Below are 121,896 nucleotides of genomic sequence, written 5' to 3'. Positions count from 1 at the left end.
CTTTTGGGGCATCTAGTAAGGTATTCTTAAATGATTCCCAATGATTATTCATGTTTTGGAGACAGCAAGAAAGAAAAATCCTCATGCTTCCACATAGCAATTTGCATGAGTGTAATAGTGTTCCTACCTGACACTAGAATGTAAGTGGCATCAATACCCAAAAGTAGCACTCCCCACTATGATCTACATTGCACCAATACCCATCACTAGCATTCAAGTGGATGTAAATTGCTCAGGACCCCAGATCCTGTGGCACATTTTGCATGAATGGGCAGGTCTGCAGGGGGAACTAAATTTGGAACACAGGTTCTCATCCTCAGCTTGGTCCTTCACTCCGCTAGTTGATGGCCACATGGAGACTGAGCACCTTGAAATGCTTAAAAAGGACCCGATCTGGCCAGTGCTTGGAACAGGGTTGTTGGGCTGTAACTCTCTTGGGCCAGAGTGAAAGGTTGGATTTTTTGAGGGCTAGGGGTATAACAAAGGGAGAATGGGAGAGCACCGAGCAAGGCCTCTTTTCCCCCAAAGTATAAATATCTCCCCTATTGGACAGCCAGCGGGAACCAAAATAAAGTAGGTAGCACTGGCTAATGTTCCCAGAGTCTTCATGCAGGACACCCTTAGGTTACAGCAGAGCTTGCAAACAGCTGCCAGGTGGCCTTAGAAAGTATAGTTACTGCACCACCGGAGGGCCAGCCTCATAGCCTCTGGAGCCCCCAATAACAATAGATTATAGCGCCTCTTAGGGGCTGTGGTCAACTTGCTCCTAAACCCCCTAAAGATTACTTCTCCAGCTGAGTCCTCCATTCCTCCTGAGAGCTATGGACCAGCCCTGAATGCAAGTGGCTATGTCCCGCCACTCCCCATGCCCACTTTCTCCTAGGCTGAAGCACAAGTGCCTGTGTTATTTGGATGTATTACTCTCCCCAGGGGAAGCAGCAGACAGTGAGGAGCAGGGTGTGGGTGACAGGGCAGCAGTTGCTGTGGGGGGTTGGCTGTATTTTTAACTCAGCCGCCTGTTTGGGGTTTCAATAGGGCCTTGTACTGAAACAGAACCCTGCACTGCTGCTGCTGCCAAACTGTGTTATTGTGCAGGACAGATGTTGTTAATGCAATCCCCTCCTTCTGCCCCCAGCGCTAACCGTCCTGGATGTGCCGGGAGCCAGCACGACCATCCCGACAGATGGGGTCATGGGGTCGACCACTATCACTTACACTGAGCATGTGCCGTCCCCCCCTCCCCACCCCGAAGCGAGAGTTTAAAGGGGCAGCTGGTGAGGAGGAGAATTTTTGTTGTTTCTCATTGCTGGGGACATTATTTCTGTTTGTGCTGGAGACAGGTCAGGTTGTCAGGGGGAGCTGGGGCAGTGAAGGCTCCTCTTTGGGGAAAGATCCAGGGACGTTCCCTGAGCAATCCCGGAGAAGGAAGAATCCCAACAACTGTAAGAGCCATTCGGGTTATATGGGTCCTCTCTTAGGGCTGATTTCCATTTGGAATCTCAGTGCTGGGGTGCATCCCAAGACAGGGTTGATCCACGGGGGCACCTTTCTCCCTCAGCAGCATTTGGCATGGGACACTCAGAAGCTGCGGGCTAGGGCTGCTTGTTTGGGGGGCAGGGTCACGTTTCTCTGCTATAATAACCTTGCCCTGATCTAAACATGAAGAGGTGCTGTTTGGAGCTGGGCATTTTCATTGCTCTGAGAAGTGGGATGCGTGCAAGCAGACAGTGCACGCCACAGCAGGGGAGGACAAAGATGGGGATAGGAGACAGCCAAGATCAAGACTGCTGGCAGTGAGCTATTAAAGAAGCCATTGCTCTGTATAAAATTCAGCCCTTGGACTGAATCCTTCCTTGGGTTACTCCACAGGCTGTGATAGGGCTACTCAAGATAGCAAAGTGTTTGCTGGAGCAGGCCCCAAATCTGCCCATGGGACACACACCATGCCTCCTTGTCTGCATAAAAGGGGGACTATTTTACCATGAGTATTTTTCTTGTCTTCCTAGATTTTTCCCAGGTACAGGCCACCTCGAGCGTGAAAGCTGCCCAAGGGGAAAACTGTTGCTGAGCTTGCGGTAAGAAGGCTGAGTGTAATATACACAGTCCAAGGCAGAGCTACTGTTAGCTGAGCTCCTCTTGGTAGTGGTGTAGGGTTGGATCCTTTGGCTTCTCTTGGGCAGGCACTACCATGTATCCCCATTCATAAATACAGAGGGTGCTTTACTAAGCTGGCATATTCCCTGCTATTCATAACGGATGGTAAGACTTGCCCTAGGCTGCGCACCTCCAATATGCAGCTTTCAGTCCCAGGTGACCACTTTTAAAGGCAGCCTCAGGAAGGATGGTCCAGGGGCTGGGATACTGGCCAAGGACTAAGGAGACATAAGTTCAGTTCCCACAGACTTCCTGTGTGTTCTTCAACCTTAGTCTCTCTGTCCCCCATTTATAATGTGGGGATGATAGCTCTGCCTCACAGGGTGTTGTGAGGATCAATACACTAAAGACTGTGAAGTGCTCAAATCCTATGGTGATGGAGGCCACAGAAATATATCAGATGGCTGGACAAAGATCCAGTCCTACTAGGTAGCTTTTCCTGATTTCCCTGTGCATTGTATTAGAAAATCTATTGTCACCTCTGCCACTATGCTGCATGCTGTGGCCATGGGGAATTTCACCTACTACTAGACCTAAAGATTTCCCATGAGCTGCTGGCAGTATGGGGCCTATGACTCACAGCAGAACAGTTCTGAGTCCACCCCCTAGATCTGGCTCACACTGGCACTCAGGAGTTTGCTACCCTATTATATAACACAGGCACCTGACCAGAGCATCCCCATGGATCCTTGCTGAGACCTCAGCCCCTGCAAAGGTGAGGCTGAGCCCCGCTAGGGTGCTGCTGCTGCGAGAGGGCAGCGGGCAGTTCCCGGGGGGCGCGGGGGGAAGGCGGCTGGCTGGGGCAAGGGGCCAGCAGAGGTGGTGGTCCTGGCCCTGCAGAGCGGAGGGGGGCCGGAGGGCTGGCCCAGCAGCGCCCCCCCCCCCCGTGTTCCCCGTTGCCATGGCGCCCGGAGAAGTTTCCTTGCCGAGGGCCGCTCCGCCGCCCATCCCGGTGGAATTCAATTGCATCATCGCCTCCGGCGCTCGGTTGCCTGGACAACGCCGGTCACATTCGGAGATGATGTTCCCTCCCCGGCCCCAGTCCGCGCGCTGCGCCAGGGGGCAGCAGAGAGCCGCGGGGCAGGGCGGCGCGCGGGCCGCAGCTGGGATCCCGGCCCCTGGCGCGCGGCAGTGCCGGGCAGCGCCCCGGGCCCCCGCTACAGCGCCGGGGAGCGGGGCTGGAAGTGAGCTCGGGAGCCGCATGACCTCATGCTCAGGAATTGCCTGCCGGACGGGCTGGGCCCGCGCGGGAGAGAGGGAGCCGGGCCGAGGGAGGGAGCCGGACGCCGCGGGCAGGGCTGGAGAGGCGTGAGCCCCGCGGGGCTGGATCCCCGCTGCGGGTGGGCAGGATGCACCGCCCGCCCGAGCTGCTGACCCCACTGTGCGTCTGCCCCGCAGAGCCCGGCCCGGCGCCCTGAGCGCAGTATGCCCGCCCCGCTGCTTCTGCTGCCGCTGCTGCGCACCCTCCTCGCCCGCCTGCTGCTCCTGGCTCGCAAGCGCCTCCTGCCGCTGCTCCGGCGCCTGGGGGCCCGCCTGGGCTCTCGGGAGTCCCGCGAGGCGGTGCTCACCTGCCTGCTCTGCATCCTCAACCTGCGCAAGAAGGCGGACGACTGAGACCTCGAGCCTCCCCTGGCGCTGCGGGGACAGCGCCGTGCACTTAGCCAGGGAGGGGGAGCGCAGCCTGCCAGCAGAGGAGAGCACCCTGCGCCTGCTCTGTCCAGCCCAGGGGAGGACAGGGAGCCCACCGAGGGGGGAGGAGAGACTGCAGCAGCCAGCCTGGGAGTGGGGGAAGGTCTCTTAACACCCCGCGGGAGACCGGCCTGCCCCCTGGGAGCAGACTCATCACTCCTCATCTCAGCTCTGCAGAGCTGCCCCGTTTCCAGCCTTTTCCTGGGAGGATCATTTTCATCATCTTGGTCTGAAGATGGGATCCATCCCCCCCCTCACCTCCCTTCTTCTCTCCCGCTCTTCAACTCCTGTTTTCTGACAGCCCCTCTGGAAGGGGATCCCTCCTCTTGGCCCCCCCCAGGGGCCTGGGATGGTTATTTTGTGACTTTCGCCCTTCAGAAGGGTTGGAAGCCCCACGGTTTGGGCCATTTCAAAGGAGGCTGGACAGAGGCCTGGGGAGTGATCTGGCCCTGGGCCCTGGGGGACGGACTAGACGGCACCAACTGGGGCTTCTCCATCTCTGTTTCTGGAGGCGGAGTTCAGCTGAAATCCTGTGTCGTTTCCTTGCCTCGAGGTTTGCAGGCTGCTGGCTGGATCCTTTTCTGCCTTGCCTCTCCTTTGGCAGCAGTGGGTGGGGAGTTTGGGGTTGTGATATCCCCCACAATCTCCTGGGGACTCCACAAGACCGATGTTTGGGGGAGGATGTCCGGCAGCACGGCGAGGAAAATCCAGCCCTTCACCATCAGCACCAAGCTCTCCCTGCCCAAGTGCACGGTGGACTTCCCTGGGGACTCCTGCCCTGATGACACCATGGCTGGTCTGGATAACCATACCCTGCGCCAGAACCTCAATGAGTGTGTCCCCCTGTACTTGGCTCAGGCCCAGTCCAGCCCTGTGCCCCCTGGAGGTGGGTTCCAGAGCACTAGCCCAACTGAGGAGGGCATCACCGATGAGGACCAGCTCAACCGCAACTCGCTAGCCCGTTCCATTAAGAAGATCACGCTGTCTAACTGGCATGGGGAGCCTGGCCCAGGCAAGGAAGGGGTGTCTAGGGGCCCAGTCCAGACCAGCTGTGAGAGGAATCACAACAACAACAACAGCAGCAGACCAGGGAAAGCTCAGTTCAAGGTAAGGACTCTTTGTACCCTGGCCCCCGGACCCTGCATAGGCACGGTCCTTTGCTGTGCTCTGTTGCTCTGCATTCTGCCTCTCTGTTACATGAGGGCTAGATCTGCCCTCACCCCCTCTCAATCCCCAGCTATGAGAGTCTGCATGTCTGCTGCTCTCTTTCCTTCCCAGTGAGAGGAGATAGCACAGGCAATGTGTGGAGGGAGACAAACATGGGTCTTTCTTGGGGAAGGATGTCCCTTCTTGTAAAGGGCCTCTGGGAGCTTGGCTGCTTCTCTGTTTGTCCTGTTATTGAAGACCAGTAGGACCTCCAACCACATGAGTCTGTAGAGGCAACATTACCCCCACCCCCAGGGGGAAGAAACCCGCAGTGAGGGGGAGTTTGGAGACAAGAAGATGAGCATGCCTTTGGGGATACATCTGAATTCAAGCACACAGGGCTCCTCTCTCTGAATCACCTTGGTAATCCCCACACCTCTCCCTAGGGGACCTCACAGCAATTTTTTTTGGGCGGGGGGGCAGTATCATTATCCTCCTTTTACAGATGGGGACGTTGAGGCTCAGAGGGGAAGGTCTCTTCCAGGGACCACACATTATGTCAGAGTCAGGAACAGAACCCAGGAGTCCTGACAGCCAGTCACCTGTGCTCTAACCACTCTAACACACTCTAATCGCTTGATGTTTGAGCTCAGAATACCCCCTTGGTGGCCTGAGGCTGGTGCTGGGAGAAAGCAGCTGAGATCTCAAGTAGAAACTCCCCATGATTTAACCCCAAAACAGCTGCTTTCATAGTGGGGCAAGACTGGGAAGAGAGCAGAGTACATGATCACCAAACCTCTGAGCTTCAGTGCCAGTAAAGGCCAGACAGCCTCACGCAAGCCTCTGGTGTGCTCAGCACACAGCCAGATCATTTTTTTTTCTTTTTTGCTAATGCCAAGCTTTTATTCAATGCCAGTTACAGACTTTGGAGGGGGCAGGTCACCCCGTGATCGGCAGGTGGGGGCGGGGACCTCCGGCCGGGCTCGGCAGCAGGATTTAAAGGGCCGGAGCTACGGGTAGCTCGGGGCTCAGCTGCTGTCGCCCAGGGTGAGCCACTCGAAAAGATACTCGCCCAGCCCTGCCTCTGGCGCCCCCACACGCCGCAGGTTGGTCATGTGGTTGCACAGCTTCTTGAGGAGCTTCACCTCCTCGTCCAGGTAGTGGGTCTCCAGGAAATCGCACGTGTGTGGGTCCGCGTGGCTCGTGGCCACCTTGTGCAGGTCCAGCAGTGCCTGGTTGATGGTTTTCTCCAGCTTCAGGGCGAAGTCCATGGTGGCCGCCCCGTTCCCCCACCCGTTTCTGGATGGCCTGCAGGGGGATTGCCCCCCCCCCCGGCGGTTCTGGAAACCCAGCAGCCGCTCAGCCTGTTCCCACTTCTCGCTAGGCAGCTTGACTGAGCAGTCCCCAGCTTGGGCAATGAAAGGGGGATTCTCATAGATCCTTTGCCTCCTCTTTTTTGGGTGGCGAGGGGAGGTGCAATAATTGCTTTTTTCCCCCTGTTATTTGGGACTCGGGAGATTGAGTGAGTGGGTCAGTCCCCACAGAAGGGGGCTGGAAGGGAGGGGCGGTCTGCGAAATAGGGCTTTGTAAGAGAGGGAAGGACAGAGGGCTGACAGGGAGTCAGGACATGTTAGGAGTACAGTGTGCTGGAGTGGAAGCTGTGTTAGAAGAGAAGGAACTGTAGTATCCAGACAGGGTGAGAGGGGGGCTGAAAAAGAGAGAGAATTACATGTTAGTACACACTCATTCTTGGCCTGCAGCCCCCACTGCTATCCCAGCCCTGGGCTCTGTCAGTGCCCCTTACTCCTCTCCCTGCTATTCCAGTCCTTGGCTCCCCACGCACAGCTCTGCTGATGCGCCTCACTCCTGGCCTGCAGCCCCGCTGTTATTTCCGTCCTGGACTTCCGACACACAGCTTTTCCAATGCCCTTGATCCTGAATTGTAGCCCCCTGGCCCCTCCCTTCCTCTCCCCACTGTTCCAGCCCTCGTGAGTGCAAACTGATGTGCCAAATTAACATCGAAGCAGAGAAGCATCTTCTTCAGTGGTGACCCACTAACACATTACCTCACTGCAGTATCTCATTAGACCCCAAGGAAGAGTCCTTTAAGATGACCCTGAATCCTCAGCCAAGAACATGTGTGCGCGTACACACGCATGTCTCCCTGGCATTGAGCCCTATAGGGTCTGTGCTGGTTCCTCCTCCAGGTGGCTCTGGTTTACATGGTGGTGGCTGGCAGTGAAAGTCCCAGCCAGTCAGGGGCACCCTCCTCTCATTTGCAGCCTCCAATCCCCAAAGCAAAGCGAGGCCTAACTTAGTTCTTCATTTCACGTGCACTCCAGAGCTGTCTGCTGGAGGGGCTGGGCGAGCGCGCAGCAGTTCGGCAGGAAGGATGAGGTCATCGCATGCTGACAGCCCTGTTTTCCTGAAGCTGGCGGATTGCGAGGCACAGTGTGTATAACGTGCCTGTGTCACCTGCAGGCTTATCTCCCATTGCTGAGCGCTGGGTGGGGAAGGGCCGAGCAGGCCACAATGGGCGTGGGGACAGGACTGCCCATGAGTGGTTCCCTGGATACTGTGCCTGGCACAGCAGCAGCCACTCAGTGTCTCTAACCACCTGCCGTTTCACAAACAGGATAGACGCTAATGTACATATGCATCCGTCACCTCTGTGGGGGGTCAGACCTGTGGGCACTGGCTGGGCAGGGAGGGCCCTGCTCCCTGTGAGATCTGCTCATCCCACAGTTGCCAGGATGGTTCTGTCTGGGCGTGTTCAGCTCAATTAGACTTTTCTGCTGTTTCTGATCATCCTTTGCCGCCTCATGTCCCCTTTCCTGCTAAAGGTGGGCTGCCTCCACCTGTGAAGATGAGGCAGATAGTGCTGTTGCAGGGCTGCTTGAGCCTGCCAGAGGCAGTACAGGGTGTGCGTGTAGCGTAGGTGCCAGGGAAATGGTAGCGAGAGGACTCCCAGGGTGTGTCAGCTACAGAGATTCCTGGGACGTTTGCTGCTGCCTGACATTTACAGCATATAGCTAGAGCCCTGCAAATCTGCGCATAGCTGCGTGATATCTGCAGATACCTGAATCTGCACACGCAGATTTCCGTGGACCATGTTTGCAGATCGGATGCAGATACAGATTCTGTATCTGCACAGGTCTCTATATATAGCCATCCCGACAGGGCCAAGCCAGCACGACTGCAGCACTGGCACTAAAGGCTGGGGAGGGGATGGGTTCAGAGCCTGAGCTCCAGCCTGAGTGGGAACGTCTACACAGCTGTTTTTAGCTCTGTGAGCCTGAGTGTCTAGACCTGGGCTCTGAGACTCGCTGCCATGGGGTTTGTTTTGAATCATAGACATACCCATGGGGTCCAGACCTGCAAGCCTCACTCCCATGAGGAGCCCCATTGACACCTATTCCTGTGAGGGAAGGTGGTGAGCAAGACTTGGCCTAGAATGGCTTTGTCTATTGGTTAGAGCAGGGTTGACCAGGAATCCTGGGTTCTGTTCCCAGCTCTGCCACAAATGTGTTGTGTACCCTTGGGCAAGTCTTTCCTCATCCCTGTTTATAAAATGGGGCTAACGGTATTGACCCACCTCCGAGGGGGCTGTGTGAGGCGGAGCTAATGTTTGCAGAGTGCTTTGAGCCCCTCGGATGGCAGGAGCTCAGGACGTGGGCAGTGTTATTCCCAAAGAGACGATATCAAAGATAGAGAGTGACTAGCACATACCCTAAGGACTCTCTCTGCACTGTAAGCGAGCCCCTGTTACTAGCTTCTCTTCCAGCTGTTGTCCCCTGTACTATAAGAGCAGAAGTGACTCCAGATGTTAAAGATAACCCACGTTTCTGCCAGCACAGACGGGAGAATTGCAAGCAGCCAGTATCCTAGAAGTCCTGGGTATAATTCCCAGCCTGCTCTGAAACACAGTCCACACACTGTGCAGAGTCCAACCAATCCCACACCCCTCTCTTTCTGGCTCTATTAACAGTAACAAGGTAACAACATACAGCTCAGATCAGACTGTCTCCCCAAGCCTGACTGCTCCTAGGGTTTCTTCTCTGGACCAGCTCAGCCCACACCCTAGATCTTCTCTTCCCAAACAGGTGGAGTGCTGAGCCACCTGCCTCAGAGAGGCAGCCAAACCCACTTAACCCTTTCCTAGCAGGATCAACAGCCACTAACAGGAGGGTGGTGGGGGTTCAGGCAAACACAGGTAGCATGTCACTATGACCTTCAGGGGGTCTCCACCTGAAAGCCCCTATCCAAGGAGCTCAGGCTTTGGCTGCTCGGCGAAGAGGTCTCCAGACCTCTCTTGGTGAGTGGGTGAGACTCAGCCCTTACAGACTGCTTCTTCTCCACCTCTAGGTCTTCCTCAGAAAGGAAGTGGATGTGGAGGAAGAAAAGCAGGAGGCCAGGAGCCCCCATGCTGGTGATTTGTGCTCTCCGCTGGACAAAGGCCCTCCCTTCCATATGGTACGTCCCTGGTTCTCTTGATTTATAAGAGCCTGTGTGGGTCTTGTACTGGGGTGGGATATTCTGGATTGGTTTGGTGCTGTGTGAATGTGGTCTGCAGGGGACGTTTCCTGAGCACAAGGGTAGCTGGGAAAAGTGAGATCCCTCCTCCCAGGCCTGCCATTGTGATGAAATGCCGGTGGAGCAGGGGCTAACGAAGACTCAATGGGGCAACATGCTTGCCAGCTCTGAGGTTTGAGGCTGAGTAATGTACATGGGCCAATCCCTATAAGTGAGCGAGCTTGTCATGTCTGTAAAGCAGGCCCAGCGGGCTCAGCTGTGAACTGCCTCCGTCCAGGGCAGGGCAGGGGGCGTTCATCAGATCCTGCTCTGAAAAGTGCATGACTGGTGCAGACACATCCTGGGCTTCCAGCCATTTGAATGGCCTAGTGTGCGGAGGGCTGCAGCAGCAAAGGGAATGGACTGAGCGTTTAAACAGGAAGGTGAAGGGGGCTGGAGAGTCCAGGGATGGATACCTGAAGGGAAGCAGCATCCCACCCCTCCCTCCTCAGGCTTCCATTCCTCATTGGCCTCCCTGTACCCTGCTGCTGGTCTCCTGGGGAAGCAGTAACAGTGTTAGAAGAGTCTATGCTGCCTGTAGCCCTGTTGCTGAGCGTCCCTGGCACAAGCGTTGCTGCTGCTTATTTAAGCAAGGCTGCACGAAGGTACCATGGGCAGGTCACATGACAGCATCAGACTCTCTCTTTCCAGGGTTTTTTTTAAACTATTTCTCTAGCCCTCGGGGTTGTGCAGAAAAGCTGGAAAAATGTGGTCCATGTGTAACAAGCGCAGTAAGATCTGCCAAGAGCCTGAAACGAGTGCTCTGGGGAGGGTGGGGTACACTGCCCCATCTGTGTCCGGTAACTCCGCTGCTCCAGGTCATCCCCACCGTCTGACACCATCCCAGCAGAGCACTCTGTGTGTTGGGGAGACCCTCATCGCTAGGGTGGTGTTGCAAATTCCCCCTCCCCCAAGTCCTCTGCTACAATGGCTGAGGGCAGAATCTTCCCTTTCCAGGGATGGATCCCAGCCCACCTGAAGACAGGGAGCAGTGATCCAGAGAGGGTGGGGCTTCCCACCAGCCCAGCCTAGGGCTCTGGTACAGGTGACCCAAGTGGGATTGGGGCCATGTGCAGAGCCATGCATGCCCATGGCATAGTGACCCCCATCGGGGGCGTGTCTAGGGCCCTGGATTGCCTTTGTCCAGCCCTGATGTAAGGGCAGGTTTGGTAAGAGGGCTAGGTGAGGGTCGCAGGTTTGTTGAAGGAGGCAGTGAGCAGAGTGCCTGCTGGCTTGGTTTGGGGTTGTATGGGGGAGGGGTTTGTCCACCCAGTTTGGATCAAGCCTCATTTTCCAGCTGTTTTATTCTGGGTCCTGTTGCTGGAGCTCTGAGCTTGAGTCTCCTGTGGACAGTGCAGCTGTCATACCACCCCTGCCTTCTCTCGCCAAAGCACTGGGGGGATGGCCAGGATGTCTGGTCCCCCATTCAAACAGAATTCGAGCCCCCAGAAGCTGTTGGAGGCTTCCCTAGAGCAGAATGGGGCACCCCACAATGAGGCACAGGGAGGGACAGGAGAGCCCCTTGGCACTGGCCATAGACCAATAAGGTCCTGGGCCCAAGGGACCCAGGACATGGAAGTCTGGCCAGAGTCCTTCAGCCAGTGTGTCCCCCAGGCTGCATGGCTGCTGCTGTTTTCTAGGGAGAGGCTGCTGCTGTAACCTGGCTGTGTCCTGGTTTGGCCTTGACCCCGTGGCAGGGGGTATATGTCCTTTACATGAACCAGTCTCCAGATTTTTCTTGCCTTCTGCAGCAGGGCTGCTCAGGAGGCCTGGCTCAGCAAGCAGTCCTGCTGGGGGGTGGGGTGAATCGTCCTGCAAGAATACAGCTCTATTGATAAGCTGCCCAACTCACCACCCACAGCGCGGCCTTTTTCCACCTCTCCCCACTCCGTGCCAAGTGCTGTGCCTTGATCTGCCCCTTCCCAACCTGATCCACCAGGGCCTACGTTCCCTCCTCAGGATGTGCACACAACCCTCACTATTAAAACTGTGGCACATCACACTCTACTGACCGGCCACTGCCTGATCCCTGTCCTTGTGCCTCTTGTGCCCGGACTGTAAGATCTGTGGGGCATGCCCGTAGCTGGTACAACACCAGGCTTCTCAGTCTGCTCCATCTCCCAAGAGGGGCTGGCACTGAGCTCCCTCCATGCAGCAGGACATGAAATCCTCACAACCCCGGCCCTCCGCAGGGGTTTGTGCAGCTGGACCTCGGGTTGAGCTTGGAGGAAGGCCAGTTCCGTCTCTGGCTGACCTTAGCCGTCGCCCCCATCGGAGCTGGATCCCGGACAGAACATTCCATCAGTGCAGACCACGAGAGCGAAACCCCAGAGGAAATGCAGCGCTTCCCCCCCTTGATGAGTTACTTCAAATAAGAGTCTCCAGATGCCCCTGGAGGAGCTGTGGGCTGAGCTCCTGGGGAACGAAGAAGTGCCATGTGGGGAGGGAGGTGGGAGAATCGCCCTTTTGTTTCAGTTGCTCTCTTGCTTTGGAGCTCTGCTCATCACTAAAGGGCATTGGATGTTCGGGTGAGGAAAACCCTGTCCCCAGGGCCCTCGGGGTCTGGTGGGGGCAGGCATGGGTGTGGGATCAGGGCACTGCAGCCCCTTCCCCAGGAGGACAGAGCTCCAGAATCATTTCTCTATTGGGTGAATTTTATTCCTTTTAGCAGGAGGCAGCTGAAAGTGAGAGAACCAAGCCATACTCAGAGAGATGGTACTAAGCAAACTTCCTCCTGATGCAGGTCTGCTAATGCCTTTCATTTCTGGTCCTCCTCTCCACCCCCGACTATTCCTGTCCTGGGCTTCCCTCACACAGCTCTGCCAACGTCCCTCAATCCTGACCTGCAGCTCCCCTGCTATTTCCACTCCTTGAGCAGAAAGCACAAAATCTGTCACATTGCAAAGTAGCTTAAATATGTGGAGAGAGAGCCTTTGAGGCAGGGGTGATCCCCATTCCTGCCATGCCCATTCCTACCATGCTAGAGGGCAGTGGGCTCCCAGGCTGCTCCACTCCATTTTCTGGCTGAGTGCAGTTGACACAATGCTGATTGCTCCCCGTGCTCGGTGGGAGGAGTAGAGGGAAACTTCCAAGATAACTCTGTGCTTTGATGTTGTGCTTGAGGGCTAGGGGTTGGGGCCAGGCTTGAGAAGGAGGAGGAGGCAGCTGGGTGGGGGGGGTGGGAATGGGGATGCAGAGAGAGTGCAACAAATGTCTGAGCTCCTCACAGAAATATTCAGTTTCACTAAAATCAGCTACTTACCAGAGGACTGAAGAGCAGCACATGTTGTCCCTGGCTCTAAAAAGGAAGAAGGGTGATGCTGGGAATTGCGGCCTGCCTTATTGACATCACATGTGATAAACTAATTGAAATGATGATTAAAAGTAGGAATTATAAACCACATATCTAATCATGGGGACTAACCAGCGTGGCTTCTGCTGGGGAGAATAGGATCTATCAGAACTCTTTGAACATGTCAATAAAACAGTGGATAAAGGCAAAGCGGTTGACATAAGTTATTTGCACTTCCAAAAAGCCTTTGATTAAGTCCTGCACAGGAGGCTATTAAGAAAACTATGTAGCCATGGGGCGAGAGGCAAAATGCCATCAGAGATCACAGACTGGCGGAGACAGAAAACAGAGAGTCAGAATAACTGGTTGATTTTCAACATGGCGAAGGTTAGCAGTGAGGTGAGCCAAGGCTCCAGACTGAGACCAGTGCTGTTTGACAGATGTGTTCATCTGGAAAAGGGAGTGAGTCGGGAAGTGGGAACATCTGCAGCTAGCACAAAATTATTTAAGTTAGTCAAGTCCAGAGAAGAGTGTGAGGAACTTCAGAGGGATCTAACCAAGCTAGGTAAATGGGCACCACGATGGTGGGTGAGAGTGAGTGGTGACAAATACAGAGTAATGCATGTTGGAGGGAATAGTTTGAACTACTCATACACCTTACAGGGCATAGATGCTGGAAGCAGGGGTGTGGGGGGTCCTGCCTTGAAACGATTTCCATCATATACAGGGTTTACAGTTTGGTTTGATGGCTGTCAGCACCCTCACTATACAAATTGGTCTAGAACCCCTGTTACAGAGTTCTAAATTAACTGTGTCAGCTCAGGAAAAAGACCTGAGCATCATTGAGGACAGCTCAATAAAGACCTCTGCTCAGTAGGGAGCTGCTATCCAAAAAGAGAACCAATGTTCAGATGCATGAGGAATGGGATGGAGGAATGTCATTGTACAAATCTGTATTATGCCTGTTCTGCTCATCCGTCTCACAAAGAAACTAGACGAAATAGAGATGGGCCATAAGATTGATTAGAGATCTGGAAACACTTCAGAGTGAAGAGAGATTGAAAAGATTGGCATTGTTTATTTTAGAGAGGAGAGAAATAAGATGGGACGTGATCAAAGGATACAAACTAATGAAGTGTAGAGAAAGTAGGCCATTCTGTTCATAACACTAGAATAGGGAGCATCCAGTGAATTTGAAAGGTGGTATGTTTGAAACGAACCAAAGTAAACCCCTCTTCATTTGGGCTGTGGAACCCATTGCCACTAGATACCATTGAAGTCCAAAGCCAAGAACTTAGCAGGATTCAGCAAAGATTGGAGCTTTATCTGGGGAATGAGAATGTCCAGAGATACAACAATAGGGATTTTTAAGAGAGAGAAAGTTTTGGAAGGGTTGTGAACTCTTCTGCTTCTAGACGTAAGCCAACCTCTAACTGATGGGTGTTGGGGGAAACTTTTCACAGGAGCAGGTTCTCTTACAACTCCCTACTGTAGGGTTTCTTTCACTTCCTCTGAAGCATGGGCTACTGGCAACTGTCAGAGACCCTATCTGGATGTAGCTTAGGGCTGATCCAGTAAAGCAATTCCTGTGTAACATAAGGGAGAGGAAATGTACTGAACTAAGAGGAAGCAAATGGAGATGGTTGCATTTTATATTGTCTGTCTATTTAGATTGCAAACTTTTTGCAGCATGGATTGTGCCTAGGACTAGCCGAGTGCGGAGACCCATGTGTGTTTGTGATGCCACGACAAATTCTGTGAACGACAAGTGACTTCCGTCTCAGAAAAACACAGGACTAGAAACTCAGCTGGTGTAAATCATTGAAGTCAGTGAGCCAGATCCTCAGCTGGAGTGTCTTGGCAAAGAGCTGTTGAAGCCAATGGATAGTATTTAATGTTTGTGGGAACAAACCAGGCTGCCATCCCCTTTCATGTGTGTGTTTGGGTTGGCTCAGGTTTCCACCCCCAGGTAAGTGCACTAAGTCTTTCCATTCTTTGACTCTCTTAGGTTTCAGGATGCCATGCACCAGCCCCCTGGAAGGAAAGTGTCAAGAACAAGGAGCCAAGTGGAGTGGCTGGGCTGAAAACTGGCATCCGAAGCAGTGCAGGGCAGGCAAACGTCCCTAACCAGAGCCTTCTCATAGTCCAGTTCAACCGAGAGATAATGCAGGTAGAGTCCGGGGATCCCTGGAGGAAGGTCTGGGAGCAGGGAGCTCAGTGAATGTCTGGTTAATGGAGCAGTTGCCCAGGATGCTGCCCCACCACGGCGTGCTTCTACTTTGGGGGGGGGGGGGTTTGGCCCCTGGGGGGAGCAGTGATGGTAGGAGAAAGCTCCTTCCTTCCAGCTCCAGTGGAGGAATGAAGTGGGGATGTGTCCATGGCCGGAAGCCTTTCATCTGAGCAGCAGGAGTGTGAGGGGGAGTGAACGCTCAGCCCAAGCGAAGCCATTGTTGTGGCATAACGTCATATTTGGCTGCCTTTCTCCAGGCCGTCTGCCCCAGGGAGCGTGGGTCAGCCCGCATAGGGGCCCAGTTCCCTTCCCCCACCCCCCAGCAGCAGAGGCAGCACAGGAAAAGGGGTCACAAAGAAGGGGTGTCTCTGTCTGCTCTGCAGGGGGATGGTGGGGCAGTGGGGGGAGAGAGAATGAAAGGAGAACAGACTCCTCACACGGCGGGTAGAGAGATTGCCTGTGAGGCCTGCCCGCCTGGCTATGTCCTCTCCACTCAGCCTGCAAAGGGCCTTGGCTGCCAGGCGAGGGGGATGCGGCCCAGCCAGACTGCAGGGCTCTCCAGAGGCAGCCAGAAATTCTGGGCTTTAGCATTTCAGTCTCCTTCTCCCAGGGGCTGTGCCCACAGCCCCATTCCAGGGGACCCACGAGTGCAGTTTAGACCAGCGGCTCTCAAACTTTTGTACTGGTGACCCCTTTCACACAGCAAGCCTCTGAGTGCGACCCCCCCTTAGAAATTAAAAACACTTTTTATATATTTAACACCATTATAAATGTTGGAGGCAAAGCAGAGTTTGGGGTGGAGGCTGACAGCTTGCGACCCCCCATGTAATAACCTCGCGAGCCCCTGAGGGGTCCCAACCCCCAGTTTGAGAACCCCTGAGTTGGACTGTTCTTGTTCTGACAAATCAGGAGCTCCTGCGCCAGGTCAGCCCAATGGACCCATCTCCCCTGTATCCCCACCTGCACCACCTGAGACCAACGGGACATCTAGCCCAGTATTCCCTGCTGCCTGCTACCCCAGCACAGACCAATGGGCCATCTCCCTGTCATGCCAGGTCATCAGACCAATGGCCCCATGTATCCCAGTCTGGGATGGGCCCATTTACCCAGCTGTCACGCCAGCTCCTGGAAGAAGTGGCTCAATGCCATCCCCAGGCCTGTTTCAGTGGCATTCCCAGATCAGCGCTCCTCCCTGTGTTCCAGGCCGAGAGCTGGGTGCGAGGGAAGCTGCGGGATCTGAAGGATGGCTGCAATATCCAGGACTGGGAACGGGTGGCACAGACCCTGCAAAGAGACATGAGGGATTTTGAGAACACACTGATCAAACTGAACCAGGTATGGTGGGGGCTCCAGGACAGACCCACTCCCATTCCAGCCTCCTCCGCAGCAACCCCCTGGTGTCCAGCCTGAATCCTGCTAGAACTGACCCGATTGGGTCCATGCTGTCCTCTCCTGCACCCAGGCAGTGCCTGGCTATCCCTGTGTCTTTGGGCTCCTCCATGCCCAGTCAGTACCCCAGCAGGCCAGTGGATTCAAGGCTTAGGTTCTCTGAGCTGCTTCCCTTCCCTTCCTCTCCCCAGATGGGTGAGCAGCTCATGGGCCGGCCCAGCCCCAGTGTGGAGATTGTCAGGAGGCAGCTGCTGGCCCTGACGGAGCAGTGGCAGCTGCTGAAGCAGACAGCCGGGAATCAAAGCAAAGCGCTGGGCGGGCTGCGGAACCTGCAGGAGTTCAACAGGAGAGCGGAACAGCTGGAGGCTTGGATCAGGCAGAAGGTATGGGGAGTGGGAGAGCAGGCTGAATGGGACCTCCTCAGCCGTCTCCCCACTGCCTGGTGATGCATTAGGAATGTGCCCCACCCCCTGCAATGTCCAGGGGGCCCTGCCCCTGCAGTGGGGTCTCTGAGCCTTGCCACTGACTCTGTCAAAGGTTTGGCCCTTGAGCAGAGACTTGCCACTTGGAAAGGGTAGGGCAGCAGCCCGGGGCCCAGGATGGGACTGTAGGGTGGGAGGAGGTGGGGCCAGGGCTCTAACAGGGAAAATGCCACTTGATTAAAAATGGTACCGTCATACTCTCAGCCTGTAGGCAAATTGCATTTGCCATGGCAACCAGAAGCTAGCTGCCTGTGTAACGTAGAGTATGGCTGAGATCACCCCTGGACAGGGTGGTGGTGCTCCAGGGCATTTATCCCTGTTACAGAAGGGGAAACTGAGGCCAGGAGGGGAAGGGACTTGCCCAAGTTCACACAGTGAGCTGGGAGTGGGACCCAGGAGTGCTGACTCCCAGTTGTCCTGTCCTCACCCTAGACCTCCTGCTTCAGGTTCAGTCTGGGGCCGTTTCTCTGTAGATCTCTTGGCTTCCTCTGCCCTCTCTATGTTCTAACCCCCATCTGTCCCAGGAAGAGAAGCCCGTGCTGACTGCCCTTCTGCAAGAGAGCATGGACAAGATCCAGCTCACCCGCCACATCCTTGACTTAAAACAGGTGAGAGTCCCTCCCCTTGCCTGGCTGGGGCTTGGTCCCTGTCACCCCACTCCCAGGGGATGTCAGCTGAAGACCTCAGACTTCCCAGCCAGCGCTCCATCTCAGCTCCTCACTGGCTTGATGTTCTAGCCAGAGCAATGACTGATTGACCCAGGGTGAGCCGGGAACATCTCGGTAACCCCCAGCTTTGGGGAGGCCTCTGCATGTTCACACTGTTGAGCGTAGCGCCCCCTGGTGCCACAAGCGTCAGAATGCTCTTTGAAGCCATGTCCATCAGCCACAGAGTCCACTGTCCTGGGGCACCCAGACTCAGCTGGGCAGTGGCTCCTGCCCAAGTCTTTCAGCAGCCAGTGCTGGAGCATCTGGAATGGAGCGCATAGACTTTAAGGCCTGAAGGGACCATCATTATCACCTATCCTGACCTCCTGCACCCTGCAGGCCACAGAACCTCTCCCACCCACTCCTATAACAGACTCATAAACTCTGGCTGAGTTACTGAAGCCCGCAAATCACGGTTTAAAGACTTCAAGTTACAGAGACCCCACCATTTACACTAGTTTAAACCTGCAAGTGACCCGTGCCCCATGCTGCAGAGGAAGGCAAAATAACCCCCAGGGTCTCTGTCAATCTGACCTGGAGGAAAATTCCTTCCCCACCCCCAAAATGGTGATCAGTTAGACCCTGAGCATGTGGGTAAGACCCCCAGCCAAACACCTGGGAAAGAATTCTCTGTAGTAACTCAGAACCCTCCCCAGCTAGTGTCCCATCACCAGCAATTGGAGATATTTGCTGCTAGCAGTCACAGATCAGCTAAATGCCATTTGTGACCCAGTAGGGAGCGGGGCGGATTGACCTGAGAATGTCGTCTAGTTTTACTGGGACTGTCTGTACTGGGGATGGGAGAGCAGGGGATGACTTTAATTGAGGGAGGATACCTGAGCTTGTAACCTGAGCCAGGAGGGGGGTGGGGCCAGGTGACACCTTTGCCGGGGAAACTGGACAATGGTGGTGGTGGGGGGTTCTTTCGGTTTTGGGCTGGCTGGGAAGACGCAGGGAACCCCAAGTCTGGGGTCTAAGCTCCTTGCCCCCCAGAGAGACCTGGCTGAGGGGTCCTGGTTATACCTACAAGCCCTGCTTGGGACTGTGTTCCTGTCATCTAATAAACCTTCTGTTTTACTGGCTGGCTGAGAGTCACGGTGAATCGCAGGAAGTGAGGATGCAGGGCCCTGACTCCCCCGCACTCCGTGACACCATTGTAGTCAGTCCCATCACACCATCCCCTCCATAAACTTATCAAGCTCAGCCTTGAAGCCAGTTAGTTTTTCCTGCCCCCACTGCTCCCCTCGGAAGGCAGTTCCAGAACTTCACCCCTGTGATGGGTAGAAACCTTTGCCTAATTTCAAACCTAAGTTTGTTGATGGCCAGTTTAAATCCATTTGTTCCTGTGTCCACATTGACGCTTAACTGGAGCTGGAGCCAGGAGCTGATCTCTCCCATGGGGACTGGCTGGTTGTGCTGGGCCAGGGGAGTTGGTGGGATTTCTCTCTTTCTCTGTCTGAGCCCAGGAGGAGCAGCAGTTCCAGGGCCTGCATGAGGAGATGAATAGCCTGGCCCAGAAGCTGGAGAAGCACGGCAAGAGTGAGAGCAGGAGCATCTCCGCCCGGCGCAAGCACCTCAATAAAATGTGAGTGGGGAGGAGTCACAGCTGCCTGGGGGCTGCAGGGCTGGGCACAGGGAGGTCTTGGCCTGTGAGTCACATGACTGTGGGAACGGCTGGGGAGGCCGGGGGAGGCTGCACCGGGCTGCACGATCTGCAATAGCCTCCTCCTGCTTTCTCCACCCAGGTGGCTGCGGCTCCAGGGGACCCTGAAGGAACATCATGAGACCCTGCAGCTGGCCCTGGAGGTAGCTGCCTTCCTCCAGCAAGCGGACACACTCCTCAGAGCCATCCACGCCAAGGTACCGCTGAGGGCTCAGAGCAGGATCAGCTCTGGCCCCATCAATGGTTTGAGGGGCCCCGGGTGCCAGGATGGGAAGTTCTCACGCTAGGCTATCGGGCAGTTTGAAGGAAAGCCCACTCCTCTCTCAGCCCCTGACACCTGGGCTAGCACAGGGCTGGGGAGGGTGTGGAAGGAGTATTCTCCCCACCAGGAGGCCGGGGAGAAAGCCCCTTGCTTTGCTCTGCAGCTGCCCTCAGCCAGCCCCTGAGCATCTTGATGAGTTGTTTCTGCTCCTTCATGGCCACCAGCTCTGCAGCTGCAGGCAGGATATCAAGGGAGTTAAGGAGGGAGAGGGGGACCCCCAACGCAGCATAGAGGAAAAGAGCTTGGCTCTCCTGGCCAGTCAGAATGTGAGCTGCCCCACTGCCTGTGCCCTATCCCTATCAGGCACTGGGAATTGAGCTGAAGTGAGGACTCTCCCCAACCCCAGGGTGTGAGCGGAGCCCAAAGCCAGAAGGAGGCCATGGGGGGCCTGATGAGGGAATATCACACTCGGCCTCTTCTTCCCTGGGGCCTGTCTGTACTCCCAGGAAATGATGGACATTCCCTAGCACCTCTGGGAAGGTGACATTCTGGGGACTCCCTGCTCTAGGGCTGAGTCACCAGCTCCCCTGCCTGCTATGGAGTGGCCTCTCCGCTCAGCCAGACCCCTGAGTTACATCATTGCTGGTGCTGCGAGGGGTGATGGCCCCTGTCATTGGGGAGCAGGATTGGAGGAGGGGACTCCTGTGTGACATGGGGTGGAGGCTAGGATCACTCAGAGGGATCCAAATGGCACAGAGACACTGCAGAGAGCAGGGCCCTGTCCCCACCTTCCCCTAAGGGGTACAATGGCTGCTGCTTCTTTTTGCAGTGGAGGAACCTCTGTGGCGTGGGGAAGCAGGGAAACCCCGAGTCCAGCCGGGACCGAGACGTCAGGGATATTGCCAGCCAGGTCATGGTAAGTGTTGGCATTGCGCTGTCCCATACTTGTGGGGTTACATTATTCCTTGGTGGAAAGTTACAGTTGCGTGGTTACGAGAACAGAGGGATGAGATAAAGTTGTTATGAGAAAGTAGGGAACTGCCAGAGCGAGGCAAATGCCAGGTGGCCTAATTGGGATCAGATAAGTTGCATGGGAAATGGGAAACCAGTAGGCAAAGGGCCATGCATGTGAAAAGTGTGTGTATCAGACAAAGAACCAATCAGCAGCAATGTAATGTTGGTGTGTCTGATGTTTGCTAATATGGAGAAGCCTATATAATATAATGCATTGTAAATAATAAATAATTCAGCTTGCAATTATATTGGTTGTTGTGCTTTATCCGGCCCGCATGCAACGCAACACATACTCACCTGAAATGTCTCACCTGAGAGGCAAGGCATCCTGTGCGTGCCCTGACGGGACGTCTCCCCCCACCACCCGGCTTGGACATGGGCGTTACAGCCCCTAGCAGGGTGTGGCATGGGCAGAATGGCCTGGAGTCAAACCCTCATCTGGCCGAACTGCCAGCATCAAGGGGTTTGGCGTATGTCATGCCCTGAATCCTCTGTAACGGGGATGGTTGCATCCAGGGCTGCCTTCAGCTGTCCAGACTGGCATCTCAGAGGGGCTGGATCTTGGGCAGGATTTGGGGTGTGGAGAGGAGGGATCAGTGGGCGGGCTTGTTAGAAGGGAGCTGGGGCCCTGTATGCTGCTGTTCACCTGCCCCTGAGGGCTAATGCAGCATTCCCGAGGTAGCCTCTGTGCTCAGCTTTGGTCTCTGGAGGGGCACCCTCAGCCAGCCCCATTAGCTCACTTCGTGCCCCCTCTCGCTCCTCCAGATGTTGGATGTGACCATGTCCCAGCTCATCAGCCTCCATCCCAGCCTGGCAGCACGAGTCCTGCACAAACACCGAGATGTCAAGGAGAGCTGGGCCCAGCTTCAGCAGGTGCTGAGGTACAGCAGAGCCTTGTAGCAACACACCCACCAGCATCCCCCCTAAACACAGAGCAAGCCCAGGGCTGAATTTAGCAATGCATGTGCATTCATAGGGATCACTTGTTGCCCACTCCTGCCTCAAGACCTGGTGAGCAGAAGGGTGTGTGACTTAAAGCATGAGGGAGCCAGGACTCCTGGGTTCTATTCCCAGCTCTGCACTGGACTCATTGTGTGGCCCTGGAGGGCAGGTCCACCCCCTGCTCTGTGCCTCAGTGTCCTCTTCTGTCCACTGGGGAGAATGCTCCAGACCCCTTTGTTACAGGAGTGCAGGCTGCATTGGTGGGAGGAGGCTCTGAGGGCAGATAGAGTGACCTGTGAGATGCACCAGAGTAACCTCTGCCTTTTGAGCTATTATTTGATTGGCTTAGAGAGCGGGCTGCTTGAGTGTCTCAGCCAATCACAGGAGAGCGTAGCCAGAAACAGGCAGGGTGGCTTTGAGTTTACACACGTTGGTTCCTGAGTGGCTGAGGTTGCTCTTCCCCGAGCTACAGAATCTGAATCCGTGGCCATGGCTGATCCCCACAAGCTTGGTGGTGTGGGAAAGGCGTTGGCTTGGCCCATTCTACGGATACGTTCAAATCTGAGCTGCCCGCCATTGGGCAGTAGGTCGCTGGAGCTGGGGTTTCAGCTGTGGGAAACAAGAGCTGGACTTTCCGAAGAGCTCAGCTCCCATTACACAGGTAGGGTCAGGCCGCTGGGAGCTGCTGGGTGTACAGTGCTTTTGAAAATCTGGCCCCACATCTCCATCATCTGCTGGATTCCCCGATATTGGGGGTCCCCACACCAGGCTGGAGTGAGGTCCTTGGGGCAGAACCCACATCAGCTATTGGCTGCATGAGCCAGACTCTACTCCTGAGTCAACCCCAGAGGACTCACGGGGCCAGGACAGCTTAGGGCTCTCTTCCCCATTCGCTCTCCTCTTGCCTCTCACTCCCCTCCCCTCCCATTGTCCCATGTGTGCTCGCCATCTCCCAGGAACGAGACGTCACCATTGCTGGCCCTGGTGAGCAGTTTGCCAATGGAAGAGACGGATGCCCTGAGCCCCGAGCAGACAGAAGCCGGCAGCGGGGGAGTTGCGGGAAGGGAAGCCGGAGACAAGCGGAGGAGGGTCCCATTAAGTGTGGTGAGTATGGTAGCTGGGGCCCCTCCCTCTTCCCAGCCCTCCCCTTCGCTGCAACAAGAGCAGCCAAACCAGAGCCACTTCCCTTAGACACCCAGCACATGGGAAAAGAGCTTGAGCCCGTGAACCCTAAGTGACAGCTGTGTGACCCCCTCAGTGACCCCCTCGCCAAACCTTGGGACCTCCTCTATGAACCCTGAGTGACAAGCACGTAAACCTGGAACCTGTGTGCAATGCCCCAGGTGACCTGCGTGTGGCTCTGAACACTGGCCTGTGGGATGGTCTGGGAGTGCTCTATGTGCTCCACCTCTGCACACATCTGCCCCTTCATGCACCCCCCACACTGGCTCAGATCCCCCCTCCCAATACACCTTTGCCCAGCCCAGCTTAGCACATGTTTCTGTGTGTCCCTCTGGGCTCTGACCTGTGCCAGTCTGTGATGTCGCCCTGGCACCTGGAATTCTAGAGAGGCGTCACAGCTGCACCCACCCCACTCACAGCCCCAGGGACCTGTCACCAGGCTTTGCTTGGGACCCTGTGCTGCTCCCAGGAGTGCCCTGTGTGTGGTGGCAGAGGAGTAGGTGATAGCCTGATGTGGGGGGAGGCTGAGCTGGCTCTGTTGGTCCCCATTCCTCTGCCTGGTATTAGTTGAGGGAGGAATCGGATCCTGGGAGGCTCCTGTTGTGTCCTAGGTGCAGAAGGACTTTGCAGGGAATGTGATGGAGCGTGTGAGAGGCGAGGAGGGAAGCCCCAGCTTGCCAGGAGAGCAGGCCACCCCTGGCTGCCACAGCAACAGTAAGAGGTACTGACTTGGCAGGCCGCTCCCAAGAATGGGGTCCAGGGGCGGGGTATAGGCCAGGTATTCCTTAGGAGGAGAGAGTGGGGAGGGGACCTAGAGCATTTGCTGGGCTAGGCCTGTTCCTTAGCTGTAAGAATCCATCCCCAGCTCCAGAACCTAGTCCCCAGAAGGGGCATAGCGGGCAGGGAAGGACATGGGCACCTGGGGTTTCCCTGGCACAGGCTGCTGCCCCCATGCTCTGAACCTGTGGGACCCCCCAAGGTGTGGATACCAACCCCTGCCCTGCAGCTGTAGCTCTGGGGCTCTGTGTGGTATGAGGCTGCCCTGGTCCTTTGGCAGAGCCTGCGGGGTTCCCTGTGGTAGGAGAGAAACTGTCCATGACTCTGCCTCTCTCCCGCAGGAGGAGGAAACCCCCAGGACAGTCAGACGCTGTGCGGGGCCCATCCCAGCAAGAGGCCCAGCTGCAGGACTTCTGTCAGGCTGCTAATGCGGTAACGTCTCCAATGAGCCAAGGCGCGTCCCAGCCCCTGTCCCCGGGTCCCAGCGCCGGGTGTTCCCCCGTGTGTCTCCCCCTCTGCTCGCAGCCCCCCCACCCCTCAGCTGGCAGTAATGCACTGTCTTTCCCCGTGGTGCGCGGCAGGCCGTGTCCCGGCTGAGGGAGAACGTGGGTCTCAGCATCCGGCTGAGCCAGATGGAGGCCGCAGAGAGCCTGGAGGCCGCACAGACCCAGCAGGCCGCACTGCAGCAGGAGATCCTGGGCAACAGCTCCAGCATCGAGGCCCTGCGCCTGGTGAGCACCAGCTGTGGGGCACGTGCTGTGTGGGACTGGGAGTCCCCCATACAACTCGCCGCTGGGGATGATGGCATCCCCAGCGACAGGTGTTTTGTGTGACTGGAGGATAACACTGGGTTCTCACGCCAGGCACCTGGGGCGCCAGGAGAAGTTTCCTCTCTGCTGCCTTCTGGGGAGGGATGGCAGTGGGCAGTGAGATCCATGCCCCCGTTGTGGCCAGGGTCAGGGGGGCGGGGAAGGGCAGATCCCCGTCCTTGGCATGTGCCTCATTCTCAGGCCCCTCTAAGGGATCGCGGAGCAGGACACCCAGATGGGCGTCACCTAACAGTGTGAGTCTGTGTCCCACAGGAAGGGCAGAAGCTGCTGTGTGGCAGCCATGGAGGGAGACCTCAGGTGGAAGGCGTCCTCCAGGAGCTGGAAGGTCTGTGGGCGGAGCTGCAGAGGATGCACCGGGAGAACGGTGCGGTGCTGAGGGAGATTGATAAGGTGCGTGGTACCATGTGTCTCTGCCAGGGACGAGCCTGTAGCAGACATTGAGGGGCGTGAGCAGGGCAGGAAGGGGGTGCACCCGGGACACAGGAACAGACCCAATGCAGTCACTGGTGGACAAGGCATCCCTACAAGGGTTGCTGTGGCCATTCTCTGGGCTGTGCTGGTGCAGGGGCCATCTCGAGCCTCGGCTGCAGCCCCCTGCAAGGGAGTCTCCCCGGGGAGTGTCAGCAGGGTTGGGGGTGATGGCCCTGGCCGGCCTCCCCCAGAGATCAGCCAGCCCAGTGCCATGCACACCAAGTAGGACAGGTGCCCTGTGGAGCCAGCTCAGGAAGTCTCTGCTCCTCCAGCTGGATCTGGCACCGCAGTGGCCTCAGTGCTGTCTGAGATGCCTGTAGGTGGGCAACCGGGTGCTGTTTGTGCTGCAGGATGGAGAGCCCTGCGATGCTCCATGGAAACGTGCTGCCCTGGATAGGATAGCACAGTGCTGGGTCGCACCAAGCTGGCCTTCCCTGCGACGTGATGCCACGGCACCCACAGGAGCTTTGGTTCCTGCCCACCCTGAGGCCGGGGCACAGGGGGATCTGGCCTGGGAGGTCCTGCCTGGCCCACTCTCCAATCTCTTCCTGCAGGTTCTGCGGTTGGTGGGAGAGCTGGATGGGGCTGAGCACTGGCTGCAGGGGGTGGCGGGCTCACTGTCGGAGCCAGCCACCATGAGGAGCCCAGAAGAGCTCCGCAGGGACCTCCAGGAGATCAGCTGCCTGGAGCACCAGGTCCTGTTGTGGGGCATCAATCTCCAAGCCCTGCGGGAGGAGATGGGGAGAGAGCCCTCTGCGGAGCATGTGGTGGCTGGGAAGATTCAAAGCAAGGTGGAGATGGTGGAGGAGAAGTGAGTCCTAGGGAAACAGACTGGGAACCGGACTAGGGGGAGCGTCAGGCTACAGGAGTGGGAGGCAGTGTCAGGGGATGTGAGGAAGAGATGGTGTTGGAGGGGTGTGAGGGGATTCTGGGGAGGATGTGGCATCAGAGAGGTGAGAGGGGATCCCCTGAGGGCAGCCTGGGGGAATGGGAGGGGACAGTGGTGTCAGAGAGGTGGGAGACCTCCAATGGGACAACTTTGGGGGATGGGAGGGGGTGGCTGTGTCAGAGGGGTGGGAGCCCCCTAGGGGGCAGCATTGGGGAATGGCAACACTGAAGGGTTGGGAGGGGATTTCAGTGGTTGGCATCAGGAGTAGGAGCCCCCTGTGGCGCTGCCTCTCCGTGTGCCCCTGTCCCACTGCTGCGTTTGCTGTGCCAGGCTGGGGTGTGTGCGAGCAGCCCTGCAGCGGCGGGCGGAGGACCTGCGCGATTCCCTGGTGCTGTCTGAGTTCCTGCAGAACGTGCAGCAGGAGGAGGTGCTGAGCCAGAGGAACAGCACGCAGGTGAGGAGTGAGTGGGGATGGGCCTGGACTCGGGCCCCCATTGGGAATCCCATCCCTGCTGGTCAGTTTGTGTGAGGGGGCCGTACTGCTGACTGAGTGAGGTCGGGGTGGGGGTGGGGATAGCTGGAACCCCTCGCTTTCCAGCATCACCCACAGCAGCTGCCAATGTCTGCTCTGAGGTGGGGGAGGCGCAGTGGCCACTGACCTCGATCCTGGCTGGGGAATGGCTGAGACCAGCAACCCTGAGCGCATGGTGAGGAGGCTCCACGGGACCCCTCGCAGGCTAGGTGGTGCCGGAGTCACCCCACATGTCCCGGTCTCTCTCTAAAGCCCCACTGTCCCTGTGTGTTTGCTTTAGCCAGGGACCAGCACGCTGGGCTCCCAGGAGCCTGTGCACCTCCCCTTGGCCCAGGCTGGGCAGCAGCTGAGCCGTGAGGACATGAGCAGCCCCCTGGGTGAGTTGCAGGAGGCTGTGGAGATGCTGAACGACGTGGTGAAGGAGCGGGAGCGAGTCATGGAGACTGAGAATCTGGAGCGCCTGGTAAGGGACCTGGCGTGGGGAGTCTTTGACAGAGGAGGAGGGGGTAACACCCCACTAGTGGCCATGCAGAGCATAGCTGGCTCAGTCAGGTGAGGGCAGGACAGTAGAGTCTGACTGACTGGGGGACTCCTTTGCATAGTGCCAGCCTGAGAGAGTAGGGTCTAGTGGTTAGAGCAGGGGGGCTGGGAGCCAGGACTCCTGGGTCCTATACCTGTCCTTAGGAGGGGAATATGTCCTAGTAGTTGGGAGCCAAGGCTGAGGCAGCTGATGCTGGTGCTGCACAGTTATCCCTATTCCTCCTTTGCGCCCCACAGCTAGCTAGCCCCATGAGAGGCCCAGGACCATCTCTGAAGGGAGCTCAGCTCACACTGAGGTTCACCTCGCTTTTCTCTCTCCCAGTTGGCCAGAGTCTCCCCACGCATGGAGGCCGTTCGATGCAGGGCGGAGGCTCTGGCCCGTGATGTTGCTCGGGTGGAGAGTGGCTTTGCCACAGTGAAGAGCGAGCTGGACCTGCAGGGGCTGCAGGGGCTGCTGAGCCAGCAGCAGGAGATGGAGGTGAGTCCCACAGACTGCGCCGCTCTGACTTGCCATGGTAAGTGGAGTCACTGGCAGCCTCTACTAGCTTCCTGGGAGCCTTGCAGTGCGCTGCCTTTGCCAGGCACATTGGAGCTAGGAGTTACCAAGGGTGTCAGGAGCAGAGACGAGGTCACCTCAGGGAGACTCTAGCCCTCAGGCCCAAGAGCCATAAGCCCTGGCCTTTTGCGGAGGGCTCGCTGGAATTTTCCAGCTGACTCTAGGCCTCTCCTGTCAACTCCCCCTGTGGCCAGGCAGCGAGAGGGGAAGGGATTGCGTCAGCCCCTGTGTGCCAAGGTCTGGCTGCCAACAACTCACACATCTTTCCACTCTGCATCACCATAGAGGGAACCAGCTCCATGCAGAGCAGGGCGGAACTGTCTGCTGGGAAACCAGGATCCCCCTTCACCCTGCTGCTCCCCCACCCCCTGCTCCCCACAGAGCAGAGCTCCCCTGTGCCCCCATCCCTGCTCCCTCACCCCCTACAGCCTCCTCCCCATCCCTTGCACCCCCATGCCCTGCACCCCTCAGAGCACAACTCCCCACAGAGCATATCCCCCCCTGCACTCCCATCCCCTGTCACACAGGAGAGATGATAAAGCAGAGATTGCTCCCATGGCCAGGGGCTCAGTGCTCTGAGCTGTATGTAGGAGGACCAGGTGTGGGTCTTAACTCTCTACAGTGCGATGCTGAAGGGATTCAGCCTGGTGGCCTAGTGGCTAATGCCCACCCCTGCCAGGCAGGGGGCCTGGGTTTGGGTCCCATCTCCAGGTGCCAGCGCCTGAGGGAGTCAGCCCAGTGCTTTGCCCTGCCATGTTGATCCCCAACCCTGATCTTTTTCCCCAAGTGGTAGGGGAAGGAAACACCTTGGCAAGCCAAGTAGGCAGGATTGCCTCGGTCCCCTCCTGTCTTCAGGCAGAGGGGCAGAAACACACTCCCCCATGGGGAAGGGAGCCATGAGCCCCCTGCTGAGAGGGTCTCTTTTAAGTGTTCAGAGTCCTTTTGTCTTGTGTCCCCTAGTTCAACATGTCCGAGGCGCTGGAGGGGGACGTGGAGTTGCTGGAGAAGGCAGTCATCCACCTGGAAAAGCTCTGCCCAGCTCGGATGCATGACATGGGCCCGGAGATCCAGGGGACGCTGCAGGCCTGGGAGGAGCTGCGGAAGCTGGTGCTGGAGAACAAGGGCCATGTGCAGCGGGCCAGTCGGTTGCAGCAGTTCTTTGGGGATTACTTAGCCATGATGTAAGTGGCTGCAGCCTGCAGGGCACCCTCCAACTGCCTTTGCGATCCAGCCAGCCCTGCCTGGAAAGCTGGGAGCCAGGGAGGACAGCCTGAGGGCTGGTGCTCAGCTTGGGGTTCACAAGTGTCCGGCCAGGCATTGCTCTGTGGGGAGCAGGCTGGGGAGGTGCAAGGGGAGCTGAAATAGCTCCCTGGAGAATGTCAGGTGTCCACAGAAACCCAGGATGTTTGCCACTCTCCTGTCGCTCCCCAGGCTTCCCCACCGTCTCCTGGCCCTTGCCTTCCCCTTCCTCCCATATTTTCTCTCAGCCTCCAGCCCTCAGATTCTCCCTCTCTCTGCCCCCTCATGCCTCCCTGGGTTCACCACAGAGCCTAACGGTGCCCATCGTCCCCGAAGGCAGCCTGGCTGTAGTCCTGGTGAGAACTGTGGTTGACCGTCTGTACTTTGGGAAGCCGGAGCGCCGCTAGCTACAGCTGTAGGGAAATGGCAGTGGGCAGCCTGTGGTTTCAGTCGCACTGAGAGCAATGGGAGGCGGTGGCAGAAATTCACAGGAAAGCTGCAGGAGTCCATGAGAAGCTTTAACAACACACCAAAGTGCCACAACAGTCACAGTAGCATCCTGCCAGGTGGCAGCTCTGTTCATCCCTCAGCCCGGGGGCAGTAGCGTAGCTAGCGGGGTTCAGAGGAAGCAGCTGCTTCCCCTCAGGGCGGCAGGTGCGGAAGTGGCGCCTGCCGGACCGGTGCTGCCAGCAGCACAGCCAGAGGAGCTGTGGGGTGGCAGCGGCAGGCCGGCGTGGAAGCGGCGCCTGCCGGCTGGCGCTAACAGCAACACAGCCAGAGGAGCCATGCGGGGGCGGCAGACGCGGCCGGAGGAGCAAGGGGGCTGGTTCCTCGGCTCAGGGCTCGGCGGCCAAGCGCTCCCCGCCCCCCCCCCCCCCGCCCCTTGCTAATGCGGCGGGCGGGGGGAGGCGAAAGGGCCCCTGTGCCTTTAAGGCCGCCTGGCTGGCGAGCCCAGCGTGGAGCGCGCCGGGAGCAGGCCGGGGACAGGCAGCGGCACAGGGTGGAAGGGGAGCAGGGGGGTCCGGTTGGGGGGCGTGGCCAGAGGAGGAGCCAAGGGAGGGCGCCTTTTTTATGTTTGCTCCCCCTACACTGAAAACCTGGCTACGCCACTGCCTGGGGGGCAACTCCCTGTGGAAACTGAGTTACAGCACGGCTGTTTCCTCTGCCTTCCGTGCTTGCCAAATCCAGGGAGCAGGGGGCCGTTCACTGAAGGGATGTTCTCTGGATAGTTGGATCTAGTGGAGAATCAAACCCTGGCGTGGAAGATCCGGCTCAGCCTCTGGCCTGGAGGGAGTTCCTCACCTGTGCCCTCCTAGGAAGGGGTGGAGAGAGGGGAGGAGAGCGGTCGGCAGCTGTATTCCCTCCAGTCGTCCCAGTGGCTCCATATGGCCCTGCCCCCTTGTTTCCGCAGCTCCTGGACAGAGGACACAAGGGCTCAGATCTTTTCGGAGAGCGTGAGTGCTCATGGGCTCCCGGAAACTCAGTGGGAAGAGCTGGAGAGGAAAATTGAGGCCAAGTTCAAGGAGTTTGAGGAGCTGGCAGCCGCAGGGCAGACGCTGGTGTCCGAGGAGCACTACCTGAGTGAGACGGTAAGCAGGAGGTGGACTGGGGGATGCTTCATGAGCTCCCCATTGAAAACCCTTGGGGCTCAGCCTCTGGCTTGGTACAGGGCAGATGCGACCTGCTGGGTCATCAGAGAGGTGAGTCGTGGGCACAGTGCCCAGCCAAACCATTAGCTTATGGGAGCCCAGTGAGACACTTACCAACAAGCCATTCAGTGCTCAGGAGCAGCCAGCCTCAACCCCCCGCCCCGCAGGGGGCAATCAGACCATCCCGCTGGCTGCGGTAGTTACCCACGTGATGGATACTGAGCACAGACCTGCTGGGGCTCAGCTTTCTTCCCAGACCTGGCCCCAAAGGGCCCATGATGAAGTTGCTCCTGAAGAAAGCACCAGTCCCTGACAAAGGGTTCTCAGCATCGCACGCTCCCCATTGGCTTCTCTGTCCCCAATCCCTGGCTGAAGTTGTGTTTGGGGAGCAGAGGAGGGGAGCTTACGTTCTGACGGGAGCCTTTGGCATCTTTGTTCTCCCCTTAGATAAAGGAACGCCTGGAGGAGCTGCAGAGCATGCTGGGGTGGGTGCTGGTGCGCTGGCGAGCACAGAAACACCACTGGGATGCTGGGAACAAGAGTGATGGCAAAAAGGGCCAAGATGATACCCTGGACTGTGTGCTGAGTGTGTCCCCCAGCTGCCAAGTGAGTCTGTAGCTGCTGTGGGACAGTCTGTGAGCAGGGATGGGTCAGGCCACTGTTTGCTCAGCCCAGTTGAGGGGTCTCTCTCGGCACAATGAAAGGCGCCTGCACAAGGCCAGCATGGGGCAGGAGCAGATACACAGGCATTGTGTCCACCAGGGCAAAGATCAGGGAGACTCACAGAAACCATGGCGGCTGTTTCCGCCTGGAGAATCTCAGGGAAGCCGTACACCACAGGCCTGATAGAGGAAGGATGGGCTAGTGGTTAAAGCAGAGGCGCAGCAGTCACGGCTCTTAGGTTCTAGCCCTGGCACTGCTACTCACTCTGCAGGCTTGAGTGACTCCCTGCTCTGCTCTGTGCCTCAGTTACCCCACCTGCAATGCAGGGATAATGCTCCTGATCCACCTCCCTAAGTGATCGGGAGGGGCTGTGAAGCTGAATTAAAGCACTTGGAGATCCGTGCATCCAGACTGCCTTTGGCATCCAGTGCTGTCATGTAAGAGCGTGAGAGTCCCAGGGCTTCTGCATGGGGAGGCCACCAAATCCCACTGCACACCCATAGTGCAGAGAGGTGCAGGAGGGGGCACAGCAGAGTGGGCATGGGGGGAGGAGGAACCAGGTGTAGGGCAGGGGGGTATGGTGGCACAGGGGAGGGAAAGGAGGTGCACAGGCCAGCGGGCAGGCCATCCCCACAACCCCACCTCTTTGTCGTCTTCTATTGCTTCCCAGGACCCATGCGCCCAAGCAGCTGTGCCCGAAGCAGATGGCATCCTGGGCCCTAACACTTCTAAAGGGCCTCAGCCCACACTGTGCTCCCTCACCCCACCTCAGGGGCCCGGGACACAGCTCCAGAGGCGAGAGAGAGAAGTGGCCTCTCCTTCCGCCCCATCTATCCCAGATCCCCTCCAAGGGCTGGAGCAGAGCTGGGAAGATCCTGGTGACTCCACCCCACTGGAGGTGGAAACCCCCAAGGAGACTCTAGTTCTGGATCCCTCAGAGACCCCAGTGCTGCTGGTGCCGCAGCCTGGGCCCAGCAGCCTGGGCGGGACAGTCAACTTGATCCTGAGTATTGGCAAGAAGGGGGAGAAGAAGCTGCAGCTGGCGCAGCCTGAAGCGATGCCGGGGGAAGAGTCCCTGCACAGGGTAGGTGATGCCACGCTGGGGACACACGGCTTTGTCAGCGCTGCTAGCTTGTGCTGTGCACAGGGGGCTTGGTGCGAGGGGAGACGGGAGAGACCACATTTCTCGATAGAGCTGCCTGGGGGAGCTGTGCCCTAGGGCAGAGCTTGTCCAACTGCAGGTGAATTCAGGGCTGTGGTTTTGTAGGGCTTGGAAACTGCCAGGTGCACTTGGAAGGGCATGGCAGAGTGAGGGTGTTTCCGGGAGAACCCAGACCCCAGGGGCTGAGGCTGAGCAGCAGAGAGCTCAGGAAATTCTCAGATGACTCAAGAGCAAAGCAGGTGGACCCTCTGGACTAGGGAGCCCCAGCCCTGGCACCCCTGCCGTTCAGGATGGCAGATACAGAACAAGCTCCCTTGGATTTCAAGCAGGGGGCTGGCCTTTAGCACCGTGGCACCTCTCCTCCCCTCCTCCTCCTCGCTGTAACAGGCCACCCGCGCTCCTCCCTCAATTTTCTTTTTGTGTCTCTCTTTCCCCACACTCAGCTCCCTGGCACTAAACCCTCAGGCTGTAAAACCTTTTGGAAGCGTTGCCAGGGGCTTTTAGGAAACACTTTGGGTAGTTTAAAGCGAAAGAAAAAGCCATCTCGCCGGCCCGTGGAAGAGGTAATGTCCCAGGGGCTGCATGCCGGGCACAGTGGCTGCATGGCATGAGCTTGCCCTATACTAACGCACCGTCCCATCCCCACAAGTCCCTCTGTGTCCTCTCTCTGACACTGCTCCTGGTCCTCCCTGGCTCCCGGCCAAGAGGCCAGGCTATGGCTCATCCCCCTGCTAGAAGGCCTGCAGCAGTGGAGGGGGTGGACAGGGAGGGCACCATGCTATCCTGGTAACCCAGCCATGAGAAACGACCTCCCAAGGGCTGCCTGGTGTCACGGTACTCCACAGAATGAGATCAGTGCACCAGCTGGCCCCGGGGGCTAGGGAATAAGTTACTGGGCCTCTCACCTCTTGGACACCACTTGCTGTCTGGCCCCTATTGGTAAGTGGTTTCCATCTGCTGGCTGTTGGGAGGGGAAATGAGCCGGAAGGTCTCAGTCCAGTCGCCGGGGGCAGCTCTCCAAACCCACAGTCCAGCTGGTGGTTCCTGTCGCCAGCCTGAGCAGAGAGGCCAAGACCTGAATGTGCCAGGGAGTCCTGGAGCAGACTGGTGGAGGGAGGGTGTGTTGCATGAGCCAGGCCTGTCCTGGGGATACCTAGAGGGCTTCAGGGCTGTGAGGCAGGCGCTGTTACTGGTGCTGCTTTCACACAGAATTGTGTTGGTTTAATGCTCCCTATCTCGTGTATTTCTATCCTGGCGGGGGGTTGCCAGGAGCTCTTGAAAGCAGCAATAATCCAGCGCAGAGAAGCTGAGCAGGTCCCTGTGTGCAGCATCTCTGGACAGTCACAGGCTTAGGGCAGGTGCTTAGGTCTGAGGCAGGCTTAGGGCTCGGTGCTACGTGAGCTGGGCTGGAGCTTGGAAGCAGAGCTGTGACCTGACCAGGGCCCCTACAGGAATAGTTCATTCACTTGGACAGGACAGAGGAATAGGGAGCCAGCCAGAAGACTTGGGGATAGCAGGCAGCACCCAGCCTTGAATTCAGGGAAGTGCTGATCCATTCCCCCCGCCACAGGAGGATGGAGGTCTTTGCCAGCATCCTCTCCCAGCCTCAGGCTGCACAGACCTGCTAAGGAATCTGCCCGTTCCAGTGGGAAAGGCCAGGAAGCTCTGTGAGCATGGACGAGGGGGAGGTTCTTAGAGCGGGGCTGCCCAGCTTACGGCCCGTGGGCTGTACACAGCCAACCTGAACGTTTAATAAGGCCCATGGCCGGTTTGAACACAATATATTAATGGCCGGTTCATTAGCGTTTTGTCATCATGTTTATATCATTTTAGTTTACACGGGTATGTATATAGACAATACTGTACTTAGAGACACATACGAAACAAGCTGAACTTAAAATATAAATCAATACAGGTGAATTTAAATTTTATTAAAATACGTAGAATGTTTTTAGCCCACACCAGGTTGTGGGTAGGTTTCTGTGGCCCTCCTGTGTAGTAAGGGTGAGAAACACTGGCTTAGAGAAAGAAACAGGCACCTTTGCTGAGTGGTGGGGAACGCAGGGACAGAGCAAGTCCCAAGTGTTCAGAGTCCTCCCACTTGGCACAAACAGGAGGGAGTGAAATCCCAGCATCGGGACACCAGCAGTGACTGAGTCTCTTTTGCTAGATGGGCTCCAGCCAGTAAAGGGTACAGGGAAGAGATCTGTGCTGTTTGAACGATGCAGCCAGCCTCTGCTATACTGGGGCAGCCAGAGGGCATGTGGGGTACTGCACCAGCCTGCAACAGCTAGCCTCTGTAATATGAAGGGGCAGCCTACTATACTACATCTCCCAGCATGCCGAGCCACTGAGCTCCCTGGAAGCATTGCATGCTGGGATCTGCAGTCCCTCCAGGCACATGACAGGTGATGGGAGCACAATTAGGAGCAGCCCAGCTGGTGAGTTGGCCAGTGCAGCTAGCGTGACCAGACAGCAAGTGTGAAAAATCGGAACTGGGGGTGGGGGGTAATAGGTGCCTATATTAAACAAAGCCCCAAATAGTGGGACTGCCCCTATAAAATTGAGACATCTGGTCACCCTAAGTGCAGCCCCTATTAAGGCAGCATTGGGTTAGCCCTGCACTAGAACAGGATTGTGGGAGCTGGTCCCCCACAATGAAGCCAAGTGACCGTGACATCCTGGAATGCGTCTTGGGCTGCCTGACCCTGCTGGCCACTGTGTGATGAGAATGAGGCTTACTGTGATGTGTGACTGACAGCTGGGCAGGAGGCGCCATGTGCCAGTGCATGCCATTAAGAACCCAGCACATGAGTGGGTCCAGGGCTGTGCCCACCCTGGCAGGTGTGGGCACTAGTGACTTGGAGCGGTTGAACGGTGGGTCTCACGTCTCCCCCACCCTTGTGTTTCCCAGGTGAGCACCTATCTGCATGTGAAAGAGAAAGAGGGGGATCGGGACGCCACCCGCAGGAGCTCAACCATGCCACGGCCAGCCAAGCGCGCGCCCACCATAGCCCATGCTTCCCTGGTCCCAAGCCCCAGGCCTGAGGCTGCCTTCCACACCCTGCCCAAGATCAGCTCCAGCTCCCTCCTCAGCAGCCTGAAGAGAAAGGGTCAGGCAAAGGCAGAGGATGCTCAGCTGTTCACGCCGCAGGGCATCATGGGAGCAGATCCCAGCAGGCTGCGGCCTTTGCTGGAGGAGAAGCACAATCCCAGCAACACTTGGCCTCCCAAGTGCAGCAGTGGGAAGAAGTTGGCAGGGAGGCCTCCAAGCCCCAGGCTCGGGCAGCTGTTGGACCTTGTGAAGAACCCGCTGGGGAGGGCCATTGAGTCAGAATGTGGCATTGTCAGGGTGGCATCTGGTGGCGCCAAAGCTGAATTCCTGAGCCAAGCCTGGGGGCCCAGCAGTTCCCAGCCAGCGGTGGCGAAGAGTGCTTGCCGGCACCTTTCCCTGGGGTCTGTATTGAGCTTGGAGCTGCCGAAGGACCTGGGTCTCCTGGGTAATGTCCAGGACGCCATTAAAGTAGCGCAGAAGGAGGTGCCAGGAAGGGAGGAGGTGAGGCAGGACGGCGGGGTGATTCCGTGGGACACCAATGGGGCAGAAAGGGAGGCGAATGGGGCCAGCCCACAGAAGGAGACACTGAAGCAGCCTCTGGCCGCATGCCAAAGGCCCAGAGGGCCAAGGGATGCTTTCAGGAAGGCTCCTAAAAGCGAGGGAGGCACCTGGTTTGAAGAGGTGAGCTTCAACCCAAGCTACCGCAGGCCAAAGGCGCACGGCGTTGGTGCCACCCCCTGTGGGGAGGAGCGATGGACTCCCAGGAGCCAGGGCAGTGGCAGTGATGATTTCCTGGACTTCAGACTGAACCGGCTCTCCCGCATCAGCGTGCTGCACGAGCAGATTGGGCGCGAGTGGGACAAGCTGGCAGCCACGCTGGGCACGTCCAGCAGCGTGAAGGCTGAGAAGACAGCAGGCTTCAGACCCAGACTCGGAGAAGCAACTACGGCGGAACTCAGGCCTTCTCCCACTAAGCACACGAGTGGTGCCGGAGGGGCCCCCAGCACAGCCAAACCAGAGCATCCCGCAGTGAATGGCAAGCTAAAGGAAGATCCCCCAGAGCATCGTCTAGAGCCTGCCCCCTTCCAGGAGGCTGCGGAGGAAAGCCTCATGGCACGCTCTGGACGGTGTACAAACCTACCGACCCTGCTGTCTGTGTCTGAGTGCCAGCTCGGTGCCCAGCCGCGTGGCCTGGCATCAGCAGGGTTAGACTGCCAGGGCCTGGCTCCAGACAGAAGGGCGGCCGTATCAGGGCTGTCCAAAGGGGCAAAGCTCCCAGGCTCAGACGAGGTTTGCCATCCCGACCACGAGTTGTTTGAAGAAGAGGAGGAGGAGCTGCAGGCCATCTGGAGGAATGTGGAGGGGCGCAACAGGCAGAGCCCCTGTGTGGACACTGATGTCCCCCCCACATCGGGGAACAAGGCAGACAAGGCACAGAGCCCAGAGGTTTCCAGTGGGAGACTGATCCTAACATCAGCAAATAACATGCTGGTGGCCAAGTTCACCCTTCCCACCTCCACCCAACTCCTTCAGAGCCCAGATGGGGAAAGAGGCACCAGTGATGGGCACGGTAGTGAGGGCAGCCCACGCAGGTTCTGGGCATCCTTCCCCTGTCAAGACGATCCCTGTGGGGCAAACGAGGCTGCATCCATCGGATCAGTGGAGGGCACCTGCCCACAGAACCGGCAGACGCATCAGGAAGAGGACAGAGATGTTGGCAAGGTTAGTGGGCTTTGTGTCCTGTTCCTTAGGGGCTGGGGGAGACCTCCCAGAAGCTGTATTGTCTCTTTCACACACTCTCAGGCACTGCAGTGATGGGGCCAGATACCTAGAGATTCCCTGCTTTATCCCAGGCCTCCGAGCCACAGTTCCCCTGGCTATCCTGCTCCTGTACTGGCCACAAAGGGTCACTCGTGAGCAGCATGTGGGGTTTAGCTGGATGTCCGAACACCATCTCCAGCCTGTGCCAAGGCTCAAAGCCAGACCTCACCCACAGCCATCAGCAGGGTCAAACTCAAGCGTTTCAGCACCAAAATCACCTCTCCTGCCACTGGAGCTGAAGCAGTAATTCTTTTAGCTGGAAGTCAGTAGCAGGCTGTCAGGTGCAGAGATTGGCCACTAGAGGGAGATGTGATCCCATGCTCTAACCCAGTGGTTCTCAACCTTTTGTACTGGTGACCCCTTTCACACAGCAAGCCTCTGAGTGCGACTTCCCTTATAAATTAAAACACTTTTTATATATTTAACACCATTATAAATGCTGGAGGTAAAGCAGGGTTTGGGGTGGAGGCTGACAGCTCGTGACCCCCCCGTAATAACCTCATGACCCCTTGAGGGGTCTTGACCCCCAGTTTGAGAACCCCTGCTCTAAGCCAGGCTCTCAACCTTTCCAGACTACTGGACCCCTTTCAGGAGGCTGATTTGTTTTGCGTACCCCCAAGTTTCATCTCACTTAAAAATTACTTGTTTACAGAATCAGATATCAAAATACAGAAGTGTCCCAGCACAGTAGTACTGAAAAATGTCTCACTTTCTCATTGTTACCATATAGTTGTAAAATAAATTGACTGGAGTATAAATACTGCACTTACATTTCAGTGTATAATAAATAGAGCAGTATAAACAAGTCATTTCCTGTATGAAATTTTAGTTTGTGCTGACTTCGCTAGTGCTTTTTCTGTAACCTGCTATAAAACTAGGCAAATATCTAGATGAATTGCTGTACCCCCAGGAACAGGGGCGGCTCCAGGCACCAGCACGCCAAGCGCGTGCCTGGGGCAGCAAGCCACAGGGGGCGCTCTGCCGGTCGCCGCGAGGGCGGCAGGCAGGTTGCCTTCGGCGGCTTGCCTGCGGAGGGTCCGCTGGTCCCGCGGCTTCAGCAGACCTCCCGCAGGCGTGCCGCCGAATCCGCGGGACCGGGGACCTCCCGCAGGCAAGCCGCCAAAGGCAGCCTGCCTGCTGTTCTTGGGGCGGCAAAATACCTAGAGCCACCCCTGCCCAGGAAGACCTCTATGTGCCCCCAGGGGTACACATACCCCTGGCTGAGAACCATTGCTCTAAGCGGCAGATCACAGATGGAGTGTGCAAATGCACTTCTGCTCTGCACATGTGCTTACTGCAAGCGTGTGCACAGTGTGAGGCTGTGGCGAGGCAGGTACTTGCCTTTGAGCCTGTGTGCAAGGGTGCAGTCTTGCCCTGTAATGACTTGATGCACCAGAAGGATGAAAGGTCTATGAGTGCCACCCATGGGAGTTCTCCTGTAGCTTGGGTGAAAGAGGACTGTGTTTTGGAACTGAAGAGCTGGGTTCTAGTCCTGGTGATTTCTGCAGCAAGGTGGATTTATAACCCTATCAGGACAGAAATGTATGCACAGGGCTTACTGCAAATCCAGGCCAATGTGAGGAAGATGGTCTCTGTGCTGTGGTTCCCTGCTTTGCAATTCACTGCTGTCTTCTGGTCCCAGAGGCCTTCGATGGGGCTGAGAAGAACCATGTAGTTAACAGGTCAGGGATACAGGATCCCAAGAAGGTCCCCTTGCACAACACCGCACTGTCACCCCTGAATCTGCACAGCATTGAGCCTGCTCACTAGGTCCGGAAGGGCAGCATATGTCCCCATCAGGACACACATGGCCCCATTATAATCCCTCTGATAGAGACTTTGACCCCAAATGACCCATTTGCCATTGCAGGCTTCAAGTTATGCTCCTGGCTGGGTGTGGGACCCCCTGGATTGCTGGCTGCTGGGAACTGCACGCCCAACAGCCCGGTGGTGCTGGGGCTGCTTTGCTCATTGCCTGTCTCCTTGCAGACGCCCCCCAGTAAAGTGGAGTTTCAGATGATGGAAGGGACGCTGGAAAGGAAACACGTGTTGCAGACGGGAGGCAGAAAGGTACAGTAGGAGCTGCCCGGCCTTCTCTGTGGGCCCTGGGCTACACGGCTGCATTTTGCTTCTTTAACTTTATCAGTCTCTAATCACACACCCACTGTGTTAGAGACACTGCCAGAAATGGGGCCTGTTAGGCTCCCAAGTGCATACCTAGCCATGCAAATCAGTGGCCTGGTTCTCAAAGGTGCTGTCACCCAGCAACGTCATAGAATCTCAGGGTTGGAAGGGACCTCAGGAGGTCATCTAGTCCAACCCCCTGCTCAAAGCAGGACCAAACCCAACTAAATCATCCCAGCCAGGGCTTTGTCAAGCCGGGCCTTAAAAACCTCTAAGGAAGGAGATTCCACCACCTCCCTAGGTAACCCATTCCAGTGCTTCACCACCCTCCCAGTGGAAAAGTTTTTCCTAATATAGAACCATCCATTGTCTTCACTGTGAGGTGTGGGATGCACGGCACTCCTGGAAAAGCAGCCTGGCTGTGCATGCGGGGACCTAACGGGAGGTCCCCATTGTTGAAAATCTCGGCTCCTGTTTTGAAGGTAAAATGGATAAAAAACCCCAAGGGGAAATTCTACCCATCTAAACAGCTCCTTGAGCATTTCTCCAGCTGCTTCCAAGCTGTGGAGCTGGTGATTTGATCTCCCAAGCTGCCCAGAGCACTTCTCGCCAGTCGTATTTACCTTCTTTCTAAGCAGGGGAAGCCGGTGCTTAATCAGGACTGCAGTTGTGTAACATTTCAGTGCATGGCTTTGATTATAGGATCTAAGCAGTTGCTGAGCTGTTATTAAACATTCCCTAAACGCTGGAAATTGACCCTGGTCAGCATCCACAGCATGGAGCTAGCAGCTTGATATTCCAGGATCCCAGTCATTTATAAGAGCTTCTAAGATTGTACAACCCCACTCAGGCCACGCTTCCGAGCGATGGTATCACATTGGAGTCAATCTGCAACATGCCCAGTGACATGCCACAAACAGGGAGGAATTAGTGCTTGGACATCGAGGGCCAGATCTTCAGCTCTTGTAAATGGGTGCAGCTTCACTGAAGTCAATGGGCCAGATCCTCAGCTGCTGTGAATCAGCACAGTTCCATTGAAGTCAGCAAAACTCTACATTGATTTAGGCTAGCTGTGAATCTGGCCTTAGGTCTCCTGCGTTAACAGCACCCAAATGTGTGTTTGCAGGATCTCTGGGAGGGAGCTGCACCAAAGCGAGCTCGGCCAGGACTGTTTTCTGCAGCGTTGTGAGTGGCTGTGTAGGGACTGGCAGGCACTGAGTCTCCTCCCTGCTGCCTGCAGGCTCAGCCCTGTGAACACTGGGCCTGCAGGGACCCGAGGGCTTTTTGAGGATGATAAATGATTTTTACTCCCAAACATGAGCCCTGGACTTACTCAAACTCTGTGTCAAAGGAAATCAGCCCTAGACACACACTTGGTGTTTACGCTGTCTCTATCCCCTTGTCTGCACTTGAGAGCAACCCTGATTCAGCCATTGGCGGAGCGGGGGAAGCAATCAGTGTAGCTGTGCCTGCGCTAACCATTAACTGCAGACAAGGACAAGCTGTGATTTGTCCTGCTTGTGTGTTGGTGTCTTTCCCAAATTAAGTAACCCAGGTTTGCATCTCTTAGCCAGCCTGGGGCCCCATCCTGCTGCTCCCACTGTCTGCAGTGTCAGTTGTATGCACTCGGAGCTCCTGGGGCATCAGCTGGCATGCGTGTTTCAGTGCTGCAGCTGGAGGAGAAGGGTGCTGGTGGGGAAGGGGAATCCCAGGAGCTGGCACATTTGTACCTCTCCAGATTCCTGACCTATTTGACAGTGCCACAGAGATCCCTTGAGCCCCCACTACTTTTTAATGGCCCTGTCACTAGAAAGCACCAAGATGCACCACGTTCCTGCTAACTCATCAGAGCAGGAGCAGCATAGCAGCCTGGAACTCCCCCCGGACAAGGGAAGAGCTGCCATGCTGACTAGGCCAGGCCTCACTCGCTTCACCTTTGGCCTCTGCTTCTGATCTCTTAGGCAACCTGTCGCACCTGGAACCTGTTCCATGCTGTGCTGATGAGGCAGACACTGTGCTTCTACCAGGACAGGAAGGACACTCTCAAGGTACGGTGTGCAGCTGGGCCCCTCCCAGGGAGATGCGAGGTGGGGATGTGAGACTGACAGTGAGGATAGAGTAGTGTCCGCTGGTGAGAGCAGGAAGAATGGGGGCCGGGACTCCTGGGTTCTGTTCTTGGCTCTAGGTGGGGGAAGGAGAGTGGCAGTGGTTGAAGAAGGAGGGGGACTCAGAACTCCTGAATTTGCCACTTATTTACTGCGTGACCTTGGGCAAGTCCCTTCTTTATGCCTCAGTTTCCTCCTTGGATTGCAGACCAGCACTGGAACAGCTGTCAGAGGTTGTACAGCTTCATTAATGAATGCGTGCAAGTGCTTTGAGGAGCAAATCATCATCAGTGGCAGGAGGCTGCAGATAGCAGGGCTGGGCCAGCTAGGGGAAAAAAAACCCTCACCTCCCAGACAGCACATACGGCTGAGGTCGGTGGGGCTGGCGAGGCGAGCACGGGGAGCAAGGATCTCTAGGAAGATGGCTGGAGCTGAGAGGAGAACCGTGGTCTCTTGCTCTCCAGCCTGTCTCCCTGTGCCTGGGCCTTTGGCTGGGGGGAGCCCGGTTGTGTTTGAAGGGGCAGGACAAGACTCCCACCTATGCAGGGGTCCCCGCTACCCCAGGAGCCTGCATGATCCTGTGCTGCTGCCAGCCTCCTGCAGGCCATTAGGTGGTTAGGGGTTGGTGCTTGGGGTGCTCCTCCTAAGTGCTGGGTTGCTGTGAGCCGGGGAGGTGGCCTTAGTTTCCCAGTCTCTGAGTGATACTGGCACTGCATCCAGGGGGAGGGGATACAAGCACAAAACATTCCCTTAGCTGATGATGCCAGAGACCCACTGAATGGCACACACAGGGATTCACTCACCTTTCACACCTGTAGGGCGCTGCCAGCTGCCCCCATCTCCCCCGTCTCCAGCTCTCTGCTCCTCACAGTGTCACCCACCTACAGGGCACTTCCACCCCCCTTGGTGCCCACAGTCTCTAGACTGTAGAACAACGTTGCTGCTCACCAGCTTTGCCTTTCGTGAACACCCCACCCCCCCATGCGGCATGCTGGGCGGGAACAGCTTTGTCCTGGCTGTTAGCCCTTGTGGCAGAGCCTCGGTGTGGTGGGGACCACAGAGCAGGATGGAACCTAGTTAGTTGTGAGGCACAGGCACAAGGGAATCCTGCTAGGCATGGGGAAAAGACCCTCCAAGCCTCAGAGGCCTCACAGTCTTCTTTGCTGTCCCTTGTGCTGCAGAGCTCCGTGGTGGCCCTGCCCCTGAACCTCTCGGGAGCACAGTGCACCCAGGAAACCGAGTATACCAAAAAGACCAACTGCTTCAGGCTACAGTGAGTAACCCCAACCAGTCAATTCCACAGAGCTTCAGGAAGGGTGGGCAGTCCCATAAGTACAGTGCCTCCTGCTGGCCTCCTCATAGTGCTGTGACGAATGCCCTTCATTGACCACACCATAGCCAGATAATGGTAAGCAGTCAGCTCCGATGAAATGCCAGCCCCTGAGCGTTGGGGACCAGGCCCTAATCACTGAAGCATGGTTCCTTTGCCTTGGGGCCTGTAGCCCAGAGAGAGTTAATAGGAGGTTCTAGTGTAATTCTACCCTCTATCCCTTTGGCTTCTAGGCTGGTGGGGTTGGAGAGGGGTGGGGTAGGAATTTGCACCTCATGTCATCATTTTGCTGACTTGCTATTTTCCTCCCAGGCTGCGGGATGGCTCTGAGTACCTCTTGAAAGCTCCATCACAGCTGCTCATGAACCAGTGGGTCTCCAAACTTCAGCAGAATTCAGGTGAGGAACACTCCAGCCACTGGCAGAGCAGGAGGCAATGCAGGGATGGATCAGTGAGGGGCATGGGCAGAGCTGTGTGGGGGGAGCCCAGGGCTGGGATAGCGACGGGGTGGGGGCTGCAGGTCAGGGTGAGGGGCAGTGGCAGAGCTGTGTGAGGGGAGCTCAGGGCTGGGATAGCAGGGGGGGCTGCAGGTCAGGGGTGAAGGGCACTGGGAGAGCTATGTGAGGGGAGCCCAGGGCTGGGATAGAGGCAGGGGGGGGGGCGCAGGTCAGGGTGAGGGGCACTGGCAGAGCTGTATGTGGGGAGCCCAGGGCTGGAACAGCAGCAGGACTGAGGGGCGCTGGATGAACTGTGCAGGAAGCTTCATTCTGTGCTTTCATTGCTTTGCTCTCACCACAACTTTCTGGTGCAGGAGGAGTCAGAGGTCTACATTTCTCCCCTTCTCCTAAGTTTCAGGGCTAGGCTTGATTTGTGACATCATGTGCTCCAGTGTAAATCAGGAGTGACTCCACTGATGTCAGCTGAGTCCCCCTGCCATAAAACTGGTGAGATCCCATGAGGTTGAGGCGCTCCTATGGGCATGACCATTAAACAAGGTCTGTGCCCGGGCAGGCGGCTCAGGCACTGTGACGAAATCCCGGCCAGGTGTGAGAGAAAATCATTGAGACCCCAGGGCAAGAGGAGCCACCCTTGCCGTGGGCCAGCATGAGTCCCTGGCCTGTCCCACACTGCTCTGTTCCACAGGGCACCAGGGGATTTGAAGCATGTGTTTATTCAGTACATTTCCTCCCCCTATTGCTGGAGGTTTCCAAGTGAGAGTGTGATTTCCTCCCCCCTCCCCCCCGCACCTCAATGTCCAAACTCACCAGACTAAATCTCGGGGGGTAGCTGAGGGGTGAGAGCAGGAGGGGAACTTCCCAGATTCCTTGGAGCCATAGGCTCCAACTTGAGGTGCTGCTGTCTATGCAGTGAGAGTCCCATGCAGGTTGCTGTATCTGAATCTCTCAGACCAGACCTTAGAGCCTACACTCCCTTTTGCTCTGCAGGGACACTCAGGATTCCTGGGCCCATGTGCTGGCCACATTTTCTCTTTGCTGCCTCTCCCTGTGGTGGAGTGGTTTGTGTGCCTGGTGCTGCCCTCCACCCCAGAGGTGGCTGCTGAGTGTCTGGAATTTGGGCATCTTGCTGGGCTCCTCAGGAGGAGAGGAGCTATGTAAACAGCCAAACATTATTGTCCCGGTGCTGAGCTGTGGAGAAGGGCTTGGCCTGGTTAGTTTGCAGACACTGAGCCAGGACCCGCTTCCCTAGTTCATTTTCATTCTGGTGCCCCTTGATGTTGTGAACATGGACAGAAAAATAGCCGCAAAATGCCCCCATGTGCAGCAGGGAAGGGCTTTGTGAGGAAATGCGCTGTAAGAGGGTGTGCTGTCTAAAGCACACCGAAGTGTTGTGCATGAATTGCTCTGTGTAGAGTCAGACCCTGCTGGTGTACAGCAAAGGGCTTTAATATAGTACTGTTTCAAACAACACTGTGTTAAAGCACACCAGCAGGGTCTACGTGAACCAATTAATGCACAACATGTTAATGTGCTTTCGAAATCATAACCCACAGAGTGCATTACCCCCCCTTATAGACAAGAAGCCCTTTGTACATGCAGCTGGGTTGCTCCTCACACCTAGATCTGTCAGACCCACCCCACACCGATTACTGTCCCTCGGTGAGAAAAAGTGCTTGGGGTCTGTACCCTATGTTATGTACAAATTAGGCTTTGGCTTAAAGTTAGTCAAAGTGTAGAGGAGTCTGGGAAATGGAGGTTGCTAGTGTGAGAAAGTTAGAGATAAGTTGGAGACAGTAAAAATATTGCGGTTATCAAGGACATGAGCCATGGCTATGGTGCCGTTAGGTTTTGGTTATAACTGCTTCAAGCAGGGTTTTTAATTAGTATTTTTGAGAATTGTGAATGTTTGGGGTTTTTTTCCAATTCTATCTGTATTGATAGTATGGGAAGGATGTTGGTTCAGATGTTCATTTACATAATATGTAATGTAAAGAGCCAATAAGGAGGAGGAGGAAATATAATTATGGTAAGGGGCAGTGTAATGTTAGATAGTATGATAATAGATTATAAAAGGAGTCATTTTGTTAATTTGGGAGGAGCACCACTTAACGTCCTAAGGGTCCCGTTAGGTTCCAAGATTATCAGGTTGGACGTCACTCTGTTGTCAGTGGTCCAATCGCTCGCTGACGCGCTATTTCATCTTCGTGTGCATGTAGAATTGTGGTACTGGGTAAGTAGTAATCACATCCCTGTTTGCTTAGCGACGCATTTTGCTTTTGAATAAAGTTTAGTTTCATCATTCTAAGTGGTCCTCTACTAAATACATTTTCCATAACCAACCTAGAGGCTCAAAAACTAAGTTGGGTTTTATTGCACCCTTTACTTTAATAACTCCATATTAACTGGAAACATTTCAATATAAGGTGACAGCTCGCAGACAGGCACTGCCCTTACCTATCCCAGATGCCAGGCCATCTGGGGCTGCCCAAGGCAGCCTCCGTAACCCATTCCCCTAGACGGGAACCTCTGCTGTTGACCCGACACTGAGCACAGAAGGGCAAATCCTGAGCCATGCCGAGTACGCATGACTCTCAGCACCTCTCCGGCATTGGCCCCAGGTGGTTCAGCCCAACGTGGCATGAGACAGGCCCTGCCATCTGTGAATTTCAGGACTCTCGTTGCTGACTCTATTCCACGTTATCAATAGATATTTGCTTTGCCCACAGGTTTCCCTGAAGTGGATTATTTCCAGGCACTCACGCAGCCTGCCGAAGGGACCAGCTCTGCTATGGGGTGAGTGCTGGGAAACTCCATCTAATCAGTGAGCAGGTGATGGCTAATGCTTGGCATTCAGAGCCACTCATGCCAGGGCCCTGCAGCGTAGCTGAAGGGGGCTGTGCTGACCCAAAGAATTAGCTGCGCTGCCCAGGCCAAATCTCCTTCCATTACCTGCCCATGTCTCTAACCTCTCCACGTCCCTTTGGCTATTGCCCCATCTTCACTGGGGTTTGCAGCTCCTCCCAGTTTAGTATCACCTCCCAACCCCATTAGCATGCTGTGTTACCCAGCTTCCTGGGCTATAAAGAAGCTTCAGGTGAGCCAGGCGGTGGCCTGCATTAGATGCCTCCCCGACTCAGAGCCCCCAGGTAGGGGTCCTGCCCAAGCTGGTTTGAATTGTCTGTGGGTCGAATTGCCTGAGGTGAGCAGGCCCTCTCTGCAGGTGAGACAGGCTCTGTAAATCTGTCTCTCTGCCACTCCCTTTTGTACCCAGACCCAGCAAGATCTCTGGGCCTGGAAGCTCCAGCTCTGCCCACCTGCTGGGACATCATCAGCCTGTTACAGCCAAGAACCAAGAGATCACACTGCTGCCCAGGTCAAGTGCCAGGCTGCAGCTGCCTTATGGAACTCGGGAGGACACACTGGATTCAGCAGCCTCACAAGCAGGTGGGTGGGTGTGGTGACTTCCCAGCACCCCAGCCTGTTGGGGCCTCTTCTCAGGTGCCCAGCTCAGTCTCACTTGCTCCCTGTAGCAGGGCAGTGCCCCTCATACTACTCTGCTCACGCCTGGGTAGGTGGCTCCATAATAACCCCCACCTGAGCTACAGGTTCCAGCATCATGTCCTGAGTCCTTCCGCCAGCAGGGCCTTCCTGCACAGTCTCAGAGCTGGTACGAAGCATGTACGAGTGACACCAGCCATTGCATGGTGAGAGGGAGCCAAGCTGAGTAGGAGACACTAATGTCCTCAGAATCCTCTCTCCAGCTGGAGAGACACCATGAACTCGCCCACGCTGGAGTTTGGGCAGGACACCTGGGTTAACCTCCCCACACCTCACCCCCATCCCAGCTCCTGTGCAGAGTGCCCTGGCCAAGCCACCTCCTCTGGAAGATGACCCCACTTGGAGTACTGCTGCTCCTAGCACTGCACTGGGACGCTGAGGTCAGAGGAGAGAGCGCCCCCTGTTGAGCTACACACAACACCTCCCTGCAGCACAGCCCCCCTTCAGAGCATTGGGCTCAGTACTGACCCTCTAGAGACACCTCCACCACCCTCTGCTGAGTCACTGCTACTCAAGAGGAGAGAGCGCCCCCTACTGAGTCACCTCCCTCCCTCCTTGCAGCACCCTGGTTTTAACTGGGGTCTCTCCGCCAAGTGCCAAGCCTCACCCTGTCCGTTGAACTGGGGATTTTGTGATGAGGATGTTTGTCCCACCAGTGGCTGGACTGAAACCCACCAGCTCCCCTTGCGCAATCCAGCCATGGAATGAAGCTAGGTCACTGCTGACCAGGGCTGGATTGGTACCAATTTCCAGAGGCGAAAGGTCCCATCTTCTACTCCCATCACCATTCTGGGTTTAGTGGGCTAATCTTCCCTGCAGACAGTACAAGTGACCCAAGGCTCTTTGGGGCTGGCAGGGTGGCATCCTGTTGTGACCTTGCATCTTACCATGTTGCACCAGTGTAACAACAGCACCATTGTAATGCACTGAGTTTGTGCTAAAGCAACCTGTGCTTAGAAGCCCTTGTCTGTCTGACATATATAAGCTCCTTTCCTTGTGTTTCCCCTTTCTGCATTAGGAGATAATCACAAAGCCGTCAGCCACACGACAGGGCACAGGCAGTGCCAGTGGTTGCCTGCTGGGTCTCCAAGATCCCAGGATAACAGTTACCAGGAGGAGGAGGATGCGCTGGTGACACACAAGAGGAGGTCTCACTCGTTCACCTCAGGTATGGAGCACAAGGAGACTGGGTTAGTGGCAGGAGCAGGGGACCGGGAGCCCATAGGTCGGTGCTCTGTTCCTGGCTCTGGCCCTTTGTCCAGGGAGGACTCTGCACCTCAGTCTCCCCGTCTGTAACCCTAACCCCCCTTCCAGCGGAGCTGTGCTTGTAAAGAGCTTGGAGATCCTGGCATGAATGGTGGTATAGAATCCTGATTGACCGGCCTTCGTAGGCTTCTGGCTCCTGATTGGCTGGCTGTGGCAGGCTGCTACATATAAGTGGTTCGCTAGTCAGAGATGATGGGAAAGGGGCTGAGATCCAGGCCTCTTTGTGTTCCCATCACAGAGCCAGTCCAAGGGCTTCATCCCCAAGGTTGGGGTTGTGAGTCATGCTTGGTTGACCCCAGTCGGGGGTGAGGCTGGGGATAGAGAGTGTATGACCTAGATGCAGGTTTTAGAAGAGCCATTCAAGCTGTAAAGAGTCTGAGCTTCCCAGGTAGGCTTCCGCCTGGGCTTGTGGGACTAAGCACAGCTTCACAGGCTTTCAGCTGAACCTCACACTTGCCCACCCAGCCCTAAGGTGTCTTTCCCCTGGAAGTTCAGACTTTCCTTTTCAAGGTCTGAATTTAATTGCCAGAGGCCACCATGTGATGGCGCCAACACCCTTCTCCTCACAGTGACATGTCTAGAATAGAGAGGGGTCTCTGCTCTGGGCACTGGGGAGGTTGCCCCCAAAATAAAGTGGATAGGAAGTCCCTGTATTTGTATCCCATTCCCCAGTGCCCCTTATCCAGACAGTCCCCTGTATGTGGGACCAGATTGGAGCTGGTGCCCTGCTAGTCAAAGCTCTCATACCTCCTGTGAGGGAATTGGGTTATGACACCCCCCGCCCGGCGAGCCTGACCATCCTCTGATCAGGGGCCAGACAGGAGCTGGGGCTTGGCAGGGAAAGGCCCCATATCCCAGGCCCCCTGATAGTTCAGTGGTGGTGGTGGTGTTTCCATGGGAAGCTGCAGCCTGCCCAATGCTTCATCTCTTTCAGCCACTTACCAGAAGATCACGCCGGTGTCGGTGCCGAAGGAGCCCCTGGAGGCTGGGAGCAGCTACTCCATCACACTGTACATCGGGGAGCAGGCGGTGGCCATGCCCAGGGCTCGCTGTCACTCCTTCGTGGCCAGGCCGGGGAGCCCACGGGAAGGCGCCTCCTCTCGCCACAAGAACAAATCCGTCTTTAAGAAGTTCTTTGGGAAGAAAGAATGAGCCCACTGGATTGGGGGGATGCAGGTTGCAAGGGGGCTTGAGACTGCCATTGCTTCCTCCATGCAGGTCTGTTAGCTCCCACTTGTGTGCCATCCTAGCAGGACCTCTCCGCCCAGCACCTGTCCACAGGGCTCCCTCCCTCCCCAGGGCTGATGGGAGTACTGGGAGGGAGAGAGACTGCTGCGCTGGGCCGTACCAGCCCAGGGCTGCCCCTCACCCACCCACCCCTAATGGGAGCAGCCGCCAGGGACCAGGCTGCTCTGGCAGACACAGAGCAGGAAGGGGGTGCATTGCTGTATCTATCAGAGCCCACTCGCTGAGCTTGCAGGGACCGGTCTTTGTGTACCAGTGGAGCTGATGGAGCCCTGTGTTTGGGGGTGTTGGGCAGCTGATTCCCCAGATGCCCTGGGGCACAGGCTGTCCAGCGCAGGGAAAAGGGATTATTGTTGTTATTAAAAACAAACAAACCAAATTATCTTGCTGTTTCTTCCTCCTCTTGCTAGCAGGACCAGCGTTAGGAGGAGGTTCCCTTGGGCTGCGATTCTCCTGAGTCCCATGCCAGGGGGCCTTCCTCAGATCCCTCAGGTGTGCTGTAGGAACCAGTGCTTCCTAGGGAGAGCTGTGCTGGGTTCAATGGAAAAGGGGGCTAGTCTGCACTGTGCTGGGTTGGCGAGGGGCTCCTTGGAACGCTGAAATCGCAGGGGGAGCTGGTCCTTCTCTCCGGGAAGCCTGGACCTGAAGCCTTCCTTGTGCATGGTAGATCATAGCCCAGCCCCGAGCTGCCCAGCTGACCCCAACTAGAGCGGGGTCTACAGGGAATCTGACCCCCCTCCCTGGGGACACAGCCTAGAGGTGATTCCATACCACTGAGTGCTAAGCTGGTGAGCTTTCCTCTGCCTGCAACTGCCACCCCCTCCCCAAGGAGACCTGCCCGGGGAAGGAGCTGTGGGTCAGGCCAGACTCGGACACCCCTCCCAGGGGAGCTCAGTCCAGAAGTAGCACTTGTTCTTCACACACTGCTCAGGGGGGATTTTCACAGGGCCATGCCCCAGTTCACATGGTTGGTGCAGGGGGTGAGTTCATTACTCTGTCCACTGACCCCCCAGATGCTTTGCAGCAACTGTACTGGGCTGCACTTGACTCCGGTTGCTCCTAACCAACCACAAGGGCACAAAGGATGGGCACAAGGGGAGCCAGTGAGCTTCTTCGGCTGTGTAACTCACCCCTGCAGTGCCTGCTGCTGGTCATCTCAGGGAATTAGCTCTCCAGCCTCTGGAGCACCCTCTGCAGGCCAGTGTCCTACTGCTGCTTAGCCCCTATGTCCCTCCCTGGACTCCAGTGCCCTGATATCTGGGGTGCTGCCCCCTGGCAGTAACCCCTCAGTCTCAGGGTCTCCCCTCCCCAGGGAACCCCCGTCCCCATCTCACCTCAGTCGTAGGCTACTGCCAGTCACCAACCTAGTCCCCATGCCCTGGGGCAGACTGCAGTGTCAGCCACTCATAGGCAAGGTTGGATCTGGATCTGCTGCCTCTCTCTGCAGCCCAGTGCCTCTGTAGAGCTTTGGAAAAGGCCCTGCAGTCCAGGGAGTTGCCAGCCTAGAGCTCCCCCACCCCTCTGGTCTTTCCCCAGCCCTGCCTCACTCCAGGCACCCTGAGCTTCCCAGCATCCAGCAAGCGAGCATCCATCTGTGTCTGTCTCTCTCTCAACAGAGAGAGACTGACTACTCCATGGGCCACTGCCCTCTTATAAGGGCCAGCTGTGACCACCCTGCTACAGGCTGCCATTCAGAGTGAGAGGGTATCAGGCACTGGATGGAGTAGGGGGCTGTGTGCTCAGCCCCAGGGGAAAGGTGAGCGATATCACACCCTCTCTTCCCTGCTGGATTTGAGGTGCTAGGATTGGATTTAAAAGGTAGGGATACTCTAGGATGACAGGGAAGGCTGTGGGTACCAAGCAAGTGTATTGAGTTCAGGATAAGGGGCTGCTCCTGTCAGCTTGAGAGCTGCCATCCTTCTCTTTGCCCATGTCTCTGCAGCACCCTGGCCATTAGCTAATCTCTTTCTCACTGCAGGGCTGGGCTCTACAGGTGCATAGTACTACAGCAAAACCTGGCAGGATGCGGGGGTGGGGCTGTCAGACTGGAACAGCTGGGTTTTTTCCCCATTCCAAAAGGAACATCTGACTTGCAACTTCTAATGTGTGAGCAGGCATGGCGCCTGGGGTGGGGGCTGACCTCAGGGCCCCTGGGCCAAGCAAATACGGTAAGGGTGGGGTCCCCTGGCACCAGAACGCAGGTAGTCAGTTCCATTCCAATCTTTGCTCAGTCCCTCCTGATATCTGTGGAGTGAAATGGGCAGGTCTTGGTCTAGTTCCCAGGGCCATAGCACAAAATCACAGGCAGAACTGGCACTGATTGGCTACCTTGTTGGGAGCTGTGGCTGTGAGGTATGGGGCTGGCGGGGCCATGGAGGCTGAGCTCCCCTCTCTCCCAGGGGAAGGTCTGTGGCACACTGGCTGGCACGTGTGGGGCCAGGCTGTACTGTCTGTGCACACAGTGGGAGTCAGTCTTCAGGGCTCTCAGCCTTCCGCCTATGCAGTGACGTTCCCAATATCTTCCTCCTTCTCAGTCCAGGAAAGAGTTTTCCTCTTAGCTTCCCTGCCTCCCTCCTATTGGCGCCACCTCCTGTATTCTAGGCCAACTCAATCAACCTGCTTTCACTCTCGCCAAAGTAAACACAGCATTCATGCTGCCTTGATGGGAGCCCGCGAGAGAGGCGGCCTCTTGCCCTGTGGCAGGGAGCCTCGTACTCTCTGAACTGGGGAGGGGACAAGCCCTGGCAGGGGCTGGAAGAAGGTGGTTGAGATGATGGGCTCAAGGGCTTGGCCACCACCTACTCCAAGAGCAGCTGGTCTGCAATGGCCCAGTGTCATTCCATGGATGCTCATGGCTTGTGGGGGGGGGGGTAGGGGCTGGTGGGTCTCAGTCCAGTTGTTGGTGGGACAAGCGTCCTCATTGCCAAATCGCCAGCACAACAGACAGGGTCAGGCCTTGTACCGGGATGAGAGCCAGCAGGAAAAGCCAGCGTGCTGCAGAGAGAGGTGTGGGTGATAGCAGGGATGCTGTCCAGTCACAGCCAGTACTGACTCCAAGGTCCCAGCCTGTGAAGGGGTGCAGTGCTGCAGGCAGCACTACAGGTGTCTCAGAAGGGGGCGCTTTCCCCTCCAGCTTTGCACTGAAGCCCATGTTCCTGCCTCGTACTGTGTTGCTTGACGGGACCTTTTTGGGAAGAACCCTAAACTCAAGGCCCTGCCCATTTGCAGGCCCATGAAACTCCCCAGCCCCCTTCCTCATGGGTTCTGGTGCTTAGCCCCAGACTCCCAGGCAGGTCACGTTCTACTGACAAACCTTCCCTGCAGTTTCTATGGGTGAAGCTACTTCCTCCTGCAAACTGCTGCTGCAGGCAGCGTCCACCGGCTGAGCCAGTGGGGGCTGTGCTGAGCCAGTCCCAGCTGGTGGCATGGCTCTTAAATCTGCACCTGCTGTGCAGTCTGTGGAAGGGCTTGGCTCAGCTTTGGGGTTAAGAAGCGCTTCATTCCTGTGGGTGGTAGGCACTCACCGGGACTACTCAGCCAAGAGCGGCAGAGGAGAGGAGATGGCAGTGTAAACCCCAGAGACAGCTGGATCCTTGAGGTAACAGGCTGCAGATGCACAAGGCCATGGGGTGAGGAATGAGGGTGACAGGGGAGCCCTGACCCTGGAGGGCTGGAGCACAGGGGGATGAGAGGGCCTGGGAGCCCAGATCTGGGAACACAGATTGTGCTGTCATAATGGTAACTTGGCTGTTCTGGTGGGGGGTGATCCTGGAGACAGAGGCACCAGCTCAGGGCACACGGCTGGCCTCTCTCCTCTGGGTCTGCACCTTCCCCTGCTGAGCCAGGACCATGAGCTGAGCAAAGCTGTGCAGCCTCCTGCCTAATGTCTGTAGAAAGGTTAATATGGTGGGCTGGCCTGCACCACATGAGGAAGTGAAAGGGCCCCTGGGGAGGAGGCTTGAGCAGAACCAGCTACATGGAGCTGCTCTTCTGGTCCCTGTCCCAAGGTGTCCCCTGTCTCTCAGGGCAAACTGCTGCACCACAGGGATGCCCACCACTGCCCCCTGCTCTGATTTCGATATTTCGGTAACACGTCTAACCCACCAAGGGCCAGAAGCCAGAACCACTTTGTTCTGCTGCTGTTCAGGAGCAAGGGGCACTGGTAGAGCTGTGTGTGGGGAGCGCAGGGCTGGGATAGCAGGGGGGCTGCAGGTCAGGGGTGAGGGGCACTGGCAGAGCTGTGTGTGGGGAGCCCAGGGCTGGGATAGTGGGGGACTGCAGGTCAGGGTGAGGGGCACTGGCAGAGCTGTGTGTGGGGAGCCCAGGGCTGGGATAGCAGGGGGTGAGGGGCACTGGCAGAGCTGTGTGAGGGGAGCCCAGGGCTGGGATAGCGGGGGGGCTGCGGGTCAGGGGTGAGGGGCACTGGCAGAGCTGTGTGAGGGGATAGCAGAGGGGCGAGGGGCAGTGGCCTATGGAGGGTGCCCCAGCACCCCGGCACTCAGCCTGTTGGAGAGACGAGCACTAGGACCCGGGGGAGCGCTCGGCCCCGCCCCGCTCCCAGCCCGGGAAGCTGCGAGCGAGGACCGCTAGCCGCCCCCGAGAGTTGCCAGCGAGAGGCGGCGGGAGAAGGAACCAGCCCCCGCCCTGGGGCCACGGGAGACGTGTAAGCACCCGCCGCCACTGTGCCCCGGGGCTGGCGCGGCCGGGCTCCCCGCCGGGCGGAGCCAGGCACCGGGGAAGGGGGGGGGGGCGCTACAGGTTGCAAACCCAGAGCGGAGTTCCCGGCCCGCCCGGGGGGGGGGCCTGCTTCCCGCTCCCTGCTGGGACACGTCGCGGGCTCTGCACGCGTGTCGGAAGTGTGACCGTGAGCGCGGGCACTGTGCTCCCGGCACCACGTGTGGCGGTCGGTCTCCCGCCCTCCGTCCCTCCCTGCGCTGGGGCTGGTGCGGCTCCCCTGGGTTCCCTGCCCGGCCTCCTGCCCCGTCGGTCACCGCAGCCCGCTCCGCTCTGCCCCCGCACCCCCGATTCCTGTGTAGCCCCCTCCGGTTCGTTCACAGTCACCACCCTGCCCCCCACGCGTGGCTTAGCTACACACCGGGTATATCCTGTTATAACTCTAGGCTTAGAAACATACAGTTAGAGCTGGGCAGCCCCCTCGCCAGGACACAGTTCCACCGTGCCAGGGGCCTGGTGTCAGATAGTTAGAGGAACAATACTGCGATAAGCACCTTAATTCGGCCGTCGCTGCATCCATACTAGGGCATTGCACTGGTTTAGCTGTGCCTCTAGGGCAGGACAAAATCTGTTTGCGGCCGGCCTTCAGACTGCACCATCCCTGCTGCCCCAACCTTACGCGGCTCTGCCCTTGCCTGCATCTCGAGTCTCATTCCTTATGTCCTTGCCCCTTCTCCTCTCTCTCCCGCTTTTGTGCATGATCCCAGCTGTGCCTGGACTGACCTCTAGGTGCCAGCCTCCCCTTCAGACCCTAACTAATGGTTCACTTGTCCTTTGATGTCCCACGCGTGCTCAGATTCAGCTTATACATCAGCACTCTTGTAACTGCTCGGGCGGGGTGCCCCTGCACCACTGGGCTTTCTCTGAGCTCCTGGACAGGGTCGGGCATGGGCAGCAACTCCTGAGCCTGTTAGCTAGGCTCAGCTCTGAATGGCTGAGTCTGGCCCTCCGCAGGGTGCCAGTGTGTGTGTCAGGGACAGGAAGAAGGAGCAGGTACTGCCTCTGCAGCTAGGCTCTCAAGGTCAGGGCTTTCCTTTGCAATCCTGCTAAAGGGCCACACAGCTTGCTGGCAGCTCATGCAGCAGCTGTCCCTGCAGTGTGGTGTCCGGTTCCATTACAGTCCCCTCTGCCTCCTGTCCTACTGCCCGGAGCTGCCTCCAGGCCAGGAGGGAGCAGCATGTCCACAGTCTGTGATGGGTTGTATTCAGGGATGGGGCGGTGCCAGGAGTTAGGTGTTCTTCTGGGGAAAGAGAGGCAGCAAAGCAAGGTGTCAGGCAGTCTGAGAAGCTGGAGCAGGGAGCTAACTAGGAGGGAGAAAAGATGAGCTGGGCACTTGTCCAGCAGTGAAGAGTTTGCCTTCAGGAGTACAATGTGTTTTGTCAGTGTGGTGAGAGCATGGGCTGGGAACCAGGACTCCTGGGTTCTGTCCCAGACTTGCTGTGTGACTGGGGGTAAGTCACTGCCTATGTCTGTGCCTCAGTTTTCCCCTCTGCAAAATGAGATTCCTGGGGCCCTCCAGCAGGGTGGATTGTGAGGCTGAATTAATTGTTTGCAAAGCTTGCTGAGACCCTCATCCAGAAGGTACTGTGGACTCCATTGTGCTGCACAGATATTCAGGAGAGCTGATCCCCGCCATAACAAGTAGGCGTAACAAACAGGAGGGAGGGGAGGTAGTGATCAAAGCAAGCGGGTCTGTAGCCTAGCACTGCACACAGATGGATGGCTGCAAACCTCGCCCATGTGACTGACAGGAACAAACTGTAGTGCTAATATTAATGCCAGGGCACCAGCCCTCTGCATTGCGGAGCAATTATCTTCCAGGGCAGCTGTCAGCATGGGTTGTTGGAGGGACCCTGCGCTGCTTCCCAGTCGTGTTGGATCATGAGGATGGGGCTCTCGGTGTGGAGTAAACCAGGGTTCTAGGGGCATCGTTTGGTAGCAAACAGCAAGTAACTCCCTTCTGCTGGCTCAGTTCCAATGCTAGCCCATCCAACCCCTGCCAGTGAGGACAGTCCTTGTCTTTCTACACAGTCCAATCCAAACCCTGCCAAGGGGCCTCTCCGGGACCAGAACAGCGAGCTGGCTTCCCCAGTGAGGATGCCAACTCCTGTTCTGGGCACAGGAGTATGCCTTGAGCTCTGTCTGAAGCTGCCTCTCCAAGGAACCAGATGGGCATGATGCTCAACACTCAGCCACATGCATCCTTGTGTGATGCTTTAAACTCCTCCTGGTTTCCCACAGGGGGCAGTCTGTTGCTCAATGGGTCGCTGTGTCAGCTGCTCAAGTGATGCTGCCCTGGGGACAGCCTCTGAGTTACAATCAGCTGAGAACAGAAGGAGTGAGTCAGCTCCATGCAGTGAGTTCCCAGGATGGCGGCTAGAGCCCCAGTCCTTTTCCTGGCACTGTCTATCTCAGATGGCACCACAGGCTGGTTCTGTGAGTGCAGTGGAGAGAGGCAATGGGCAGAGAGTCACTTTTCAGACTAGAGCTATGTTAGGAGGCTCACCTGAGGTGGCACAGCCTGGGAATAGAACCCAGGAGTCCTGCCTGACTCCAGTCATGTGCTCTAACCACTACAGCTTAAGACAACACTTCCTTCCAGACCTGGCAATAGAACCCAAGTGTTCTGACTCCCAGTCCTGGGCTTTCATTACAGGCCCAGATTTCGGGAGCAACCTCCCCGGTGCAATGCAGGCCCTATGCAGCTGGACCTCAAAACTTACACCAGTGCCCTGCATCTTGAAACTGCCTCCTGCCAAGGGAGATAGAGCCTGATCTGCTACTTCTAAACCTCACCAGCTACACCCACAACCCCCGAATTCCCCACTTGCTCCAGTCCCAGTACTGCCCCCTTTCCCCGATACTCCGCTGCGCGAGTGAGTGGAACAGCAAAGCAAAGTGGACAAGACCTCTGGAGCACTTCACTTGCTGTGTGTAGTTTTGTGCTGCAGAGATCTTGTCCAGTTCACTTTGCTGCTCCACTCGTGCATGGTGTGAAGCAGAGGCCAAAAGGGGCAGCTTCCTTCCCTGATGCTGCTCACCATCTCCCTCCATCCCCTGAGCCCATGGGTGATTAGCACTGTGCTCACTCACCCGCCTGTTTAACTTTCTTGTCCTCTTACCTACATACATCAAGCCACAGAGGAATTTAAGTCTATAAACCACCTAATCCATTTCCCGTGTGCCTCATGTGCTACCCTGATCCCTGTCAGGGAACAGTGCAGGACAACTCCTGCTCTCTACATGGCATGGGGTTGCAAGATTTCCCTCCCTAGCTTTCTCAAAGGGGAATTCCATTGCCTGTTGTTGTGGCTGAAGGTGAGCTGTATATGGGAGCCCTGTATCGCTTGATTTCCCACATCCCGAGGGAGGCTTTGGCTGAGCCATCTGGGTGTAGTGCTGGTTTAGTAGGGAGAGTGCTCCCTCCTGTTGTCTGAGTGGATCAGAGTTGGAATTGACTTAAAAAAGCGGGGAAAGAACTGATGTTGGAGCAAATCCGTGGCCACCTGGGATTTCACGGTTGTCTCTGATCTGCTGTGCCCATTGTGGCCTCTCAGAACTTCACAGCAGCAATGGAGATAGCATTCAGATCCTCATGCTCCACCACCAACACAGGCCCAGCCGTAGGAGCTGGGGGAGAGTTGCCATAGCAGTACAGGGCTTATGGCACCCAGCTCAGTTGTTCGGATTCCAACCAGCAGAGGGCAGTGGTTTGCTAGCTAGCTCATTACTCTGTTTTAGTCTTTTTACAGTGCATCTGCCTCTCTGTGCTTTGCCTCAGTTCTTAGGCAGCCCAGACCAAGTAGTTAGTCACACCAGTATAACTGCCCATCCTCTCTGGCTTTTCCATAGGGACAAGGGGCAGGGCTACATGGCTGAAATAGGGAATTGAAACCAATATCTGGAGCTCCAAAAGCACAAGAACTAAGGAAGTAACTCCATTAGCTGCCAGTAAGTAACAGGCTGTTATAATCCCTCAATCCGGCCTCTGGTGGGCAGCAACATGATCACGCACGCCAAACCAGCATCTTATACAGATGCCTGGAATCGTAACACCAGCTAAAGTCCCACAGCAGGGGCCAGGCTGTCCCCTGTTCAATACTGATGGGCCAGCTCAAAAGGCAGCTGAATGTCACCGTGGGAGCATCGTAGGCCCTAATCCAGAGGATGATAGATCAAAGCTGTGGTGCACAAGGCCTGTCTGAGACACTCAGGAGACCCCAGGAGACCAACAGACCTTTTCTTCCTCTAGTTTTGGTGCCAGTGTAAGTGTTCAGATATTAGGCCATGAATGCCTGCTCTTTGCTCAGCAATGGCTGGGATGAGTCAGGTTAGTGCTGCCATCCAGGATCCTCACGAAAGGGAGCTTGATTTCCTTGGCCAGGTCACTTTTAACGCTTGGTCACCCAGCAGGTGCTTTAGCCCAGAAGTGGCTGCTCCCAAGAGAGCCCAGCGGGGCTCAGAGAGGCCATGTGGCAGTTTATGAGAAGTCTCTACCCACTCACCAGGAAGTGCCTGGTCCTGCTGCTGTCAGCTGGCTTGTTTGCTGCCATGGTGAATTTGGTGGCGGTGAAACATGCAGGATTTCCTGGTCTGGAGCTGCAGACCTCTGTGGACAGGGATACACACACATACCCCCACTCCTCTGGACAATGTGCCGTGGCTCTACTCTGGAGGACCCCCTCCACCATGGGGGTCCCAGGCAGGGGATGGGCCGAGTGAAAGGGATGGTGCAGCCCAGTGGTACTAGCTGGGGCATTTCTCTCTGACCGGGTGGAGCTGTCACCATTTGCTAGGTGGTTGAAGTGAGGGAGGCTGCTGTGAGACTGGGCCTTCCTGAGTCATGAGCACATCTCATGATCTGCAAAGTTTCATGAGGTGAAATTAATAGGCATCAGGTTTAAAACAAACAAAAGGAATATTTCTTCACACAACGCACAGCATATGGGACTTGTTGCCAAAGGATGTTGTGAAGGCCAAAACTCTAACTGGGTTCAAAAGAATTGGATAAGCTCCTAGAGGCTAGGTCTATCAATGGCTATTAGCCAGGATGGTCAGGGATGCAACCCCATTCTGTGGGTGTCCCTAGCTTCTAAATGCTGGGACTGGACAACAGGGATGGATCACTTGAAATTGCCCTGTTGTGTTCATTCCCTCTGAAGCATCTGGCACCCTGGCCACTGTCACAGACAGGAAGGATACTGGACTAGACGGACCATTGGTCTGACCCGGAATGGACGTTCTTATGTTCTTAAAGTTAGCAAGCCAGGGGCTGGCAACCAGGGAGCAAATGCGTGAAACGCTGCTAGGGAGAGAGAATCCTGCCCCCTCCCTACAGGCCTCTTGCTGGCCCCTCCGCAGAGTCCAGAAAGCCACCTGTAATAAGAGCCGGGCTGCTCTGCAGCAGCCTTTAGCACAGAGATGTTCTTTATCTGAGGGATTGAGATAAGGCTGTTCCCAACCCAGGATGGAAGGAGCTGCTAGCAGGGCCTTAAGACTCTGTGTCTCCTCGCTGCTGCAGACTTTGCTGTACTGTGCCCAGCACACAACACGCCAGGACTTTACTCTCTCTCCCAGCAAGCCCTATGGGATCACCCCACCAGGGCCCAGTTTTCCCCGCACTGATGGGGTTGGGAGCCATCTTCCTTTGTCCCGTGTTCAAGGCCATGCACTCTCCTGGGGTGTGTAGGGGGAGGATTGTTCCTCTGACAGACCCTTCTGTCCAGGGCTTGGCAGGCTGCAGAGCCAAGCTGCAGTGTCTTCAGACCAGCTTCGTGGCCATGTCTAACTTTGTGAGTAGACCCACTAAAGACAATGTGCTTAAAGTTAGGCATGGCCTTAAGCCCCTCCCTTTGGTCTGTTTATTGATATGAAGGGCGAAAAGAGATAAAGATGTTGATTAGCCTTTGCACTGTTTGAATGTTAACTCACAAATAAAAAACAAGTTCCTTAAACAAGCACAAGAAAAAAGCTTTCAGGCTGACCTGCTGCTTCTGTCTTGGGGGCTGGGAAAAATAAAATAAAACAAAATAAGCTAAAATGTGTTGAGGAGACAAGCTCTTTGGGACTTTTTAAGTCTGTTTTTAAAAAACCCAAAGAGAAAAAAATGGATGGCATAGTTTCTCTCTCATTATTTTGTCCACCAATTAGGTCTCATATTCACCGCACTAATTTTAGTCTGTTGATTTCAGGGGTCATGTCTTTTTGTTGTTTATTTAATTGAATTTTAACAGTCCTTAAATCATATCAGTCGGCTTTTTTCTGTTTAGACTAATTTAGTTTGTGTGTCTGGTTTTCTTGCATTAGTTCATAACACTTAGTATTAAAAACAACTTGACCTATTTTCCGTAGTTAATTCCCAAGCAAGCAAACAGAGTTATACATCATTGTAACAGTTTATAAACTTTTACATACTTTTTACATTTAAGCTTACAAATAAAGTAGATTTTTTAAACCCAATAATTATAACAGTTCCTATCTCTTACCACTCAGCTGGTGCAGGAAAGTCCCTTTTCCAGTGCTTGACTGGACTGCAGCATGGCTGAGAGCCAGCTAGCCGAGCCCAGTGCAGAGATTGTTGGTGGATTGGCGATAGCAACAAAAAGATACAATGAGGATGTTTGCCTGCCATGTGTTACTAGTGCTCCCAACCCAAGAGCTGGCTAGATTGCCAGTTACTGTTTAATCAGCTTTCAGCATTAGTATGGGAGACCTTTTGTTGTTTGTATATGGCTAGGAGGAGATAGGACACATTCTTTTTCTTGTCCATGGGGACTTTGCTACTTTGATTCATGCCTTTGCCACCTCAGGATTGGATTGTTGCATCACACTGCATCTTAAATCCCGGCAGAAGCTTGTGCTGCCCACTCAGTAGTGTATCTTGCCGGGAGCACCAGCCGACAGTGCTCCAGGATGCATGCTGTGGATGTCTAGATGGAGTTTAAGACCAGGAAAGTCCCAGATGGCCCAGGACCTGCCTATTTAAGAGACTGCCTCTTCCCCATGCTGCAGTTGAGGTAGTGGCACTGTTCGGTATGAAACAGAAGGGGCAGAGGGCAGGGTACGGGCCTCTTGGCTTTGGAGTTCTCTTCCCCACCAAGTCCAAAATAGTCCAGGTCTGCTGACCTCAAGCTACGCTGCAAGGGTCTTCTTTGGAGGAGGGGGAAATTGCTCAGGGTGCTATATGGGGAGGGCTGGGTGCTTTCCCTCATTTCTCCTTTGCTGTAAGAGTTGATCAATTACTTTTGGATGTGGCAGATTAATTCCTCCCTGTTTGTGATATGTTGTCATGGCACTGTACATATTGGCCTCCCTGCAGTGTTCTTGCTTGGGAGCATGCTAACATGGCTGAGATGATGGTAAAAATGTCAGGAGCTGCTAAGGCTGGGGAGCTCTCCAGCCATTTGGGGAATGTTTAATGACAGCTCAGCAACTGCTTAGATCTAAAGAGAAAACATTTTCTGAAGCATCACGCATAAGATCTGCCTTTCCAAAACATGGATTAAGCATCAGCTTCCTTTGTTTAGACAAGATAAATACTGGAGAAAGATACTCAGGAGATCAGTTAACCTTTTAGAGCTCTTGTTTCAGGCTGTGTGCAGACTCAGGCAGGTGACTAGGGCTGCATTGAAAGATTTTGTGCATAACCATGGCAGCTAGAGACTTATCTCTTTAAAATGAAGAGTAAGAGGCTGGAGCTTGAGTCTGTGGGAAGGGATAGCTCCATAGCTGCAGCATCTACAGGTAGTGTGGGTACAGCTTTCTCTGTTGCTAGGGCAGGTAGAGTTCTGTGTATTAGCAGTGAAGGGGAGAAGGTGTGGGAACACTGCTCACTACTGCAGGCCTTTTTGAATTCGCTGTGTGTGTGATGCTGGAGAGGACCAGGTATCCCTGGCAGGGAAGCAGGTTAGCCAGACCCAGCACCTGCAGGGCTGATAGCTGGGATGTCGGAGTCAGTAGCTCCAAATCCCTGCCCATCCCCAAACACAGGTGGCTCAGTGACATGATTGGATGGGAAGCCCAGAACTCAGGCATGCTGTCAGTGTTACATCCTGGCATTCCTGGTGGCAAAGCTTGATCTGGGGTGAGCTAAGGTCATGCTAGCCCTGAACCCAGACATTGGTTTGTTCTAGTGCTGCCAAGGAACAAGCATCTGATTGCAGCCTGGAGGGGGTGGGGGTGTCTCCCAGCCCCTTTCTCATCCTCTGGCTGTCAGGGCTGGCATTCAGCTGCAGGGACAAGCAGGTGATGAAAACACAGTGGTATAGTGTGTCCTGCCAGGGGCAGTCTGGGTTCCTCTGGCACCCTGCTATCCCAGGGCCATGTGCCGGCTTGGCAGGCCCTGGGCTGCAAGGTGCAGGGAGTAGCTACACAGGAGCGTGGTGCTGGATTTTGAGGGAGCAACGCTCAGTGGGAATGGCTCATTCCGATTTTTAAAGGGCCGTAAGTATGCCCAGAAGCCGAGGTGATGGGCACATTCTTAGAAATCTGTAAGAAGCCCCCATTTCTGGGGAGCTCATAGGCAGGGAGATAGTACTGCCATGCCAGCTACAGCGGCACCACCTGCACATGAGTGCATGAGGGCAGAGAGTGCACTGCTGCAGGTGCCATAAAATAGGGTTGTAAGTGCTGTCCTGTGGATCAATGGGAGCGGGCATGGAGTCCTGGGCTGGGGAGAGCTGCCATGGCAGGCAGGAATGGAGGTGAGGGGAGCTGCCATGCAGTCTCGGAGTGAGGGGGCCTCTGTGACAGCTCCCTCCCCCTGCGGAGGACTTGATCCTTCCCAGCCGTCCATCTCTCCCTCATTGTATCTGATGAGCCTGGCTGGCCTCCAGCAGCCACTCTCAGCAGAGAGCTCTGCTCCTTCTCAGCGCTCTGGCTCCAGCAGCCAAGGAGCTGGTATTCACGTGCACATTGCACTTGCTGAGCTGATCTGTCAGGTCCCTGCTCTGCCAGTGCCCTGGGGCGGGGGGCAGTGACATTACCACTAGAGTTCGATGGATTTCACTTGGGGCCTGACGGGCAAGGCGAGAAGGGCTTCCCTGCGGCTGAGGGGGCAGAGCCTGGGTAATGGGGCGAGGGTGATGGATGGGAGGTGGGCAGCTTGGCTCTGGGTGTCTCTGTGCCCCCAGCAGTTCGTTCCCTGTGCACCTACCCCAGAGCAGCGGGAAGCTGGGAAACCCCATCTAGTGTCCCCTGGGCCCCATGTGAACATGGGTCACTCCTGGAACCACTCTACTAACGCAAGCCCATGTTATATGTAAGGAGTTTGCGCCCCCCCCCAAGGTGATGTATACGGGATCTCCTCCCCCCTGCACCCTGCTGGGAGCATGTCATGCCTGAGCAGTCAGCCAGGTGGGCACTGGGCACACACTGCTCTCAGCACCACAGCAGCAGCAGCGGGGCTGTCCCTCCGCAGCCAGCCTCAGCCAGCCTCCCCCGCCTGGGGAAATGGAGCCATTAGGCGGTTAATTATTGCAGTGGGAGGGAGTGAAGGTGCCACTTGCACTGGCAGGGGCCAGAGGCTGGGAAGAAGGGAATGTTAGAGGTGGAGGAGGAGTGGCAAAGGGAGTGAAGAGTCCTGGGGGGGACTAAAGAAGTGGGTGTTGGGGTAAAGGGGGGGCAGGGAAGAGAGTGGCTGGGGAGGGAGGTACAGGAAAGGCTGCTAGCATGGGGAAGGGAGGTGAGGAAGGGGAGCTGGGGAGGGAGGTACAGGAAGCTGCTGGCGTGGAGGAGGGAGGCAGTGCAGGGGGACTGGGGAGGGAGGTACAGGGGGCTGCTGGCGTGGGGAAGGAAGGTGGGGAGGGAGGTACAGGAGAGTGGGCGAGGGAAGGGGGGCTGGGGAGGGAGGTACAGGACAGGCTGCTGGTGTGGAGGAGGGAGGTGGGAAAAGATCACTTCCAAAGCTGGCCTGTCCAGGTGAGGCACCATAGACAGCACTCTTGGCAGAGGGGCAGTTGCTCCCCCCATGGGCCTGTGAACTGGATGGAGTGGAATGCCCCTTACAGGCTTTGGGGGGGGCAGAGCCCCCGGCCATCAGCCCATGCCCTGCTTCCTGAGAGAGCGAGTGGCCATCCCCTCGCATCCATATAGGGGTGTCCTTTGGTCTAAATGAGTGTGGGAGGAGGAGTCTGGCCAGGAGCAATGACCGTGTGACCCCCAACAGTGTCAGCATTTAGGGGCCCTGCCCCTCAAAGCCTTTAACTCCCCCTCCTCCCCAGCTGTGCCAGACTGCTCTGGCGAGTATAGTGACCAGGGGCTCCCTGGAGCTGCAGTTTGGATTTAGCCTCATGTCATGCCAGTCCCACAGACCCAGGCTCCTCCCCCAATCCACGGGGCACTAGACACCCCTGAGCCTGGCTCTGCTGTAGGGCTGTGGGGAGGCAGCTGGGCTGAGCGGCCTAAGGGGGCCCCTTGCAGGGCCGCTGCCTGACTCACAGACAATGTGGCTTTGTTTGTGCCCACTGAGCCAGAAAAGCAGAGCCCAAACCCCACTGCCCCTCCCAGGACAGCAGGGATGGCTAGAGTCCCACAAGGCCTCACCCAGCAGGGAGCGCCAGGGCCAGAGGGGAGGGGCCAGGACTTCTGGCCAGTGTGGGAAGCACAGGGTTGGTATCCGTTAGTCTGTCTGAGCACCCCATCACTGGGCTTACTGCCTGGGGAGGCCTTCTGGGCACAATAGGCAGCGTCTCCATCTGCATCATCAGGGGCTTAGAGGCACAAGCAGGCTGCCTTGTCTATGCTCCTGCGGGGCACAGAAAGTGCTCTTATCCCCCAGAGGCTGTCTGGGGCACAGTGAGCAGCCCTGTCTGCCTGCGGGGAGGGAGGGAGTCACAACAGTTGTTCTGCTTTTAGGAAGGGAATCATACATGCAGGTGCTTTCTGTCATTCCCCAGCAGAGGGCAGTCATCATATGCATTGGCATTGCCACTGAGCCCTGTGAAAATATTTTTCTGTGTATAAAATGCCCCCATGTATAAGACGACCGCCACTTTTCTAACCCAAAATTCAGAAATCAATATTTTAAACATAAAAAAAACTTACTTCCGTGTATAAGACGACCCTCAATTATTAGTCTAACGATTTTAGGAAAAAGTAGCGTCTTATACACGGAAAAATACGGTAGTTATTAGTTCTGATCCCTGCTGCTGGAGCCAGGGCTGGGTATAGACCCCCACAATACAGCATGGACCTTACCCTGCTTGGCTCTTAGCTAGGAGCTGTACAATAAAGCCAGTGATAAAGGTATGAAAGGGAAACATGCAGGCTGTGTCTGGAGGACCTTCCTGGCACTTAGCTGTGAATTGCCTCTCCAGAGAAGAAGGCCGTAGGCTGGACAGAGCTCTGGGGGGATGTGCTATAGGGCCTAATCCTGCCCTCCTTGGGAGGGATTAGGTGGAAGCTACTGAGGCATCTCCCATCTCTGATTTCTCTGCTGATTTGAAGCCTCACTTTTTTCCACAGTCTGCTCTAGTCAGCTGTTTCTAGCAAAAGCTTATTGGAGAGGCAAGCAGGGGTGGAACTGTGCTGGCTTATGGCAGCTGGGCAGACCAGAATACTCGCCTGCTCTCAGCATTCAGCTAAAATAAATCTGTAGCCTTGGAGATTGTGAAGGAAAAAATTAAAATCACGACTCAAATATCCGCAATGCCAGAGTTTTCAAAGAGCCTGATACAGGTGCTCTAGGACAAGTGAACTGCCCCCATTCTTCTCAGTGAAGTGTTAATTATGACACAAGGTGAGGAGAGTGTAAATGTCAGCCTTGTTAACTATTTCACTTCAGGATGAATCATGCAAGAAAGGAGAGGGAAGATCACACTGAAGATCTGCACAGTCCATTGTGAGTGGTGATGCTAGTGGGTGGAACTGAAGCTGTGAGCGGAGCTTGGGAGAGGACTGTGACATACTCTTCCCTGGAAACAAACCAGCCTGCATAAATAAACCAGGTTAGTAGTTTCCCAGTTCCCCTGCCACCTCTCCCTCACTTTGTGTTCAAACACACAAGGGCCAGGCTCTGTCATCCTCTGTCAAGGAGATATTCAGCCAGCCAGCCAGCTCCCCCTGGCTCTTTCACACGGAACCTCTAACCTTTCAGTGATGGTGGATCTGCCATGCCCATGGATCTCTGACCCAGCCTGGTAAAGTGAGGAGGTAAACATAAAATAATGTATCACCCTTGCTCTGTTCCCCCTCCCCAGAACCTAAGGACACACCAGGCGGCTGCTGTTGTTTCTTGGGTTGGTGTTTTTTAATAGACACACTTCTCGTATTGTTTATTTTTGTCTACAGATGAATCATCAACAGATGTTAAAGTCTCATTTTTAACCCAATTCCTAGGCTCCTGCTTGTGGGTTTATTTCCCATGGTCAGTAACCAGCTGGCAATTGAAATAGTTCCAGCGCCACTTATGTATTCCTTGGGACAGCTGATTAAAATACACATACCCCCTTCCCCTTTTTGATAAGAACAGCAGTGAAAAGGCAGTCATTTTCTGCATCTGTAGGGACATGCAGAGTATGATTCTGCTCCAGATCTGCCCTTTCGTCATGGCTGTGCCCTGAGCCCCGCTCCTGGCCACCTCTATCTGTTTTTAACAAACTCTCTGTTGGTTTCTCAGCAGCCCCTAATTCTCTGCGCTATTCACAGCTGGTGATTTAAGCGGGTGCATCCAGTTTTGAGATGGGAAATGCCTGTTACACCACTCAACCCATTTCCCCCAGAGCCAGGGCAAGGTTAACATGTTCCAGTTTCAGGATCAGGGCAGGAGCTGCTGCTGCAGACTAGTGCTTGATCTGCTGTGGGGATCCAAAGCTGTGCAGGGCTTCAAGGGGGCAGCTGCCTTACACTGAATGTGTCCCTGTTACTGTCTTCCCCACTGCAGCATGGCGTGCTCTGCAGTGCACGGCTGGTGGTGTTAAGACCAGGTGTGCTTGGGAGACTAGATTCTGGGTCTCCTGACTGGCAGTGAGGGATTAGCTCAGCAAGCTGGCCCCAGGTGTGCTAAGAGAGCCTGCGGCCAGCGAGGGTTTCCCCCATGCCTAAGGATGCAGACCATGGCAGAGTGTCTTGCTTGGCTGGTTTTATGGTCTTGTTTTCGTGTTAATGGGACACTAATGACGCAATTCCTGTGCTTCTGCCTTTGTTCTCGCAGAGCCCTTTGCAGCAGAGTGACCCCTTGGCATCCTGCCGATAGCTGCCAGGCCCTGGGAGCTTAGAACAGGAAATCCACTTGGAGAAGCCCTGAATGGATTTGGTGCCAACAGGTGCCAGGTTGAGCTCTGCAGATGGATGGCCTCTATGCACAGAGCAGGGGACTTGCTGTAGTGTTTCTCATCCCTGCTCTGCAGGGACCCTCTCTAGACAGGAGCTCCATCTTAGTGGTTCCTTGGCCTCTGCTGAAACTGCCAGCAAATGGGCCAATGAGTTCCAACAGTGATGGTGGGTTTTGTGCCAGGGACACATGTCCACCGGGAACTGGGCTGAGAACCCACCAACTCACTTCACATGTGGGCCCTCGAACATCTGTCAGAAGGGGACAACTCAATCACTGCTGACAGGAGCTATAACTGGAATCAGCAGTAGCTTAGAGCAGGGGTAGGCAACCTATGGCACGCCTGCTGAAGGTGGCACGCAAGCTGATTTTCAGTGGTACTCACACTGCCTGGGTCCTGGCCACCACTCCAGGGGACTCTGCATTTTAATTTAATTTTAAATGAAGCTTCTTAAACATTTAAAAAACCTTATTTATTATACATACAACATTAGTTTAGTTATATATTATAAACTTATAGAAAGAGACCTTCTAAAAATGTTAAAATGTATTACTGGCACGCAAAACCTTAAATTAGAGTGAATAAATGAAGACTCAGCACTGCATTTCTGAAAGGTTGCCGACCTCTGGCTTAGAGGATAATGGCTCCTTGCCCCCAGCCTCCTATGCTCTCCAGTACCTTCTAAACTGAGCTCTGTTTTGGAACAAAATGATGGGAGGGGTGACCCCAGGACTTCTTGGTGCCAACTGGCAAAGGGCATGGGAATGCATAAGAATTACAGGCTTGTGATTCCCCATTTGTAGGTGTCTATAGATCCCTGTCTCTGCTGCTCTTGTCTATAGAGGGGAGGGGTGCTAAGCAGCCCCAGACTATGTTACAACAGCAATACTAGAGTTTGCCTGTGCATTGGGGAGCAAGCAGGTCTTCACTAGCAAGCAAAGTTTAGTAGCTAAAGAGGTTTGGAAGTCTGGATGCTTGGTTCTTTTCCAGGCTCAGTAAGGGAATATTGTCATGTTATTAGAGTGGGAGACTGAAACTTTAGAACTCCTGGATTTTGTTTCCAGTTCCACCACTGACTCATTTGTGTGACGTTGGGCAAGACGTTTCATCTCTCTGCGCCTCAGTTTCTCCATCTGTCGCCCCAGGATAGTGCTCATACTCTACATGTTATCGAGGGGTTGTGAGGGTTAGTTAATGAATGGTTGTAAAATGCTTCAGATCTCCAGACCAAAGTTTCTATATGGGTGCAAAGTGCAAAGGATTCTAAACACACTGAGCTCATACAAATATTGACCAGCTCCCAGGGCCCTAGAAATTAAATGTTGGCCAAGGGGAGAAAAATAAGTCCTGAGATTATCTGGTGTATTGCCCAACATCTAGGGCAAATCCAATTTTCTGCTGTGCCCCTCAAAGACAGGTGTTTGTTTTTTCCCTTTGGATTTTGTTACTTAAGTAGAAGACACTGAATGGCTGAAAACAAATGAAGCTTTCATTAAACATTTTGCAGGAAATGGGATGTGTAAAAAGAGATCATGTAGCACATTTATTTATGGAGTTAAAAAAATAACTGAAGGGGAAGGATACAAATGGCCCATTTGTGAGGAGTTTTCTGTCCAACGCTCCACACTTTGGAAGGTTTTGGAAGCTCCAGTGGGCTGGATCATGGCTCTGGTGCAAGCGGGATTGGCATGTAGCTGTGCCACCCTAGAAGCAGTGCAGGGGGAGGTTTTAGAGAGGAACAGCAGCCTCTTTGCTTCCCCCGTGCTCTAGATTTGTTGCTGGCCTGTAGCAGAAGCAAATTGTGATGGCACCATGAGGATTCAGCTGTGTTAATGAGAACATTACAGGGGCTGGAGCCAACACACTGCCCTGCCCTGCCCCACCTCACCCATCAGGTCAGGAAGGAGTAGTGGGCACACCGCCCCCAGTTATGCCTGTGTGTCTTCCCTAGGGAGGCTATGCAGGGATATAAGGGGGGCTGTTACTTCCCCTTAGACTCCAAGGCAGCGATTGTAATCCAGGGCACAGTTTAGCTCAGTGTGCAGTAGCTATAATTTGTAAAGTTTTCAGTGCTGATTCCTGCACAAAGCCCTGGTTTTCTCCAGGATTGAGCAAAGGTACCTTAGGTTTATGTGGGTGTTTGTTCCTGCCAAATACCTTAGACGCAGTGCTGTGATGATGCGTGAATCATTTTTGTTTTTGTTTTTTTTTTGGTCAGTGACTGAGATATTATTGGAAAGGTATTTGGCAAGACCGTAGCTGCTCAAGCCGGGGCTTCTAGCTGCGTATGGATTAGGTGGAGTCACAGGATACAGGGTGATTCATCCGCCTTGTAATGAAAACCCTGCCACATGAACTGCGAGTCACCAATTACACTTCAGATCCAGGGCTACTTAACAGAATTAGCGTCACCTTCTTCAAAGGCACTCTTGTCTCGTGCGGTGATGTGAGTTACGCGACAAAGGCAGCGATGTTCGTAAATATCACTGAGCGGATCCTGCCCTGAAATGACTTTCTATTTACCTTACTGAGTGAAGCCTGCTTCAGTTCTGCCTTTGGCAGTTGCCAGAAGTTGTCGGTTCCTGGGTGAAGTTTAAAGAAGTAGCCCAGCCATTTGGGTTTTCATTCTTGGGTAAGTTCTCATAACAACACTGACTTGCCTGCCTGCCTTGCAGTGCTATTGTAGCCGTGTCGATCCCAGGATATCAGAGAGACAAGGTGGGTGAGGTAATATCTTTTGTTAGACCAACTTCTGTTGGTGAGAGAGACAAGCTTTCCAGCCACACAGAGCTCTTCTTCAGGTGTAAGCACGAAAGCTTGTCTCTCTCCCCAATGGAAGTTGCTCCAGTAGAAGATATTACCTCACCCAAGGCCCTGCTCCTGCAATTAGATCCACAGGGGCCAAGGGTTTGCCTGAACAGATCCAGTTGCAGAATCAGGGTCTCTGTGTGCATACAGCACTTTGAAGATGAAAACTGCTATGTCCTTCTGTCATTTCCTACACGGTGCTGGGCTTGTGTCTCCTAGTGGTCACTGGTGGCTGCTGTGCGATTTGGCACTAATGGATTTTAAGCCTAAAGACTCTACTGAAGGGAAATTAATTCCTGTGCTTGGAAGCTCTGGCGTCTCTTGCAAGGTCTATGAATGAATTAGATTATGTCTGTCGAGCACTTTGAAGCTTGAAAGCACTAAATACAGTGTTGATTGTGGACCCTTTGGGGAACACGGTAGGTTATAAACATCCAGTCCTGAAGTAGAAATTTCCTATAACATCCTCCCAGATGGAGGTGGTGTCTCCCTTCCTCTTGCATTCTGACTGTTCACATCCCTGAGAGCACTCGCTTCCTGAAATTACAGGGGCACGAATAACAACTTTGTGGATGACTTGCTCAGAGTGTTTGTGGAAGCTACAGCAAATTGTTACCTTGGATTTTTGCTTCGGTTTACAGTTCTGAGCCCTGAGTCCAGAGGTCTCAAGAGGACATGCGGTGCCTGATCTTCAGAGGGGCTGAGCACCCATAGACTTCAGTGGGACCTACTGGTGCTTCTCAGACCCATTGCGCTTGAAACAGAAGGCATATTAAGTTAGAGATCATTAACTCTTAGGTTCACTGAAGCACAGGGACAAGTCTGTGTCTGATCTTGTTTGTTTGGTGGTTTCTGAGTCTTTTTTTTAGGTTCTGTCTGTCTTTACTCCCACAGTAAGATTTTTCCCTGATAGAGTTTCCATCGTTCAGGACATGTCAATCTAGAGGGGAGAACGCTCTGAGAAGTAGGCTATAGGACAGGCTCCATCCACGCCTGGCAAGATGGGTCTGAATTCTGCAGCATGACCCCTTGATTCTGCAACGTTCTGATGTAACAGACGGGAGATGCGTTAAGAGCTTCATTTATGTGAGAAAAGAAGGCTTTTAATAACTTGGATTTGAAATGAATAATATCCTCAGATCAGCAGTCCCTGTGTTGTTTATTTTGATATTCAGTCCCCAGCTCATTTCAATGTGCCACACAGTTTTATACTGAAATACATAACTGCATCAATGGAGTAGTGAAGGGGCAGCTGTGGAGGTGGTTTGATACTGTGGGATAAGGACGTTACCTGAATGCCTCTGCTAAAATTATAGCAGTAAATTAGATAACAATGTTGATTTCTAATTTCATCATGAGTAGGTCTCAGAGTCAGTGCCTCGTTGAGGTGAATGGATGGTTCACCCCTCTCCGAGCTATTGTTTCAGGCTGTTTGCAGATTCAGGCATCACTGCTTTGGTTACTTTTGGATCATATTTTCAAGGCTTTTTTGCAACTATAAGGACTACAAACATATTTTATTTTATTTTATTTAAATGAAAGTGCAGTGCTGGAGCATGATTCTTCAGCCAGGGTTGGATTCTGGAACATATTCCACAGCCGCAGAAGTCTGACTGCAGAGTGTAATCTTGCCCTAGGAGATGGAGATGCTGGGATCTACTGGAGGTTTTTCCATCTCTAATTTCTATCACCATCTGAAGCTGATGAAAAGTTGGATTTTTGGGGGGGGGGTGTTTCTTAATAACATAAGACAGCTGCAATAGAAGGGATTTTCAGTACGCAGCAATAGTTGCAACTTCCGTTTCCTGCCATTGCTGTTGGTCTTCTGACCTCATTGTCTAGTTGAGTTACACATAGGAAGGGGTGCTGTGTACTGAGAGCATATGATTACTTTTGTGTGCCAATTTCCAGGACATGAGCAGAGGTTGCTTTTATTACAACGGTGTGTTTGGAGCCAATATAATCTAATCAGTTCAATCACTGTATATCACCTGGAAATAAGACTGATTTGTGTTTGCTCTGACCAATGGTTGGCTTGGACTTGGGTTTGTGGTGAGACAAAGTAACTGATTTCTCTGATGTGCCCCATATAAGATTTGATTTAAAAAAAAAAAATCTAGATCTCACGATTGCAAAGGTGACCCCAATGGCAGGCCGCCTAAGTCTGTAGACAGGTAACTTGAAACAATAGCTCTGTAGGAGTAATGACTAACCTATAGATATGGGGTGGACGGTTAACCCTAGTGATGATTGAATACAGGTATCTCTCTATTGTGCATCCTGTAGGGTCAACCCCTACAATGGCAAAGAAAGAGGTGGACAAATTGGAGAGTCCAGAGGAGAGCAAAAAAAAAAAAAGAAAAAAATTGGTCAGAGGTTTGGAAAATCTGACTTATGTGGAAAGTTAAAAAACTTGGGCATGTTTAGTCTTGATAAAAGAAGATTGAGGGAGGGACCTGACCTGGTAATACGCATCATATATGTTAAGTGCTGTTATAAAGAGGACAGTGACCAATTGTTCTCCATGGCCTACCTGAAGGTAGGACAAGAAGTACTTGACTTAATCAGCAGCAAGGGAGATTTAGGCTAGATAATAGGAAAAACTTTCTGGCTATAATGGTAGTTAAACTCTGGATTAGGTTGCCAAGTGAGTCTGTGGAATCCCCATCACTGGAGGTTTTTTAAGAACAGGTTAGACAAACACCTGTCAGGGAGAGTCTAGGTATACTTAGTCCTGCCTCAACACAGGGGGCTGGACTGGATGATCTCTTGAGGTCCCTTTTCCTACATGTCTATAATTCTATAATGCATTTAGAGTAGGTGCTAAGTGGTATTTCTAATGGGGATGGCTAACTCAGTTTAAGAATATACCTTTTTTTTTCTAGTCCAGACATATCCTAAGGGGTAAGCCTCAGCAGAAAGACCTTGCCTAGACTAGGTTTATGATGTGATATTCGCTTGCTGAAGCATGACCTACACACATTTGAGGGCTGTGTTTTGTTTTACTAATATAGTTACACTGGTGCAACCCCTCCTGTGGATGTAGTTATGTTGGTGTAAAGGTGCCTTTTACCAGTGTAGCTTATTCCAATAAGGAAGGGGAATAACTATACTGGTCTACAGCACATTTATACACAGATGGCTGTGTCACACTAGGAGGTTGCACTGCACTACATGTACCAGTATAGTTAAAGTGATACAATTAGGGTATGTCTATACGTCCAGTGGCGCAGCTGTAGCGATACGGTGTCACTTATGTCTCTCAGCGGGGTGGAATAACATAAATTTTGCCGACATAGGCTGTAACGTAGACATAGCCCTGGTGTGTAACCAAGGCCTAACTAGCCCAAGGCACATTTCCTTTAACACGTTAAAACTGCTTGAATTAAAGCCGAGGCCTCATTTACACTAGGAACTTACATCGGTATCACTATGTCTCTAAGGGGTGTGAAAAATCCGGGTGTAGACAGCACTAGGCTTATGGAAGAATTTTTCTGTTGATCTAGCTACCGCCTCTCAGGGAGGGGGGGAGGATTACCTACGCTGATGGGAGACCCTCTCCTGTCGGCAGAGGTAGTGTCTACACTGAATGCTGCGGTGGCGCAGCTGCTCCTTTAGCATTTTAAATGTAGACATAGCCTTAGTCTCTCTGCCCTCCAACATGTGCTAACGTCACACCTTAGCTCCTTGTCTAGACAAAGTCTGAGACAGAGTGAGCATATGTGTTCCAGTGCTTTGGGAAATGTATTGCAACATGCACCCAGCCTGGGGACAGCCAACGTGGGACGTCAGCCAGAAGCTGAACTGGTCTGATGAGGTAGGCAGAGACTCGCACTGGGGAGGTTGTGCGTAGAGGGTTGGGCTCTGTCAGTCCATGCCACTTTGTTTTGAAGAACAGTTTTCTGGAGCAGAGGAAGGATGGTTTATTGGTTCAAGCACTGGCTTGGGAGCCAGGAATCCTCTGCCCTGACTCACCGTGTGACTTTACACAAGTCATTGTCCCCCTGTGTGCTATAGTTTTCCCCATCTGCAAGCTGAGGAGCAGGATACTAAACCACGCAGCAGGCCTGCAAAGCTAAATTCATTGATGTCTGTAAAGTGCTTTGGGATCCTCACATGGAAGGAGCCAAAAATGGGCAGAGCAGTCATTATCGAGTGATGTTAGAGCAGCTGTTTGGAGTAGCAGCGATTCTGAGAAACAGTTCTGCTCCTGGTCCTGTTCATTCCTCTCCCTGGCTGATGCATGCTGGGGACAAGGATGAGAAAATAAGCTCTTTGCCCCTTTGGAGGCTTCTTGCTCCTCTGCATGGGGGCTGTAGTGGAGATGGCAGTGCTGTGACCCTCAGGATCCTACGCTCAGCTGGAGAATAAGACCAGGAGTAGCAGGTGAGGGGGCAAAGAGCCTGTTTCTGTGCCGAGGCCCCTGTACAGCGCACAATGAATGGAGAGGAGGAAGCCAGCTTGATTCCCAGCAGAATTTGTAGGAGTTGTCGGTGGCTCACCAGTCTCTGGAATGATAAATACACCCTGGCATCTCCTGGCTCCTGCTGCCTGTTTAATAGGCACCCAGGACAGAGTGGGGTTTATTGAAGAGGAGAAGGGCCCTCTGCCAAGGGCTGTGGTGCCTGGCAGACAACTCAAGAGCCTTGTTAAGATTCATCCCCACCCAGCCCCTAGCTTTGGAAATATCCATGACCCACTTTGGGCCCTGGGCTGGCTCCTGAGCGGAGGAGACTGCACCTGGTGCCTGCAGAGGGGAAGAGCAAGGAACCCTTTAATGGGTGGGCAGCAGAGAACAAGGGGGGGGTGCTCACCAGAGAGGAAGGACTGCTGGCTGGGAGGAGGAGAGGGGGATTGAACAGCTGGGGAGGGTGCCAGCCATGAAGCGGAGAGGAGATGGGTTGGAGGGGGATAGAGGAAGGTGCCAGCCTGGAGCAGAGGTGGGGTGCCAAGGAAGGAGCGGGCAGAGGGAGGGTATCTGGGGAAGGAGAGGAAGGGGCCGGGGGCAGTGAGGGCACCGGCCTGAGCCGAGGGAACAGGGAGGGCGGTGGGCTGAGCCTGGGGGAGGGGAGGGAAGGAAGGCGGGCAGTGGGCGGGGCCGGACCAGCCGGGTGGCTACATGTGGTTCCCTCCATCACTTCGGCGCTCAGCAGAAGCGCGGGAGCGGACGGAGGGCGCGTCGGAGCGGGGCCGTCCCGGAGCAGGTGGGTGATGCTGGGGCAGCAACCCCCTTCCTGCGCCGCCGCCGCCGCCGCACCGGGGCAGGCGGGACTTCAGCCGGCGAGGGGCGGACTGCGCGCTCTGGGGAAGCCGAGTCCCCGGCTCATCCCCTAGTAGGAGGGGAAGGGCACCGGATCCCGGTGGGGCGAGGGGGTCTGACCCGCCTGCCTGGCTCGTGGATAAGCGGGGGTGGGGGAGGGCGAGCTGCTCCTTGCCCAGCGCATGGATCCCCGGCACTGGCGATGGGACGGCGGGTGTTGCGGGTCGGTCTCCCCCACCCCCTTCCCGCAACTGGCTCCCCCGTCTCTCATGCCAGCCACGTGTAAATCTACTTCCTGGAGTAACAGAAGCAGATACTTTCCTGGGCGCGTGTCCCTGTTCACCGCCAGTGTCATCGCTTGGACGCATGAATGTCCCAGGCACAGTAATCTGGCGGCACCCAATGTACTGGGCACGAGTAGGGAGGTGCCAGTTGTCAGTTCCTTCGAACAGGGCAGGTGGGCAGAACGTGTTTGGAGAGTGTTTTTCCTAAAGCCGAGCAATGGCCATTAATCTCTGCGGGGCTGCTCCCTCTCAGAGGTGGGGCTGAATGTCTCTGTAATGGTTACTCCTGGGGTGGTGGTGGTGTCCCACCTGCATCATGCAGCTTGGCCCAGATGCAGGACTTTACCATGTACACCGTTGGCATTGGGCAGGGTGGATGTCTTCAGTACCCACGATGGGGGCGACTGTTTGGGGCTGCTCAGGTTACAGCTCTTATGTCTGTAGTACCAGCCAGTGTGTGTGGCACTTTACAAACATGCAGGATTAAGGGACAGTCTCAGCCCTGAGGAATATCCAGTGTGCCGTGGGCAGATCCAGCCCCGTAAGGAAGCAGGCAGTGCTGGAGGGGAGAGCGGTACTGGAAGGGGAGGTGGAAGAAGGAAGCTCTGAAGGAGGGTTGGTGTATGGAACTAGGGAAGCTGCTGCATTCTGATGGCTGCGGGGAGCTGCAGCGCGCTCTCTGTAACCCCTTTGTCTCATATTGATTCCAGTGGGTTTGGAAGGTTCTTGTGTAAGAGGAGCTGGAGGGTGGGCTGGGGTAGCTCCCTGTATCTGGCCGTGATGCCTTGTCTCTTGCACTCCCCCTGGTTAGTGGCTGTAGGGGGGGTGGCCAAGGTAGGAATTGCTCTGAATGGGGTGATGACACCATGGAAATTTTAGTGAGCATCTCTTTTCCTGAGAGTGACAACTGCATTAACAGTGAGTCTGATAGGAGCAGTACCAGAGACAGCCACACTGGACCCTGCGTCCACCGCTCCTTAGTAGACTTTATAGAAGCCAGATGGGGCATCCCAACCTTGCTGGGCACTAGTGCCAGTTCGGCTGACTAAGATCTCAGTTGTACCAGCCATTGCCCACTGTCTGCCTTTGAATGGGGCACCTTCAAGCTGTGAGTTGGTGGGGGGTGGTGACCAGGCTCTGGGGGCTGGCGCTGAGACTCATCATTGAGGTCCTGGGTAAATGAGCCTCAACCCCCAATCCCAGGCCTGGTGGGTTCCCTTGGGTTAGAGGCATGCAAGTCATTCAAATGTCACAGCTGGGATGTGCTTCCCTTTTCATCCCGAGCAGCAAGCTTGCTTCCCTAGGCCAGTCCCTCGAGCTGCCTGCTCCAGCCAGCTCCCTCATTGTCCAGGGTCTATGCCAAAACTTGAAGTCTCCAGTCTCTCTTGTGCTGCTCCCCCTGTCTCTGTGGCAGCAGCTAGCTCCTGCCCTAAATAGCTTGAGTTTCTCAGGGCTTGTCTTCACTCAGTTAACTTGAGTCCTGTCCACACAACCACAACCCTGACTGGAGTGGGGCCTGTCGGGGTATAGGCTAAAGCTTGAGTGAGCAAAACTCAACATCAGAGGGGTAGCCGTGTTAGTCTGGATCTGTAAAAGCAGCAAAGAATCCTGTGGCACCTTATAGACTAACAGACGTCTGTCTGCCACAGGATTCTTTGCTGCTTCTTCAAAACTCAACAGTCGCTAACGTGACTGTTCTGTAATGTGGGCACAGGCTGGCTCCACCCAGGTGCTGCTAGTTCTCCAGTGCCTTCCCACAATTCACTGGGAAAGAATTCAAAGAGCGGCTCAGCTTACTGCAGCACAAGGAGCCATGGGAAACAGCCCCAGCAATCATAGGGCTAGTCTACACTACAAAGTTAGGGTGACCTAGCTAAGTCACTCCAGGGGTGTGAAAAATTCACTCCCCTACGAGACGTGTTCAAGTTGACCTAAGCCCTGGTGTAGACACTCCTAGGTCGATGGAAGAATTCTTCTGTACATCTACCTATTGCCTCTCAGAGGGGTGGATTTACTGCAGTGATGGAAGAACCCTTCCCGTCACTGTAGTAGTGTCTACATCACAGTGGTCTGACTGCAGTTGTGCTGTTGTAGGGTTTCTAATGTAGGTGAGTGAGTGCAGAGCCAGTGAAGACACAGCAGCTGGCGTGTTATGTCATAGTGTGGCTACCATCACTCAAGCAAGGCCAACTCGAGAGGAGTAACTTGAGCCTAGATCACTCGAGTTAGCTCTGCAGAGAAGACAAACCTTCAGAAATAGGAGTTGGGTGAGAAGGAATCTGCTTCAACCCACTCAGCAGGGCTGGGATCCGAAGCACAGGAAGTGAGGAGCTTGGGTCTTGCAAGGTGTCCCTGGGCCTCCTCCCCTTCCCAAACTATTTAATGAGAGGAGGAATCCTGCCATGAGGAAGTAATGCTAGTACCTCATTATCTCCTGGGTGAGGACGTTAATGAATTTGCTAGCCTTTGAGGATCAGCATTATTGTTCAGTCACTTGAGGTCGCGGCCTGGCCTGGCCTTACTGTGACTTCCTGGAAGCCAGAGCAAATGGAGCCAGGTCTTCTACATGCAGTCCAGAGTCTTCCACTCTCTGCAGTTAGCCCCACATCCTAGGTTGTCCAAGGAGGAGGGCGCTACTAGCTGTGACAGAAAGGGGAGCTTTCAGGGCTACAGACCCTGGACTGCCAAGGAGTTGGGAGCTGGGGCTTTCAGGTTCCCATCAGCTTCCCAAAGAGCAAGGAGCCAGATGGGCCAGGGGGCAGCAAACCAGAACCCTGCCTGCTTTCTGTGGCACCTTCAGTGAAATGGAACCATCTCCCCAGAAAGCTTAGATTTTGACAAATCAGCATTCTGCGATGGAAAGCCAGTCCCACGGATAATTTCTGACCAGCTCTAGTTGGGAGTGAAGTTCACAAGGTGGGGAAACTGGGATGTGCAGAGGGAAGAAAGGAGAACACACAGGCAGGGAAGAGGGAGAGAAACAAAGGAGGGTGGGGTGGGGAAGAGAGAGAAATGAGTCAGAAATAGTCATGGCTCTAAAGGGGAACGTGTTCTCCCACTGAGTGATGCTGGGCAAACAACTGATCATCACATAGCTTGCTTAGTACATAAGGGCATGTGCTCCTCTTGATCTTTGTTCAAACCATCCCTGGGAGAGCATTGTCCTAACCTCACACCCCAGCCCAGAATTAAAATGGAGTTCACCCATCTCCGCAGTGAGTTAACACCTTTGCCACAGACCTCACAGGCCGGCGCAGAATCTGAACTGTGCCACCTTGCCTGGCTTCTCCAGCTGCTTGCATTGTTCCAGCTGGAAGTGAGATCTGAGTGTGCGCCAATGGCCCACCCTGTTTAACTACTACAGGGAGAGCCCAGCTATTTCCATCCACCCTGGAAGCCAGATAACGCAGTGCTGCTACGGGAAGGTCTAGTCCCTACTGCTGAGTGGAACAGGAACTTTCTGTTCCACAAGCCTGCCTTCCAAAACAGCTCACCCTGAGATCCCTTCCCAAGAGGAGATGGAGATTCTCCCAGAGGCCTCTGGATTTGCTGCAGCATGTCTCTATCACCCCACCAGCCTGTGGTAGAGATTCCCTAGGGAAACAGACACTCCACCCTGTGAGACACCTATAACTATTCTCCAGGGGAATTTTCCATGTCTAGACCATAGAGACGCATCCTGGCCCTCTCTTCTTGGTCTCTGCTGAGCTGGGAGTGCAGGAGACCTGCCAGTTCTGGTTTCCAACCAGCTGCGTCTGATTCTGGTGCCAGGATGAAGGCAACGCCTTTTTCTTCCTAGAATGTCTTGCATCAGAATACAGATGCGGGTTTGATGCCATTTCTGGTGAAGCCAGCTGCTGTGGTACTCCCATGGTATTGCTCTGTGCATTATACAGGGACTTTATTCTTATTTATTCTTTATTCTTATTCTTATCCCTTATTTGGTGCCTGCAATAAGCCTGCAGCGCGCTCTCTCTCTCTCTCTCTCTCTCTCTCTCTCTCTGACCGTCACAACCCCATCAGCTCTCAGACGCTAAGGAATGCTCGCTGTAGGCGGAGGACTCACGGGCGTGACTCTGTATGTGGCAGGCTTTCTCAAAGGATGGAACTCAATACCCTAGTATACGTTAGGGTGTGCCATGCTGCCGAGGGGCCTGACCATTTGTGCTTATTAAAGATCTCAAGACACTTCTGTCAAGAAGAGGAGCATTATTAACCCTGCTGTTTTGCCCAGACTGAAATTCAGGCAATTCAGCTTGGTCTCTCGAAAGTCTCCCATCCAGTTCTGGTTGTAAGTGGGACTCTCCTTCATTGCCTGTTGTACTGTGTGTTCTTAAACACTGCCCGATCCCCAGTGGTGGCAGGAAAGGATGTGGTTGCTTGGTGCACCGCTGGTAAAGCTGGTTGGGAATGGATGCCGCTGTTGTTCTAGCTGGGTAGAGGGAGCGGTGTGTCTCTGAAGCCTGCTCAGGGTGGTGGCTAGTTGGGCTGGTGTCTCTTCCTGGGCAGAGGGAGGGGAGGCTGCAGGGCGCAGATTGCTCCCCCCTGCTCTCCCACCAGGCCCTACCTCTGGGCTTGCTCAACCTCAACTCATGCAGACTTTCCACTGAGAGCCCTGCTCTCTGGCCAACCTTCCCTCTCCTCTCTGTGGGACTGCTGGGTTGGAAGGCCAGAGAGAGACTTCTCCTTTTAGAATTGCGAGCCTAGAGAGGTGCTCTGTCTGAGGAGTGAGGGGATGGCCAGCCCCAGTGCTAGGACCTCACTATCAATTCCATTTGATGGGGCCCCTCTGATGCTGATGTAGCTGGAGCTGCGTCCTGGTGCAGAATGTAGCTTCTGCCAGTAGCTGCTGACACCAACCAAGCCCTGCAACTCCCTGTGTTGGGTACATCCTCCAGGAACTGACTTCCAAATAATTGAAGTACTCTAAGACAGTGAGAGAGCAAACTGGTTTGGTGGGCAGAGCACAGGAAGTTGATCCAGGAGCTGCTGATCCTTTAGCCTGGCTCTGGCACCTTGTCCCTTTGTGGCTCTAGTACAGTCTTTGTTCCTTCTCTTCTCCTGTAAAGTACAATCCAGGCCACTCGACTGAGGCATCTCCTCACCCCAGCCCTGTCTAGACAGACGTGAGCCAGTTTCCTTTCTAGGCTGGAGTCAAGGCCCCTGTGGGATCTTTGTAGGAAGTGTAGCCCACCCTAACATGGCTTCGGTGCATGCTGGAGGGGGATCATTTCTTGGCGCTCTTCCAGGGCCAGCCAGCTGAAACGCATGATGATCTCATTGGTGTGGCCTGGCCACCCCCTGCTCCTCTGTTACTCCGGGCGCCCCCTGTCACACCAGGAGGGCTGCCATGATGCAGTAGATAGCAGGATTCTGCACCGGCTTTTGGAGCAATAATGATCTTTGGGCAAAGGCCGGACCTGACGGGGGGACCAAGCTGAGCCATTTCTGATTCTCCCAGAGCTGGGGGAGGCTGGGCCTCATCCCCTCCTGTCAGTTACTCTCCACTGTAAACCTTGTGTCTGGGGCTGAAAGGAACTTTCAACAGAGATAAACTCCAGCCCCATTAAATCACTTTGCTGTCTAAACAAAGACAATAAGCACGGCACATGTGCCAGAAAGCTAATAATTAGGCAGCTTTCCGCCATTGAGCCCTTTATCAGTCATCCCAGGCCATAAACATTCCAACACATATAGACTGTAAAGACTCTGGGACAGGCTTTACTGAGACTCTGAGCCATCTCCGGGTGGGTCAGCCTGTGCGCAGGGAGGGACTGGCCTGCTCAGGCCCCCTCCTCAGAAGAGAGGGGCTCATGGCCTTGCAGCTGTGCGTCTGGCTAGCAGTGTCTCCCTCCTGTGGGAGAAGACAGAGTCCCCACCCTAAAAAGCTTATAAGCAAATAGTGCCATGTTGTTCAGATGTCCTCACTGAGCTGTGGGTGGCTCTCCTGAGACCAGGACTAGGGCCTGACTTTCAGAAGAGCTGAGCACCCACAGCTCCAGTTAAAGCACATGGGAGCTGGGCCCTGCATTTCCCAGGCCCATGGTCCAGCCCCAAAGCCTCTCCTCCCTCTGCCTCTCTCTCCCTGCCCCGTTTCCCATTATGGGGACAACACAGGCATGTCCCTTTCCCTCCCAGAGCACCAGCTGCATGGGGCTCTGTCCCTGTCTGGTACAGAGGGAGCGGCCAGTTGGTCTCTGGGAGCTGGGACCCAAAATAGTTGCTGCATTTCTGTCACGCCCATGCTAAGAACTGGCCATGACTGGCGGAAAGGGCAGAAAATCCCAGCCTCCTTGCGACCTGACACCCCGCTGGGAACAGCTGGTTGATCTGAGCGGGGAGCCTAGCTCCTAGGAAGAGCCCCACAGCCCCGCCCCCCCATAATCTTTGCAACTTGGGGAAATGGTAATGGTCAGCCCCCGGAACATTTTGTGCTGTTTTGGCTGCATTTCCCCCTCCACCACTAAATTGGAACCAGCTGCAAGTCTCACGTGGGCTCCCCAGCCCAGCGGCCTCCTAAAAATAGCTAAGCAGGAGCAGCTGGGTAGTAGAAATAGCTCAGTGGGAGCTACACCTTCACCAAAGAGGGGGAGCGGAGCTGCATAAGTGCAGCAGCCCCCAGCTCTGCAAGTGGCCCCTTGCCTTCAGGGTCAGGGCAACCCTCACTCCGCATTTCCCCAGGGAGCCGGGCTCTAACCTGCTGTGGGCAGCTAAGGCTTGGGGGTGAATTACAGGCCAGAGTCGGGGAGCACAAAGGGTGAGCGCCAGGGAGAGGCTGCTGGCTGTCCTAGGCTTCTGAATGTTCTCTTACAAGCCACAGAATGGCAGCTGCTAGCCTGAGACCAGCTCAGGGCAGCTTAACCCAGGGGAGGGGGATGCAATTCCCAGCCTACAGCCGGCTCCACACAGCTGTTCCCGGCTGTTCCAACACCACTGGGCTGCTCCTAGCACTGTAGTTCCACCTGGAGATGATGCTCGGGGAGAAGTGGGCCCAGCAGACATGGCCACTCTAAGCGAGAGGGAACAAATCCATAAATGCAGCCACCTCTGGTGTGGTGTGTCTCACTGATGGGTGAGCGATTCTTGTCTCTATGAAAGGAGCCATAGAAATGTGACTTATTCACGGGGGGCGGGGAGATTCCTTGTCAGGGTGTTTGGCTCTGAGAGCTCCCGGGCACTTCCCCTGGGGGGAATATAAGCACCTTTAATGCTGGGGGGGGGCCCCTTCTGAAATCCCCAGAGCAATCGCAGTCTGCCTCTCCCTGAGCTGCTGCACCGGCCACACGAACACAGGAGATGGGCACCTGAGGAAAGCTAGCACCAGGCTGCTTAGAAATTGTCATGTTGGAACCAGCCACCCCTGCCCTTTGAAGGCAAAGAAGGCCCAGGCTGCTCTGAGCATCAGCAGAGGCGGGGGCCCAACCCACTGAATAGTAGCTGTGCAGAACAGGCCCAGTTCCCAAGGAGCAGGAGGTTATAATCTCCCCAGGCACCCTCTCGGTTGCTCTGCCAATCCACACTAGCTTCCCATCTGCCCCTAGTTGCTTTCCCTGATTTGACTCCGTCCTGAGCCTAGACCCTGGTGCCAAGAGTGAAGCAACAAGGTTGGAATCCACCCCCTCATTCCCACTCCCAGCACCTCCAGGGACCTCTCGCCTCCTACGCACACTGCCCCTGGAAGGGGAATTTACTCTCTCCCCCCATCGCTGCCCAGGCTGGTGAACTGGGGGATAGTGAGCAACTGCAGGACTCTGCGGGGGCGAGGGTGTGTGAAAATGGGGGGTTCAATGCTAGTTTCAAACTCACAGGCAGCTAAGGGTTAGGCCCTGGGGCAGGGATCAGTGGGAGGGCAGGGAGGAGAGCAAGGAATGTGTGTGTGTGCGCGCAGGGATCCTTGGGGCTTGGCATGGGGAAAGAGTGAGAAGATCTGTGGAGGGGTGAAGATCAGGGTGCATTAGGGAAGCAGGAAGCAGTGTGGGATGATACCACTATGCTGGATGAAGGCTTTCCCAGCACTACTGCTGAACAAGCTTTTCCAGCTACCCCATTCAGCACTTACAGTAGAACCTCGGAGTATCAACAGCTGGGCTGGAGTTTGTTTGTAACTCTGAACAAAATGTTATGGTTGTTCTTTCAAACATTTACAACTGAACACTGACTTCATACAGCTTTGAAGCTTTACTATGTAGAAGAAAAATGCTTTTAACCATCTTAATTTAAATGAAACAATCAGTTTGCTTGCCTTGTCGAGTCTTTTTTTATTTTTTTTAAACTTTCCCTTTATTTAGTAGTTTATGTTGAATGTAGTACTGTGCTGTACAGTATTTGTGTGTATGGTTTTTTGTGGTCACTGCTGCTGCCTGATTGTGTACTTCCAGATGCAAATGAGGTGCATGGCTGACCGGTCAGTTCGTAACTCTGGTGTTTGTAACTCTGAGGTTCCCCTGCACAGTACCATCTTTCCTTTTCCCGCTGATGTCCGGTATCAGAGGGCAGCCCTGTCTGCAGCACCCCCGGGTGGCAAGCCATGGTATGATGTGTGTGGCCTGCCCTTAACGTCCCCCTCTCAGGCAACCCAAGAACTCCAGTGCAGGTTCTCTTGCTACAATAATGCCCTTCCTTGGGGCAAGTTTATTATCAAAAGTCCCAAACCATAGTCCATTTATCACCCCAGTGCAAGCTGTCCTGAAAATCACACATCCTCTCAGCCATGGATGTAACGCATACCACATCCTGGCATCGCCCGCCACACCCCGATTCTGTCACGCCTCCTGTCTCTCTGCCAGGACAGCCAGCCCAGCCCTTCCTCCTGGGGTGCAACCCCTGTTCTTCCCAGCAGGAACCCCCCAGCTTCTCTACTGGCAACATCCTTGCCAGGGAAGCATCGCTCACTCTCCCTGGCCCGCTCTCAGTTCTTCTGGCATGAGCTTTTGGGCCCTGGAGGTGACAGTGGGTAGGCCCCTCCATTGCTCCTCTGCCTTCCACCCTCCCTTGTCCCCAGCTCCAGCTGGAGCCAACAGGCAGCTCCCGATGCTGCTGCTGCTCCTCCAGCCCTGGCTCTTTGGCTTGGTGACATCAGCCAGCAACCTTCTCTTGCTGCTCTCCCGCCTTCAGCCCTCTCCCACGTTCCAAACATACAGGCTCTGGTAGCACTAACTTGCCTCGTCCCTTGTTCCTCCCCGGCAGCCCTGACTCACCAGATATTTCTCTCAGGGTCCCTTCCGGATCTCTGATAGCACCCAGTGCTGCCCTACCCTTTTAATTGGAGTGAGCTGATGAGGCTCAGGTGCACTGGCCCCGCTCTGCCCCAGGGGCAGTGCCAGCCTGTGACAGCTGAGCAGGAGGTTGGTTAGGATTCTGGAGACTGCCAAGTAAGGCCTGGGACTGACTGCTGCCTAGCATGGTGCTGTCTTGGAAGCAGGACCATGGGACACAGGTCTGAACACTTGAGCACTGGGTACAGGTCTGGATGCTGGGCGGGCACTGGATATTTAATAGACCAATATTAACTTCATGGCAGAGCCTCCTTCTGTAAACCCTCAGTGACCTGGCTTGCATCTCCTAGGACACTTCAGTGGCATCTGCTTCTCTGAGCAGGGCTGACCCCCTTCCCTCCCTTCCTCGGTATCTTACAATCAGCTGCTCTTGGCTCTTCCTTGTTGTCGCTGTGGTAACCACTTTTAATTTCTCCGAAGCCTGTTCTGACCTACCAGGGTCCTAGTTCTGGTGATCTTAGGATTTGGGTAGGAATGGGTCATTGTGACACAGGGCTCACTGTTCTTTACAAACAGCTCCTGTCTCAGACCTGACAAACTCACTCCACCTCATACACCATTTTCTGGGTGTTTATCCATGAAGGGTAGCATGTGATGTCTCTCTATTGAATGCTTGTAACTTATAACCATTGTGTGTACGGGTAATGTTTAAGGAATAATGTAACTATATTGAAAGCTGTGCCTTATGGTCTTGGGGTAAAAATGAGTCCACAGGGAATCATGCATCTTGGTGATGACCCATTCAAGTGGAAGGGAACATTCCCTCCCACTCTCTGGCTAGCTGATTATGTCACATATTTCTCAATTTTCTATGATTGCAGCAACTGAGAACAGTCAATGGAAAACCATCAAAGACAAACTATAAACATTGAATCCACTTGGAGGTAAAAAGGAAGAATACAACAGATGGGGTCACCCTGTCTATGATATGAAAACAAAATTCTGATTCATTCTATCACAGCGTGGAGAAGGATACTCTGCATTCCTTCACCGAGAACGTCTTGTTGAGCGAGCGTGTTTCATAAAAGATTGGACCTTGGTTCCTCTGAAGTCAGCCCACTCTGCAACAGACTGAACTTGGGGGAAAACCTACTGTACTAAGTAGGAAGGCCGGTGGTCTCAGGGAGCTAATACCTAGCCACCACAGGCAAGACTCCTTTGCTCTGGAGGCAGCAGTTCCCAAGTTCTGGGTACCCCGAGAACCATCACAGTAGGTTCTAGGGGAGAAAACTGGTCCAGTCAGCAAATCAGTTCAAATGTGTATAGATCTTTCCTTCTGCAGGCTACCAGTTTGCCTACCCCAGCCCTTAGACTCCCTGAGTGAGTCTGGAGCAGAGCGGAGACAACCTGTGTGTGGCTAACTCTGTGGAGATAGTTAGCCAGAGTTCTGCCCTCCAACCTGTCTGTATCCCTACTGTGTTACACTCAAGTGGCCAGACCCTTGACTTCTGGACAGCCAGAATGCACACAGATTTACTGCCTGTGTAGAAACAGTGCCTCCCACCCCCTTCATGAGCTTCACCTCCGTTCAACACTCTCCTTCACACACACAGCGTTTCTCCGATTGCTCCAGTGCAGCCACTGTTGGGGTGGAGCGTGGCAGCCTTTTAACAGTACACAGTGACATGGCACAATTTTTTTTAAGCCGGGAATTCAGTATCTGTTTGAAACGGCAAGGGAGAGTGAGGGGGGCTGAATGGACTTGCTTGAGTTGGGATGAGGCCAGAACACAGGACCTAACACCCTGCATCGCCAGAAGTGATTGGGAATCTCTAGCGGGCATAAGTAATCGGGGGTCCCTGTGTGACGTCTCAGTGAGGAGACAGGCGCTGATCCACGTGCTTGGCATCCACACTGAGAGTAGCTTATCTCCGCCCCTCTGACGTAGCAGGTTGTCAGGAGAGAGTTCTTGATCTTTTCTCAGAAAGAGGCCCTGGGTCAGTTCTTGTATCTGCCCTTCCCCTTGTGGGACTGCTCAGATACCAGCTGCAGGGCCTTTACGCACCTCCCTGAGCTGCTGCTCCATGGAGTTTCTGCCCAGTGCAGCCTGAAGGGTCTGGAGCGACCTGACTGATGGAGACCCACCTGCCCTCTTGACACCAAAGAGAGATTTACCAGCTTGGGCAAGGGGGATCCTCACCTTGAACCAGCCAGTTGTTCCCAGCTGCAGGATCTAAGGTCTGCAGCTGGGTTTAGACAACAGGTCAGTTTCCATTCTGTCACATACTGCGGTAGCAGGGGGGTTGGGAGATTGCTGCAGCTGAAGGGAGCCGGGAGCATGGGGGCTGAGTCCTACCCCTGTTGTGAGAACACAGCATTGTTTGTGCTGTTATTTAAGTGGCTGGAATTGTGTTTGTGGGAGTCTCTCTAATGGTCTATTTTATATGCCAGTCTCTTAGGAACTGTTCCAAAATGTGTGTAATTCTGGGGGAGCTGGGTGCATGCTCAGTGCCCAGGGCACAGAGAGCATGAAGGAGCTATCGGGAGCACCTGGCTGGCAGGGTGGGGGCACTTAGTAACGGGTTGTAGGCAGGGATCCTAGAAGTCCAATCTGTGGGGAAAATTTACCCCAAACTCAATGGGCCAGCTCTCCCTTTTTCATGGGAAAACTCTTTAGTCTGGTGTAAACACAGAGTCTGATTGTGCTGTCAGTTACAGCAGGGTACAACTGAAGTCACTCCAGGCAGCAATACTGGATTTACTGTACAACTCAGATCAGACTCTGAGCCCGAGGGCCACTTCTAGCGGAACTGTGTGGAACGGTTGGGAAGCAGGTGGGACCGAATGCTCTAGTAAAGCTGTGTGACTGGCACTGGTCTGGCATTGGAGGCAGGGGTTGAAAGGAGTTCGTCTTATGCACTGAGCAGGGAGTGTGTGGCGGGAGAAGTAACTAACAGGTGGGTTTAAGATAAAGCAGCTCTTCAGTTTACTCTGTGCCCACCCATGAGTTGCTGCAACCAGCCGAGCCCCTCAGAGTGTAACACACATGCTTTCTCCACACTCACCTGGTGCCAGATCAGTGTCGGTAGCACAACTTTACTCCAGGCACCCACTTACAGCTGTTTGTGATCATTTACACCCCATCGGTAACTAACCACTGGTACTGCAGCCTTGGATTCTCCCTGGAAAGTCTGTTTCTCCTTTCACACCAGTGCAAATCAGGAGGGATTCCAGTGAGGTCCAGGCTGGGTGAGTCAAACTGGGTCAGAGATGCCTGGGGAGCTGGCTACATTTGGCTCCTCAAGTAGTGTGGGGTGCACTGACCGGATATGTTGGCTCAGGTCCTGCACAGTGTCAGGAGCTGCTCTCATTAGCTTTGGAAGGGGCTGGTGCAATGGGCTGTAGCATGTAACTCAAGGCATATCCCAGCCCTGAAACACTCCCGTCCCACTCCCCTCCAGACTTCTGGGCAGCTGAGATAAGAAGGAGCCGGGTGCTAGAAAAGATATAAAACACCTTGTTTATATATAGAGAGTGTGTGTGTGTGTAATATATAAAATATACAGAGAGAGAGTTCCCCCAGGGAGTTCCCACTGGCTGCAGAGTTCCCACCTGAGGCTCTGCGGCTGAGAGGGGCTGGGCTCGGCTCACCCTTTCACTCCCAGAGTGTTGGGTTTATGACTCTCCTTCAGGGCTGGCTGATTTCACACTCCCTGCCAAAGAGATGAGGGTGTGAGAATGGAGCGGGACAGGACAGGGTCATGGCTGTGGACAATGCTAGGAGCTGCTGCAGGGTCCCTGACCTGCAGGAAGGGGGTGCGTGTCTGGAATGAGAGTCTGAGGGCTGTCAGCAGCTTTGCCGGGGCGAGAGAGCAGGCATTACTGCCCCCATTAGAGACACCCAAGCAGGGGGGGAGCCTGGTGTCAAACTGCCTCTGCACTCTCTTATTGGCCCCAGCATACAGAGCCTCTGTAACAGTGGAGCAGAGGCTCTAGGCACTGGCCCTTCAGAGGCTGCCCTGATCCTGCTGCCTCTTCCCAGCAAGGGTCGGAGCCTCGGGCTTGGAAGCCTGTGGGAAGTGGCTGTGGGGTTCCCAGGGTTCTGGGCTCAGGTGAGCAGTGGAAGAGGATGTCTGAAAACGGGACTCAGGAAGGAGGGGAGATGATGACTGGAAACTGTGGCTGTTTCCTCATCAGCTATTTGATGGTGACTGTTGAAACAAAGGGTTTGTCATAATTCTGGGAACAGTATGAGACACACCATCCCCTGGGTGCAAACGTATGCAGGCACGCCCCTGCGCACACTCACAAATACAGCTCTCTGTGCACACAGCCTCTGCCTGTGGTGTAGAAATACAAGAGACTAACTTTAAAAACCTGAATTTACCAGGGACCTGACCCTCACCATGCCAGACAGCTCCAAATTAGTGTGCCCACAGCTTCATCAGTCATAGAGTTGAAGGCCAAACTGGGGCCACCAGGCCATAATAGTCTGACCTCCTGTATATCTCAGACCAACAGCACCACCCAGCAACCGAAACGAGACCAAAGTATTACAGCCCACAGGAGACTAGACTGGCATGTGCCACAGGCAGAGGATAGGAGGGACCGAGGTGCACCAGTGCCCGAGTTCCCCTGCAATGGCAGGGAAATTAAGTGTGATATATCCAGATAATCCTGCAAGTGACCTGCATGCTGCAGAAGAAGGCAAAAAAAATCCCCAAGGGTTTCTCCCAATCTGACCTAATCCCACATATAGCAATTGGTTAGACCATGAGCATGTGGGGCAAGTACCCGAGAGAGAACACTTGGTGCCGTCTCAGAACTCTGACCCTCCCCGCACAATGAACCACCTCCAGCCATGGCCATCCCTGATGCTTCAGAGGAAGGAGATTTAAAAAAAACAAACAAACCCTCCCAGAATACATTGGTAGGAAGGGGGGAATCCCTTCCTGACCCCTGCGGGTGGCTGGCTGGAACCCTGAAACAAGAGCTTTTAGGAACATAAGACATAAACTGGAAGGGAACCCCAAGGCTGCTGAGCCCTGATCTTTTGATCGCAAGCAACCCCATCATACAATCGCACACATACATTTGTCCAGCTCGCTCTTAAAACTAGATAGTTGTTTGCCCCTACAACTCCTACTGAGGGCTGTTCCAGAGCCTCACCTGTCTGAGGATTAGAAACCTCCTTCTAATTGCCATCCTAAATGTGTTCACGGTCAATTGATGCCCATATGTTCTTGCGCCCAATTGCCCGTTAGCTTAAATAGCGGCAGGTTAAGGTCCATATGGGATCCAGGTGGGAGTGTCAAATCTCAGATATACCATAGTGCAGCATCAGTGAGATTTTGTGTTCAATGTTCAACTGCCATATATACACGGTATCCATATCAAAAGCATACGTGGGCACTCCCCTAAGAGCGGCGTGAACTTGGAGTGCCTTCAAGTCAGCCCCTGCACTGGGACATCTGGAAAGACTTTTGACTCTCTGAAGAATATCTGTAGATAAGAGCAGGAAAGGCATCCAGACCTGTCCTGTCCTGATTGTTTTATAGAAACAATGTCCTTGACAGCCATTATCAGCGGGTGCTGGGGCCAAAGTACTGACTGGAAAGCTCATGCCGTCCCGTTTGTCCTGAAGCCCTGAAAGGGCCACGCAGTTTGTCAGAGGTAGCCCTGCAGTGGATTCACAAGATGGAGCAGTAGCATGGCTTATTACAAGGGCTCTCACGTCCCTCCCCTGCAGGGAGATTTCATTTCTAAGCTCTGCAGCACTGTCACAAAGCTGTTATGCCATGACCTTGAAATAAGTATTTCCTCTCCCTGATGTGTGGGGGATCTCACGATCCATGAAGGCGCATGTATCCTCTGAGAGGGAGTGCAGGCCCAGCAGCTGTCTCGTGCAGGCGTTCTTAGCCCAGCTGTGCATTATCACAGGGTTGCTTGTGAAGGCCGGGCTACCTACGCTGGTTGGTTGTAGTGCACTGTTGGGTTGCCCAAGGCGGCACAGGCTGGGACACTCACTCTGGTTTGTTATTATAGGGTGGCTGCATTACAGGAATTTGGGAGTAATGAGCACTGGGCTCTGTGTGTTGGCAATACACCAGCACTCAGTGGAAAGAAGTGAAGGCACTTAGCAGAATGAGAGCATGGGGTTAGGCAGCTCTGGCATCGTCCCTTAGGAAGCCCCCTCATCCTTCCCAGAGTGACATGGGCTCACGGGCAGCAGGGAAACAGGAATGAGTGGCCCCCTCGGGGCAGAGAGAGGGGTCCTGGGAGAGGAGTGTGTGGGGACCCACCGGCTCAGGGCAGCAGAACTAAACCAGGAGTGTGATGTGAGTGGGACAGATGGGCTTTCCGAGGCTGCTGCAAGCAAGCCCACTGCAGCTGCACTGCCCTCAGGGAGAGCCGTTCCCACGCCGGCACGCTCCCCCGCTCCTGGGCCATGCTGCCCTGCTCAAGAGGGCAGCCTATGGTACTGCTCACACGCTATCCCCTCCGCGAAATCCTCCATTTCCTCACTTCCCTTGGCTCCCTGTGACCTGATCTGACACCGACTTCATCTGCTCCAACGCAGCCCCCATGACCAGGAGGGGCCTGGGACTCACCCCCGTGGGAGGCGAAACACAGTCCCGCTGCCTTCAGACACACCTTCTCGTTCAGTGGGCACGGGGCTGCCAGAGCCTCCATTGGCTGTCAGCCCCAGGTGTGTGCATGGGCTCGGCCTCTCCATCAGCCTCTCTCTGGCGCAGGTGTGGTGGGGGAGCAGGGCGTGTCTCTCAGTCAGGGAGTTTCAGGCAGCGTATTGGGATCCAGGTTCTGATCAGCCCCACTGGAACTCTCCCGACAGGAGGGGTCCGGTTGCCCTGGGCCCCTTGTGCAGTGGGCGTGTGGACTCCCCTCCTGTGCAGAGGCAGGATGGATCTGGCTGGGGAGAAGGATGTGCAGCAGGAACACTTGCAGCTCTCTGCACACTGACCTAAGGGCAACTTGATGTCACGCTTCACAGTGTCACCTGGCTGGGGAGAGGGTTGCACACCTGGCCAGGTGCATGATGGGGATTTTTTTAAACTTTCTCTGCACCATCAAGTACTGGGACCAGCCAGTGCAGCAGGGGACATGAGGGGGGCATCAGATTAGATGGGCCCATTGATCTGATCCAGCTCAGCAAGGACAGAGGATGCTGGGCACATGGGCCCACTGGTCTCTTCTGGTGCAGCAGCTTCCATCTTCGTAGCGGTCTTCCCAGATTCCTTCCCGCACTCGCGTGTCCCCTGAGCTGAGCTCGTCTTGAGTAGGGTTTCTCCCACCAGACACAGTGGCTTTCCCGTTTGCTCCCCATTATTTTGGGGCTCCCTTAGACTGATGCTGGGGCCTTGAGGAGCAGTCCCAGCTGTGCCTGGGCGCTGGCTCTCTGGGAAGCGGCCCCTGGGGGGTAGCCATGGCAGGGGGACGTGGGTGAGATGTATTGGGTAAGTACGCCGCGCCCCATAACTGACGAAAGGGATCGCACTTCCGCCCTGTCCAGAGGGGGAGACGTGATCTGCAGAGGGGAGTGAGCTAGACAGGGGCTGTGGGAGGAGGGGATTGGCCTATGCTCAGACCCTCCATCTGGCCCTGGATTCCCCCAGTCTCATGGCTCCATCCTCAGGGCTGAAGAGCCATTGGTGTAAGGGAATGAAGCAGGGCCGGGTCTCTGTAGGAAGCAGACGTGGCTGGAGCAGGTGCCTAAAAGTTCCTTGTCACTTGGTACCAAAGAGGGGTTGGGAGGGGGCTAAACCCAGGCACTAAAATCAGCCCTTTACGGGGGACGACGACTCGCTCCAGAGTATGTGGCAGAGAAAAGGGGGTGGGGGATACGCACCAGCTTAGAGCATGCCAGAGCCAGGCACTCTCCTTGTCTGGAGATGGGATATTTGCCCCTCCCGGAGTCGCTGCTGGGCTGGCGACGCCACATAGCCTGGAATGGAGGAGCCAGGCCTCCTGGGTGGGACCTGCTGGGTATGTAACTGAAGGGGAACAGATGTGCCTGGCTGATGCAGAGGGGACTGGGAAAATGCCAGCTCAGCTCACCCACGGGAGAAAGGGCCAGTGTCAGGGCAGGACCTCCCTGCAGGAGGAAGGGGCTTCAGGCCTCCAACCCCACTGCCCTGTGTCCCAGCCTGTCCTGAGCAAGTCACCTTTCCGTTTCGACGAGCTCGGAGCGGCGGCTCTGCATAGGGGAGGCAGATCTGTGTGGGTACCGTTCCCTTTCAGTGTTGCTGATCCCAGCCCTTTGGGAGCTCACCCAGGATGCCCCCGGCACTAAAACCAGCACTGCGCCCCTTGCTCCTGGGATTCCAGCTCCCCACTGAGCTCTCTCTGCTTGGTTTGGATTTGCAGGAGGCCAGCAGCATAGTGAAGGAGTGAGAGTTGCTGGGAGCTGCCAAACGTCGCTGACCGCCACCAAGCACCATGACAACGATCAACGGTCCCTCAGACAGGTATGGCCAGGCCTCAGTGGGCATGCACACACGACCCTGGAAACATCGCCTCCCGCGCTGGTCCCCACCCAGCCCCGCCTGACAGAACCACAGCGCAGTGGTGTTTACAGGACCCTCTCCCAGCAGCCTGGCAGGCTCAACAAGTGAGCCCACGGCTGCCATGATCTTGGCAAATCCAGTGTCCCGTGGAGGTGGGATGGTGGGGAGCTATTGTTGTCCCCAAACCCAGAAACCCTGCTGCCCTGCCTTGTGCCCCAGCCCTGCAGCTGAGGGCTGGGGTAGCAGCAGCCAGTGCCATGGGTGGCAGGTTATATACATTTGCAGTGCTCGGGCTCCAGGAATATTCAGGGCTGGGGGCCCTGCTCCAGCAATATTTGGAGCTGGGTCTCTCCCCCGGCCCTGCCTGGATTGGGCCCCGGCCCTCGGGGGTCTCTTCCCCCCCCCCCCCACCCTGCTGCGTCCCTGCCTGGAGCAGGTCCCAGCCCCCGCCTGCCACCCCTCCCCCTGCATGTCCCTGCCTGACAAAAAGCAGTGGGAGCAGGCAGGGGAGAGGCACCTGCTGCTGGAGTAGAGCGGCTCCCAGCAGAACGGCTGTCTGCTGCCCCAGGGTCCTAGTGCCTGCCCTCCACTAATGGCAAGGCTGGCTGCCCTTACCCTGTGCTTCCGCCCTAGCCCTGAGTCTCTCCAACACCTTAAGCCCTCATTCCCAGCCAGAGCCCTCATCCCCCTGCACCCTAATCCTCTGCCCCAGCTCTGAGTGCCCCCAGCAGCATGAACCCCTCATCCTCAGCCCCACGGCCCTCACCTCTGCACTCTCTTCTATCCCCAAACTCCCTCCCTGAAGTTGCACCCCATCCCCCTTCCCACACACCCCTTCCCACCCCCAAACTCCCTCCTAGAGCCTGCACCCCTCACCCCTTCCTATGCCTCCACACCCAGCCCAGAGCCTGCACCCAAACTCCGTCCCAAAGCCTGCACCCCTCACCCCCTCCTGCACACCCACCCCCAGCCCCAGCCCGGAGCCTGCACCCAGCACTCAAACTCCATCCCAAAGCCTGCACCCCTCCTGCACCCTAATCCCCAGCCCAGGGTCTGCACCCCAGACCCAGGGCCGCCCAGAGGATTTCCGGGGCCCGGTGTCTTCGACGGCGGGGGGCCCTTCCGTTCCGGGACCCAACGTCAGTACAAGACCGCGCGGAGCCACCCGCGGCCGGAGCGGACCCGCCGACGTGCAGCCCGGTCTTCAGCGGTAATTGGCGGCGGCGCCCGCTGGGTCTTGGCACTTCGCGCGGGTCCCGAACGGAAGGGCCCCCGCCGAATTACCACCGGGCTGCACGCCGGCGGCGGCTCGCGTAATCGCGCCAGTGGGGTCCTTCCGCCCGAGCAGAAGGACCCCGCCGCGAAGACCGGAGCGGAGAAGCTCCTGCGCCCTCTTGCCCCGCCCCTCTGGGCGGCCCTGACCTATCCACCCCCAACACCCACAATCCAACCCCATTCCCTGCCCTCTCCCCAACCTCTGCCCTGACTGTCCCCAGGGCTCCCTGCCCTTTAGCCAACCTCCCCCCAGCCTCTTACCCCGGCTCCTAACGCGCAGCCTCAGCGCCTCGGCTGAACAGTTCCCGCAGCGTGTCCAGCGGGGCCTGAGCTCCGTCCCGCTCAGAGCCACGTGGTGAGGGGCGGGGCTGGGAGCCCGGGCCCAGCGGAGGAGCAGAGCTCAGGCCAAGCTCCCAGCCCGCCCGCCGCCGGCGGGCGGGCGGCTCAGGGCCCGGCTGAGACACGCGCTTGATGCGCTAAGGCTCCAGGAGAGGCGGAGGCGGAGCCTCCGCTGTTCTCTTGGGGCCCCTGCGAGCCGGGGCGGGCCGGGCAATTGCCCCTGCCCCCTCTGGGCGGCCCTGCCCAGACCTCCCCCCTCAAGCCCTCTCCCAGAGCCTTAGGCAGGTGGGGGCGGAGTTTGGGGGGGGCGGAGTTGGGCGGTGGGTTCTGGGCACCACCAAAATTTCTACAAACTTGCCACCCATGGCCAGTGCTGTGCTATATGTAGCTCTATGGTGGAGCCCAGTCTGTAGCGCGTGACATGACTAAAGCAGCAGGATAGGGTCTGTGGCTCTCTCCTCCCTCGGAGACTCCCCTTGTCAGTTTTCCCATAGCTCATGGGCTGCAAACATTCTGCACTGCAAGGAGGAAGACGAATACTAAGAGACTTGGCCCCCTTCCATATCTGCCAGCTGCCAGGACACATCTGGCTGCCACGAGCCTGTGAGCAGCCAACACCCTCACTCCCTCCCTCTTTCATAACAGCCTGGAAATCACTTTTGGGTCCCAGGGCAGCTGAACCATTGAACTCTTGCTTAATGTCAGTGGGAGGAGGGGACTGTCTCAGCACTCGCAGGGCTCCACACAACCCCTCCTGGGCCAAGCAGACCCCCTTCTCCCCACTGCCCCCTCCTACAATAGAGATCCGTTCTCCTGCCTTCGCATCAATGCCGTATGGAGTGTCAGATGTAGCTCCCCCCAGGTTACACCTCGTTGTGGGCGCCCAGTCTCATCTCTGGGAAGGCAAACACAGCGGGTAAGGAAGTGGGAGCCCCTGGTGTTCGCAGCGAACAACCCACTTAGTCTTATTTCTCCAAACTCCAACACATCCAACTTCCCATTAGGGGATTCTGGGTCCAACAGACAGGTGCTGTACTAAGCAGCCCTATGATTAGAGCTGCCACTAGGGGGCAGTCAGGACTCCGCGTGCCCATTCGACTGCATTAAGGGGGTCAGGGCTGCACGCTTCTGCAGAGCAGTGTTTGGCTCTGCAGGGAGGCAGAAACGCTGCCCCCTCCCCTGGAGCCATGCTGCCCTGCGTGCTCCCGCGCGGCAGTGTTTGACTCTGCGGGGAGGCAGACATGCTCCCCGCTCACCCGGAGCTCTGGCGCCGCGCGCTCAGCGCTCTGAGGGGCAGGGCTGCGTGCTCCCACGGAGCAGCGTATCTCGCTCTGTGTGGAGCATCATGGTCAGGGGTCCAGGGCTGGGGGGGTTGGATAAGAGGTGGGGGCAGTCAGGGACCGGGAGCAGGGTGGGTTGGATGGAGGGGTGGGATCCCGGGGTGGTTAGGGACAGGGCAGTCAGGAGCAGGGGGTTGGATGGGGCATGGGAGTTCTGGCGTCTGTCAGGGGTGGGGTGGATAGGGTCAGGAAGTCAGGGGACCGGGAGCAAGGAGGGTCCGGAGGGGGCAGTTAGGGTGGGGGCTCTGGAGGGGTGGTCAGGGGACAAGGAGCTGGGGAGTTGTATGAGTCGGGAGTTCTGGGGTCCTGTCAGGAGGCAGGGGTGTGGAGAGGGGTTGGGGCAGGCGGGGGTTGGATTGGTCGGGAGTTCTGGGGTCCTATCAGGGGTGGGGAGTGGTTAGATAGGCTGGGGCGTCCCTGGGGGGTGGATAAGGGTCGGGGCAGTCAGGGGACAGGTGGGGGGGTAGGGTCCCGTCAGGGGACAAGGAACAGGGAGGCTTAGATAGGGGGTGGGGTCCCAGGAGGGGATAGTCAGGGGACAAGGAGCAGGGGGGTTGGGAGTTCTTAGGGTGGCAGTCACCCAGGCCTCCCCCCTGAGCCCTGACTGCTGCCCTCCCACACACCCCGCCCTCTGCCCTGAGCCCCGCACACCCCCCAGGCCCCTGCCCTGAGCCCTGTACCTCCCTCATACACACCCAGCCCTCTGCTTGACTCCTTCATCCCCCCCCACAACCCTAGCCCTGACACCTGCACCCCCCACATACCCAGCCCCCAGCCCTGACTCCAGCCCCCTGCCCTGACTCTTGCACCCTTCCACATCCCCAGCCTCCCCCCCACACACACCCCATGCACCCACCACATTCCCACCTCCACCCGAAGCACCAAACGGGAGCTCCTGCACACAGGGCCGGCTCCAGACCCCAGCGCGGCAAGCACGCGCGTGGGGCGGCCCTTTCCCGGGGGGGGCGGCAGATTGGGCCGGCGGACCTGCCGCAGTCATGACTGCGGACGGTTCGCTGGTCCCGCGGCTCGGCTGGACCTCCCGCAGGCATGACTGCGGCAGCTCCAGCAGAGCCGCCGGACCTGCGAACCGTCCGCAGCTGCGGGAGGTCCAGCCGAGCCGCGCGACCAGCGGATCCTCCACAGTCATGCCCGCGGGAGGTCTGCTGCTCCCGCGGCTCTGGGGCGCCTCCCGGGCATGACTGCTTGGGGCAGCCAAAAACGTAGAGCCGCCCCTGCCTGCACACACACACCCCACATTCCCACCTGCACCCCTCGCATCAAATGGGAGCTGCCCAGGTAAGTGCCCCACACCCAAACCTCCTGCCCCAACCCTGAGCCCCCTCCCTCATTCTAGCTCCTGGCCAGACCCTTCACCCCCAGCCCTGTGCTCAGTGCACTCCCACCCTCAGATCAGAGAGAGGAAGAGAATGGGCCAGAACCAGGGAGAAGGTAGGTACCCACTGTATGTGGGGAGGGCCGGGATCCCGGCTGGCAGGAGCCAGCGGATAGAACCCCTGAGCGGCAGTGGGCTGAGCCGCTCAGTCTACTGCCGGTCTGGAGTCCCGGCCGCTGGCCCCGCACAGCCTGCTGCTGGTCTGGGGTTCTGGCTGCCGGCCCCTTGCCAGCCGGGGTCCCGGCCGCAGGCCCCGCTCAGCCCGCTGCTGGCCTAGGTGAACAGAACCCCAGACCAGCAGCGGGCAGAGCAGGATGGCAGCGTAAGATCAACATTTTAATTTAATTTTAAATGAAGCTTCTTAAACATTTTGAAAACCTTGTTTACTTTACAATACAACACCAGTTTAGTTATATAATATATAGACTTATAGAGAGAGACCTTCTAAAAAACATTAAAATGTATTACCGGCACGCGAAACCTTTAAATTAGAGTGACTAAATGAAGACTCGGCACACCGCTTCTGAAAGGTTGCTGACCCCTGAAATAGTTAATAATGGGCTCCTCGATCTAGCAGAGAAAGGTACAACACGATCCAATGGCTGGAAGTCAAAGCCAGGCAAATTTCAGACTGGAAATAAGACAGTTTTTTACTAGGGAGGGTAATTAACCACTGGATCAATTTACCAGGGTTGTGGTGGATACTCCAGCACTGGCAGTGTTTAAACCAAGATTGGATGTTTTCCTAAAAGATCTGCTCTGGGAATTATTCTGGGGCAGTTCTCTGGCTTGTGTTATATGGGACGTCAGACTAGATGATCAGAATGGTCCCTTCTGTCCTGGGAATCTCTGAATCTGGGAACTAGCAGGTGACATTAGTGCTTGTAAGAGTGCTGCAGAATTCAGCAGGGGTGCCCCAAAGGCTAGTGTGTGTGTCTGTGTTGTGTTGTGTGAGGGAGATTGAGCAGCACCAGCCTGCACTGTCCTGGGGTCCAGGAAATGTAATTAATGTCTGCTTAAGGGAGCCTAGAGCTGGAACAGTCAGGGGCTGCAGGTCAGCAGTGATATTGATGGGCAGAGCTGTGTGTGGGGAGCCCAGGGCTGGGATAGCAGGGGCTGCAAGTCAGGAATGAGGGGCACTGGCAGAGCTGTGTGTGGGGAGCCCAGGGCTGGGATAGCAGGGGGGCTGCAGGTCAGAAGTGATGGGCATTGGCAGAACTGTGGGAGTGGCAGGTAGCCCAGGCCCTTGCCTTCTCCGATTAAAATCTCTCCTCTGCCCTCCCTTTATGAACACTGAACCTAAGCTAATTCATCATTTGGTACCTCCTTCCTCTCTCCCCTGTTCTGGGCCTGGGATGGTCAGGAGATGGGGGCAATATCCACATATCCTCCTACTGCCTGTCCTATCTCAGCAGCCTGCTCAGAGACCCCTCTGATTCTGCCCATCTCTCGCACAGGTATAAAGCCGTCTGGGTGATCTTCTTCACACTCGGCCTGGGGACGCTGCTGCCATGGAATTTTTTCCTGACAGCCACCAGGGTAAGGAGCTCTGTGCCCCGTGTGTCTGGGAGGGATTAAGTGTGTGTGGCACGTGCGGCCCATGCTCGTGTTGGTGTGGGAACTGGTGTGCGCCAGGAGGGACGTGCATGAGGCATGGACGTGTGCAGTCTGGGTGTGTCGGAGGCAGGTGCGTTCATTTCATTCTCTCCGTTTCAGTATTTCACCAACCGCCTCGGGGGTCCCCAGAACATTTCCTCCCTGGAGCGCCTCCCTGGACTGAACAGCACGTATGAGGGCCGGGAGCCTCCCCCCACCTACCTGCAGGCTAGGTTCAACAACTTCATGACGCTCTGCGCCATGCTACCCCTGCTCATCTTCACCTGCCTCAACTCCTTCCTCCACCAGAGGTGAGTCTGGGACCCTGCCCTGGCCCAGTCCTTCATCTCCATCCCCTCTGGCCATGCGAGGAACTCTGCCTCCTGCTGGGTCCCCTTCAGCCCCAGAGCTCAGCTGGACCAATCCCCACTCGACACAGCCTGGCCTTTGTGAGCCAATTCCCCTTTGAGGCAGGCCTGCTGAGGTGGGTGCCTCCCGCAGCCCCCCTTGGTCCTGCTGGTGGGGTCTGTTCTCACTGAGGGACTCTCTCTTGCCGTCCTGCAGGATCCCCCAGAAAGTCCGTATCCTGGGCAGCCTGGTTGCCATCCTTCTGGTCTTCATGATGACAGCTGCCTTGGTAAAGGTCCCCTTGGAGCCACTCCCCTTCTTCGTCATCACCATGGTCAAGATCATCCTCATCAATTGTGAGTGGGCCCTTGGACAATCCTGGATGCTACTAGGATCGGGGAAGCTGGCCCCAGAGGGGTGGAAAGAGGCATGGGCCCCGTTCCACCTCTCCCTTCACTGTTACCTCAGGCAGTGCCAACCCACTCTGCTGCTACAGGGTCTTGCATCTGGGTCTGATCTCCTGGTGCAGAAGTGTATGGCTACTCCTCCCCCAGCAGGAGGTGCCGTAGGAAGCAGGGCAGGGGCACTGGCTGTGGGGGGAGCTCCCAGCCATCCTGGACCCAGCCTCCCCCAGCATGAGGTGCCGTAGGGAGCTGGGCAGGGGCACTGGCTGTGATGTAGTGTGGATCCCTAGTTTGTCTTGCAGGGGGATGGGAGAAGGGCACTGTTCCGTGTCAACCCTATTGGCCGATCCTCATTATTACTTGTCTTTGTCCTTGCAGCCTTTGGTGCCATCCTCCAGGGCAGCCTCTTTGGATTGGCTGGTCTGCTGCCTGTCAGCTACACAGCCCCCATCATGAGCGGGCAGGGCATGGCAGGGACCTTCGCAGCTCTGGCCATGATCTGTGCTATCTCCAGTGAGTAACTCCCATGCAGACCCATCTATAGCCCTCCAGTCTCCCGCCTTCCAGTGGGATCTGCTGCAAAGCAGCCTGTGCCCAGGAGCCGCAGGAGGGCCTGCTTAGTATAGAGGGGGTGCAGGTTGCCCTTCCCCCGATCCACCACAGTTCAGAGCCAGCTGCCAGGCACCTCTAGGGAAGGGCACCCTGGGGTCACTCGGGGGGGCACTAAAATCCAATTTTGGGGGAGGTGGTCACTGCAGGGGGTCTCCACGGGCTTCTGCAAACATCCTGTCCTAGGAGAGGGGTGTCCTCTGGCAGAGCTGGGGGTGGGGGGAGTCTCTCCCCTATTGTTGCCTTCCCCAGCAACCCCCTCTAGCCTTCCCTCACCTCTGGCCTCTCTCCTTAAGGTCAGGCTTGACAAAGCCCTGGCTGGGATGATTTAGTTGGGAATTGGTCCTGCTTTGAGCAGGGGGTTGGACTAGATGACCTCCTGAGGTCCCTTCCAACCCTGAGATTCTATGATTCCTCTCCGTGCTCCCAGGCGGCTCATTGCTGGCAGACAGCGCCTTTGGCTACTTCATCACAGCCTGCGTGGTGATCCTGCTGGCCATCGGCTCCTACATCCTGCTGCCCCGCCTGGTAAGGACTCACCCTTCTCGGGGAGGTTGGGGGTGGGGACCACCCAGCCAGAAGAGAGGAGTGGCGGGGGGGGTGCTGTGCTCCACAGGAGCCATAGTGCAAGGGGAAGCCAACCTCATTCCTGTGCCTGCAGGCTTCCCCAGTGACACTCCAGTCCTGGCCGTGGACAGCCCCCATCCCTAGGGGCAGAGAGATCCACCCCCCACGCACATGCACACATGAGCTCTCTGTGTGGTCTCTCTGCAGGACTTCTTCCGTTACCATTCGATGAAGGACAAGACCGAGTATCGGGTCCACGAGAGGCATGCTGAGCCGGAGAACACGATCGACCTGATCAAGAAAGGTGAGGAGGGTGGGGGGGAATATTGACAGGTGGGCTGGAGGGGGAGCTGGGGACTGGAGCTGGACCTGGGGAGGCTACTGGCTCTGAGAAGCCTGCAACCCCTCTGCATGTGGCCTGGCCTAGAATCCCAGGGGAGGGGGAAACGGCAGGCGTGAGCAGTGCTGGCTCAGGCATGGAGTTACTGGCTGCACCTGGGGTCACCCGCCACCTTGGGACCTCCCCTCACCCTTCCTGTCTCTCCCTACAGATGAGTCCAATGGAGTGGAACAGAGTTACCCGAACAACACGGCCCCCCAAGTTCCCGGCCAGAAGCCCTCTGTCTTCAGCATCTTTAAGAAGGTACGTGAGTCGGTGACACCCACTGCCCCTCGTGCCTGGGTTATGGGTCTCTGGGCCACGTCTGTACCCCAGAGTGGGACATCCCAGAGCTGGTCTGTCCCTGCATATTTGGGTAATGGTTCCTGGCTCTGTTTTCACCCCCCAGATCTGGGTCATGGCTCTGTCCGTCTGCTTCATCTTCACTGTCACCATTGGGGTCTACCCGGCCGTCACCGCCGAGGTGAAGTCCACGATTGCCGGGAGCAGCAAGTGGGGTGAGTGACAGCAGACTTCCTATCATTCATCGCTGGGGAGACTGTGGGGGCGGGGGATAGAAGGGAGCAGACCCCTGGGGCAGAGCTGGAAGAAAGTGGGGCTCGGGTGGGGAAGGAGCTACAGGGGAGAGGCCCCCAGTGACATCTGTTGGCAACCTGAGAGCTGGACAAGCCTGCTGTGCCCTCTGACAGACTGGACGCCGGGTTTCCCTCCCAGGCTTGGGCAGGATCCATGGGCAACGGTGTGGGCTGGGCCCAGTCCCCATCCTGGCTGCTGAGCCGCAGGGAGAGTCGTGCTGGAGGAAGAGGGAGGGTGCGAGCCTGTGCCCTTGGGAGGTGCCGTGTTGTTGGGTAAGGCCTGATCCCCGTCTCCTCTGCATTGTGGGGGGCACCTCACGCAGCAGACAGGAGGGGGTGGGGTGTCCTGTCACCTGTCACTGACCCTTCCCCTCTCTCCAGAGATGTACTTCATCCCTGTCTCCTGTTTCCTGATGTTTAATATCTTCGACTGGCTGGGACGGAGCCTCACGGCCGTCTGCTTGTGGGTAAGTGTGGGGCAGAGCGGAGGGGGCAAGGGCCTGGCAACGGGCCCTGACCCATCAGCCAATCAGAGTTCACCTCTCGGGGCTGCCCTGTGTCCTGACCGCCCAGCTGCCCAGGCAGGATACAAGGAAGTGGGTGCTGCCATGTTAGCACAAGGGGCTCTGCATTGAATTCTGCTCCTGGCTCTGGGAGCTGAGCGAGGACTGTTGGGTTAAAGCAGGGTGTTGGGAGTCCAGACTCCTGCTTTCTATCCCTGGCTCTTACCACCTCATGGCATGCCCTTGCGTGAGTCATTTCCCTGTGCCCTGCCTCAGTTTCTCCACCTGTACAATAGGGATCCTGCTGCTGACTCCTACCTCCCAGTGGGCTCGGGCTCAAGTACAATTGTGTGCACGTGCTTGGGAAGGGCAAGGGGTGACGATCATGGAGACGTAGGGAGCCCGTCCCCCTGGAATCCTGTCCTGCCTCTTTTGGCTGGGGAAGCTAAATGCACTGTGAATTTGGGGTGTGTTCCCAGCTGAGTCTGACACGCTTTTCCCAATTCCCTGGGAAATGGATGTAACGGGCACCCCAGAGAGAGCTAGCAAGCAAGGGGATGGTGCCCGGAGGGACTCCAGCAGCTGGGGGCAGCAAAGTACTGCAGGGAGAGAAGTGGAGAGCCCAGGGAAAAGCGAGATGCAGGATGCCAAGGGCATAGAAGGTGGTACTGGCAGAAAGCCATCACCTGCCTTGTGGGGAGTGCAGAGGGCAGCAGCTACTTGGGCGGGAGGAGCCCAGGGAGCAGAGGCAGATGGGCTGCTCTGGGAGTGTGTGTGACAGGGCAGGAGGGGTGGGGATGGCAGCTGGCAAATATTTCCAGTGGTGGACATGGGACACTAGCTGGGGCTCTGAGTTACTACAGAGAATTCTTTCCCAGGTGTCTGGCTGGTGGGTCCCACCCACATGCTCAGGGTCTAACTGATCATCATATTTGGGGTCGGGAAGGAATTTTCTCCTTCCTCAGCAGCTTGGGGCATGGATCCCTTGTGGGTTTGATCTAGAGTCAGTGGTGAGTTCTCTGGAACTTGAAATTCTTAAATGAGGATTGGAGGACGTCAGTAACTCAGCCAGCGGTTAGGGGCCAGTCACAGGAGTGGGTGGGTGAGGTTCTGTGGCCGGCGACGTGCAGGAGGTTGGATTGGATAATCATGATGGTCCTTTCTGGCTTAAAGTCTGAGTGGGAGCTAGGGCCACGGGAAGAGCAGCTCACTGCTGGGGAGAGGAGGAGGTGGGAGAGGATGGAGCTGAGGGGTCTCCAGCCGGGAAGGAGGGCGAGGGCCCAAGTGAAGTAGGAGAGATGGGAAGGAGCGCGGGTGCTGGGGAGGCCCGAGAGGGGATCTGGTGAATGGGAGCGGGGGCGGGATCCTGTGCAGTTCCAGTTAGACGTTCCCATGGTGCTGTTTTCCCGGCAGTGTGGCTTGGAGGAAACCATCTCCTCAATTGCAGCCTCCTTGTAAACAAACGCAGGCTGCAGTTACACAAACAGCTGGCCGGGGCAGAGGAGGAGCAGCGGGGAGGGCTGCACTGCTCCTAGGCAGTCTAGGGCTGGGTTCACGAAGTGCACCAAATGGGCTACAGTCCCCTCCATGGCAGCAGTGCCCAAGGCTGCCCCTTCCCTGGCTCCTCTCTGTCTCTTTCTCTTGCCTCCTCGGGCCTGCCCCATATGGTGCCATTGAAGCTCTGGAGTTCTATGGTGTTTGCTTTGGGGACTGGCCCTGTCCCAGTAGTAGGGCTCAGAGGCCCTTCATTTGGGCCGCAGAGACTGTCAGCTGGTCTGAGCCCTGTACCCACTCTGCCCTGGAATTGCCACCTGCCATCCTCCAGGCACGGCCAGCAGCAGGGAACTGAGAATGCAGGAGCCGGGCTAAACGCCCCCTGTAGCCAGCGTGTGTCCAGGGAGTGGGGAGTGTTCTGCAAGCCGATCTGCATGAGTGTGTGCCATCGGCCCTGTACGGCTAACGGGGCTGCTGGGGGACTGTTTCTCTCCCACATTCCAGGGGGCCTAGAGTGGGTGCTTGAATGCAGGCCGCCCTGTAGGTCAGGTTGTGGGTCCAGAGTTTGCTCTGCGTTGACTATCCTTTGTGCCTGCTGCTGTGGATTGGGCGGGGGGCTGGGGTGTCTCTGGCTCTTCCTGCCTCCTCCACACCCCATACAATGCTTTCCCCATTACTGCTCAGGCTGTTTGTTTGAATAAACTCTTGACAGCATGAGACAACGGGGAGTCTGTCGGGTCTGAGCCAGCCGGCCTGGCCGAGCTAGGATCCCCTGCTGCCAGGAGCTGCCTCTGCGAACCTCCCTCCCGGCAGTGGGGTCACAGCGTCTGACTGCCCTCGCCCTTGGCCCTGAGCTGCCTCGCTAGGCCACATCCCCGCTGGCAGGAGATGGTTCCAAAACAGCTTTATGGAAATCGGATGTGGCTGCGTGTGGTTTGGTCTGGCTGATCCGCTGGATGCCCTCCTTTCCCGGGGTGGGGCCACTTCGTCAACAGGACGCTGGGTTTGGCTGTGCCCACAAACACGCCCGCCCCAATCCCGCAACATACTTTGTGCCCACGACTGCCCCACCGCCATGCCAGCCCAGCCCAATGTGCCCTGCAGGGTCCCGAGCTGAGGGGACAACGAAGGCTTGTGTCAGACGCAGGCAGTGAAACCTGGCTCAGGGACCTTAGGGTGACTCTGGAGAGGTCTGGGTGGAACTGAGAGAAGCAGCTGGGATGATCATAATGGTCCCTTCTGACCTTAAAGTCTATGAGTCACAACATCGTCATGTCCATGGGGCACGTTGTCACACCCAGCTGGAGAAAGACAAAGAGGGGGGTCCCACTCCGTGCTGAACCTGCCAAAGGGAAGGGACTGAGCAGGGCATGTTCCAGCCAGAACCGAAGTGTTCCCTTGGGAGGGCTCACACCTGCAGACTCGGCAGGCAGGAGAAGGGAGACTGACCAGAAACTGGCCAAGCCAGTGCCTCCGCCACTAGCTGGGGCAGGGGTCAGAGAGCATGGGGCAGGGGAGCTCAGGGAGCTGGTGAAAGCCGACTGGGAGTACGGGCATTTCCCGTGGATGGCTGTCCCCTCAGGAGAGGGCGTTGGGCTGCATGCGTGCAGGGCTTTCACAGCTGCCATCAGCCTGCTGTTTTCCATCTGTTAGTTATTGACTCTGCAGAACCCTGGCTCGGCATTCTGGCTCCTGCCGCCGCCCAGCGCTCCAGCAGCACGAGTCAGCGGGCTGGAAAAGTCCCAGCCCAGTCCTAGGGAATGGGCCTGAAGGGGTTGCAAGAGCCAGGGACTGCGTCCCAGTGACCTGCCTGCTGACCCCACTATTCTCCCTGGGGCCTAAGCCAGCAGCTCCAGCGCAGGAGCTCCGAGACTCCAGTCCTCCCCAGCCACATTTGCATCGGTCAGGGGCGCAGGGAGTGCAAAGGGCATTGCAGGGCAGAGAGAGGGAGCCCGTGTCACTCAGCAGCCCCCCCTTTGAGTGGGTAGGCCCCGCCCCGAGCTGTCTGGGTTAGAAGGGGGGGCCTAGAGTTGAGTGGGACAATGGGAAGCTCGTTCCTACCCTTTACCAGTGTGGATCCCCCTCTGCCTTTACCTCTTGCTGTCGGATAAACCTTAGTGCCCCCGCAGGGTGCCGCGGGGAGATGCCCCACGCCTGCCCGCTTCCCCGGCGCCCCGCAGGGTGCCGCGGGGAGATGCCCCACGCCTGCCCGCTTCCCCGGCGCCCCGCAGGGTGCCGCGGGGAGATGCCCCACGCCTGCCCGCTTCCCTGGCGCCCCGCAGGGTGCCGCGGGGAGATGCCCCACGCCTGCCCGTTTCCCCGGCGCCCCGCAGGGTGCCGCGAGAGATGCCCCACGCCTGCCCGCTTCCCCGGCGCCCCGCAGGGTGCCGCGGGGAGATGCCCCACGCCTGCCCGCTTCCCCGGCGCCCCGCAGGGTGCCGCGGGGAGATGCCCCACGCCTGCCCGCTTCCCCGGCGCTCTGTGGCACACCACCCACTCATAGGTCTGTGTTTTTTCTCTCTCCCCCAGCCCAGGAAAGACAGCCGGCTCCTGCCCTTCATGGTGGCTGCTCGCATAGTCTTCATCCCCCTCTTCATGCTGTGCAACGTGCAGCCCCGCAACCACATGCCCGTTTTCTTCCACCATGACGCCTGGTACATCATCTTCATCATCCTCTTCTCCATCTCCAATGGCTACCTGGCCAGCCTCTGCATGTGCTTCGGGCCTAAGTGAGTGTGACCGGGGGCGGGGGGAAGGGACCCAAGCGACCTCTCACCACGCACCAGCCCATGCTGCTGCACTGGGCACTGGCTGATGGCAGGTCTATCCCTGGGCACAGCCTCTTATCCAGGCCCCGCCTGAAGGGACTGGGGGTTCCCCTGTCTAATGGGTGCTTTTCCAGTTGCCTTGGTGCAGTGGGTTAGGGTGACTCTCCCCATGTTACAGAGGGAGAAATGTGGGGTGGGATTCGCTCCAGGCCACGCAGGTGTCCTGGCTCCCAGTCCTGTGCTTCAGCCACAAGTCTTCTCCTTGCTCCACAGCCCAGAGCTGAGCTCAGACTTGTGCCTCCTAAGAGAGGAGTAAAAGCGACAGGGGCCAGGGCTGATCCCAGGGGGTGGCGGGGGAAGCTGCCCCCAGAGCTAGGCAGCCAAAGGCGACTGGCCCTGCAGAGCGCTCGGCCAGGGACACGGCCTTGGCCCCAGCGCAGGGAGCTGCTGGGGTCGGCCGGGCGGCCTGCAGTCTCTCAAGGTGGGGGGGGGATGCTGGCGCCGGGAGCTGCAGGGTGGCACTTTGCCTGATACTTAGCAGCCGCACTCGTTTTACGAGCCCATAACTCAGAGCTGGGCGCTCATCCCAGCGGGGTGTGGGGATGGGATTACTGTTGCGGAGGAGCCCTGGGGGGAAGCAGTCAGCACCCTCCCTGCCCTGCGCTGTGGCTACTCCCTCGGCCCCCTTCCCTTCCAGAAGCAGGTGCCCTTCCTGCCCCCTTTCCCTCTCCCCATCGTGTGTGTGTGTGTGTGTGTGTGTGTGTGTGTGTGTGTGTGAGAGAGAGAGAGAGAGAGATCAAGTGGCAGCTATGCCAGCACTTCTCCCTGCTCCTGGCCTGGCCAGCCTGGTTCCTAACCCCACCCCCTGCTCCACATACAGCACGAGCTTGACCCCGGGCTCAGCTTCAATCCCGTGTGACTGTGTGTGACACCCCAGCCCAGCACCCCCCATTCCTCACACAGCCTGAAACAAACATGCACCCTCAGTGCAGACTTGTGCTCTTCCTGCCATGGTCCAGCAGAGGGAGCACGAGAGCACCACGGACTGATTTGGGCCAGGCTTAGGTACACTCTGCCAGTGCTTTTCCAACGCCTAACAGCTGGGCAGTTCAATGAACTCGCTCCCCGAGCACATTCCCAGTGGAGCGAAAGGAGCCCAGGCCCTCCTGCCTGCCACCATCAGTGGCCCTTTGCAGGCTGCTCCCCCTTGCATGCCATCCTGTAGTGTCAGTACCCCAGCCCTGGGAGGGCCTTGCAAACTGGACTAACTGTTCTCTGTCAGGCACATGAGGCTTCTCTCTGGTGGTAGAACAATTGGTCTCTAAAGGGGCCTGGCTCCCCTGGCCACAGGACGGAGAGAAGAGCCTGTGTGTGCCTCAGGATCCCCCCCAGCCCCTCACTCGGACCCACAAGCAGGGGTTAAAGCACAGATCAGGGAGTCAGAAGACCTGGGTTCTCAGCCCGTCTCTGCTACAGTGGGTGGGGTGTCCAGCAGAAATATCTTCACTGCTCTGTGCCTTGGTCTCCTGATCTGTGTGGGGAGCCCAGAGCTGGAACAGTGGGGGGTGGGAGCGAGAGGGGGGGCAGCCCACGTGCTCTAGTTCCCACACTGTTCTGCTGAAGTGCGCATTGAGAAGCCCTTTAGGTCCTTCACAGCCCTTCTGCTGGGGGTGGTGCAGGATCATTCCCAAAGGACAACTCCTAGTTCATTCCAGGTCCTCGTTCCTTTTCCCCTCGGCCCTGAGAATGGAGGGGGAGATGCGGGGAGCTGCAGAGCACTGATTCCTGCAGGAGGGCTTAGGACAGGAGCTACCAAGGGTGGGGGCTGGTGCATAGTGCTGCTGGGCTGACGCTTCTCTCCTCCCCCAGGAAGGTGCCCACCCATGAAGCTGAGACGGCCGGAGCCATCATGGCCTTTTTCCTCTCGCTGGGCCTGGCGCTGGGAGCTGTGTTCTCCTTCCTCTTCCGGGTGGTGATCTAGCGGGGTGGCAGCATGGATACTGAGGCCGTGCTTGGCTCAGCTTCTCGTCCCCTGGCAAGCGCGTAGAGGCTACGGTGCTGGGGGGACGTCTCCTGTGCACTGCTATGAACTCTCACTGCCTTAGCAGACCTTATGCCCTGTGACCAGGGGAGTGACCTCCACCTGCCCTGAGGATGGCTTGGGGCTCCTGTGGCTGGGCCACTTTGCCCTATCCCCAGCTTGTGTGATGGCTCCAGGACCTGTGCCCCCCGTACTGTGTGTGACTGTTGGATCCCACGCACACACAGATCTCCCCCTGCCCAGTGTTGTGTGACTTCCTCCGCACGCACAGATGCCAGGATCCTGCCTCAAATTCATATCACACCCGCCAAGTCTGGGGTCCTTGGCTCAACAGAGAAGAGAGTGCCTGGGGTCACTGCCCCTTTGGGGGCTGCTTGTGACTTGCTCTCCCCATCCCAGCCTCCTCTCGAGGTGGCCCTGGAAAGTTCACCCTTGTCCAGTTTCTCTCCCCCTGCCCCCAGCAAGGGAAATGAACTAACCCCCATGCCTGGCCGAGGAAAGGGGAGCCCTGCAGACTACACCCCTGCACCCTCTGCCCTATATACGTGTGTGCTGCCCATTGCTATAGCTGCTGAGCCTCTCAGACATTTGTAGCTTTATTCCTCCCCCTCCGTCCCGAGAGATAGGGAAGTGTCATGACTCCAGATGAGGAAGTGGGGCAGGGCTGGAGATAGAGCCCAGGTGCCTGGAGTACCAGTCAGATGCCTCAATTACTGCACTTCCTTCCTCTTCTGCCCTGGCCTTTCCCCTGCTCCTGACCTCCCTTCAGTTGCCATTCACCCCAGCTGCTTGCACTGCCCCAGACTTTGATCCGCCCCCTGCGGCAGTCTCTACCTTCCCCAGGAGGAGGTGCTGCAGGAGTGGAGCAGGCACGCTGGCGGGGCGGGGGCGGGGGTGCCCAGAGAGTGAGAAGGCCGATGGAGAACCGCACTGCCAGGAGCCACCCCATGCTCCGCGAGGCCTTGCCTGGCTGAGTGCCCCTTGGTGGGGGCCCGGCCCGTTCATCTCTGTAAATGTATCTGTACAGTTGCCATTTTCTATACAAAGAGTGAACATGCCTCCTCGTGTGTCTGCCACTGACTCCCATGCGGCCTCTGGGGGAGGGGAGCGCGAGCGCACGAGCATCCCGCAGGCCTCAGCCACAGGCGTCGGCCCCAGCAGAGCTGGGCCCCCAGGGCTGAGTGGGGGCGGGGGATGGTGGGGAGACATTTTGGTGTCTCTGTCCTCAGCCCCTACTCAGCTCACTCCCATTCCCATTTGGGGGGGGGGAGGCTCCATGGGCAGTGAGGGGGCAGGGGGTCCCAACCATATCCCCAGTGTGTGAACACAGGGCCAGTACTTTGAGTGCTGAGAGCAGGGTGGAGGGGTGGGGGTCCAGGGCAGTACTGGCAGGCTGGGGAGGCAGAGGTCTGGGCCGGTACTGGCAGGGGGGTGCTGGGCTAATCTGAGAATTGAATCCATTCTGCAAAACTTGCCCTGACAGGTGCATTGGCTGAGCTGTTGCGCCACCTAGTGCCCACAATAGTGAACTGCAGCGTTCTGTCCTTTCTCAGCATCCCTGCACCTTGGCTTCTCCTAGAAGCAGTTTCCCCAGAAACATGCTCCCGCTCCTAGGGACAGCGATGGTTCCTCTGAACACCAGGACTACCTGCCCCTGGCACAAACATACACCTGCCAGCTTCACACCAGCATAGCCCTCTGATGCCCCCCATCTACACCGCCTATAACCCATGTCCAGAATTGCAACTCTCCCTGGCACCAAACCTAGTTGTGCAGAACCCCCAGGGCTTGCTCTTTGATTCTCTCCTGAGGTACGTGTACAGCCAATGAAGGTGTGATTGCAGCTCGCAGAGGCATACTCACGTGAGCTAGCACAACCAAACCTAGCAGTGAAGAGACAGCCACACAGGTGCAGCTGCTGCTGCAACTACCTGCTCTTCTTAGCCACGCTAAATTCAAACTGGCTGGGGCAGATGCCGAGCTGCAGTCACACCTCCTATTGCAGTGCAGACATAGCCTTGAGAATTTGTGTTACCTCAAGTTAATTGAGTGCTATCGTCCCAGCCTAGGGTGAACCACAATTGTTTGTGTCCTGGACAAAACATTCCTGGAATGTCTAGCTTAGTACACACAATTGTGTTCGGTACTGTGCATTCATTAGCAATGACCTCCAGTGACAGCAGGATCACAACCACTGATGTAGCCACAGGCCAGGTCTGCATTCAGAAGTAATGTCAACCCAGCTATCTTCCTCAGGGGTGTGAAAAACCGAGTGTAGACAAGCCCATACCCTGTACTGCAGGCGTCTGGGTCTGTCCCCAAAACACACATCACAGCCATGGAGGAGGTGAATGGCCCATGGGATGGTTGTGCCACTGATCTTTCCTCCCTTCAGATGAGTAACCCCTGGTGACACCGCCTCTGCCCCAGCTGCCTGCTACCGAAGGCCCAAAAGTTACATCTTGTCAGCCCTGAAGACTACCCCCACTCACACCCTACCATACCTCAGCCCTGTGCTGGAGGGACCGCAGGCTTTGTGGCATACTCACTCCTTGGCCTTACTGTTGGGGGGGACAGGGACTGAGGAGAGGCTTATTACAATAGGGGTTTGTGAAGGCTGCTTTTGTCTGCCTAGTGCTGTACACACCCTGAACACATGATTCACAGGGGTCACCAACCAGCTGGACAATAGGAGTGACATACATTCAACACTGACCTGAGCTGCTATTCTTCCCACACAGCTCTGCCAGTGCTCCTCACCCTGACCTGCAGCCCCCCTGCTATCCCAGCCCTGGGTTCCCCACACACAGCTCTGCCCGTGCCCCTCACCCTGACCTGCAGCCCCCCTACTATCCCAGCCCTGGGTTCCCCACACACAGCTCTGCCCGTGCCCCTCACCCTGACCTGCAGCCCCCCTGCTATCCCAGCCCTGGGTTCCCCACATACAGCTTTGTCCATGCCCCTCACCTCTGACCTATAGTCCATCCCCCCTCTCCACACACTATTCCAGTGCTGGGGTCCCTGGAGGTCTGCATATCCCAGTGTGCATCTGGCTCAGCACAGAGCTCATGCCCGTGGCCTCTGGAAAGTCAGGCGGAATCGTGAGCTCATCGGCCAGGTTTGTAACAACCGTCACATTATCCAGTCATTCTACCCATGGCCCTGAGCCCTAGAAGAGCTGTTGCCTCCCTAAGTCCAGAAAACATGGGCCCTGTGTGTGAGAGGAGCCAGGGTGGGGGGGACACACACCAGACATCCAACCCCAGGGCCCAGACATTCCTCTGTGTTTCCCTTCCGGCCCTGGCATCTCATTCCTACCCCTCCCCACCCATCTGTCCCAGGGTTACTGACACTGTAGCCATGCATTCAGTCTGGAGATGGAACAGCTGAGCTGGCAGAGGAACCTCCCACGGGACAGGATGTGTCCGGAGTGGAGATGGCATGGCAGGTTGTGCTGGGATCTCAGCAGGGTTCAGATCAGTTCCACTCTCTCTGAGGAGGAGGCCAGAGGACACATGCTCCTGTCCTAGGTCCCCGGGGGTGTCCATCCCAGACTAACGAGGTCACTTCCAGCCTAGGGCTCCCCCTGGACATGCTCATGAGGGGGGGAACTGGGGAGACCCCCAACAGTGGGGAACTCTGATCTCATAGGCATTTGCTGTCTGATTCCAAAGGGTTTGACCCAAATGAAGCTGACTGGTGCTCCAGTACCCCATTGCCTGTTCGGGAAGCAGGGTCCAGAGCAGCACCTGCCCAGCTGCAGACTGGAAACAAGCAGGAAAAGCAGGACAAGGCCATTGGGAGAGACCGGAAGTGTGGTGCACAGGGTCTCCTCAGCTGACCCCTGTTCTCAGCTCTCCTTTGGGTTTCTAGAAAAGCCATCATCACCCCAATGGTAACATTTGCCTCAATCCAGGGGTGAGGCTGTCCGGTTCATCACATGCCTGCAGGGTGCCCTCATCCCTAATGGGAAGCACATCCTTCCCTCCCTCCCTCCCTAGAAGTCCTGGACCCCACTTTCCCTGAGCTGCCTCCGATGGGATGGCATTGGAATTGCTCCCAAGGGTCACAGGCCCAATACTTCTAGCAAGAGAGATTCTCCTTGTGGCTGGACCTTAGGGAGCAGAAGGCTCTAAGTCCTGTCCCCACTGCCCAGCATGGGGTTTGAGGGGTGCCACAGAGCAACCCCTGCCCAGTCATGGGGGCCATGGGTTTGTTACAGTGGGGGCTGCATTGTGACTGAAGTGGCTCCCCCCTGATGTGGCCCAGCCAGTGTGGATGGAACCCAAACTGGGTCACAGCATCAATCCGTGCCTGGATTGATCATGGTTATGTAAGCGGGGGAATGGTCCCGCTATTGTGGGGAACTTTCCTGGCTTCTGTGTACCCCGGTGAAGTGGGCTAGCGAAAGGATCTGAGTCCTCGCTCCCACTTCCTTTACCCAGAGGCCTCCCTGCCCTTGAGGACTCTCCTGTTTGGCAGAGTTCTCGTAGCCCCAACAAGACTGGGCCCAGGATTCCTGGGGGGCTCAACCCCCAACCCTGCTGTGGCCACCTAGGACAGGGGCTAAGGTGTCCCCACTCCGGGGTACCCTCTCTGCACTGGGCACCTCCCTGACCCACTGATTATTCCATACAATTTAAAGCAAATACAAGTTGTTTACTTAACAATCAATTTAAAGAAAAGAATAAGAATAAATGGGAACGTTACAGGAAACACATCACCCTGCTCTGTGGCAGGGAACATTACAAACAATGTCTCTGGACATCAAAGCACTTTGCAGTCTGTTCCTTGTAGGCCCCAGGCCTCCTTCTCAGGCCCTGGCTGTGCTGCAGGGATGCTGTGGGTGGGACACTTGAAATGGTGGTGACCACACACCTCCGGGCTTTGGATGGTGGGATCCTTCTTCCCAGTGCCAGCCCCCCGGCAGGTTAAGATCCCCCTCCCAGCCTGGCCTGCATGGACCCTTGGCTGGAGTGTCTTTCTGCGCTGGGCCCTTTTACCAAGGTTCCCCCCTTGGCTGGCCCCAGTTGCTCACCACACTCTGGCTCTCTGGCTGCAGCTCTGCTCCCAGCACAGGATCTGCTCTCCCTGGGATGTGCCTCTGGCTCTCTGGCTGCAGCTCCGCTCCCAGCACAGGATCTGCTCTCTCTGTGCTGTGCCTCTGGCTCTCTGGCTGCAGCTCCGCTCCCAGCACAGGATCTGCTCTCTCTGGGCTGTGCCTCTGGCTCTCTGGCTGCAGCTCCGCTCCCAGCACAGGATCTGCTCTCTCTGGGCTGTGCCTCTGGATCTGGCCTGGCTCTGTTCTCCAGCTCAGCTTGGGCCCCTGCTTCCTCCTTAGCTCGGCCCCACTCTGTCTGACTCCGGCACATTCCTGCTCACACACGGAGGACGGGACCCACACTGGCCTTCTGTCTCCCTGATTAGCCGGCCTGCCCTGTCAATCAGGCTGACCTGGAGCATTGGCCTCTTGCCATTGTTCCTGGGGACTGTCAGTCTCAGGGTCCTGATTTGCCATCAATCCCTCCTTTTAGTGCTGGGAGCTAGCAGCCAAAACACCCCCACTGAATGTTAGTAAGGGGGCAACAGTCCCCTTACATTCCCCCCTGCTAAAATTCTGCCACAGCCACAATAGTTACACCGGTACATCCAGGCCCCATAACAACAACATATATCCACATCATATTATATTAAAAACCCATTAACAATGTTGAAAAGAACATTTAACATAGTTAACACTCCACATCTACTTCTTAATACTATACATAACAATATTCATCAACACACTACATAGAACCAATAAAATAAGTATCTCTAAGTCTAACAGGAAGTACACCTTTATTAGCCCTCTGGGACCTCCTTAAAACTGGTGGTTCGTTACCCATATTTTCTGTTTCCCTATCCTCGGGTAATACTGGGTCAGTTTGAGGGATCTGGCCATTCTCGTTAGGGTTTGGGTTTGCCCCACTCTGTCCCCTCTGTATTTGGTTTGTGGGACTAGAACCATTTCCCAACTGGTTTCAGCCTCCTCAGAGTGTACTGATCTCGCCTCCTATGGTCCCTGTCTGGACTAAGAGTGCAATGTTTCAACTGGTCCCTGTGTACTACTCTCTCAGGACCTCCTCGTTCAGGCCGAATGGTGTAAACTGGTAGCTCGGGATTGGTGTGAGCAACTACAATGTGGGGCTTTGACTCCACTTGTCCTGTATTTTATTACGCCCGGTGTCTATGGTTCTGAACTAGTACACGGTCACCGGGCCTGATGAGAGCCCCACTGGACTTGCGATCATAAGTCCTTTTCCTACTTTGGGCAGTGTCTTTAGTTGTATTGAGAGCAACTTCACAGGCTATCTTCAGCCTGTCATGGTGACCTTTGACTTGGTCATCATAATTGGTCACCTCATCCTTAGAAAAGATTTCTTGATGTTTCTCTGGCAACGCCCTTATGTTAGCCACATGTGCAGGAATCAGCCCTTGGCGTGCCACGTGAACAGGAACTGGCAGTCTCCCATCACATCTTTCTGGAAGAAAGGTAACTCGGCCTCCTTCTCCCTCATCATCTGCAGCTCATTTTCTGGTACACAGCGGTGTTCATCAAGGATCTTCCCTTTCCACGGAGGAATAATGGTCTTCTGTTTTCTGCCCACTTTAACATTTCCAATATGCCTCCTGGGGCCCAGGGAATGACTCTGCCTCTCCGCTCGAGCCAATACTCTACTCCGCACAGCATTCTTCGTATAGTGCTCGTGACAGTTCATCCTCCTGGTTCCTTCTCCTGGTAAGAGTAGCTCCTTCAGCTCACTGATGATGTTCATTCCTAGAATCCCTGGAACTCCTTCTCCCATATGGCTCCCTTTTGACGCTTTGTCTTTCAGGATGAAGATGCATTTTCCCGGCAGCGTTTGGCCCATATACTCTATGTCTGCTTCAAGGCACCCCGCCACTGGGATTGCCAGTCCATTAACAGCTGTTAGACGTACAAACCGTGTGCTGTGCATGGTCAGGTCCTTGTCCTTCAAATATTTTTTAAAATGCGACTCTGTAATGGTGGTGACTTCGGAGCCAGTATCTACCAAACATCTGGTCTTCACCCCTGCTATATATACTTCAGCAGTTAGACAGTCTCCAAATGCTCGCTTACAGAAGTCGCTAGATATGCTGGCACTGACCACGTTCCTCTCACTGTATGCAGAGGGATTTTCCACCAAGGACAGGCCTAGGAATCCTTCTGCCACTGCTTGGCCTTCTACTCTAGATGGACCACTCGCTCCTGGTGCCCCATTGGTTTCGAGTGCCTGGGACTCTGTTCTCCTTCTCAGTGAACATTCTCGGCTAGTATGTCCTGGCCTGTCACAAGTGTAACAAATGTATCTTCCCAGCTCATCCTTCAGTGGGGCTCTTCTTCGGGGTCCTGGGGCCCTTGGATATCTTGGCATATTGGTGGGGTTTTTCCCTTTCATCACCTCAGTCATTACTTTCAGCATCTCCCCCTGTTGGACCGCCAGTTTTTGGACAGCTTCACTTAAGCTTTCCAATGTTAGCTGTGTTTGGGGCAGGGCTTTTTCCCCAGCAGCTGCATTCACTAGGCCCCCACTTCGTGTATGGGGGTTACTCTTGGCTGTCTCTGCCACAGGAACTTCCTCTTCTTCTGACCACATAATGGCAGCCTGCATGAGTTCATAGAACTTCTTACTGGGCTCTTCCTTAAACCTCCTTTTCATTTCACGTCTGAGGGAGTCATCACGAAGCCCCAACACCAGCTGCTCTTTCAGAACTGTATCTGGGTCTGGAACTCGTTGAGGGTCTCGCCGCTCCACTTTGCTCATTCTCTCCTGGAGGTCATATGCATATGCCCGGATAGTTTCACCAGGCTCCTGCTTTCTCTCAAAGAACTCCTTTAGTCGGGTTCCAATAGGCACCTTGTCTCCATACACTTCTAGGAGGAGTTCAAATACCTTTTCCACATCTTTCTTGTCTGCCACTGCCATGAACTTTACTGTGGCCTTGGCCTGGCCCTTGAGATGTTCCTCTATGAAGTCTACATGGTCTTCTACAGGTACTCTTAGCACACGCAGAGCTGCCCTCACAGACTTGACCCACTCTTCTACCGTAATGTCTCCTGGTCTTGTCGGGAAGCCACCAAACTCTGTGACCTTCCGCTCCCGTGGGACATAAATAGTAGCGGGTTTCTTAGCTTCTGCTGCCTGTTGGTCTATTACTGCCTTGGCCAGCGATAAGGCTTCTCTCTGTTCAGTTCTAGCTTGTTGTAATGCCTCCGCTTGGTCTGATAATCTGCGCTGAAGTTCAGCAAACTGGGTTCGTAGTTCTTCAATTCCAGCCATGGTAGAGTGCTCAACCAGGCCTGGACAGTGCTACTAGAACTCAACCAGTAAACCAATGGGGTGGACCCTGTGGATAGGATCCTGTTCGTGACGCCAATTATGTAAGCGGGGGAATGGTCCCGCTATTGTGGGGAACTTTCCTGGCTTCTGTGTACCCCGGTGAAGTGGGCTAGCGAAAGGATCTGAGTCCTCGCTCCCACTTCCTTTACCCAGAGGCCTCCCTGCCCTTGAGGACTCTCCTGTTTGGCAGAGTTCTCGTAGCCCCAACAAGACTGGGCCCAGGATTCCTGGGGGGCTCAACCCCCAACCCTGCTGTGGCCACCTAGGACAGGGGCTAAGGTGTCCCCACTCCGGGGTACCCTCTCTGCACTGGGCACCTCCCTGACCCACTGATTATTCCATACAATTTAAAGCAAATACAAGTTGTTTACTTAACAATCAATTTAAAGAAAAGAATAAGAATAAATGGGAACGGTTACAGGGAAACACATCACCCTGCTCTGTGGCAGGGAACATTACAAACAATGTCTCTGGACATCAAAGCACTTTGCAGTCTGTTCCTTGTAGGCCCCAGGCCTCCTTCTCAGGCCCTGGCTGTGCTGCAGGGATGCTGTGGGTGGGACACTTGAAATGGTGGTGACCACACACCTCCGGGCTTTGGATGGTGGGATCCTTCTTCCCAGTGCCAGCCCCCCGGCAGGTTAAGATCCCCCTCCCAGCCTGGCCTGCATGGACCCTTGGCTGGAGTGTCTTTCTGCGCTGGGCCCTTTTACCAAGGTTCCCCCCTTGGCTGGCCCCAGTTGCTCACCACACTCTGGCTCTCTGGCTGCAGCTCTGCTCCCAGCACAGGATCTGCTCTCCCTGGGATGTGCCTCTGGCTCTCTGGCTGCAGCTCCGCTCCCAGCACAGGATCTGCTCTCTCTGGGCTGTGCCTCTGGCTCTCTGGCTGCAGCTCCGCTCCCAGCACAGGATCTGCTCTCTCTGGGCTGTGCCTCTGGCTCTCTGGCTGCAGCTCCGCTCCCAGCACAGGATCTGCTCTCTCTGGGCTGTGCCTCTGGATCTGGCCTGGCTCTGTTCTCCAGCTCAGCTTGGGCCCCTGCTTCCTCCTTAGCTCGGCCCCACTCTGTCTGACTCCGGCACATTCCTGCTCACACACGGAGGACGGGACCCACACTGGCCTTCTGTCTCCCTGATTAGCCGGCCTGCCCTGTCAATCAGGCTGACCTGGAGCATTGGCCTCTTGCCATTGTTCCTGGGGACTGTCAGTCTCAGGGTCCTGATTTGCCATCAATCCCTCCCCTTTTAGTGCTGGGAGCTAGCAGCCAAAACACCCCCACTGAATGTTAGTAAGGGGGCAACAGTCCCCTTACAGTTACACCCACCCCACCTGCAGTGGCCAGGCCCCACCAGGGAGGAATGTGCTCCAGTCACAGTGGAGATGCCTTTACTCAATTCACACTGTGAAGAGGGGCTGAGAGGCCCAGAGATCCCCAGGGCAACTACGTGGGTCCCAGGTTCACAGTCCCTCCCTGTTGCACGGCCATCGGTTGTGTTTCCACTGGCCCCTGTACGCTGGGCCCCTGCTGGTAACACAGCAATGCAAATACCTGTCATACTGGAGATTGGGCACTAGGTGGTGCCATGGGGAGGGGTCCAGAGCTGTAGGCAATTCCATTCAATGAGACTTGAAATGACAAACCGTTCAGGTGTTGCCAAAGGGTAGGTAGATCCTGTGTCTGAGGGAGATCCCTGCACTGCCAGCCTCCGGGGTGAGGGGGAAGTTATGACCCAGAGACAACCCCTCCCACTCCATCTTGAGGCCCAAACTGGTTCACCACGGAGGATGGCAGTTACTGACTCAGGTAGCTGACAGACATCACCCTCCTTTCTCTTGTTTGTTTTGGAAACAGGAGCTTAACATTAATGAGTGTTTGCAAACAGACCAAAAGCGGGAGCAAGGGAGGGAAAGAGCCAGGCAAGTGTGGAAACAAGCCGAGGTCTGCACAAATGGAGTGATGTCTCGTGGTTAGAGCTGGGGTGACTGGGAGTCAGGACTCCTGGGTTCTATTCCAATAGTTTGTCCTTATCTAGCATGTTCTGTTGGAAGTGCTTTTTTTTTTCCACCGATAAACCAAGGTCATTAAATCAGGGCAGCTCCCTAGCAGGGACACGCTTAAACCAATTTAAGCCCACTCCAGGGTGTTGCACCAAGATGGAGATAATTAAATCAGTGCAAAAACTGTGCAGCCCAGGCCTTTCAGTGCTTTACAAACAGGAGCATTTTACAGAGGGGGACTCTGAGGTCCGGGGATGGGGAGGTCCCCCAGGTCACACAGTGCCTAGGTGACAGAGCCAGGAGTCCTGTCCCTTGGCTCTAATCACTAGACCAGACTGTCCTCCCTTCTGAGATGTGGCCTGCCTGGTTCCCTGCAGCAGGGAGCTGATCTCATCATGAGTTTGTAAAGTGCCAGTATATCTAGGAGGTGGGGTAAATCTGGGGGGCATTTCCCCCCCTCATCTTGAGCCCCCCCCTCCGTGCAGCACCCCAGCACCTGGGGCCCATCCCCTCCCCCGAGCTGGCAGGAGGTTGGGGGGCTCAATAGGTGCCCAGAGGGTAGCCACAGCTCCCTCCCCGTGGACATCTGGCTGCAGGGCAGCTTTGGAGGCTTGGGGGTAACTGGGAAGGGGAGTGGGCAGCAAGGGGGGACGCTCCCCAGCTAAGCTCCCCCTGCGCCAGGGCTCCCCCTTGTGGTGCTGCAGTGGCAGGCACTGGGCTGCTGCGGCCATTGCGGGTTCCCGGGGGCGATGGGGAGCGGGGGTGCGGGGGGGGGAGGCCTAGCATGGAAACTACTGGAAGAAAGTTGCAGCACAGCCCGGCCAAGCTACCGGTGTCCCTCCGCCGCCTCTCACAGCAGCTCAGGAAATAGTCCCGCCCTCTCCTCCACTCAGGCACGCGGAGCGGCTGCTCCTCCCCCCGGGTGACACACACCGCGGTGACTGTGCAAATCCCAGCCTGCAGCGGGGAGCGCGGGCAGCCGCCAGGCAGCGGGGTTCCCGCTCCGTGCCTCGGTTTCCCCACCCCCGCCTGCAGCTACCGCCCCCGGGTTCCGTGCGCGCCGCGTCAGCTCGCGGGGACCAGAGCTCCCGGGTCCTGCTCAGCTGGCTGCGGCCTCCCGCCAATGAGAGGGCGCAGCAGCCCCGGGAAGGGCGCTTAGGGGGAAGCTGCCCCTGCCCGAGGGGGCTGGGAGGCCCCTGAGCCGGATCAGGGCTCTCTGCCCCCCCCCCTCCAAGCTCTAGGCACTCCCCGCACGGGCGCGCGCCGCTGGGGAGCAGCCCCAGCGGGAGGCCCCAGGCTGTAAAGATCCAGGTAGTGGCCTTCACCGCCTGCGTCTGCACATTTCCTCTTGAATTAAGTGAGAAACACGTGTGGGCCCCACACTGCGGGCTACTGTAGTGGATGAGGTTGGGAGTCCCAGGGAGCATCTGTCCCCAACAGGCAATACCCCGCCCAGAATTCAGCAGGATGGCCAGGAGGAGGGATTGTCCCTCACCCAGGGGCAGCAGAGATGGATGGCGCTGTGCTGCAAAGCAACTTGCCACCTGAATGGGACAGGAATGACAAATGGACATGGGGGGTCCAGCCCCAAGCACCTAGCCCCAACTGTGTATTTGAGGCCAAGCATATTGCACAGCCCCATCCTGGTGGATGTATTTACCCCTGACCGACACTACAGGGTTCTGTGCTTCTTTACCCCTCAGCAGCCCCTAAATACTTTATCATGCTAATGAAGGGCCTAACTCTCCATCCTCCTCCTCATTTACATGGGGGCCAGTCTCAGAGTGAGTGTAAAATGCTCCCACTCTAGCCTGGTGGTGGTTTTATACCTGCTTTTCCCTTGGCCCACATGATTTTGAATTGAACTGGTTTTCTTGTTTTAGGAGGACCAGAACTGGAACATCATGGCAGCTGAGAGTTAGGAGTGAGGGATATCGGCAGAGTTGGGAATGGGGAGCCCCAGGCTGGGATAGCAGGGAGGCTGTTGGTCAAGGGTGAGGGGCCCTGGCATAGCTGTGTGTGGGGTGGGGAGCCCAGGGCTGGGATAGTGGCGGGGCTGCAGGTCAGGGGTGAGGGGCATTGACAGAGTTTGGGGGCGTGGGGCAGGCCTGGAATAGCAGAGGCTATTCTACAAACTGTTGAATTAAGCAGAGAGCATCAGAAAATCATTGTTCACCAACGAGAAAAAGTTAATCCTGTTAAGTCCAAACACTGGATCCAGAACCAAAAGTATATTTAAAATACAATTAACACACAAAGCTAACTGTAAATGCTTGTGGGATTTCGGAGGCTTTGGTAAAATGGTGGGTGCTCCTGTTTTACAAATGAACCCTCAACTGTTTGGCTTTCTGTAATCCACTCCTACTGAGTGCAGCTAGGGGCTTGCCTTTGTTAGCAAACTTGTCCCAGGGCTCCACTGAAACTCAGTTTTTATACCAGTTTAACTAGGGGTACGTCTACACTTTGAACTGGGGGCATAATTTCTAGCTCGGGGCAGTACGTGCGCTAGCTTTGATGAAGCTAGCATGCTAAAAACAGAACTGCTGTCTGGCATGGGCAGTGGGATGGGTTAGCCCCCTGAGTTAAGTATCAAGAATCCTGGACAGGATTGTACTTGGGACAGCTACCTCGTCCTACCATCTGTGCCACTGGGGCTGTGCTTCTATTGTTAGAGCATTAGACTGGTCAAAGCTAGCACACAAACGTCTATCTGAGCTGACCCCTCCAGAAGAAAATCCAGTGTGGTTAAATT

The 121,896-nt window shown here is 55.8% G+C and overlaps 2 protein-coding genes across 13 annotated transcripts; both read left to right on the top strand.

Annotated features, from left to right (window-relative positions):
* The first annotated feature begins 3,220 nt into the window (after positions 1 to 3,220).
* On the top strand, positions 3,221 to 49,373 carry LOC120401418. 4 transcript variants are annotated; one of them, XM_039531388.1, is made up of 33 exons: positions 3,221 to 4,950; positions 9,355 to 9,462; positions 14,862 to 15,023; positions 16,287 to 16,418; positions 16,664 to 16,855; positions 17,479 to 17,562; positions 19,128 to 19,246; positions 19,407 to 19,521; positions 20,416 to 20,502; positions 21,366 to 21,481; positions 22,499 to 22,646; positions 23,336 to 23,445; positions 23,843 to 23,933; positions 24,083 to 24,232; positions 24,584 to 24,721; positions 25,357 to 25,613; positions 26,022 to 26,145; positions 26,504 to 26,686; positions 27,086 to 27,241; positions 28,280 to 28,500; positions 29,970 to 30,147; positions 30,655 to 30,813; positions 31,541 to 31,954; positions 32,476 to 32,595; positions 34,947 to 36,809; positions 38,898 to 38,978; positions 40,994 to 41,080; positions 42,319 to 42,410; positions 42,780 to 42,865; positions 45,652 to 45,718; positions 46,197 to 46,369; positions 47,502 to 47,651; positions 48,684 to 49,373. In XM_039531388.1, exons 1-33 carry the CDS (start codon positions 4,525 to 4,527, stop codon positions 48,899 to 48,901), a joined length of 6,807 nt encoding a protein of 2,268 aa, XP_039387322.1. In that variant the 5' UTR covers positions 3,221 to 4,524; the 3' UTR covers positions 48,902 to 49,373. The 4 variants fall into 4 exon arrangements, with proteins under 4 accessions (XP_039387322.1, XP_039387321.1, XP_039387320.1 ...); XM_039531387.1 differs by lacking the exon at positions 16,287 to 16,418 and having other exon boundaries at positions 3,780 to 4,950; XM_039531386.1 differs by lacking the exon at positions 32,476 to 32,595 and having other exon boundaries at positions 3,781 to 4,950.
* Positions 49,374 to 52,464: 3,091 nt separating this feature from the next.
* SLC29A1 (solute carrier family 29 member 1 (Augustine blood group)) lies at positions 52,465 to 109,804 on the top strand. Of its 9 annotated transcripts, XM_039531154.1 has the most exons (16): positions 53,511 to 53,657; positions 65,511 to 65,673; positions 69,218 to 69,631; positions 70,702 to 70,893; positions 92,952 to 93,052; positions 98,899 to 98,980; positions 99,158 to 99,348; positions 99,602 to 99,741; positions 100,168 to 100,302; positions 100,829 to 100,926; positions 101,173 to 101,269; positions 101,517 to 101,608; positions 101,754 to 101,862; positions 102,322 to 102,407; positions 106,467 to 106,666; positions 108,575 to 109,804. In XM_039531154.1, exons 5-16 carry the CDS (start codon positions 93,024 to 93,026, stop codon positions 108,684 to 108,686), a joined length of 1,371 nt encoding a protein of 456 aa, XP_039387088.1. In that variant the 5' UTR covers positions 53,511 to 53,657; positions 65,511 to 65,673; positions 69,218 to 69,631; positions 70,702 to 70,893; positions 92,952 to 93,023; the 3' UTR covers positions 108,687 to 109,804. The 9 variants fall into 9 exon arrangements, with proteins under 9 accessions (XP_039387091.1, XP_039387088.1, XP_039387089.1 ...); XM_039531155.1 differs by lacking the exon at positions 70,702 to 70,893; XM_039531156.1 differs by lacking the exons at positions 69,218 to 69,631; positions 70,702 to 70,893 and adding an exon at positions 57,581 to 57,679 and having other exon boundaries at positions 53,584 to 53,657.
* Positions 109,805 to 121,896: the final 12,092 nt, after the last annotated feature.

The sequence above is a fragment of the Mauremys reevesii genome, linkage group 3 (genome assembly GCF_016161935.1).
Source record: "Mauremys reevesii isolate NIE-2019 linkage group 3, ASM1616193v1, whole genome shotgun sequence".
In the NCBI taxonomy this organism is placed as follows: Eukaryota; Metazoa; Chordata; order Testudines; family Geoemydidae; genus Mauremys; species Mauremys reevesii.
Note: the sequence above shows the minus strand (reverse complement) of the source record. Positions and strands in the feature narration are given on the sequence as shown.

Coding starts and splice junctions, on each gene's coding strand:
- LOC120401418 (XM_039531388.1), top strand. CDS start 4,525: ATGTCCGGCAGCACGGCGAGGAAAATCCAGCCCTTCACCATCAGCACC. Junction 30,814..31,540: donor GTGTGTCCCCCAGCTGCCAA/GTGAGTCTGTAG, acceptor ATTGCTTCCCAG/GACCCATGCGCCCAAGCAGC. Junction 42,866..45,651: donor CAAACTTCAGCAGAATTCAG/GTGAGGAACACT, acceptor CTTTGCCCACAG/GTTTCCCTGAAGTGGATTAT.
- SLC29A1 (XM_039531157.1), top strand. CDS start 93,024: ATGACAACGATCAACGGTCCCTCAGACAG. Junction 98,981..99,157: donor TTTTCCTGACAGCCACCAGG/GTAAGGAGCTCT, acceptor TCTCCGTTTCAG/TATTTCACCAACCGCCTCGG. Junction 101,609..101,753: donor TCTTCAGCATCTTTAAGAAG/GTACGTGAGTCG, acceptor TTCACCCCCCAG/ATCTGGGTCATGGCTCTGTC.